Here is a 144,179-nt window from a genome sequence, read left to right as displayed (position 1 = left end):
TTCTATAAATAAATCAATTTGAAATTAAAAAGAAATAGTCATGTTATAACATTTATTTAATCAGAATGTAACAGAAATTATATTTTTTTATACTTGTTCTAAATGAGGAAGGTTTATGATCTGTTAAGTATCTCACATTGTATTTCAAGTTGATACAGTTTGTTAAAGAGATTGGACTGGAATCTGTTGTGTCTGTACTGATGATAGCAACTGACAGCCTGAAAGAGTAACAAATAGAACAATCAAATGAAGCCTGTAGAGACTATATCCATTGACAACTTGAGGTCACACGCTAACAAACACTTAAAATAGCTTTTTTTTCTCAGCTTGCAAACTTTTCATGGGTTAAGAGTGCGTGAGTGGGCACAGATCTCAAAAACGACTCTAATGATTTTCTTAGAAGTTTGACAGTTTACGTATTTCTTTGGGGAAAAAATGACTAGCCACACATGGAAAACTCTGGTTTAACAATTTTGATTTTTCACATTATAATCTTCTTTAAAATCAAATTTGGTCTGGAGGTCTAGATATTCTATATCTTGAACACATGTACATCAGGTATTCATTAAAGAGTTAAATAAATTAAGACATTGAGAAAACATTTTTGCACCCTTTTTTAAGTCTGGATCTATAGGCCTATCATTAGAATTGTATTTACTCTAATTATATTTATACATTCGCTTAACCCTTACCAGTCTTTTATATTTTTTGAGGAGTTGGCAGCCAGGTCTGAATTAAGTTCTAGCTGATTCATAGTATTTACAAGAAATTAGAAAATTCAAATAAAACAGACACCCTGTTAATCTTTATGTAATATTTTATTTATAACAATAAAAAATGTTCCAAACATGATGTTTAAACGTTTATTTTTTAACATTTAGTTGTGTATGGTACTTTTTGAAGCGTTCCCGAGGGTGCACTCCAAGGTGACGTAACAGACCAACTGAGAGTAAATAAAAAATTCTCTACCACTTACTGGAAAACTCCCACACAAACCAACTGGAAATTAAACACAAATACATACTTAATGTATCTTACCTTACCAGTTTTACATCATAATGAATTTTTTTAAAAAAGGTATTCACATTCACAATACTAGTAACTGTTTAAAAATAAAACTTACCTGGACACATCCTCTGGGTATCTATGTTCTACAGCATCGTGTAAAAACATATCAAGAATCTCAGCCTCACGCCACTCTTCTCTATGTTGCAGCTGATAAATAATTAGTTAAAATAATATATTACATTAGGCTATCCTTTTTTTTATTATCCATATACTGTAAAAAAAAAGAAAAAAGTAAAGTTTAAAAAAAGCCAACAGAATTTCTAACAAAAAAAGACTAAATACCTTATGAAACACAGAAGTATAGAAGTCATACATTACTTCCCCGGAAGACATCAAAAAGTACCTCTGGAAAAACATAATAGAACAAATTTGTTATAAAATTTATACCTAATCTGTCTGTCTGGGTGGAATCTTGTACACATTACTTCTCTCAGATTGAGCTGAAACTATGCACTATTCATAGTCAATGACAACACATGAATCAATAAAAAAAATTAATATATTAGTTAATCAATAAATTAGTAAAAATTAACTTTGTTTTATATAGAAAATGTATTCAGCTAAGAGAAGATATATTTAGTGTAGAGAATTAGAGTGTTTGCTAAGAAATTTGAAAGAAACAAGGTTTCTATTTTTATAAGTACTCGATAGTTCAGTGGTTAACATCTGCCTTCCGTTGCGGAGGCTCGAGATCTTAAGTTCGAATACAGACTCAAGCAACTTTTTAAAAACACAGCTTTTAAAAGGCAGCTTGGAAATTTTCTACCATATCCCCCCCCCCCCCAAACTTGTTAACAAAAGTGATTGGACCATATACCATAATCACAAAAGCTGCACTAAACATAAAAAAATTAATAAAAATATTTCCAATCACACAAATTTACTATTGTTAGTCTAAATTTGTCAAAAATTACTTACTTACATGATTAATTCAAAATAATTGATGCAATTTTACTCAATATAAGCTTTGTTTTTTTTTAAAGTATTTTTTTATATTTTATTTTTAATATGCATTTTTTTAAAACCAACTTTATTTCTGCTATTTTAATGAATGGAAAATGTGCAATGAGAAAATCTGCATGCCAATATACAGAAGTATGACAATTTGATTCAATTCTGGAAAAATAGAAATGTAATGCTGGCAATCAAACAACTGCATCATGGGATGGGGAGACAGGGAGAAGGGTCAGAAGGCTTAACCCATCAAGTATATATCCCATGATCAACAGCACTTACCTGTATAGCATGGATGCAGTCCATGAGATTATAGTCCACCTTGAAAATGTGCACCAGCTTGGAGCAGACAGTTTTATAACGAGCTTGTATGACAGGACATAGGCAGTTCTCTAGTAGTTTTGACACTGGGGTGAAGTCAAACAAGGAACTCTCAAAGTGTCTTTCAAAAAAAAAAAGAAAATGGCATGGATCAAGCTACAGCCTAATAAGGCTTTCCATTAATGGTCTTTGCTGGGGGGAAAAAAACATTACAGTGGTACCAAGTTTGAACCAAACCAGCTTCCGTTTCCAGCCGTCCTTCCGGAGGTATGGTCTAGGACAAAATAATTCTTAATTCTGAAGGCACATCTGAAACTTATAAAACATAAACTTACTTTTCCTTTGGTTTCCTCCCTTTGTTATCAGTCTTGCAGAACAAAGAATCAAAATACATGTCCAACAAAGGGTCATGTTGACCTGTCTTTTTAAGCAAGCTCTTTGTCCCGTCTCTCTAAACAAAACAAAGTGTGTTACAAGTTCATCCCCATGAACAGTTGAATCAGTCTAACAATCAATTACATTCATCCTCATGAACAGTTGAATCAGTCTAACAATCAATTACATTCATCCTTATGAACAGTTGAATCAGTCTAACAATCAATTACATTCATCCTCATGAACAGTTGAATCAGTCTAACAATCAATTACATTCATCCTCATGAACAGTTGAATCAGTCTAACAATCAATTACATTCATCCTCATGAACAGTTGAATCAAAAAGTCTAAAAATCAATTACATTCATCCTCATGAACAGTTGAATCAGTCTAACTATCAATTACATTCATCCTTATGAACAGTTGAATCAGTCTAACAATCAATTACATTCATCCTCATGAACAGTTGAATCAGTCTAACAATCAATTACATTCATCCTCATGAACAGTTGAATCAGTCTAACAATCAATTACATTCATCCTCATGAACAGTTGAATCAGTCTAACAATCAATTACATTCATCCTCATGAACAGTTGAATCAGTCTAACAATCAATTACATTCATCCTCATGAACAGTTGAATCAGTCTAACAATCAATTACATTCATCCTCATGAACAGTTGAATCAAAAAGTCTAAAAATCAATTACATTCATCCTCATGAACAGTTGAATCAGTCTAACTATCAATTACATTCATCCTTATGAACAGTTGAATCAGTCTAACAATCAATTACATTCATCCTTATGAACAGTTGAATCAGTCTAACAATCAATTACATTCATCCTCATGAACAGTTGAATCAAAAAGTCTAAAAATCAATCCTCACTAACAGTTTAATTAAGTCTAACAATCAATTAAATTAATCATCATTAACAGTTTAATTAAACAGTCTAACAGTCAATTAAGTTCATACTCCTTAACAATTGGATCAAACAGTTTAAAATCCTAATGTTGAACTTACTTAAGATGCATACACAAAGAACTTGAAAGAACAATGCATTACTTAAAAGGTTAGACACAAAGTTCTTTGCCCAGTGGTCCTCCCACAGTTCCTAACTGAATTTTGAATTTGTTTTGTTTTTTTTAAAGGACCATTACATTTTTTTTTGTTTTATTTTATCTTCTCCTTAAAATTAAAAAAAAAAAGGACTTTTCAACAAAAATAAAAGGCTATTTGGTAACAGAATGAAAAGAAATTACTCGACTCTGAACTTTGGACTTCGTTTCTTCTTGCTGGTGAAATTCTGTTGGTGAAATGTGAAGTTTTGATTTCAGGTCATTTAAAAATAGATCAAACAGAGATGGTGGAAGATGACCTGGAAATAAAATACAGATTGTTTGAATGAAAGCATTATAATTTCAATAATAGTACATAAATGCTCTTTCTCGAAAAACTAATAGAAATACATATAGATACAAATTGTTAGCAATCTTCATCTGACTTAAACCTGGTTGGAATGTTTTGTCCACATAGCAGTTTCTCTACCTCCACCCAGCTGATCTGTCCAAAGGAGTGACAACAGCTGATGTAATTTAAGTGGCACCTCAGGTTCTGGCCAGGGTGTAGCACTGTGTGCTGAAGGCTGTCTTAGGGTCACTGGGCTCCTGAATTTTCCTCAGTGTTGACTCCTGAAGCCTTTCTTATGTTTGATTATATTTTAGATTTAAGTTTTTCCTTTTCCTAGGTAGCCAGCCAGCCGGCCCCACCTGCCCAAAGTTTACTGGTTTAGGCACCAGTTGCTTGGTTTGCCACTTCTCCTGTCAAAGATAGCAATTCTACTGGACTCAATATCTGAGCCTTAAGTGATGGCCAGATGTTAAACTGATTTTTAGAGGCTATTTTAATGCACACACCATTGAAAGCATTTTATAGGTAGTGGAGTGCTTACATCTATTACCACTTCTGACTTAAAGACTATGAGCAAAATTCATATTTTAGATCAACAGTGATAAAATCTCACAGAATTATATTTGTTTTTATATAATGCAGAGCACAATGTAACATTTGCCCACAGGGTTATACTACTAAGGAAAGGAAAAGGAATAAAGAAATATTTTTGAGAATTTTAATAGCTTTGAATAGGAAAGAATATTAATTTATTAATTTATAATAGTATGAAATTACATGTTAAATTAGTTTTTGGTAGAAATGTGTGAGAAAAACTAACTAGAAATAAAAAAATAGAGACATTAATCCCACTTGCAAAGGAGGGGGGGGGAATGGCTGAGTGGTTATGAGTTTAGCTTTCAAACTTGGGTCCTAGGTTAAATGACAGCGAAGACTGGGATTTTTAATTCTGAGATTTTTAGGGCACCACCGAGTCTATCCAACTCTAATGGGGAAGAAGAGAAAACTGTGCCTCATATTCTTTTTGACTGCCCCCAGACTTTCTGATCTCCATCTTGACAGTTCTAGAAAACCAAAAATTCTCAACCTGTATGGCGACATGTATGCACTACGCAAATAAGCAGGGTTTCTGTCCAGGGCTTTTGCAAGAGAGGATTTGAGTATCTCAAGCCCTCACTCAAATGGAGTTTGATGATGATGAATGGGTACCTGACTTTAGTTGGGGAAGTAAAAGCAGTGCTGGCCACATGACACCCTGCTCATTAACCGTTGGCCAAAGAAACAGATGACCTTAGCATCATCTGCTCTGTAGATCGCAGTATCTAAAAGGGAAACTTTATTTTTTCACTTTACTAATCCCATTTGCTAAAAAACATTTTTAGATTATTCCTAGTAAATATTTACTAATTACAGAAAGATCTAAATTAAAGCTTATTTTAAAAATGTCCATTGAAACTTACTCAAATGATCACAGACTTCATGAACTTCATTCATCCTGCCCAAATTCTCAAGCATCTCCATGGATTTGCCTATCAAGATGGTGTCAGCCAGTATAGACTTCAGCAGGTCTGGTCCTCGGGAGACAATAGATTCAATAGAGTCATTAAGATGGGAACTAGTTATGTCTGATGAGCTGGGCAAGTTGACTGCTTTCTGACTTAATTCAGACTTGCTGGTCTCATTTGGAGGATGGATCTGGTTTGATATAAATGCCCTCTCCCAGAAGGTCTCATCTAACGATGTCACTTCTTTATTTCTGAAATTCATTAAAAAGATCAATGCACAAACTTACATCAAATTCATAAACAGTTTTGTGTGATGCTTCCTTTATATTAGCACTAAAATGTCAAGTCAAACTTATAATGACTCAAAGACAAACTTTTTAGCATGAGAGTAGTGATAAGACTTTTGTGGGAGGATCACATTGAAACTTTGACTAAGAAAATCGCAAAGCAGCTATTTTAAACTACGAAAGAAAATTTTGGCTAATTTTCCTGTGCAACAATGCAAAATCTGCTAACATATGCAATAACTTGATGACAAAATTATGTGCCATCTAAACTGTTGCACTTCTTGGACAGTTTTATAAAAAGAGCATAAAAAATTACACACCCACTGCTACTATATTTAAATGAACTTTTTAAAAAATAAGTTTGTCAGCAAAGATCTTACGACAACCACCACCTACTCCATTATATCTTTTAATTTTAATTGGGTGGCTGTCTGGTCATGCGGTATGCGCGCTGGACTGTTGTTCGGACTTGTGGATGGTCACTGGCCGCTGCCTTCCCACATCATCCTGTGAGAGGTTTGGACTAGGAAGTAAATTAAATTAAGCCAATTCTTATTTGGTCAGACTATATCAGCGCTACTCTTCACAAAAGACGTTGAAAAAGACATCTGTGTAGTCACAGAACTTCTCTGTATGTATCTCTATATGTGGAATGTTGTTGTTTTTGTTTGTTGTATTTGAGAAGAGTCTTTCTAATCCCAACACATTTCCCATAAGCATCCATAGAACAGTCTTAGTCTTTCACTCACACTTTAAACATTGAGTCATGATCTAAGCTGCAAGATAAAATGACACATCATAGAATGAGCTAACCTTCTAACCACAAACTCTTCGCCTGGATCACTCAGCAGACCATAGTTAATCCACTTACTGATGATATCAAAGAGAGGAAAACTTGTAGCTACCAACATCTCAAGGACAAAATTGGTCTGTCAAAGAAAGAACACAGCAATGAACATAGAATGTGAATGTTTTAAAACTGAATGCTTATAGCAGGGTTCAGAACAAGGAGATAAACAAAAAAGCAATGCAGTGCAAAAAAATGTTTAACATCAAAGACAACTCTCACGGTGTAATACTGATCATGTAAAGAGCTACACTATTAATGCAGATGTCATCCTCTATGTCTACCAAAATAAAGGTTATTTTCTACTTTTCTTACAAAAATTGGGCTTAGAGACAATGCTAGTGACTACTTACCTTCTTAGAGGTATCTACAGCAGAGATGAGGCTACTTTCTATCAAGAGCTGGTACAAGATATCAAGAAGATATGAGGCCTTGTAACAATTGTTCTCACTTCCTACCAGACTGCTCTGGCTGCAAATACCTTCAACATAAACTTCATGCACAACTTGGACTTTGTCCAACCAAGGCTTGAGATCATTTGACAACTTCAGTAAAGAAATCAAACTTTCTGATAAAGAGACACAAACAAATTTGTAGAGGCTATATTAGTACAAAAAAAAAAAGTGGGTTGGCACTTTTTAAGTTTATGAGGAAGAGTTTCCTGTTTCTTAAGTTCGTATCATATTTATAAACCAAGCAAATATAATTCAATTCTATTTCTTTTGACACCAGTACACATTTTCCTGTAGCATAAGTGATTATTGATTAACTCAGAAACTCAGTTTAAAATAAAATTTCAACTCATCAAATCCATACCATGATAAACATAAACAAGCAGATACATGTGCTGGGCTACAGTTGAAACCCCTCTAGTATTGAGTATGCACAAACACTTCATAGGCCCATCAGTTGTAGCCTTCTCATCTGCCTGCCCACTCCCTGAACACTCACAGTATACATACTACTTTTAAATGAGATGCACCTGCTCTACACATTATTTTTTTTTACACTCAAATAAATTATAGAAGTACTGATAAATAATTTATAGAAGCTTTACTCTTCCTGTGGAACATACATAATATGTTCATCCTATATATTATAACTCTCTGGTATTATCTTCATGAGCACTAAAACATAAAATATTTTAATTAAGACACTAACCTTGTCTGATAACGCTTTCCTCTATTTTGACCAACTCTTGGAAGAAGTCTGTCAGGAACTGAAACACCCAGCTGGCAAAAGCCTGGTAAGTCTGGGGCACAGAGCATGGCACACCACTCTTAAGCCCACTGCAGACCTGACTGTGAACCTCATCTACAAAGGACCGCAAGGTGTACACCTGCCCTGCAGTGGACATGAGAGGTCTGAGAGAATTCTCCAAGCACTCCTAGAAATGGAGATTGGACATAAGAATGTGAGATAAAAAATATTTTCATTTGCCAGATTGGAACCTCATTAGGTCAATCTTGTATTATTGTCATTACACTTCTCTATTTACAAAGGCGCAAATTTGAAATTAATGTTTTAACTACTTTTAAGTTAATCAACTCTGTGATAGCCCTTTAACTGCATCATATCTAAACAGACGCAGACGGCAAAAAGAAAATCTTAATCGACCACCGGCTGACAATGGTTATGCTTGCCCTGGGGGTGGCAAAATATGTAGGTCACATTTTGGGCTGCGTAGCCATAGAAAATACTGCATTTCTCATAAATCTTCAGACTTGAAGACAAGCCTTATTATTATTATTATTATCTACATATAATTAAGTTAAAAGTGAATTTCCTTCAGATCTAAGGAGCACAATGTGAGATGTGTATTACAAGGCCAGGTCATTGATTACAGTCATAGTTATTATTAGGAACTAAGGGTTATTATTGAAATCTATGTCGAAATTTCTTGCACTCAAAAGGCTAAGAAAAAAGGGTAAAAAAAAAAAAAACAGAGATAAACACTCACAGTTGTCAAGTGGGTCATATAAACATTTGAATTTAATGTGAACTTTCCACCGCTGAATGGTAATATGAACAACTGTACATCACCATTTAACATCCTGTAAATAAATTTTTAAAAAATTTTAATAAATTTTATTTAAAAAAATAAAAAGTTTGTTTAGTCGTATTCACAGATATTACAATAGCTTTAAAAAATCAAACCTAAATTAATGACCTTCGATGTAGCTAATTATCTTAATTTTGAATAACAACCTGCTTTTTATTTTGTTTTAAAAATAGTTTCTATGTTTGTGCATACTATATGCATACTTGCTAATGAAAATATTTTTAAAATGGTTAAACAGTAAAATTGGTATTTACAGTTCATTAAGTACAAGAACAAGCTAACATTTTGTTTTTAAAATGTTTTATATGTATTTGCATTTAATAGATGTTGGCCTCCTTTATTCCTAACGACTATGGGTAGAACACTTTTTCACGTGACTCTGAAGCCCTATTTTGGAGAGATGTTTCTGTCCACATATACTGCAGGTTAAGATAGCTTTCAACTTGGTGGATGAGGAGCTAGACATTTTTTATTTGGCAAGCTTTTCTTCCAGAGCTGAGGCTCATGTTTTTTCGCTGTTCATAACTTTCTTGTTCACCATCTCTTGTAAAGATTTTACAGTAAATGCGTCTTTTCACAGTGAGAGCTTAGGTGTCAATATAATTATAGATAAAAATTTAGCTTTGAAAATACTATTAACACCTTTCAATTTCATTTACAGCTGTCTGGTCATGTGATGTATGCTATGGACTGCCCGCCACCATCTTCCAGTACCATGATGTAGATTTGGGCTATGTTGTAATACCTTCAAATCTAAAGGAACATTCAAAACATGTGAAACAAAAGAATTGATAACAAGTGTATTCTCAGTAACTTACCAAAGTACTTCTCTTATCACCTGTTGCTCTGTGACAAGACAGTTTGGTGTGTGAAGACATTGACCGGCCCTGTAGTCATGCCTGAAAACAGCCCATAGTATCAATTAGTCACATAAACTTACATGGTTGATAGTAAAGTAAGGCTTTTCAAGCAGATAATTTCAGCCCCACTGGCCCTTATTCAATTGGAGTCTGACCATGAGATTAAACTAGACTAATAACAAATAAGCTAGTACAATTTTGATCATAAATATACTGTTAGAATCGTTTTTCATTTTTGGGTCAACATAATTCCACATGTTCCAGAAGTAAACAACTATTAAGTAGATAACTATTCAGAAATAATTATCAACATGCCAAAACATTTAGACACCTGGCTCATATGAAATAATAAATAGATAATAGATATAACATAAATGTTTTACTTTTGCTTTAAATATGTTGTTTATTTTCATTTAAAGTATTTTTTTTTTTGGAAAAGCAGAAATAAAAAAGGAAGTATTTTGTGATAAAACATAATTCAATTTGAAAATAACTAAATAAAAAATCAGAATATAATATTAAGATGTCAAGTTATTGTCACTATGACTATGCAGCAATACTAGTACTAAACTTGACAATATACCAGTAAACAAACAGATGTAACATTTTATCTTTTAAACAAATTTTTACATTTGAATTAGAAATATTTAAAAATTTAAGCCTTATTTATTTTTTACATAAATGAGAGCCAGTGAGGACTACATATTTTTAAAATCATTTACAGCAATCTTATCTCACACATTTTACATATACATTGTGCATACCACTGTTTGTAGAGTTGGCAGGACTTGTGGTCTCCAGATACTTCCTCCTCTAGGGCATGACCTCTCCAGTACTGCACCACCACAGCTTTCTCTATCTGTGAGTACAGCAGGCCAGCATCACCACTGTGGTCTATATCAAAGGAAATGTGTTGAGATCCTGGCTGCTGCTTCTGATCTCTCCTTGAGGAACACAATACTAAATCCTTAAATCTTTCATTAAAATAAACATTTCAAATACAATAAAAATAAATGAGATGTTCAAAGTTCCCTTTCAGACTTTGTGATCTATAGGGCAGATGATGTAAAGGTCATCTGTTTCTATGACCTAGGGTTAATGAGGGTGTCATGTGGCCAGCACAACCACAAAACGGCTTTACTTTTCCCCAACTAATGTACTCTTTAGAGTTTCAGAGGCAGCCAAAAATCCAGAATTTAAAAATCCCAGTCATAACCAGGATTCGAACCCGGTACCCTGGTTCGAAAGCCAAATGCTTTACCGCTCAGCTATGGCGCCTCTAAAATGTTCAAAGACAACCTAGAAATTTAGTAATAATTTATATTTCCTTTGAGACCCAACAGGTCATGGATTTGTAACTTAGCAGGATCTATTGCTTTTCTAACTCCAATGTCAACTGCTCAATTAAGGCTGAATGGGTCAGTGAATGAGAATCATAAATCATCCTAAATTTTAAAAATCCTAACATTCTCCTGGATTTGAACTCAAAACACTTGGTTCAGCAGCTAAGAAATCTCTCTTTGTCTCACAATGATTCATTCGACATAATTAATTTTGCAGAATTTGTTTTTCTTTTTTAAATTACCTAACATGTTCTGCAGAAGAACTCAGGTCCCCACCTTCTGAAGGAGCATGAACATTTGAAGTGGACTCATCATCTGATTCTTCAAAGTCTTCTTCATCATCACTACTGCCAGACTGAACAAGTATTTATTTTATATTATATAGCTTTATTGTTTAATAATAATAATAAATGTGTTTATATGATGCTTACTGTAAGGTCAAGAATATTTTTAAAACAAATGTACGAGGCTAATATTATTTACATGTTTAGGATCTCTTAAAGTTTGTATCTAAATAAAGATACATAAAAAAGGGGATAAAGGTGTTACTTCATGTAGAAATAATGTTTGCTTATTTATTTAAGTATGTACTGAAGAATGTTGATTGTCTAAGAAACTAGTTACAGAAAAATGTGTTTCCAAATTACTTTACTAGAAAAATACTGCATTGATATAAATATTTACCTGAACAAAATGATGAAAGTAAATGTAACAATTATGTCAAACATTAAGAAATGTAGGGACTCAGGAGTGAGTATTTATGAATAATTAGAGAATGTGAAAAAAGTATTCAGTTATTACATATTAAACCAAAAAATTTCATGTATAGTTTCCAACAAACATTTTCCACCATCGTCTGTTTAATCAACACATTTGAAGACATGTTTAAAAATTAAATAGATAAAAACTTACTGCATAAGACACGAAATTAAGATCTACATCACTGAGGAGATACCTTGTCCAGTCAAATTGATCTAAACTTTCTGAGGATTTAATGTTTAATAACAAAATAATGAAGTTTAAAACATTTGGCAATGTTTTGCTTTTTAATAAATTGGCCTTTGCCCTGGTGATAAAACACTGACATAGCACTTCATTATCTAAAACTCTTTTTACAAAAAGAGCAAGAAAAGCATGAGGGTGATATTAAACAACAATAGCGCTTTTTGTTGTTGTTTTTTTAGAGATGCACATATGTCACTAGTGACTTAGTATAGTAGAAACAGTTAATATAAAAAGAATAAATTTAATAAGTCATATGAAACTTTCATTTTTGGTTATTAGGAAGTATGAACTAGTACACAATCCTATTTTCCTCCATAAAAAGGTGTATTTAAATTGGGTTCCTTGCAATCACAACTGTTGCAAGACCAATGAAAATAATGCACAAATACATGCTTGTCAACTGCCAAAAAATGGCCTTAACATTTCAGGATTTTTTTTTACATATGTACTGTTCATTTTACATGCTTTGGATGTTTTTTAAGGATGGAAGGGGTTGCAGAGACCAGGTTTTGAACCAGGGTTCTATCGAGACAACAGTCCAGAGAAATTACCAATAAACCATCTATAAAGAGTGAGAGATTGACAAATCAAATTGAATATCACACTCAGTAGTAGCAGTTCTTTATGAACAACTATTAAAAAATGCAAATAGCCTAGTAAATATTTTTTTTAATGTCTATAAATATGTGCATATAATTTAAGACAAAAAACTGTTAATTTTTAGTAAACCATAAGAAGCTGTTGCACTTAAAAACACATATAAATTTTTGTTGCTGTTATTTTGACAAATAACTACATTTTATTTTCAAGTCATTTCAAGTATGTTTGTTTGAAAAAAAAAAGGATATTTAATTTTAACTGTTTTCAGAAGACCAAAAGTAAGAAGTAGCATGCATTTTTAGCATACTGCAGAATATGGTATAATCAATCTGATGAACAAACTAAAAATTAATAATGGCTTTCCCCATTGGGAGGCACTAAAAAAGAAACATACCTTTCTCAAGGGTTTTCTTTTTTCTAACATAATCTGTCTGAAGAGGGCAGTTGGATAATTTCAACAGCAGTGTTAACATAGCATAGTGGACATCACTCTACATTAAAAGAAAATAAATGAAACTATAACAAATATAAAATCAGTATTAATCATAAAAATCAGGATTAATCAAGAAACTTCATTGAGTAATTTATTTTTAATTTATCAATAAGAATCTATTTTTTCATTTCACATTTGATACACCAACCTTGCCAGTGTCTTTACCACCTAGACCTGGAGATTCTAAAAATGAGTTTGTCAATTCTTTAAAGTCATCTGCCTTCTGTTTTTCTGAATGGATTTCAAATTTTTCAACAAGTCTGTATAATATAAAATAGTAAAATTTAAAAAAATAGTATATGTAACTCTTTCAGACCTAACAATTTATGGAAGGAGATGAGGTAAAGCTCATCTGTATCTATGGTTGATGGTAAATGTGTCATGTGAAGCAACCCCATGTCTGTCAGGTACGCATCCTAAAAAATCCCAAGTTCAAAATTCCAGTATTCACCAGGATTTGAACTCATGACATCTTGGTTTGGAAGCCTAGGGCTTTACCATTCGGCAAACCATGCCCCTAAATATAAAGTAGTAGTAATTTTTAAAAGAATAAAACAGAATATATTTGTCAACTAACACACAAAAATAAGGAGTTTGGTTCCATGTTACAAAACCTCCCAAATAGTAGTACTCAGAGAAATGTAAACCCATAGTGGCTCAACTAATTATAATTATAAAGACCACACACAAGCAAACACAATTTTTAGTAGTAAATGTATTGTAGCTCATAAAATTCTTTTTTTTTTAATTGAAATTTGTTTATTGAGTTGTCAGTGCTACAAGCATAAAAGAGAATTATACAACAACAAAAAGGGCATAATGAAGATCAAGTAGGCAGACAACAGATATACAAATGTAAAATTGTGATGGAAAGAAGAGAAGTTGTTTTTTTCTGGCATCAAAAAGTGTCTTATGGCTGGCTCAATGCTTGTCCAAGATCACAAAAATGAGTTATAAATGTTGTGGCATGAAATAAAATAGTTTCCAAGTTTTTATATTATACTAAATATTTTCATAGAAAGTAACTGATTACCCATCAATCTCTCTATGTATCTTATGGCTATCTGGATCAAGGTATCTGTGGTATTTAAAATTAGAATCAGCAAATGACTTGCATAACTGAAAGTTGACATCTGTCTCCTATTGTTTAAGAAAAAAAAAGAGAAAATTGTAAAATTTAAATTTATATTTCATATCAATACATATGTAGCAAGTAATAAAGTTCTAAAGTTTCACTTGATTTTGTGATGCTCAACTAGGGGGCAAAGCTGTTAAACACTCATCCATCATGCAACACAAAATAGGCACCCTAGTAAAAGCTATTCCAAAAGACAAGATTGAATATGAAATAATTCTAAGAATGTTTCTTAATGATAAAAAGAATGTGGAACTTCAATGCATAATAAGTCTTTGGGTCAATGAAAATGTATCATATTGCTAAAAAAATAAATTTAAAGATATATATATATATATATATCAATCAATATGGCAAAAAACTAGAATGATTCAAGATCTCATTCATTATCATGTAAATCCTTGGTTTCCAAATCAATTAAGATACAAAGTCAACTGTTTACCTCAAAGCCTGTTATCTTTTTGATGAGAGCAACAGTGTCTTGTTCTATACTTTCTTTCAACTTGTTCATTTTCAGTTTTTTGACTTAATACAGCATTACTCAGATAGGATATATCAGCTAGAAAAAAAAAGATAAAAATAATTTTGTAATATTTAATAACAGAATACATCTCTAGTCTAGATTTAGTAGTCTAGGATCTAGATGTAGTAGAATAAGTGGATCATTCAGCTAGAAAAAAAAAGATAAAAATAATTTTGTAATATTTAATAACAGAATACATCTCTAGTCTAGATTTAGTAGTCTAGGATCTAGATGTAGTAGAATAAGTGGATCATCTTCATCATGATCAGCATGAACTACAAGATGTACAGATCTAGTAACACTAAAGACTAGTAGTTTAAGTATAGACATACAAGTCATAGATCTATTCATAGACAAAAGATATATAAATAAAAAAGTATTACAAATTTACATATAAATTATAATAAATAATTATAAACATATTTCTATAGTATTAGACATTAGTATATAATATATAAAATATTGTAATAACTTAAGTGAGGCAACTCAACGAGGCACATAGACATTTATTTACACGGAGACATGACAAACACAAAGGGGCATCTGACTTGAGTACAGCATCTCCATATTGGCTCTAGACTAGAGCGGAAATCGTTTGTCTCCTAATGTCAACATCCGACTTGTTTAGTCACAGATAGTGCGCACCTTCTTTCTGCACTATCTTGGATGGCGGTGCGCATGGCAAAGTCATAACAATATTATAGATCTACACATCTACACAGTCACTGACTACAGTGAAAAAGCTACATAAACCACAGTTTGAGAATAACTGATCTATATAGATCTATATACTCTCTAGTGAACGCTAGAGTCTAAGACTTAGAATGACTAGAGATTCTATTATTCAAGAACTATAATAATCTAGATCTATCTATAATCCAAATCCCTCCTAAGTCCTAAGCCTAAGCATGCCAAGGTTAAGTCAGCCTTAGGCAGGCTTAGGGTCTTAGTCATATTGATCAATAATGTCATAGTAAATGGTAACTTAAGTAACTTATAAATTAACTTAATAATCTAGATTGACTAGATCTAGTTCTAATAAATCTAGTTACTCTAGTCTAAAGTTGTACCTGTAAAGTTAGTAGATTATATTTCAAATTCTAGATAGTCTACCTACATCTATTAGATTAGTAAAAAAGTAAAATTCACCTTTCAGATCTAGTGGTCTATAGTCTATAGAAGGGCAGTTGATGTAAAGGTCATCTGTTTCTGTGGCCTGCAGTTAACAAGGGTGTCATGGCCAACACAACGACCAACGGCCTTTACTTTTCCCAAACTAATGTCAGGTACCCAATAGAGCTGAGTGGACTCACGCCCAAAGATCCCGAAATTAAAAATCACAGTTCAGTCTTCACCAGGATTCGAACCAGGGACTTCTTCTTAACCACTCAGCCACCGCGCCTCTGACTACATCTATTATGATCTAGATTATTCTACATCTATATGATCTAGGTCTAGAACTATCTATATATATTGAGATTATTCTTAGTTCTAGACTCAACCTTGAGTATTTTCTCAAGATTCTAGATCTTGAATTTCTAAATAGTAGATTCTAGAGACTAGAGTAGACGTCTAGAGTAGATGACAGGGTCTATATTTTAGATTGATTCTATTTTTGATCATGATAGTCTAGATTCTAAATTCTAGATCTACACTTGTAGTATTGCAGAATATTGTAGATTTATTCTAGGTCTACTCTGCTAGATTCTATAGGTAGAATCTAGCGAATCTAGACAATGCACAGTTCTGCACAGTGACTGTGACAGTGATGGTCACTGTGACTGACTAAGACGTCTAAGTCTTAACTACTTACTAACTTACTAGTCACTGTCAGTGACTGTCACTAGTCTCGCTAGTTAGTAGATCTAGATCTATTCTATTTACTGACTAGTGAATCACTGAGTAGTGACACTATTGACTCTAAGTGAGTCTTGTGTAGTCCACTGGCTAGACTGCCTAGACGACTAGTCAACTTATTATGATGTTAATAATGAATTAATTTATTAATGAATCATGAATGAAATATAAAAAATAATCATTGATGACTTAGAATTACTTAGATCTATCATTTTCTTATCGTATCGTGAATCGTGATCTAATGATGATGATCTATTGACTATTCTAGACTAAAAAATAAGTCATTTTCATTTTCTAAGTTTATTCTCTAGAAATAGAATTCAAGATCTAGAATCTAGAGTTCTAGAGTCTAGATTATCTAGCCAGTGATTTTAGTCTAATGTGTCGTTGATTTTTTTAAGTTTACAATCTAGACTACATCTAGATCTAGATTTGGTGAAATTACAGGGAGGCCCAATAGATCAAGGGTGCCTAACATAATGCACACAGTTAAGTACAAACATTATTTTATTGGTTATTGTTTTGAAAACAACAAATGGTTGTTAAATAATCTCTTGCACTAAAGAGCAGTATTCTGTTTTATCTTATTTCGTACCCAGAAAGTGGGTATTAAAAAAAAAAAAATTGTCTCCATGTTTTAAAAAAAAATAATTGTAAACCGTCTTTTCTTTGTGCTCAAAATATATAGATCTAGATCTATATACACAGACCAACAAATTCAACTTTGATACAACTCCGACTTAATGCGTGCTCCTTAGAACAATCGAACAAGCGCTTTATAGCCTACTACTTAGATATAAGCTTTATAAATAGGCCAACTTTTTGTACATGTAGGCCTATATTATATTGTACATCAGTAGGCATGATTTTCCAATCTTTTGACCCAATTGTGCCTACTCAATATTTTGTAAACAAACTTAGGCTTATATCTTTACTAAACTGAGGGATTATATAACACACAGTCATAGGCCATACTCACTGCATGTCAGCACCTTAATGGGTATACGCTGGCAGGACTACCTCACAAATAAGTTAACCATGTTCTGCAGGAAGCAGGTGTTGATAGTAGGCCTACACGAGTATATAGCGCTACTTGGATGGCTGCTTGCTCGTGCAGTATGCGTGCTGGACTGTCGTTCCGTCGTCTCGAGTTCATACCCTGTCAGCTGCTATCTCCCGTCGTCCTGCGGAAGGTTTTGGACCATAGGAAGTAGATTATCTTCAACTCTGTAGGAACATCCGAAACTTATTTTTTACAATTCAAGTCACTCCTTCACGGAGGGTGGGCGAACGCTGATCTCAAAAAAGGCTCTAACGATTTTCCTAGAAATTCAACAGTTGTTGTATATCACTGAGAAAATAATTACTAGCATGTTGGTCACACGGGAGCAGGGATCATTTATAAGCTTTATTTTTACATCAAGGACTAGTTTTGATATTTAAGTTGATACATTAATGTCTTGATCTATGATGCATTTTGGAAAAACTATTGTTCTCTAGGTAGTTTTCATTTAAAATACCAACACATTTAGATATTTTTCGTATTATATTCAAATCTTCATCGTCGTAATTTTGCTGTAAGTACTTTCAAAGTTCTTAAAACTTTCACAAAGTTATGAAAAATATCAGGTACTTTTGTTGTTTCCTTCATTGAACATAATCTTGTATAACAGAAATTATTCTTATAATTAATACCACTTACTCAGTAACATTCACTACAGGCACTTTCGTCAACAGTAATGAAGCAGAACTTACAATTACTAATCTTATAAGTAGGCCTATAACTTTGATGGGACGTTTTTATGCATTGATTCGACTCAAGATGATATAGTTTTTCGAAATAAACGTACACTCTCAAAATCCTTTTTCTCAAAGCTGAGTCATATATTATTTAACATAGACACCATCAGAAAAGTGCTTTATTACTTTTAGCAATCAACAACTAGCAGATCCAGAACTTTGGAATGGGGGAGGGGCGATTTTTTCACAAACCCTAACGCCCAGTAAATCCTAACCCTAACGCCCAGTAAGCCCTAACCCTAACACCCAGTAGATCCTAACCCTAACGCCCAGTAAACCCTAACCCTAAGCATAAACGCGCGTACTGCATATATATTAAGATTTTTTAAAAAGCAGTGTTTCTAGACCTTCGGCGGAAACCAAAAACAAACAAAACAGCCATGTTGAGACGTTTCTCTTGACAGGTATGGGATCTGGAGGACGCTGTAAGCTCCTCCAGTGGGGTCCGTGGCGAAGCCCCGACACCAAAAGCGTTTTCTTGCATTCTTCACTGCAGAAACGCATTCTCCTGACATATAAAGCTCATTATTCATCCTATTAAAAAGGACCTTTTGAATAATGTTTTACTTGAAAAATATTCTAATATGAATTTACAGGCCCTTAATACAATGTAAATACAACCGATTAATTCATTGAAAAGTTAAGATACCCCACATATTTAGATTAGGACTTTGAGGATCGCCGCCGAAAAACAACAACATTAATAACAAAATATTTTTTTAAAGAAGCAATTTGTAAGTGATACATTTTGTTCAATAGACATGTTTGTAACTTTGTTTTTTACTTAACTATAATTCAAAGCTCTAAACAAAATATTTCGGAAGGTGGGAGGAGAAATTAAGTGGACCAATTAGATTCTACTCTAATTTTTTTATTTTTTTTTGCATTTTTAGGATTCAAGTATATATTACCAGTTATTGTCCCAACTTTTTTTTATACTACAAAAAAAAAATAATAATAATAAAAATAACGGTATGAGTAAGGTTGGAAAAAGGTGACTAGGAAAATAATATTTGGGTTCAGAACTCATCTCAATTGTTACTTTTTAATAAAAAAAAAATTTGTATGAATTCTAAATTTTCCATAACAAAGTCTTTCTTAAATAACTAAGATACATTCATGTGCAATTACATAAACTCTGTCGCCATATTTGACTATTCTGTTTTAAAACGTCATGTTTTCGTCTGGAAAGAGGATGGGGCGGTAGAGGGAAAACGTTAATTAATCCTCGATCCTTTTTATAATTTCATCTAAAGATTGCATTTGGCATTAACGAATTCTTTGATTAAGAATTCAATTTATAGCATACATAAACTATATTAGTGACATTAAAAAAAAAATGTAATTTTTTAACTAAAATACAAAAAGAAAAAAATTATTGGTTTGTCCGATTGGTAGAAGGCGATTGCATGCAGGGGCGGACTGGCTATATGGGCAAACGGGCAAATGCCCGGTGGGCCGGTACCAAATGGGCCGGTCTGGTCGCGAACAAGGAAAAATCTTTTTTTTTCAATGCAGACAACTTTAAAAAAAAAATACAGCAGCGAGACACAGATGCCCGAACACGTTTCCTTTTTTTTTTTAATTTATTTATTACTCTTAATTTTGTTTGAAATTCAACAAAAATTTAAAAAAAAATGTACACTATACACTGTAGCCTACGTATTATCATTTGCAAAACGTTAGACCGTACTTTTTGCTATGCACGAGCGGCATTAACTTCAACACTTCTTTGAAGTCTTCGAGGCTGTGTTTGGCCTAATTATTTTGCTGGTCGGCATATACGTTTGATGACACTCCCTTTTGTTTTTGCACCTTCCCTCCCCCGTCTTTTGATCGTTCCATTGGCAGTTAACGAAAAAGAGGGATGAGAGAGGTTAAGTTAGAAAACATTGATATAACGCAGAAAAACAATTGGGGCGACAATTAGCTCTTTAATGGATAAAACAGATACCAACACATATAGAACTAGAAGGAAATGAGAAGGCTGACACACTCGCCAAGAGTGGGAGAACAAATTCACAATTAAATTACACTCGTCACAGAAGAAATGAAGAAACTAATAGTAAATAAAATAAATGAGAAATGGACACGCTCTCACGCGAATCACAAGAAAGATGATGCCTATTATAAACTCTAATCTTACGACTCAGAACCGGACACAACAGAATGAGACAACATGTCCTTCAAAACTGTTCTATTTACCATGAGGCCCGTACAATACACTGGCCCCAAAACACGCCAATAGAAAGAAAACTATATGGAGAGCTCCCTGATTTGGAAACCACTGCGCAGTTCATCTCGTATATTGGTCTGTCATCTGAACGTTCCCACATAAAAATGAGAACGAGGAAAAAGAAGAAGCTCTTTAACACTAGTTAATAGGAATCAACTTTAACACACACACAGAGCCACGAAATTGCAAACCACTCAACTTATTCACAGCTCAATATGAGATGTGTACAGAAAAAGTAAGTTTCCTTTTTGTTTATTTTAATAACATCAATCTAAAAATACTACACTTAAGGCTTACAAAAAAAATATTATTTAATTTTAAAAAGACAAATCTAGATCTAAATCATTTTTTTACTATTATAATTAATGGCAAACTTATGCTTAGTATGAAGTCATTGATAATGTATAGGCTTATAGCGCTGTCCCATCCGATACTCAATGAAAGGATCCACATATTCAGACATAGAAGTTAATTCGGTTCAGCTTCTCTACTCACTTAAAAAGTTTGACAACACTTTCTAATCTATCAATAGAGATTTATGCTTAATTTGAAAACTTACATACTGTATTGGTAGACTTTGTTATAACTGTAGGCTACTCATTAATGCACCACAGAAAGTGACAGATGTATCACCAAAGATCTATCTAGGATTAACATAATGACTTTCTGTACGACAACTCATCAAACATTCATATTCCTGTAGAGAGTACTGTAGACATCCACCAAGCGACTATGTAGGCTACACGTTAACATTCACCGGTGAAAGTCGACAGTCTCCGATTTCGTTGTACTACGGTTACAGCCTCACGGACAAAAAAGTATTTTGCTTTTACAATAAGAATTTTAAAAACAAACAATAACAATAAACTTTTTTGTTTCCTTGGTCAGTCTATGGTATATGTATATCTGCCCTGGCCTATAGTGCGCACTAAATGACTAACAATAGGGTTGGGCAGAAAAAAAATTGAATGTTAATTTGAAGCATTTTTATTTCATGAACGTTTTCTCGGAGGTTCTCGTGAATCTATTTGAGTCCAAACATGAATGTAAAGTGTAGAGGGGGAGGGGGCCATACTGACACTCACCACCCATAGACTACAACGACATGCATCAATTATACGTAGCGGTCATAAGACAAAACAGACAGGCCATGCACATGCACGCAAAACACGTCCACAACTTAGGGTTCCACGCATGCGTCAATACAACATCCTAGGCCCGTTATTTGAACAGACAGACAGGTTGAAGACAGACAGGTAGAAGACAGACAGGTAGAAGACAGACAGGAAGAAGACAGACAGGTAAAAGACAGACAGGTAAAAGACAGACAGGTAGAAGACAGACAGGAAGAAGACAGACAGGTAGAAGACAGACAGGTAGAAGACAGACAGGTAGAAGACAGACAGGTAGAAGACAGACAGGAAGAAGACAGACAGGTAGAAGACAGACAGGTAGAAGACAGACAGACAGTAAAAGACACAGACAGACAAACAGGTAGAAGAAAGACAGGTAGCAGACAGACAGGCAGATAACAGATAGTTTTAGACACAGACAGACAGGTAGAAGACAGACATGTAGAAGACAGACAGACAGGTAGAAGACAGACAGAAGACAGACAGACAGGTAGAAGACAAACAGACAGGCAGAAGACATATTGTTGAAGACAAAGCCAGACAGACAGGTAGAAGACAGACAGGCAGTAGAAGACTCAGACAGATTGGTAGAGGACAAACAGAACGACAGACAGACAGACAGGTAGAAGAAAGACAGGTAGAAGACAGACAGACAGAAAAACAGGTAGAAGACAGACAAACAGTTGGAAAACAGACAGACAGGTAGAAGACAGACGGACAGGTAGAAGACAGATAGAAGACAGACAGACGGAACACTAGGCTCATAGTCACTAGGTCCCCACTACTGAACAATTCTAGCACGCACTCCAGACACGAGAATACGCAACGGACGTGAATAACTTCTCTTTTGAAGGACCGTCTGTGATTCATAAGATTTAGAAGACAGAAGACAAATTATTTAATTTAAAAAAGACAAATCTAGATCTAAATCATATCTTTTTTTACTATTATAATTAATGCCAAACTTATGCTTAGTATGAAGTCATCAATGATGGAAATTCTTATAATAATTATAATAATTTATAGGCTTATAGCGCTGTCACATCTATATTTAATGAAAGGAGATTTATATTTTCAATATAAGGTCATGATATATTCATATACAATTCGCGTTTTTGAGAATGTACTTGTAAGTGCCTCTCTAACCGTTCTGCATTCTCTTCTTTTAATGGAATGGGTTGCCTGAGTCAGCCAGGAAAACCAATTACTTAGCATATTTTAAGTCACAGATCAACATGCATGACTAGATTGACACATGAAATGCGTAGGACGTAACTATCTTATTTTTTTGAAGAAACGCCTGCAATCTATAAGTAATACCAAAAAAGTTTCAAACTGATTAAGGCTGCTATTGTATTGTTTATAGTTTTCAGACTACATGCATGTAAAATAAAATAAAAAATAAAATATAAAATACATTATTTAGTCCTACGCAAGCATACATCCAGTTTTCGATGAGTTATCAAACTATATATATTTTGAAGAGAATTAGGCTTACATCTATGGGCGTAGCCGGGAGGAGGAGGGGGGTTCAAATCATCACTTGCCTCAGATCTCATAGTCTGAAAAGGAAACTTTACTTAATGCCCCAGTGCAGCCAACTTAAGTAAACTACAGTCACCGAATTTCATAAGCGTAGCCAAAAGGAGTTTTGTGGTTATCCCCCCCCCCCCTCCAATACAAAAACTAAAGCAAAACTATAGTTACCATTTTCTAGCAGTCGCTGGACTCCATTAATTAAGTGCAGTGAATAGCAGATTTGGTTTATGAATTTTTTGCGGAAGAGTAGCAAGCTAATTGCACTGTAGATAGGCTATCTCAGAATATGCATTTTTTTAAAGCTTAAAATAACGGAAATAATGCTTGGATCTGGGGCGAAGCCTCGGACCCAGCTGGGGGAGCGCTGACAGCCTAGCTGTTCTTGGTGGTGTGTACTGTCTTTCCACTAATTAAAAGAAGAACCTACTTTAGGCTAAACAAAAACGCCCGAAAGAATGAAAAGTCGGAATGTAATGAAGATTAATTACATACATATACATTGCAGAGGGGGGTAGAAAAAATCCCCTCCACCTAAAAACGCCCATGATATGATGCCATTCATTTGTGGGCCGGTTTATATGGTAATGCCCGGGCCGATTTTGATACCCAGTCCGCCCCTGATTGCATGTATTGCCTCTCCCACCCGGTACAACCCTATTTCATTTTATATTTACTAATGATAAAATTTGAGATCAGAGTGTGTGTGCGACATAATATACAAAATGGGTTAAAACATCAATATGTGACTTATATAAAATAGATATTCAACAAATTTTGTTCCTAAACTATGATTTTTTCATAAAAATAGGACCGCCCCCTCACTCAGAGGACTAGAGTGGGGAGGGCAGTAGACCTCACCGAATCGGATAAGATACCAGAAGTTTAGCGACATAATAAAAAAATTATAGCCTATAGTTATTCAACTAATTTTGTTCACAAACTATGATTTCTAAATAAAAGTAGGACCGCTCCCCTCCACTTAAAGGACTTAGGTGGGAAGAGCAGTAGATGTATTCGACCCCACTCCACCCCACTCAATCGGATAACAGGGGAACAACGTAATATTAGTTAAAATATCAATAACAAGTTTTAATTATATAGATATTTAACTGAATATGTTAACAAGCAGTGATTTTTGCAAATAAATTGGAACGCCCCCCCACTCTAAAGTTTAGGGGGGGGGGTTGATGCCATCGCCACCTCCACATTCCTCCAAATCAGCCAACATACTAGTGGGGGGGGGCTAAATAATCTAGAAATAGGTTGAAATATAAATAATTAGTATATATTATTAACATAACTAATAAATTCGTATACAAATTGTGTGATTTCTTTACTAAAATTCGTCAAAGGGGGGGGGGCGGACGAGTGTGTGGGGGCGATCGCCCCTACCGATCTCCCCCCCCCCCGATGCGCCCGTGTATATCCACTGTCTGAGCTTTAGACAATTTCTGGAAAAAGATTTTACTGGCCAATAATTCTTTCTTGGAGCTTAGAATTTTTGTTTGGAGAGAAAAACAATCGCTCAATAAGTTGCATAAAGGAGCCTTAATGAGGTATTGTCTTTTTTAAAAAGTAGGCCTATTTTAAATGTTTTACTTATCAAACATAACTTAAAATACCTAGGTCTAGTGTGAAATAACCAGTTAATTAAAACACTGACAAAATGAAAAACTAAAATTTATTTACATTTTTTATTTTCCGAAACGAAATTATTGCAAACAAGAACATAGGACAAATTGTCACAAATATCATTTTTTTAATAGATTTAGGCGTTAGCTCTATTGTTCTAGACTAGTATAGATCTATACGACATCTAGATCTATACTAGATAAGAAGATCTAGATTTATATGATATATCTGCTTAAACACTTCATCAAGATCTTCGTATTAATTTATATATTTTTATATCTAGACCTAAGACTAGACTCGGTCTCAGGAACCGTCACTCTAGAATAGATACTCTAAGATACTCTAGAAGTAGATAATCATAATAATCTAAATCTTCAATCAATGAATCATACTTCAACTTCAATGAATCAATCTAGATCAGACGTTAACAATAAAAATAACTTCTAAGACTTAGACTTAACATGTAATGTTTGTTGTTACTCTTAGTAAACTTAGTAGTCTTAGTCTTACTCTGGACTCTTACTTATACTTATATTTTTAATTTTATATAAATATTAATATAGATCTAGTTATTTTTTTTATAGATCTATATTTTGAACTAATTTTGTTTTACTAAGGCTAAGCCTAAGCTTAAACAAACTTTTTGCCAGATCTAGATACTAGTAATACATACTTTCATACTAAACAGTTGACTAAACAGAGGTCTAGACTTCTAGAGCCTAGATTTCTAGAAATTTCAAATATCTAGAATCTAGATCTAAACTAAAGTACTAAAGTAATAGAGTACTAGGTCTATATTAAACTAGAGACTAGAGACCTAGCTAAAAGATAATATAAATAATAATCTTGGACTAGAGTCTACAACAGTCATGGTCAACAGTGATAGAAAACTTAACTAATAATTTAAACTTGTTTAGGAGCTGGTAAAAAAAATAAAAATAAATATAAAAAAAAATTGATGGACCTTAGAATCTACTAAATCTAGATCTAGACTAGATCTAGATTCTAAATTCTAGATCTTGCACTAAAATGTTGTCAATCAAAAATATATTTATATTTAAAATTAGGGTAACTAAATTCAATGAATGATATATTTAAATAGAATCTATAGCCTATACATATATTCTAGCTAAATCAAAGATCAAGATTGACTAGAGTCTAGGTCACAATTTCTAGATCTCAGATATTTAGATTTTAAATCCATAACATTGCTTTAAAATTTAAAAAAAAATCCTTTGCCAATGCCAATTATATTTGTCAATCTTGTCCTTTTTGTTTTTGTTTGACTCGGTTATTTAACACACTGAAGCCAAGACTCTATACTCTGTTGACACCTGCTATTCTTTAAAAACTATTTCCACTGTCATTCTTGCTTGACAATATTATTTTGTGTATGTGTGTCATTTCTTCATATTATTATATATCCAGAGGTGCCACTTTTCGGGATAACCCGGAAATGAGTGTTTTGAGGGGTCCGATTTTTCCCCCTCCTGGTTTGCCTTCTACAATTTTGTTAAAATCCAGGGTTTTAGTTGATTTAGATTTTTTTGAAATTTCTGGTCATTTTCCCCCGTTAATTTTAGTTTGTTGGTTCCGATTCGCGAGCCGCCATTTTTAAACAAAATCGACCAGTCTCATATCTCGCGATTCGCGAGACTTTCACTTTGCATGCGCACTAAACTTTATTTACCAGTACAGTATTATTTTTTTAAGTGACAAAAAAGTGTAAACATTCTAGATCTATAGAGAATGTCTAAATCTATGGAACGCGCCTTGATTTAGAGTCTAGATCTATTTCTATGATCAATCTAGATATGATCTAGACTGTAAAGTCTTGTATTTAGTATAGATATAGTCTAGAATAGTCTAGATCTACTCGCGTACCTAGCGGCTAGTCCTAGAATAGATCTAGAAATAGAAAGAAAACAAAATTCACGAGTGAGAAATTATATATATTTTTTTTCTTTCCGTGTTTTATATTTTAATATTTGTATAGGTTCCATATAGGCATAGAGCCTTAGCCTATGTCTAGAGCTGTATTGGTCTAGAGTATTATAGAAATAGGATCTAGATTTAGGCATTTAGGATATTTACATTGTTTTTAGATCAGAACTAGAATCAATGATTGAAGAATTAAATTAATAAGTTTGCGTTCGCCTGAAGACTTAGAGGCTAGAAAAAATAGATCGATTGGTCAATAGATTTATAAAAATAAATTATAATTATGTATAAGCAGTCCAGCACATTCTAGCCATCTAGGTCTACATTTAAATATTAGAAACTAAATCTAAATGTTCATTTTGGAGTAGATCTGGACTAAATCTCAAAATCAATTTTATCTTGTTGCAATAGATTTACAGGTCAATGCATGTACGTTGATGGAATCAGTTTTATCAATGTTGATTAAAGTAGGCTGCTTCAAATGAATAATGAGGGAAAAAATGTTAAGAGAGAAACATCATTTAAAGTAACTGTGGGTTTGGGGGGGGGGGGGGGGTGTACAAACATTGTTAATATAAAATTGTACTACATCCTCTTAACTTGTACTACAAGCTTTATCAATAAATACACACAAACTCTATTTATTATAATGATAGGCTTACTAATTACATATTTAAAACATGGGGGGCATATTATGATATAGATCTAGGTAGTTTAATACTGTTCTGCTTTCGTAAAATTTTGGTGCTTAAATTGTATATGCGGTACGTTTCAGGGTTGGTAAAGTTTGGGGTTTATGATTTCAGGGTTTGTAAAATTTGGAAATTCGGGTTTCAGGGTTTACTTGGTCTCATGGGTGGCACCCCTGTATATATCTTTTGGGGTGCACATTTATTTTGGTTTTTACAATTTTATGAACTATTTTGCATTTTTAAGCTGCTTGTACTAACAATTAGGTAGGCCTGTACTAGCCTTAATAGGGCATATATCTGTTCTTTAAAAAATCATAATGACCCTAGAGATATAGATAGTTATTGAGCTTCTGCATCGACCATTCCCTCTCTTTTGATTTAATTTAAAAATTAGATATATATGAAATATTGGTTTTGGTTTGATTATAATATTAATTGTTCTCTATAATTTTTTAAAAATTAAAATAATATTTGATAATTTTTTAAAACTATTTAGACTTTTCTCTCTTTTGATTTAATTTAAAAAATTAGATAGGCCTATATATAAAATATTGGTTTAGGTTTGATTATAATAATATTAATTGTTCTCTATAATTTTTTAAAAATTATAATAATATTTGATAATTTTTTTTAAAACTATTTAGATTTTTCATAGTTTGAAAGGTAAAATATTAATAATTATTTTTTACACAAAAATTAAACAATATATAAACTAATGAAAAGCTAATGAAGTTGTGCTTATGCCCTAGTCATACATTTAACTGGAATAATGTTGACCAGTTTTCAAAATATGTAGAGGCCTACCTGCAGCATAAACATTTTTTGTGGCCACTTAATGTTAAAATATTCCACCACATAAGCCTGAACTACAACTCAGCCTGTACAAACTAGAAACAAACTCTTTGATATTTAAATAAACAACATTATAGTTTTGAAATTTAAACTGAATATATTTCATGTGACCAGACCCATTACACTTGTTGACTTTATAGAGTTACATGCTCTGATAGTAGAAGGACTTTTGTTCTTTGTACTATGGACTTGTGCAGTTCATGGGTGCAAGGATTTCTCTAGCTTTTGTGCTTTCATTTTCATTATTTTTTTCAACATCTTTGTTGAGAATCTCTGTACTGTGTTTATTATTTGAGTGATATATGATCTAATAATCTTTTTTAAGGAGCATCAACAAATTATAAGATAAGATAAAGTATATCAGATTCAAACTAGATAAATTTTAAATGTTTCATTAGAAATTTTAAATACATTTAATGCAGATGATTATAATTTTAAACACTTTCATTTCAAATTAGTGTCCCAATGCAGATTGTCAGGGTGGGATTTCAGATTAGCTAGGGTATGATATTATGGTCCCGTATCCCCAGCCTGAACAGAGTAATGCAAGAACATAAAGGTAATAGCATGTAAAATACACACATTGAATAAAAGTTATTCAACTGAAATTTAGTGAATAACAACAGATGTCAACAGGAACAATATTTAATAATACTTAATTGTAAGTTACCAACATATTTACATATACATCAGTATCATTGATGTTAGCATTTGATTAATAATTAGTCCAATATCACACCAATAAGTTTCAATAACACACCTTTCACGCTCACACTCCATCTCAAGGCAAAACAAGAGAACAATGACACCAATATAGTGCATCCTTAGGAACAGAAACTTACGAAACCTTATGGTGCTCAAAAGAAAATACCAAACAAGATGTGCACGCAAGATATTTATTCATAATGTATGCCTCATCAAATCATATATTCATTAAATTGTTAAACGTACAATCTTGTTGTTAACTAATGTACATTAACTTACGTTATCCTTAATATCGTTCACATTGAACAACTGTTGGTATTCACTACATGTTCATTTGAAAACCTGTATTCAGGTTAGCCAGTCAGTGCTTCGATGCCGATATTATTTGCTTGGGTTTAAACTGTTGAGGTGGGGAACCTGGGAACTCGAGGAACTTATGTCTACCCGGAGTCAACAAGCTGAAATCCCACCCTGAAACAGATGATTATAATTTTAAACACTTTCATTTCAAATTAGTATCCCAATGCAGATGATCATAATTTTAAACACTTTCATTTCAAATGATTGTCCTATAACATTTATAAATGTAGTTGGTATGAAAACATTTTAACTAATTAAATATTTAGTCTCTTGGCCTCTCAATGTCTATTCCCACTTCTTTTGTGCTTGTTATGTACTCATCTTGGCCTTACATAATCAATAAACAAACAAAAGTGTTGCAAATAGTTTTAGTTTTGATCTATTTTTGTCTTCTAACATCAAAATGGAAGAGCATTTTTAAAATGTCGACACTTTTATATAAGAACAAGCAATTAAAAAAAAACATGTTTGAGTTTCCATGCAATGGCATAAATTATAAGCAGTTTACGTTTTAATAATTAAGCTGTTTCATTTTAAATTTAAACAAAAATAGTCAACTGTGTAAAAAAAAAATTCTCATTTTAGTTTAATTTACAGAAAATTGGTCTATCCCATGTAGGTCAATCAAAGAGTAACTTCACTATTTATTTTTCTAGGTCTAAGAAACACCACAAGTGGGCTATCGTTGACCCCACTCCTTCTGACTTGGTAAATATAACGTAGCATGCCATTAACTCTAACACACATATACCCACATAGCGTTACTGAATTTGAAACTGTGTCCTATGGTAAAGGTATAGTACTAAACTCTTTCAGAACATGTAGGCTTAACTTGCATTATTTCATTTGTATCATAGATACATTTTTAATGATTAAATCTGACAAGCATTTTTTAATGCTTTCAATTCTATTCAGTTAATTCACTCTTCACTCTTTCTGTTTGTGGAGCGGTGAAGAATTTCTATTTGCCAGTCTCTAATAGCTTTCTTTATTGGGATTAGGCTTGATTCATAATATTAAATATCATTTTCCACAGTTTGTCACCATATAGTATCGGTAGACCTTGGCTGCTAGACAGAGAGTCTCAAGTTCAAAATTGGGTATACTTACTCGTGACTTATTCAGTTACTGGAAATCTTTTCTTGAGTTTTTTTTTTCTTTTAGTATGTGACTAGCTAGAGATATTCTTAAATCAACCTATAAAAATGAACTTACTAAATGTAATTATAATTACTCTATTTCTAAGAAACCTAAATACTTCTTTTATCTGTAGCAAAAATTGAATTGAGTTTAAGATTTTGATTTAAAACTTACCATTATGTAATTGTTATCTTTGCTTAATAAAAGGATGGGTGACACAAATGACTTGTATATATGGATGTTTTCTGTGGTCAGTTCAATGGCAAAGTGTTTCTTTTTGTTTCTTTTTGTTTCTTTTCATTTTCTCTGAGTTTTCTTGATATTTGATTGTATTGCTGCCATTCGTTGTCATTCAGTAACTTCTACATATAAGAAGCAATGACTTCCTTCAATATTTTTTTTCCATTTCATGTTTTTAAATTACTATGAATCATTTTTCTAAATATATAATATTCAAGTGTTATTTCCCTTCTTGTGTGATAAATCTGAATTGTAATAATCAATAAATATGAAATGGAATAAATAATAGGTTTCATGGATATTCAATAAACTTCTTTTTCTTGCTCATCCTGAAGATTATGTAGGAATTTGTCAATATCTTGATGTATAGTGCACTTTTATTTGTAATATTTTCATCTTTCATTGAGTTTTTTTGTAATATGTAAATTGGTTTAGGAAATTGTCAATGCTTCAGTATACATTTTATAGGAGGTTGTAAAACAAAATTTAAATTTTATTCCCATCAAATGGAATCCAAAAGATTTAGATTATTTATATTCATATTATATTTATTCCTTTTTAATGGCACAAGAGTTTTAGATTTAAATTCAATACTGTGCCAAGGAATAAATATTATTTTTTATTTAGTTAACTAAAATATATATGCAAAATTTTTCCTATTCATTTGTTGTTCGTTTTTGTATTTAAAGAATTGCATTTTGTTTCAATGAATATGTTCATAACTTAAACATTTGCATGCTGTACTAAAAATTGTACACAAGTCATGACAGTTTAAATAATGCTAAAAAAGTAAGAAACCATTATTTATATAATATTGCTTGATATTGCAGATTTATTACTTATTTTAAAAAAAAAACAACAACTATTTCATATTTTGATTTCCTATTGTAGAAAAATGTTGAATTTGAAAAAAAAATATGTCTAAACTGAAAAAGGAAACTGCTGCTAATGTGAAAGTCATGCAAATTCAAATGCATCTCTGAACTATGGCATCAGAAATCCAGTTATGATAAAGACAAGTGGATCTTGCTAATAGCATGTTGTTCTTTTTAACTGAGGCTTGCAAAGATAGATCTTAATGACAAATGAACCCAAAAAAGATTGTCACATTCTACTAAAGAAACTGTTCTGGGGGTATTTTCTTGGCCTTAAACTTAAAACTGGTGAATAGTCTTCATCAGCCTTATGAAAAACTTATCTAACAGAACAAAAATGATATGCTCAGTTCTTTGATAATTGCTTTCATGATAAATTATTCCTGATGAGATTCTATCTATAGTAAATCATTTCTATATTTCAGGCAGAGAAAATGTCTTCGAAGGAATCAGTTCTAGGATGTCCCAATAACTCGTCTGTAACACATGAAGAGTCTGTACTGGAACACTATTTCCAGCTGCTGAGTCAATCCAACTTTGACAAGGCCAAAGAACTAGTGGTTTGTTTGTTGTTTAGCTTGTGGCTTTGGGGTGTTGTTTGGTGATAATTGCAAGAGCATTGAGGTTTTTTTTTAACCACAAATCCTTATCTGGTAGATTAAAATGTGCAATACAAATATTTGTGATTTTTACACTCAGCTATAAGAAGTAGAGTGGTGGTTCCATGCCTTCTCGTCGCAAATATTTTCTATAGAAGTTTTTTTTTAAATATTTATTTATATTTACATTACCTTTGCAGTTCATTAATCAAAGAAAATTGGGCAAAACATAAATGTCTGCAATGACTAGTGTAAAGGTTTTGTTTTTCAAAAGTAATTTCCTACTATGTTGCTACAAATTAAAAATATAGTGGTTTTTTTTATTTGTTTATGTTTCAGTTTAATATAACATCACATCCTGTATAAAAGAAAATAACTCTCTGTTAATTTGTTGTTTTTTTTTCAAACATATTTCATGTCTTATTCTCAGTTTTTACCTTTTACTCATTGATTATTAAGTTGAAAATTTATTTGAAACTTACATTCTTGTTTTCTTTTTGTCCCTCAGTGAATCTGATTCATTTATACATAAATAGAAGTAGACACAAATGGGTTAATACATTCTCTTTAATCATCATAGAAAGAAAATCTGTTATGTATTCAAACTGAGTAATTGTTTGTGAACTTTGGCACAGGACAATGAGAAAGATGGTCATAAGTTTAGTACTGCTGCATCCTGGGGAGAAACTCTCCAATGTCTGTCCCAGCTGGCCACTGCTGAGAGGAGCTATTGCAATCTAGTATTTTTAGGGCAGAAGAGGTTCACTCAGATTGTGCGCTCCAAAGATGTAAGTAATATGATTTTCTATGTCTTCTTCTGAACAGAAATACAGAACTAAAGAATGGAAATTTGTATCACCTGAACCCTTTAAGGAAAGCTTAATTAAAAATATATGATAAGAATCAATTTTATTGATATTGTAATAATTTTAAGGGAGGCAACTCAATGAGGTAAACAGGAAAAGATTTTTAATAACAATGAAGAAAAATGTGAGACCTTACAATCACCAAAAACATTGACTGTTAACTCTTTCTCTCTTAATCGACAATATCATCGTTGATTTTATTCAATTATGCAACCTAATCAACGATAATGTTCTTTCCTTACAAAAATACACTTAATTGCTTATAAATAAATCTTGAGTAGTCTCCCTTTAAAAAAAAAAACGTATGGATTTATTTTTTTTTTCATTGTGTTTTTAAAGAGCAGGGGCCTATAGATTTCTGCTTTTTTTTCAGAGTGCCAAGTCTATCTACTCTATGCTTCTGCAAGAATTTCAGCGCATGGAAACGTTTCTGTTGCCCCATGGTGATAGGGAGAGAAGTAGCTCAGCAGAAACTGACAAGCTTTTGGCTCACATCAGTGGACAGTTGTCTTTCTTTGTTCGGGGCAGGCTAAAAATGATTGAGTTGTATCCTTCAGTTTGTTTGTATGTACTTGCTAAATGATAATGTAATGAAGTGTTTTATACATTAAAATAAAAAAAGTAAATTACATTTTTCAGATTTATTTAAGGTCATTTGTTTCTATGGTCGACGGTTAACAAGAGTGAAATGTGGTTAGTACAATGACCAAACGCTTTTACTTTTCTCAACTAATGTCAGGTACCTATTAGAGTAGGGTAGACTAATGGATGTCTAAAATTCAAAACCCCAGTCTTCAGCAATATTCAAACCCTAGACCATTTGGTTTAAAAGCCAAGCACTTTATAACTCAGCCACCATGCCCCATAGAAGGTAAAATAAAAAAAAAATCAAAATTGTTATGGTTGTCATTTTTTTTTAGTCCTTTATATTCATTCTTACTAAATGATAATCTAATAAAGAGTTTGATACATATAAAAAAAACAGCTAAGCAGATAAAATAAAAAACAAAATCAAATTATTATGGCTTTGTCACTTTTTATTGGTCCTTTATGTTTGTCTGCATTAGATTTATGGTCATGTGAAATACTGCACCCTTTATAATCAGAATTGAAAACTTTTATTTTATCAAATTCTATAGATTTATTATTAACCCATATTTTTCCTTTATACACTTATATACAGTGCTTTGTTTGTGATGGTACGCACAGGTACGGCATACCGGCACATTTTTCAATGTGGTAAAAAAAAGTATTACTTTTCTTGTATTTTAATGTTTATTATTAATTTATTAGTAGTTAAAAGTTAGGAAATCCATCACCAAGAACTGGCACCTATTTATTTTATAAAAAAAGCACTGCTTATATATATTTATTTTGCTTAACTGTTCTAAGTTTTGAACAGCTCTCCAGCCTTGGGAGTCTGAAACAGTGGATGAACTTTGAAGATCTAGTCATGATTTTAGAAGAAATTGTAAAAGATCATATGAAAGGATTTCATCATCCGTTGGTGGTCTCATTAAAAACTGTATTTTGGTATGTTTAGTTACCTATTAATTGTTCCATAATGTACAGGGTATCGCTTTAACAAAAGTATGCTTCATATAGATCTAGTCATCATGCTAAAAGGAAACTCATTCCATGCTTAAAGGTCAATTGTATTCAAAAATGTAGGGGGAACAAAACTACAATTCAATTTTTTTTTTAAGGTACTTGTGACACTTATGAATTTTGTTTTCAACTCTCCATAGTCTAGAGTGTGAGAGTCTCTGTCACATGCTTAATGCTCAGATTAAAATCTCCTCTTGGAACTTCCTTCAAGCTACTATGGAGCTCTACCAAGCCCATGCCAAACTGAATGAATGGGGATCAAAGATACCTATTAAAGAAGTAAGTCTGGGATGAAATAGGGCAGTGGCTTCTTAAGAAAATATTCATTGGATTATAGGTTTAATCTACTGAAACATAGCATAAGATATAGAATCTCACCACTTTGTAATTTAGATGCCTCTGCAGCAAATAAAAATCACATATGTACAAATGGCTGGTGATATATCCTTATGGAAAGGCTTAAATATTGGACCTAGTAAAACTCCCTCAAATTAACCAATCCTGATATCATGCAACTTCAGATATTAAAACTTGTTTTGCAAGAGAAAGACCAAGAGAATAATAGGTAAATAGTCTCAAGCTGTTTCTTGAAGTTTGTCCTGTCTTACAACCTACTTACAGTTGTATACCATACTTTCCCTTAACTTCCCCTGTGTAGAATTGTGTAAAGTGAGAAAATTAATGCAGTAGTCATCTCAGTTGTTGAAGTTCCCATATAAGTGCAAAAAGTTGTTACCATAAAAAATGTGTAAATCATTTTTAACTCTTTGATATTCATAGTCTGAAATGGAACACTATTTAGCTATCTTACAAAAAAAAAAAAAAAAACAAGAATAAAATTGTCTAGTTGGACTCAAAAGGTTAATAATTACAAACATCATATAGATGTTTACAAAACCTGTGAATTTTTATTTAGATATAGTTACATATTGTATTTTGTATGCCTTTATATGTTAATGTTCATGTTTGTTAACACTATAAATGCCACACATTGTTTGTTATCTTTAAACCTCATGGGATTAAAAGATAGTTGAAATCATAGTGTTAAAAATATAAGTTCAATCTTATAAATCTAAAAAATAGCTATATATTTGCTTGTATATTGCCTTTAACTTAAATTCAATAGTTACACTTATTCCAGACTCTTGCCCCATTAGACTGGTCAATAGACATTTATATTTATAAATACTTTGAAAGGCAGAAAAAAACAGATACTATTAAAAAGTACACAAATAGCATAATTTGTGCTTTAGATTACAAGAACAGTCTTCAGAAAATATTAAGTCTAAGGCAAATACAAGCATTTTCTTTCCTTGTTTAAGAGCCATGATATTTTCTAATAAATAAAAGGTAGCTCTTCATATTCCTCAGGTAAAATCTACATTTGGGAGATCATCAAGCAAAAGTAGTCCCTATCCACCTATTTATACCTGGATGTACAAACTGAAAGGTCACCTGCTTTCTAAGGTAACAAGGCATGCTTCTTACTTGATTAAACATTTGGGATTAAACTTGGATTTGTTTTCATTTTTGTCAAATCAAGATCATGACGAGGACAAAATTTCATTCTCTGAATCAATTGTGGGAGGCCTAATGTTATTTCCAAGTCCCTCCCATCTCTCTATCATTTCACCAATATAGGCTTGAAGGAAGCTAATTGGATGCCAACCTGAAATTTAAGTTACCCTGTGTTTCTCAAGGGAATCTCTACTGGATCTTGAGAAAGACTGCTGTGTAAGTTAAAGATCAGGAAATTTTAAGATCTGATTTATTTCAATCCAATTCTGACCATATGGTTTTCCATTCCTTGACAAAGAAATACTTTCTCATTTGCCTAGTGTGCTTTGAAGTATTTATTTATATATTGAAGTTTTTTTTTTATTTTGGCCTTGCAAATATTAAATCATTAAAATATGTTCGCAATATTTAGATTTTTTTTTTGCTGACTTTCTTTTTGTGATATTTGATACTTAAACTACATATCCCAGAACTTGATATTTTAAAGCTGTTATATGAATTGTATTTTACAATTATTTAATTTTAAATTTTACAGTTTGGTATATACTTTTATGGTGTCCTGGGCAAGCAGACAATTCCAATTGAATTGAAAGCAAACCTTTCTAAAGCACCTGAAGACATTTTTAACAGGTAAGATTTTATGCTTTTGACAAATGTTTACTGTTAATTTTTTAGTATATATACGTCATCCATGCTTGCTCAGTGTGCTCTGGTCTCATCTCTTTTGTGGACATGTAGGGGTAGATGTCAGGGTTATGTTAAGGCCTTAGCTCGTTTGCCCGGGCCCCTGACATTTAACCAGGCACCTTCGTGCTTACAATAAATAAATGACTCACTGGTAACAATGTAAATATTTAATGATATAAATATAAGTATGATGACAAACTAATGGAGTAATGACATTGAATTTGGAACATTTTAATACTGTGAATTTATTAATTAAATAATAATTCTACCCCTTGCTGTCCCACAACATACACATTAATGTTCGAAAACACAACACACTCTGACACTGCTGTCTTTAGTCACCAGCGTAGACTTCCAATCCCAAGCTAACTCCCTGTAAAGACAAAGTAAAGACAAACTAGAAAGGTCTAGTAGACTATCACTATGGCATCAAAACAACTGCGAAACGCAGTTATGCCTTAGATACTCACCCTAAACAGGGGAACACAGAAGAATCTCAACAAACGTTACACCAGCAGAACAAAAACACTCTATTAACTTACAAGCAAGGCAACAAAAAGAAAGTGCGTTCAAAAATAGTGCACTTAATACACATTGGTGCTAGAATGTCATAATCTACGCACCGACAGTAGGTACCTGGAAGGTTTCACCGCTGATGCTGCTAACATTATTCAGCTCAAATCAATCTTGAATTAAAAGCTCTTCAAATGTATTCCAGCTTAAGTACCCCCCTCTCAGGCAGCCAACTGATTTATCCAACACAACCACACTTCTGACGTTTACAAAAATTAAATATTGAGTTTTTTTTCTAAATTACTAAAATGTAATACTAAAAATGATTTTTTAAAAATTCTGTGAATTACTATTTTATTGTAAACTGTAAACACATAATAAGAATAGGAGAAAACTTTCTTAGCTATTATTATTTTTATATCTAAAATGTTTGTGATTTTTTTAATCTACAAGATTTATTTAACTTGTGTCAAAAATCCAATTTTTGTAAGAATGTAAAAAAAAATAATAATAATAAAAAAGAATTGTCAATATATAGTAGAAGCTTGTTCTCAGTGATAGCTAAAAGTCATGGCAGCAATGGTCAAATATATTTGTTTTATTTCTAACATATACGGTGAGTACAATCAAAATTTACTTTCCCCCGATAAGTGTCAGTTAATTATTAGAGTAGGTTGCAGTTCTAAATTCAGGAATTCAAAAATTGTCAATCCTTACCAGGATATGAAATTTAGTTTAGCAGCCCAACTGTTGAAATTGTTTTATAAAATCAATAGTTATAGTACACACCCAGTTTGTTAAAACTATTAGTTAAAAAAGAATTTACAATAGATTCAAACTGAATAGCAAGTAAAAAAAAATTGCTTAAAGATGTCTAAATTAGTTTTTTCATTGAACTTTTTTAAAAACATGTTTTCATATTGTAATGTAGCTGGTTTCATATTGTATTGCAGCTGGTTTCATATTGTATTGCAGCTGGTTTCATATTGTATTGTAGCTGGTTAGTGATGAGACTTCATATGTTATCTTCGGGTTTGCAAGAGATTAGGATGGGCTTCATTTGTAGATACAACTTTTTTACAAAGCAATTTAATTCCTGTTAAGAAATTTAAATATTTTATTGTTATTTTTTTTAATTAATTCACAAAGCATTTGTGATATTTTTCATATGTAAACTTGTACCTTTTTTTTGTACAGAATTCAAGCTTTCCACAAAAAATCAGATGCCTCCAATATATATCTTATACTTGATACTCAAAATCTTCAATGCCCAGTTGGAGATGGTGGATACCATCATCCTCAAAAATATGTTGAAGAACGAGTCGGATTGGCCAGTTACCAGCCCATATTTTCATTCCCTGGTGTAAGCATTTTTTAAAATTTGTCTTGACTTTTTTCATATGTATAAATATAGATGTGGCTGTTAAAGAAGACCTCTGTTGAGCGACTATTATTGGAATAAATGCTACAGGAAAATGAGGTGAAAATTACACTGATACATAACGAGCCTAATTTAACTAATGAACTTATGGACTTTTTCTTTTAAAAGAAAACTATTTGTTACAATGTCTTTATTTGAAAGACTAAAAGTTGGCAAGACATGTTGTACATTCCTTTTATAAATAAAGTGCTACAAGCGGAATTTATACTTAGATACAAGTAAACTCATGAGAATGAAGCCCTTGTATGGCAATGTAATGCAAGCTAAAGAAGTTTATCACTCTTTCATTGCAAAACTGGATTTTCTTTTTATTTTTATATATATAAATATATTGGGTGTCAAAGTAAAAGGGACTTCAAAGAAAACTTTTAAGGGCGTATTGGCTGAGTGGTAAAGCACTTGGCTTCCGAACTGGGCTTGAATCTCTGTGAAGAGTGGGATTTTAATTTCAGGCATTAACAGATGCCTATGAGTTCACCAAACTCTATTGGGTACCTGACTTAAGTTGGGTATGTAAAGGGGGTTAGTCATTGCACTGGCCACATGAAACTCAGCTCATTAACGCTTGGCCAAAGAAACATATGACCTTAACATCATCTGTCCCATAGATTGCAAGGTCTGAAAGGGGGTAGTTTACTTTTAACGTAAAAGAAAACTTACAGCTATCAATCAATCACATATTTTTTTTTAATTATGTGAACATATTTTGAATTGAAATAAAAGTAATGAAATGAAGAATCTGAGAATGTAAACATTTTAAAGTCACTTGTGCTCATGAAAATCAAGCAAAAAAAATTGTATTCTTTGTATTATAGGAGAGATCTATCTATCAACCACATTGGCCTAACATAATCATGTTGGTGGACCATTCCAGGGATCAAATAGACAAAATTTATTTCTTTATGGAAAAGGTGAGATTTAACCCAATAGCTCATAATTCCAATTAGGGAAAACCCCTCCCACACCCTAACTCTGAATTTTTAAAAAATCCTAAAAAATAAATATTTTGAAAAAATAATCATATTTACAATCTAATGCTAATAAATAAACTAAAAAATAGAACGATATGTCTAGTTAAAAAAAATATATACTTTTATTTTAAAAAATTATTTATTTTTATTATTATTATTTACTAAAAATAGAATCAGTAATTCTACAATGATTTGTAACCAAGCTTGCAATGCAACTAGAAGAAATCTTTTATTTAAAAAGTTTAAAGCAAGTATATTGAATAGGGGATTTTAGAAATGTTCTATAACGCTTTAGGGCAAAAACAAGAAAATATTCCCAACTGCAGAAGTCACTAATGGGTTAAAAACAAAATCTTCAATTTGTAAAACGTGCATCAAAGTTTATTTTCTCTCAAAAAATAAAAAAACACAGAAAACTTAGGGATACACCTGAAACCACTTTACTTGGTCATTGATTATAGAAATAAAATCAACATAGTAATCATATATGTATACTAAATATATTAAAATGTTCTTTACTACATCTGGTTATACAAGTTTTTTTGTCGTTTAATTTTATTCCACTTTTTTTTTTCTTGCAACTCAGAACTTAGTTCTTAGATAAATACACTCTGATTTCAGCCAGCTGCATAACAGTTTTATACTTAATTAGTTTTTTTTTCTGTTTTTTTTTCCTTATGTATTTGCAGTTGGTTTTCCTTCTATTCCCTACAGAGACCTCAAAGCTCCTATTTCATCTCTCAAATTGAGCCTAAAATATTTCTGGTTGTCATCTTTGAAGGCAAGAAGAATGAAAAGGACTCTGGCATCAACACATTCATGTTGGACTTGAGCTCACAGCTTAGGTGCCAGACCATCATGTCATCATTAAAGAACTTTGCTCGCTCATAAATACTCAAGATTGATATTGCAATGCAATGCCAACTTCGCTTAATTTGTAATTTTTTACACATTTTTTAGATCAACTCACTCAAAAAAAGTTTGTACACGTCATTTTTCCCACACTCAATTTTTGGATCAAGCTGAAATTTTGCACAATTATTTCTTTTACCTAAAAATATAATAATAATTTTAAAAGTTAACGAATTAGGTAACTATTGGTAATTATTTTGTTTCGTATTTCTAGCAAGGGACAGAAATGGATGTAGAGGTATAAGTTGAATTAGCCCCCTTTATAGGTTGCTGCTTCAAAGTTTGAAGCTTATAACAGATAACTATAAATCCTTCTTTGTTCATAAGCGATTCGCTGGTAGAGTGAATAAGGTTTTGGCTTGAGGAGGCCTTAGCCCACGAGCTCAAATTCCGGTCAATCATTTTTATATATTTTTTTTTATAAATGCATTTAATAATCACCCAGATAGCCCCTCTCTCTCTCTCACCCTCTCTCTTTCTCTCTTCCCCTCTCTTGTTTTGTTTTTCATTTCTTTTTATTTTCTTGATTTCAACCATTACTACATGTTTTTGTTTATATGTCAAATACTATGGCAAATAATGTCATTGTGATATTATTTCATATTAATGTGCATTTAGAATTATTTAATGGACATACTATAAATATATAATTTGTTTATAAAAAAAGATTTTATACTAATTAAAAAAGTATTATTATTTTCATATTTTGGATGTTATGTTTTTGGATTTGTTGAAGAAATATGGAAAATGAAAATAATTTGAGTAGAATAATACCTGAAAAAAAAAACCTATACAAATCACTGGGTTCAGTCCAAGAAAAGGAGATGGAGTAGGCAACATTTTTTTTTACCACCAGTTTAGAAAAGCCTGTTGCTCTGGCAACAATAAAATTGATATAAATGGAAAAAAGTCGTTTAAGTGTTGTGGACAAGTCCCAAAATACCTGCGGGGTCTGGGAGCATATGAGGCGCCCTGGTCTGAACAAGCAAACTACTAATGCACAGTGCAGAATGGGCCACTATCCCATTGGTTCATATTTCACTTGGTTCTCAAGCCAAACTTTGAATCATGGTGACCCATCTGTGGGGGAGAAAGTGGAAACTGTCTCATATTTGCTGCATTCTATCTTGACAGGGTTAGGGGGAAGTTCTTGACCTGTATGGTGACATTAACCACAACAGTAAATCAATTGGACTTTGATGATGATAATATCACTGCCAAATTTAATTTTTTGGTTTATTAGCTTCATGGGACTTAAAACAGGGACCCTTCCACATTTATGTAATTTTTGCGATCCATCCAGTGCAGTATACAAAAAAAAATAAAAAATTCCAATGCCAGTATAACACTGTATAGCAGCATAGAAAAAGAAATTGGACTGGATCTCTACGCCCCTCCCTTAAGCAGTATGGAGCTTCACCTCTGTCCAACAGTACTGCTTCTCTTGCTCCCCATAAATAGTTGCATGCTTGCTGCTTCCTTAGTGTGCCTTGTGGAGTGTGACCGAAAAGTATATAGAAATCTGATTCATGAATCGCTGGTTATGAATGTTGTTCATATTTGCATCTACATTGCTACAGTAGTTACTCTGAGGTGGTCAATGTTAGTCAAACTGAATTTCCGTTTGTTTGGACCAATATATTAACGAATCTCTTATCTTATTGAGCAAGTTTAAGCATAATATTCCCGAAAATGCCCTATTGGTGATGGGGATGAATTCGCAAATAGGAATCTTCTTCCAATTCTAAAGTTAGTATTAGAGGCTACTGGCTCAGTTATATTTTTATCAGGTCATGTGGTGAACAAGTCAATTCTGTTGATGAATAGAACAGCGCCATTCGTTAAATAAATGATTAAATACTTTAAATTGTATTGACGAGAACTGTATTAACTGCAGGAATATTAGAGTGTACGGAATGTGTTAATGTAATAATGACCACAATAAAGAAACCTGTAACAATTATAGGCCTAAACCAGCAGGGCCCGTGACCAGCATAAGGTTTCCATAAAAGGTTTCCAAAGTGGGTAGGGATTGAGGGGGGTTGGTGTCCAAATAACAACAGAGACTATTTCAATCTGGTTTTGTTTCGAAACAGTAAACCTCAATTTTGTTTCCTTGTGAAACTTCAGTTCCTTTTACTTTGACCAGAGGCTGCCTTAAGGTGCTGAAGTGGTGTAACCGCAGGCCCCGCGCCCGAGGGAGCCCATGCCGCCCTGCGATGGGGGATTTTCTTGTCACCGTTATTGTAAACCAAACCAGTTCTCATAAAAAAGGACTCAATACTCAATATTTTGTAAGCTTTTCTGAGGCAACTTTATGATAACAATTATAATGAAAGCTATTAGGCTTAATGTCATTTTTTGGTAACGGAGTACGTAATAGCCAGTAACTACGCAAGGCCCTATGATTTATAACAAGAATAAGGTCTTATACAGCATTAGAGGCGGACGAGTCCATTAGCGTGATGTGCTAGGGTATATACAGTCTGATCTTACGGCTCCCGAGCCCGCTTTTATGACACTCTTCCGTCGCCACGCGTACTGCCAAGGCCGCCTCTGCTTAGTCACATTTGTTTCTCATCTCACCTCCTTCCCTTTTTACAAGAAACTCGCTGATTGATCTACATTTCCTGGTGGAGAAGTGAGACACTGATAGGAATTTAACGAAATTTATCCTCTCGGTAAAATACTTGCGTCACATTTTACAGCCTAGGAGTGTATCTCTTAGCAGGCTTAGTTTTCGTCTTGTCTAACAAGAGTCTAGCGATAGTCTCCAGCGGTGTCTAAAGTGACACCTAGCGGTGGAGAAAATGACTTATAAAAACCACCAGCACGTCACCAATTTAATCCTTTTTTTATTTGGTCTTTAATTCAAAACCCAGGGAGCAGACGACAGTCTAGTTGAGATTAGCATTTTTAAATTACCCTTAAAAATTTGCTAGACAAACGCACACACACACACACACACACACATAGGCCTACATTGAAAATTCACACATTGTAATAAACGTAGGCCTAAGTTTTGTCTGGAATTTCTCGACGAGGCGATGTAGTAGAGAAATGATTTCTGGTAGCAGTCGTCATACTCTTGTTTAAAAGATAATCAGATTTTGTGACGTTAGAGGAATCGGTTAAATAGAATTGGAAACGAGAAAAGCCAAAAACTAAGTATAACAATAAGCAAGAAAACATAAAAAATACTTTTAGAAAAAAGAGAAAGTTTATATTAAGAGTATTGGTAGCACTATCAAATAGTTTGGATTAGTCATGTAGGCCTAATTAAATTTATAATAGATCTAGACTATCAATAGTAGGCTTTTAAATCTGTGTGATAAGAAATATTTGTACCAAATGTTTTTGTTTAGAGCAATTTCATGCTTTTAGTTTTCTGGTAAAAAGTTTGTACACGTTATTTCTCCCACACCATATCTCGGATCAAGCTGAAAATTTCCACAATTATTTCTTTTACCTAACAGCACAATAATCAATAAAAAAAATAATTAATTAACTATTGGTAATAAATTGTTTCTCAAACAAGGGAAAGAAATTGTAATTGACTGAAGTGGTGGTATAAGCTGAATTAGCAAATATTATATGTCATCGTCTGAGTCTTAGTGAACACAAACCTGAAAAATACTATAGAAACAATTGCTAACTATAACATCTTCCATGTTCATAAGCTCTTAATTAGCAGAGTGGTTACCGTGTTGGCTTGAGACGCCTTAGAAGACTTGAGCCATGAGCTCGAATTCAGGTCGTTGCCACTTTTTTTATTTTTATAAATGCTTTTTTTATTGTTAATCTAGATCTATTACAAATTTAACTACCTAGCTGATCCAAACTAATTGATACAAGTACGCTTAATATAAACTTTTTTTAAAAAGTTTTTTCTTTTTATTTTAATGTTAAATTTACGGACTGTCAATGGTAAGGTGCTCGAAACTGATAAATTGGGCCGATAGGATGTGGACTTTTTTCAAGCAGACCGATAAATGGAAAATCTCGGGTTTAAAAGATTTATACATACTAGGGAGGAGTTTGATTCCCCTCAGACTCTGATGTCCCATGTGGCCCGCACCACATGCACATTGCTAGCTACACCTCATTAAATCGAATTATGGTGCGTGTAAAAGCTATTGTGTATGTGATGCATTCTGTTTAAACTGTATCTCATATTATCGTCAAATCGAATCTGCCTTGCATTCAAACGAGGAACACATACTTATCACATTCACTCTTAATGTTATATTAAGTTCCATTATGTGGTTTATTCTGCTCATTACTAACACGGCATGAAAGTGTAAACATTATTTAGCACGGCAAACTTGGGTGGATATGTCCCAGCATAGAGAAATAAAATATTAATTTTTTTTTGTTTGCTGTAAAATAACATTGCAATAATTTGTTGTGTGTTATGTACATAAAACACTGAACCAAAATCTTCAAATACAAAACCAAAACTTAATAAAATACTCAGAAAGACACAAAGATAAAGGGACATTCCTCGTTCCATTTGTACAAATGCTCCCTCATCCCTAGTGCTATTAGAGCATGGAATGGGTTGCCTGAGCCAGCCAGGAAAACCGATCTTATCAGAATTTAAGTCATTGGTTAACGTGCATGATTAGATTGATCTAGGAAGAAGCGTAGGACGTAATCATCTTCTTTTTTTTTTAAGTAATTCTGTATTTTATAAGATAAGATTACCTTTTATTTTTTTGGGCTAAATATAATTTAAGTTAATTTCTTGTTTTAAAGACAAAAAATGCACGAATCTACGCAAATCTTGTACTTTACACATTTTAATAATAACTCAAAGAATTTCAATAATTTTTAAAGCTTAGAAGCAATATGGGCTAACATCACAGATCCGACTAGTGCTATTGTAGGATTGGCCTTCTGGACATCGATAAGTCTTCATTCTAAACTTTCCATTGACTGGTGAACATAGCTTGAACCAACGACAGTTCCTTGAATCGCTGTGTAAGCCCATGCCCAAGACAGCACACTCAGAAGACGGAAATACAACATCCGGGAGCTTTTGAAATTCTAAAAAAAAAATGATCCATAGAAACCATAAATAAATACCCGATATAATGTTAAAAAAAAAAAGTAGAGCTTTCCCATTATATCCAATTAGCTAGTATTTTTTTTCCTAAAGATTTACATTAACTGTCTAATTTCTAGGAAAATCCCTTTATCAAGAACCGCGTCTAGTGTCCACCCCATAAAGAATTTACAAGCTGAAAAGAGGAGTAGTAAAAATATTGAACTTTGATGACCTGATGGTGAGAGACCCGCCCTGTTTCCACGACGGATGACATCATTCAAGGCCAGAAGCAATGGATATTTTCCAGATCCACAGAAGCCGTTGAAGTCGTCGAGCTCGACTGACCAAATAAACGCCCCGGCCAGGTCATACCCGTTGACCATTTGCTCCGCCTGTACTGCCGATGAAATAGAGAGAGGAAAAAACAGTGTAAATAGTTATTTCCTAGATTATAGTTTACTCTAGTAAGCATTGTGTTGTTAACTATAGCTTATAAGGTCATTCCATATCGTGCATTAGCTTGGACTGTTTGAAGCCTTAGTGCTGAACAAATGATGAATAAATATTACATCAACATAGAATAGACAAAGCTTTGACTACATAAGATGTGGCAAAATATATAGTTTGCAACTGGGTTTGCGTGGTCACGTGAAATACTGGAATGATCCTTAATGGCGGCACTTGGGTACTGAGTCTCTTGAGAGAATAAGGTAAAAGAAAATATGGACCTCTGAACCGGCTCATATAGCTCGTCCATCGTGGTTCGATGATGACCACCTTTGTCATCGGGGGGGGGGGGGGGGGATGAGGGCTTTGCACTGGAGTTTTGTGTCTCGTCATGTGCCTGGTGAGACCTAAGTGAGCCCGGAATGTTCGACTGCACTCAAGACAGGTTATTCCAGCTGGAGCTAAATCGCCTAGCAGCAACCAAGTTTTGTTTTTACATGTTTCGGATGTTCCTTCAGAGTTGAAGATAGTTTACTTCCTAGTCCAAACCTCCCGCAGGACGACGGGGGATGGGAGCGGGCAGGGTTTGAACCCTCGACCGTCGATAAATCCGAACGACAGTCCAGCGCGCAAACCGCACGACCAGGCAACCATCCCAGGTTAGATGAAGCTATTCAGGGCATTTTGGGACAAAGACCAGACGTTTGTTAACAACTAGGCTACACAGAGTGTACATCAGTCATATCGGTGTTAAGACAATTATTTTTGTAAGTTTTGTTCAACAGAAGTGATGCAATTGTTAGGCCATAAATATTGCAGGATCTAAGATAGAAGAAAGAAAAGCATTTACATGAAGAAAAAGAAGAAAAGCTAGAACCTATGCCAGAAAGCTAGAACCTTTGCCAGAAAGCTAGAACCTATGCCAGAAAGCTAGAACCTATGCCAGAAAGCTAGAACCTATGCCAGAAAGCTAGGACCTTTGCCAGATAGCTAGAACCTTTGCCAGAAAGCTAGAACCTATGCCAGAAAGCTAGAACCTTTGGCAGAAAGCTAGAACCTTTGCCAGAAAGCTAGAACCATTGCCAGAAAGCTAGAACCTTTGCCAGAAAGCTAGAACCATTGCCAGAAAGCTAGAACCTTTGGCAGAAAGCTAGAACCTTTGCCAGAAAGCTAAACATTACTTTGACATGAAAAATGTCAAATTCTTCTCCCTCGTTCTCATTGTTATGTTAGATGGTTCAGACGAGTAGTCTCAAGACTGTAACTGCTTCATTGATCGTTATTGGGGGTTTGTTGTGATTACAAGCACTCTATGATGAATAGCGCAGTGGTTTACAGATAAGAAGGCTCTCCACATAGTTTTGAGGACAGTGTCGTGTTAGGGCCTCTACATAAAGCATGCAGCATTAAAGAGCATAGTCGGCATTCTCCACAAGAGCGAATTTCACTTGTTCAAATTTTTAGCTTTCGTAACATATGTTATTCCATTTTGTTGCGCCCCGTTCCTCTCTCTCTTATTTTCTTCATTTCTTTCAGGTAAATAAGAATTTCCTTTCATTTATTCTCCCACTTTTCGCCATATAATTGCCCTTTTTTCATTTCCTTTTAATTTAATGTGTGGTACCAAATAAATGTGAATCATTTTCCCCACGATGAATAATTTTTTATATATTAAAAAAAACAACTTCTCAACATTTTCATTGGCTACCTTGAACTTAATGCTGGCCATGTCATCGTATGCAACCCACTGGTCAGCACTGGTGGCGTAAGGCGCCTGCTGGTCATTGATCCAGTAGCTCTTCCAACCTCTGCGCTGAACGTTCTCGCAAATCTGACAAGATAGGAAAAGAAATATGCGAATTTATAATAAACTTCCAAGTTCTTCAAATTTGTTCAATGTACTAGTCGCTCTTCGGCCGTGCATCCTAAAACGAAGAATATATTACTTTTGAATACATTTAAAATTCATTGGATATTATAAATTAGTTCACATGATTAAAAGAAGCCCTTTTTTAAAACTGTCTTTTCTACTGGACCATTTGGTTTTTAAAAAAGCCACTGATATGATGGTTCCAGGTCATGTCATCCCTGGTCATTTCATCCCTGGTCACTTCATCCCTGGTCATTTCATCCCTGGTCATTTCATCACTTTTCTTTTCTCCATGATCTGATCATTTTATCTAACAATAGTAATTGTAAAAAATCATGAATTAAGCAATATTTAATATATTCATTTTTTTACATGACAAAAGGTGTAACACATTAGATAATAATAAAATTAAATGTCATTATTAAATTATAAAATTTAACATGTATAAATATAGAGGTCATTTAAAAAAGGGTGTTTTTGTTTTTATCTACATAAGATAGATAGGCTATTGATAGTAAGTACAGAGGACGATCCATCGATTCAAATGCTATTTCATTTGTGCGCCACCATGTTCACTTTGTCTAGGGCCTCTAATTACCTAAGGCCGATTGGTTAGGGCATCGCACAAGAATAAAAACATTGCTATCAAATCTCTAATATAGCAGAGCACTAGGGCTCTAAGTCTACTAGCATAGTTCTAAGTCTCTACTTAGATTCAAGGTTTATTGACAAATGTTTAAGTCTGCTTGCTAGACTACTTATGTTAGAGGAACATGTTATTTTTTTATGAATTAGGTAATTTTTTTAAATGTTTATTTTCGATTTGTTATTTCATTTGGCGGCCACCATATTCACTTTACTTAGGGCCTCTAATTCCCTAAGGCCCAGTTCGACCTAGTCGACCCCTCCGTTTACGGACGTCGTCGTCAGTTCTAAAAATAGCTAAATTCAAATTTTTATAAAAGGTTATCCACGTCTAGGAATGACGTCACAGTGAAATCTCGTGACAGAAAGTAGAGTAGTCTATGATCAGGAAGGTTGGTGTGTGTGGGGGGGGGGTATCTCCACCACTATCAGCACAGCCACCGATGTCTTTGTTACTTTTTATAGGTAGCATAATTCCGGCAATATTTTTTTATTGTGACAAAAAACGGGCAGGAAAAGAAATTAAAAAAAAAAATGGGGATGGAATTAATGACTAAAACAACGTTTACCGTAATTTAGTTTACATGGGTCAGTGTTGTTAACAAGGGGAAAAAAAGTATACACCTTTGTAAAAGCTTCATGATAAACACCAGAAGCCCTCGTTAGAACTTGTTGCCCGAGGCTTCAACCTGTCAAAGTAAGCCTACAACAAAGATAGATGCTGCTTTCGTTACAGAAGTTTAGCACATTTAACAGTTTTGACAGCGTGCATAATATAATATACATGTACACTTATTCTATACAAATCCGATAACCTTTTAGGTGTGTAAAGGACTATAATACAAATTGGTACACGAGTTTTAAAACATGTAGACATGTCTCCTGACAATTACCATATATTCAATATTTGCGCCTTCCAATAGAAGAAAAACAAGATTACAAAGACAGTTTGTGTGGAAACACAAACTCAAAATCGGCCCCCGAAGTTGTCCACCCAGGCAGGTAAAAAGGCAGGTATCAATATTTTCAGAAAGAACATCAGAATTAAATTTTATCAAAGACAAATGACAGAGAAGAATGGAGAAAGAAGGTTGACAGATCTTGTGTGTGCCCCAACGGTCCAGCAGAAAGTGAATGTGAAGTTAAATGCGAACCTGGCCTAACTGATGTCTTATAATGAATATCTAATTGATCTAATTGTTTTGTAAAGGGTCAATCTCTTAAGAAAACATTTCCGTAAAAATAATGCCTTTGTCCTGTAACGTACGTCTGCAGTTCACGCGATAATATGAAAACCTACTTATTATTTGTTGTTTTAAATTATGTTCAACTTATATGCATACTAAATAGATTTTTTTCTCTTTAAAAAATGTAAACATTTATTTCGGGTAAATGTAGTAATTAGTAGACAGAACTTACATAATGTAGCAATACAAATGTCAAATAAAAATATTTCTTTAACAAAAAGTCTAAAACCATTTGCATAAAGGAGTTAAAAATATGGTAAGTAGTCATCTCCCCTACTAAAGAGCCTCCCGAGTTTGTTACTATTAATAGTAAATAGTTGTTAAAGTGGTGTATTTTTATGAAAAAAACTGCTTGCGTAAGTAATTTAAAAATGAGATTTTTCGCTTTTAGAAAAGAAAAAAGTAGCCGTTGCATCAGAACTTTGAATGGACTAAAATATTATGCTGTCGAGATCTAAATGGGACGGACGGATGGACAGACGGACATTTCACACAAAACTAATAGCGTCTTTTCCCCTTTAGGGGGCTGCTAAAAATAGAAAAAAAAAATGTAAATGCCTACTGGTTTAGTTGAATTGTAATTCAATATAGATGACGTTAATATTTCCTGTACGTGGTTCTCCTGAATTGAATAGATTTCTTCCATTTCCGATGCTGTTAAACAACAATAGTTTATTACATTACTTTTCTTGTAATGATGAGTACAAAACATGTCAGAAGATTAAAACCTTCAATTTAAATGTTCTTTTTTCTGTATTAAATTGACAATAAATTAAATATTTAAAAAATGTTATTTCAAAGCATTGCTTATTTTAATAAAATTGCATGAATACCAAATCTCAAATGTTCAAATGGGGAAAGTCGTATATACATTTCACACTTAGTGTTTGCTTTTATATGTTATATAAATATCTACTCCTGCTGGTGACGTAAACCGTTTATTATAATTTAGTACATTTCCATATCAAACCAAATGTATTAATAACGACTAATTGAATAACTAATTGGTTAATTTTTGGTTGACAACGAATGGGAAGTAGGAGAAATAACGTGTGCAAGATTTGAACCAGACAGCCGTGTGAGCTGATATAAGCGATGTAAAGAAAAAAGGTCTGCTCGAGTCGGAATTCGAACTCGTGCTTTTATGATGGAAGTCTTGCCACTAAGCTATTCAAGTACTTATAAATTAATAATTATAATTAATGTTTTAGTATTATTATTATTATAGCTTTTATATAGCGCTACTTTCATGCTTATAGCATGCTCAGAGCGCAAATGGTCCAATCTCATTTGTGGACCAGTGGGGGGGGGGGGAGGGAGGGGGTATCTAGGAGTTGGTTTTCCGTGCTGTCTTTAGGCGCTCAGTAAACACAACTCTGCCGAGTCGGGTGTCGAACTAGGTAGCCAAGCCAAGCCAAGTTCAAGCGCACCACTGTTTCCCACTGTAGTCCAATGTTATTTAGAAATTTTTATCGAACGACCAAATTGTGTAGGCCTACGTTAACATACTGTTGTTTTTTTTTTTAAATTAATTACCACTAATGAACTAATCCGAGATTGAGAAATGGGAGAAATAATTGGTATAAGATTTTGAGCAGGCAGACAAACGGAATGATTGGATATAAGCGATGTTATTGAAGGTTCACTTTTCATTGGCTTTTAGTCTCAATCCAGCTAGATACCAAAAACAGAGAACGCTATATCTTTGCAAAAAGAGAGGCGCAGCCATAGACAAATAGCTTCCTACTTCCAGTCGATATTTATTTATGTCTTTGGGCGCAGCGGTATCTCAGATTTATGAAAATAGAAAAATAACTAGATAGACGCAACCTAGGCTATTTAACATTGGTTCAGTCAGAATAAATAAAATGACTAGATAGACACAAACTGGGTTATTTAACATTGGTTCAGTCAGAATAAATAAAATAACTAGATAGACACAAACTAGGATTTTTAACATTGGTTCAGTCAGAATAAATAAAATAACTAGATAGACACAAACTAGGCTATTTAACATTGGTTCAGTCAGAATAAATAAAATAACTAGATAGACACAAACTAGGATTTTTAACATTGGTTCAGTCAGAATAAATACAATAACTAGATAGACACAAACTAGGATTTTTAACATTGGTTCAGTCAGAATAAATAAAATAACTAGATAGACCATCTGATAGACACAAACTAGGCTTTTTAACATTGGTTCAGTCAGAATAAATAAAATAACTAGATAGACACAAACTAGGATTTTTAACATTGGTTCAGTCAGAATAAATACAATAACTAGATAGACACAAACTAGGCTTTTTAACATTGGTTCATTCAGAATAAATACAATAACTAGATAGACTATCTGATAGACACAAACTAGGCTTTTTAACATTGGTTCAGTCAGAATAAATAAAATAACTAGATAGACACAAACTAGGATTTTTAACATTGGTTCAGTCAGAATAAATAAAATAACTAGATAGACACAAACTAGGATTTTTAACATTGGTTCAGTCAGAATAAATACAATAACTAGATAGACTATCTGATAGACACAAACTAGGCTTTTTAACATTGGTTCAGTCAGAATAAATAAAATAACTAGATAGACACAAACTAGGATTTTTAACATTGGTTCAGTCAGAATAAATAAAATAACTAGATAGACTATCTGATAGACACAAACTAGGCTTTTTAACATTGGTTCAGTCAGAATAAATAAAATAACTAGATAGACACAAACTAGGCTTTTTAACATTGGTTCAGTCAGAATAAATACAATGACTAGATAGACACATACTAGGCTATTTAACATTGGTTCAGTCAGAATAAATACAATGATTAAGTAATTTTGATGACAATGAAGGCCAAAGGTTTTAAAACGAAGTGCCCCCCCCCCTTGCCTTTGTGTTGGCCACATGACACCCTTGTTAACCGTGGGCCACAGTAATGGATGACCTTTACATCATCTGCCCTATAGATCTTTTGCCCTCTTGATGACAGGATTATTTTGGTCTCAGCTCAACGCAATGTTGTGTAGATCATTTAGATGTAGATCTAAATGTATTTTTTTTTTGTAAAGTTGCCAAATACTAGACACTAAATGACGTATTGGTCATAAAAGGAAACAGACAAGCTTGTCAAAAAAGAACATTTTGTTTTTAGTAGGCAATGAAAAAAAAAAATTCTGAGTCTGCACCATGTGACAAGGACAAGGGCTCTCATGAATCCTGCTGCTTGCCACCGGAAGGTACCGCCCTTGTTTGCCACTTTGTAACAGATGACAGGCAACGAAACAACAGCAAATGACACACGGCACTTCATGGCACAGTTTTCTGTAAGCTATAAATATACTTTTTGTGATGAAACTATGTGAAACTATTCTGAACTGATGTTTAAGCTCGTTTCAGATTGAAGGTTGCAATGTCGTACTGTCATTTGACATCCTGATGTCATGTTTTACAGAAGGCGAAATAAGTGTAAAGTGTAAGCAACCATTTACATTCCTATATTACAATTTTTTTAAAAAATTCGCTTTAGAGAAGTAGTTCATTTTTTTTAAAGGGTTGTCTTAGAGTCACGTGACCAAATGTCTTCTGGTGTCATCTGACACATTTAATGAGCATTAATTTTCCTCAACAAAATGTAAATAACTATTTGTGTTGGGTAGGTTATTTTAAGCTTAAAAACATAATATATCTTGTCCACACTATATCTCCAGGCGACTCAAGGTCCCAGAAACTAATAATTATTCCACAATGTTTTAATTATAGTTTTCTTATTTTCATATTTTAAAATCATAATTTTATAGGCCTATAATTATTTTATATTTAATGATAAAAAAATATTTCAATGTAACATTTAGTTTTAACTTGTCAACACCTGAATTTTACGTTACATCATGTTCATCCAGAAACCATAACAATCTTGATAGTTTGACCCAATCCAGGCATTCCTTTCCTATAACATACATGTCATTGAATTTTAGTTAGTCAAAGGAAATATCCAAAATTGGCGTTACATCATGTTCATCCAGAAGCCATAACAATCTTGATAATTTGCCCCGATTCTTGCATATATCGTACCAAATACCTAGTTTCAAAACTAATAGAAATTAAATATTCAAACTTTTGAACCACTAGATTAATAAACATCTGAAAAAATGCTGTACTACCTGAGTACGTACTTGGAATGATCAACGCCAAAAATCTTGCGAAAGATCCCAAGCACGTTTTTTTTTTTGATGTAATAATAAATATTTAGAACTGTCTCTAGAAGAAGAGATTAAAAAAACCCGCATAAGTAAGGCTGCATCGAACTTCGCTAGACTCAGACCATGAGTTTAGACAAACCAGAAACTCACTACGGTGACCAAAATGGAAGTCTACAAGGCATGCATTCTGAGTACGCTACTCTACGGTAGTGAGTCGTGGACTACCTATGCAAAGCAAGAGAGAAAACTAAATTCCTCCCACTTGTGTTGACTTTGAAGGATCATGAAAACCACATGGCAAGAGAGAGTATGCAATACTGAGATCTTTGAGCAAACGGGCTTACCCGTCATCTTCGAAATCCTCACTGACGCCTGCGATGGTTTGGTGATGTTTGCCGGATGGAGAAAAATCGCACCCCAGCTCCGATACGTGAATCACGAGACCTCAAAGCAGTAAATATTGAGAGTGACCATTGGTACGACAAAGCACTAGACCGTACAATGTGTTGACCAGGAAAGCTATGAACAGTTTAAAAAACATGGACCTCAGCTGTGGAAGAAAAGCGTGACAAACGAAAAATGACTGACTTCTCTATCATCAAAGCGAAAGCCACCTTAACCTGCGATATATGTGGACGGGAGTGTCTCTCTAAAATAGGGCTCCACAGTCACATGAAAATTGCTCTGCGAGATGAACCATAGTCGTTACGACTGAAGGAGACCAACAAGCCAATAACTAGATCTAGGTACTAATATCTTTATTTTTAATGGCGTTTATGATTTGCAATAAATATTTGCTTTTTCAAAATAAAAATGTATTTAGAAAACTAAAATGCACTGTAAACTTATAATTTTAAAGAAATGTCTTATAAAACTGCACACAAATAGAAGAAAACATTCCTAGTTTAGAAAATAAAAAGCGTAATAAATTAATTTTTTAAATAAAAAGAGCTAAGACATATGCTACGCAAGGGAAAAACTAAAATTTTAACAAATTTCTATTTGCTAATGTTAGTTTAAGAATTATGTTTACATTTCTCTATGTCTTCTGACAAGGACTACAAGCATACAATGTTGGTGGCAACTCAAACTGATGTTTCCGTTTCGCTTACATGCAAGCAGGGAGGTCATTTCAGTTTGATAAACTGGTGAAAGAAAGCCTTAAAGATGTGTGTCAGGGGTGTGGTTAAGATCTATAAGGCTCTAAGTTGCAGTTAATTTAAATCTCAACCATTTATATTCAACTGGTGGCTACATAGTCACCAACATGACGACCTGAAAAGATACAACATTTATTTGACTCAAAACATCAAGTAACCATTGAGGTTGCGAGGGAATGCATCATGCTTCCGAAAAACTTGATATCAAAATTCCAACCTTCATCAGGATTCAAGCGTGAACCTTCTAGTCTAGAATTAAACGCTTTTCTACTCAGTCACATTTACTTTATCTAATTACTGATGGTGGATAGGGAAATTTGCGACAGAATTGTGGTTCAAAATTTTAACAAAGCTAAATAATGCAAAGCAACTTTGACAAAATTTGAAACTTCTGTGGAAAAAAAAATTGCAAGTAAAACGTGTGGGGTTTTTTTCCCCAATGAAAGTCGTGAACATGTTCTTCCAAATATTTGTCCATATAATAATATATAATAAATACAATGTATAGTCCCTAGTTTCTGTTTTCTTTCTTTCTAAGTTGATCAGAGTATTGGAAGAGACGTTGTAGATGCTGCTGTACATACCATGACTTCATGAACAATGTGTCACGAAGAGACATCAAGGGTGATAATAAAAAGAAATTTGTGTACAGCGCATCTTTCATGCTTTCAACATGCTCAGCGAACCAAAGGGTAGAAGGGGGGGGGATGTTTCCACGCTGCCTGTAGGCGCTACACTTTGATAGTACCAAGCAGGGGCGTAGCTAGGAATTTTCCATCGTTTGGGGGCCCCCTCATTTTTAATGCATATAACACTCATTAGGGGGTCTCCTCAAGTTGGGGCTCGGGAGGATTTTCAAATTCTCCCCCCTTCTCCCTAGCTTCACTCCTGTGGTACCAAAGCGGTAATATGCTTCTCAAATACATCCATCTTCTCGCTTACTTTTATCGCCATGTTCAAACTATTTCAGTGGTCTTCTTCTTTTTTTTTAATATGTGTACTGCCTCGCTCCTTCTGTTTACTTAATGGATAGGACGTCATTACTGGATGTTCCAACAGAATCCATTCTAGAACGATCGTCGTAGAAGGCATAATCACTGAGCGGCAAAGTTGCAACCTGTGGGCAGTGGAGACCAATCGCTCGTCGTCACGTCCACTCGGTCAAGAAAATATATTGAATACTCTCTCTATCTGGCCATCTGTAAGCACTGCTCAACATAAGAACCAACTCAGAACTCAAGAACTTTCAAAACTAGTACATCACAGTCAATACTATACAGTGGACCTCATTCACCAATCGTAAACAAACAACGTTTAGCCACGTGATAATATTGATAAAACAGTGGACAAAAAAAAGTATCAAGTGACAGCCTTTATGGATTGCGTAATTTGTATAGAAGAGAGAGAATTACGTGGCTAATTGTTGTTTGTTTACGATTGGTGAATGGGGTCCATGGGAAATACTTCATACAAGCTACAAATGCTTTACTGTACATCACCGTACTTCAGTAATAAACTCAACTGTCTACTATTGAACTCATACAGCCATGCTCCTACATATTGGAGTCAAGTACTGGTCTGACGTATAACTATCTGAACTCAACTGTCTCTCTTACACAATCTGCCTCTGGTCCCCGAGGGCTCTCGAGAACATGATCATATCACGGGTCATAATAATACCAGTACTGTCACTTGTCCATTGACAAATTTGACTGCTAAGCAGAAATACGACCTGTTTTACTGGCCTTTGTCACATATATAAACATAGGATTGCTCTCACACGAGTGTTGGATGATAGAGCCATATATCCATATAATTTAATTACTTAAGGCATTTTTCTTTAAATATTTATTTTCAGTTTTATTCTTGGTTAAAATAACGTTGCAAGTGTCTCTTGTCATCCTTGAGATAATTTATGTCACAGATAAAAGCAATTTAAGAGTGTTTGTTGTGGAACAAAAACAACAACGCCTGCGCTATATTTGGTAAACACATTTTATAGTTCCGCCATATTACTACCACTTTTTACAAGCCGTCTGCTAAATGCTGATGATAATTTAAAGTTATTTTCTTGTCAACATTTTAATGACCCGTGGTTTATTTCAACATTTAAAGACAGTTCCCTCGAATACTTTATGATGACTGTTCCCTCGAATACTTTATGATGACTGTTTTACTCGAAGGCGCCAGAAGATGGACACTTTTGAAAACACGAGGACGTTCGTCATGAAAAAGTGAATGCAAAAAAAAAAAAAGGGGAGAGGAATAGTAGCGAAGTATTCAGCTAGCTACATTCAGCTAAGTGAGGATAAGCTAACTCTTGTCTTTCTAACACCTGTTATCCTATTATTAGTAAGTCAAATACGACGCGTTTACATCTTAATAATGACACATTGTAACTATTAGGAGCCAAAGTAGATCTAAACAGATGTTTCTTGCGCTTTAGCTGATAGAAAGGTTTGTTAATCTATAATATGTTTGCCGCACATCATTCATTCATCTAAGAAAATATCTGCAACAGTTAAACGTATTGACATGAAATTTGTAAACAGGCTCCTCCTCCTTATCTCTGAGGAACGGTTTTGATAAATTCACTATCTGAGCGCGGGGCTACTATGTCTCCACGAGCTATAAATTATGAAAAGTTTATGTGTATAATGTGCGACTCTAGATAAAAGCCCGATTTTTAAAAAAATCTAGATCTAGCCTATATATAACTGACAAAATACATTTTAAAAAAAGACTAAATTGTGAATAGTGTTGTGCCCCTTTCGAGCTGTTCAACGAGAGAAAGGCTTAGATAAAAATTCAAGATCAAAAGTCTATGTGGAAGAGAGTTACGATGCGCAGGGTGCAAAAAATGGGGGGGGGGGGTTGATGGGGAAGAGCGAAAAGCAAAATAAAGTATATAAAATATTTCGATATTGAATTGAAAAGCCAAAGAATAGCCAGAGATTGCTTATAGGTACTAACTTTTTTTTAGCGGCCCCCGTAAGGGGAAAAAGCCGCTATTAGGTTTGTGCAAAATGTCCGTCTGTCCGTCTGTCCGTCTGTCACACTCAGATCTCGAAAACTAGAAGAGATATGAAAAATATTATTTCATCATTAAATGCGGCTTGAAAAGTTTAGGTGCAACGGCTACTTTTGGTTTTCTAAAAGCAAACCGTTTAATTTATAAAATTAATTATGCAAGCGATTTTTTCATAAAAATACACCAATTCTAAAACAATTACGTAAATGTAAGGGAGGCAATGTTACAATATGCTAACAAAGATGGACAATATATGTGAATTTTCAGTATCACTAAGTCAAATATATTTTTAAAATGTACAGGAAATGTTTACAACAAATATAAATAATAGTTAACGATGTTTTTTCTGGTCAACTAGCTGCTAAAATTAAAAGAAAACATTTCTGTTTGTTTATAAAGGCTAATAATGCATTTTTTATGTAAATATAAACCAACAATATAATCTTCTCATTTACGAAATAATGTTTTTACGAATTTTTATGAAAAATATTATAACTCACTACTCTCTTACAGTACATTTAACTTTCTACCTAAAACATTAAAAAATCTAATTATCGTTAATATTATGTTCCGATTTTTAAGGAAAACAGAATCCAAACACCAAAGTAAGGTATGAAAATCTCTCCACATGGCTGTAGTACATCTAATTTTTATACGAGACCATCCAAAAAATTTAATTAACGGTATTTCATTTATCTGAAATTCTCTTTTTCTTTTACTATTTATACAAACATCCGGAACAATCTATTATATAAACTTTTCAATTGTGTTCATACCTAAAAATTATTGCGATGTTTTGAAACGTAGAATAAAGGTAAATCAATGTTTAATAACTTTTAGTTGTTGTTTTTTTTTATATCAAGATGACGGACAGACCGACTGACAGACAAAACGCAAAAACAATGCGGCTTTGATCCTTTTTAAATAAATTCTATTAGAACTCAGTGCACCAATGTCTATGAACCCTCGTTAAATATCTCGAGTAAATAAAGACATTTTTTTTATGGTACCGGTAGGCTACTAGCCTATTGTGAGGTAATGGAATTTTTTTTCTTTGACGTCATATGAATGGACTCTTTAAATGTAATGTTAAAAGAACGCACTCGGTGCACCAATGTCTATGAACACTCGATAAATGGCTCGTAATGATGAAGGCGATTTTTATTCTAGCTAGGCCGTGTGACGTAGTGTTTTTTTTTTCCTTTGACGTCATATGGAATGAATTCTTTAAATGAAATGCTTAAAGAACGCACTCGGTGCACCAAAGTCAATGAACACTCGGATAAATGGCTCGTATCGATGAAGGCGATTTTTAGTCTAGCTAGGCCGTGTGACGTAGTGTTTTTTTTTCCTTTGACGTCATATGGAATAAATTCTTTAAAGGAAATGTTAAAAGAACGCACTCGGTGCACCAATGTCTATGAACACTCGATAAATGGCTCGTAATGATGAAGGCGATTTTTATTTTAGCTAGGCCGTGTGACGTAGTGTTTTTTTTTCCTTTGACGTCATATGGAATGAATTCTTTAAATGAAATGCTTAAAGAACGCACTCGGTGCACCAAAGTCAATGAACACTCGGATAAATGGCTCGTAATGATGAAGGCAATTTTTAGTCTAGCTAGGCCGTGTGACGTAGTGTTTTTTTTTTCCTCTGACGTTATATGGAATTAATTCTTCAAATGAAATGAAAAAAGAACTCGGTATAGTAATGTTTATTAAGCCTCGTTATGTGACTCGCGTTTAAAAAAGGAATGATATCTTGATTTAGATTGAATCTAGATTTTTTAAACTAGATCTAGATTTTTATTACAGTATATCTAGATCTGGATTTATATTCTAATTAAAATTATTTTAGAGTCTATATCTAGAATTTGTTTAGACTAAAATAGACTAGATTAAGATGTAGAATTTCAATTTCTAAACTTAAAGTGTAAAAAAAAGTGTAGATTTTCATTTCCAAACGTTTTGATCAATATTGTAATGTTTTAATATACTCAAAACTAATCTACTATTTTTTTATTTAATTTAAATTTAAATTTACGGCAAATGAATCTTTGAAACATTATTACTTTTGACCATCGGATGGCTGCCTGGTCGTGCGGTTTTCGCGCTAGACTGTCGTTCAGATTTATGGATGGTCCAGGGTTCAAACCCTGCTCGCTCCCATCCCCCGTCGTCCTGCGGGAGGTTTGGACTAGGAAGTAATTATCTTCAACTCTGAAGGAACATCCGAAACATGTAAAACATTTTACATCAAAATTAAATCACTTCTTGAATATTATTTGCGAATATGCAGATCCGACAGGGATCCGACTTCGACGGGGGCCGCCTCTGAGTTTGTGTAACACAAACTCTCTTTGTAATCTTGTTTGTTATGAGATGGCGGGCAGAGGGGGAAGGGGAAGAAAAGTGATACTAGAATTTATTGACAAAAGTATATGTGTGAATATAAAACGGCTCTTTTCAATTTAAATAAAAGTCTATGTAGGAGAGCATCAGGAGGGCATCAGGATGCGCAGGTTGCAAAAGAAAAGGGGGTGGGAGGTTCCAGAAGAAGAGAATGAATGGAGAGGGTGGCAAAAGAGAAAGAGATATTATGATTCACTTCTAAAATCTATATAAGGGGAATTGTTAAAATGTGGGCCTTTTTATTGGAACCTTACCATGTCCTTAAAAATTGAAGTTAAATCAGATCTACTTTTTGAACGCTAAAATCATTAGCAATAAATTAAAACAGAGCAGCTTCCATTATTTGTATATGCTAATGTGAACTTTGGGTTATCGAACGCCATTAAAAATGCAATGTATATAGGGTGTAGACCTACCTCGAAGTAAGCTAGGACGCCTTCTTGACAGTATAGACCTACCTCAAAGTAAGCTAGGACGCCTTCTTAACAATGTAGACCTACCTCAAAGTAACCTAGGACGCCTTCTTAACAATGTAGACCTACCTCAAAGTAACCTAGGACGCCTTCTTAACAATGTAGACCTACCTCAAAGTAAGCTAGGACGCCTTCTTAACAATGTAGACCTACCTCAAAGTAAGCTAGGATGCCTTCTCAACAATGTAGACCTACCTCAAAGTAAGCTAGGATGCCTTCTTGACGCGTGTACTGCCCTCCACGACCGAAATCTAACACTGGAGCCTTTAGACGGTTCTGTCTGTCATCTTCTAGTGTGAAGCTCATTCCATAGGTGGCTAGTCCTGTAAACCATGTACACAGATTTGATAAACCCAAAATAACGAATCAATTTATTTGTAGGCCTATACTAGGACACATTATTTCAAAGATGTCAAGTTAAAACTGAAAAAATGACAGGTATTTCACAGAAATTATGGGTCTTCAATTGCAAGAAAAGACAATGTCAGTACGTCAATTAGGGAAATTTAATGTAGGCCTACTCTAGTACCATTTTAAATCTAGGGTAACCAGACTTCTGCTCGCCCATACAAGGACAACACTTACACAGGAGGAAAATTAAACACACGCTCAAACTTCATGGGTTTATAAGCCTTAGTGGTTATTATATATATTTAATTTTTCTACATTAAAAAATTCTTGATAATGAAAAAAAAAGTTTATAAGAAACATTGAAATATTGATATAATCAAACTGACCTAAAAGTATTTTTGATTTCGGAACACCTTGAGACAACCAAAAGTTGACAGCCCAATTCTGTAACACACAAACGGAAGAAGAAAGAAAACAAAAAGAATATTTAGTGAAAATTTATGCACAGGTATGTGTGGTGATGAGTGATACGGGTTTATAGATATAAGATTATTTTACTGGTCCAAATAAATGGAAATTCAGTTTCACTATAGACTAGAATTGAGGCTTAGGCAAAGAAACAAATACAGGGGGAGGCGTGTTGGCTTAAATGTGAAGCACGTGGCTTCCGAACCGAGGGGTCCCGGGTTTGAATCCCGATGAAGACTGTTATTTTTAATTCCGAGAATTTTAGGACGCCTCTGAGTCCACCCAACTTTAATGGGCAACTGACTTTAATTAGGCAAAGTAATTGCGGTTAATCGTTGTGCTGGCCACATGGCACTCTCGTTAACCGTCGGCTATAGAAACAGATGACTTGAAATCATTTGCCCTATAGATGGCAAGGTCTGAAAGGGTTACTTTTTTTAGAACTTGACTGGAGTTAGCTTTGCTTGCAATTTGAGCTGGAGCATTGTAAAAATACCAACCAAGCCGAAGAGAAGAAGCTATTTTGTTTTAACATTGGCACGGGATCAAGCATAAATTGAACGTAGTCTTAATAATAAGGTCATCTAATATATTCTCAGCGAAGATTTAAACATGAAAATGACCAATTCAATGAAGCAATCAATTATTTGTACCTGACAAAGCCATGTTTCTTCGCCCACATCATATTGGCTTGGCAGTACCGTGCTGTGGTGTGATGTGACATTATCCCAGCCCCCATGAAAGTTGTAGGTCATGAGGAGCATGAAATCTACGTACCTGTTGTGAGTAGTACGTTTTTCTCTTTAGAAATAAATACATTAAAAGGTTAACAATACTTTAACTCTTTCTCTCCTAACTCACCATACCAACGTTGATTCCACTAGAACAGCGGTTCTCAACCTTTTAAGCTCGGCGACCCCTTTTTACAATCCCCTACTCTGCCGCGACCCCCCCCCCCCGCCCAAACACACACATACAGAAATAGAAGAGTAGACAATAACAATCCATATTTTCGATGGTCTTAGGCGACCCCTGGCAAATGGTCAATCGACCCCCAAAGAGGTCGCGATCCACAGGTTGAGAACCCCTGCACTAGAATGTGGCAAATAATTACGGAGAGAAAGAGTTAAAGCTTGATAAATGGAAGTCACTCGATGGAGACAGATAGACTTACAATCCCCAAAGCAGTAGACAAATCTACTTAATTGAGGAAAATACGATTTAATTTATATTTGTTTTATAGAAAATATCAGGTGACCGAGCCTCGCTCGGATGAATAATTTGTTAAGGAAGGATATATACCCGAAGTCATTTTGAGAATATTTTTGTACCAGGTGGCCGAACCTCGCTCTGTTAAATAATTTCGGAAGGTTATATACCCGAAGTCATTTTGGGAATATTCTTGTAATTACGAAAATGAACGATCGGATAAAGACTACTAATCTGAAGAGTTGTTTTAGTGTTCTGTTAGTTCTAATTGTAGGCCTAATTGTACATGTCGATTAAATTTAAAGTCTTTTAAGTCCTCCTACAGTCTAGACAAACTACAGCTCACGTCCGTCTTATAGTTTTACAATCTATCTTTTGCGTAAAACTATTGTAGGCTTACTATTATTGGCTTGGAAGAAAGTCTTTGCAATGTAACTTCTCTACGTTATAGGGTAAAACATGCACTTAGTGACAAAGTAAAATGGCGCATTTTTTCTTATTAGACTTAAATCATGGCATTAGTTTTCTAAAGAAACGTTTCCGTGGGGCCCCTCTGTTACGCCAAACAATATGCTTGTTACCCATACGGGATACGTGCCCTGCCCAGCCTGACAGTCGGACTATAGGAAGTTCATACCGGCTTTTGCCATCCATCCATCCTTGTGGTACTATGGCCTGCTTTTACACATCCATCCATTCAGATCTCTCCTGGCCCTAACTCCAAGCTTTTTACCGAGGTTTATAGTTAAATCAAAAGAGGCTGCAGTGTACTCAAACTCGTTGACCGCTAGATGGATATCATGTTTAGTGTGAGCAAGTAAGGCGTAGAGAAGCTGTGTTATGACCAGTTCCTTTGTTTTGGTACAGGAGAGGTAGACACTGAAGCATGAACACATGGTAATAATTCACCAGCAAAATAATAATAATAATAAGGCTTGTCTTAGAGTCCGAAAATTAATGAGGATTGCAGCTGTGACCTACATATCTTGCCACATCCAGGGCAAGCATAACCATTGTCCGCGATGCTCGATTAAGATTTTCTTTTAGCGTCTGCGTCTGTCCTCGGCAGCAAATTTTCTTTTGGTCTCAAATGTGTATCCGCGGCCTTTGTATAGAGGGAATTCTTTAAGTCCGACAGTTACGCTGGACAGAGCAGTATCCTATATGGGAGACGAATCTTAGACGAACGCATGCCAAAGGCAGTGTTTTTTTTGGTGAGCTAAAAAGTGGTTGACGTAACACCGAAACCCTTAAAAGACCAGCTTATGGCGCAAACTTGACTTAGCTGACATAGAAGAGAGCACATGGTTGCATGCAACCTCAGAACGAGACAGCTGGAGGTCACCAGCAAAATAAACAACAAAGTAAAAGGTATCTACACCGCTCTACACAATTAAAGTGTAAACAACTTATTAAGCACTTAAAACACAATAACTAATCATATATCGGCACATTTAATTTCATTACTTTTCTTTCATAGTTCTATAATAAATCAATCTACATTAAGATGGTGCGCAAATGTTTCATTAGGTCTATTGATTCTTTAGAACTCGTTATTGTTTGCAAAGAAATATTTTAGTGTACTGCGGTAAGCCTAGTGACGTAAGCAGCGTTTTTCCCGTTTACGTCATGGAAAATTTTCATTCATAAAACATTCTAGCCAAAACTAATTTTTCGATAATGAGGAATTTTCAAACCGATATAACGGTCGACCTCGAGTTTTCCCGATGTGGCCAATGAGTTGAGAATTTTTTTCTCACTATTATGCACATACCATGAACTTTTAAAGAAAATCGTTAGAGCCGTTTTCGAAATAAAATTTATATATATATATAAATATAAATATATATACATACATACATACATACATACAAGAATTGCTCGCTTAAGAGTATAGGTCTATTGATTCTTTAGAACTCGTTATTGTTTGCAAAGAAATATTTTAGTGTACTGCGGTAAGCCTAGTGACGTAAGCAGCGTTTTTCCCGTTTACGTCATGGAAAATTTTCATTCATAAAACATTCTAGCCAAAACTAATTTTTCGATAATGAGGCATTTTCAAACCGATATAAAGGTCGACCTCGAGTTTTCCCGATGTGGCCAATGAGTTGAGAATTTTTTTCTCACTATTATGCACATACCATGAACTTTTAAAGAAAATCGTTAGAGCCGTTTTCGAAATAAAATTTATATATATATATAAATATAAATATATATACATACATACATACATACATACAAGAATTGCTCGCTTAAGAGTATAGGATAACAGGCTTACGTTTTATAGCAAAATAAAATTAAAAATGTTATTTTGTTTTATGTTTTTTCTTAATGAAAGCGCATTAAATATTTTTGAGGTAACGACGGAGGAGGGGAAAAGAGAGAGTTAAAGTTGTTGTGTTGTTGTCAACACTGTTTTGTTTTACCGTTGAATGAAAGGAAAAAAAGGATATGTCATGTAGAACATTTCTTGATTGAAACAAGTAACAAAAAATGTTTTTTTTTTAAAGACAATTATTCCTTTATGAGACTAATGACTTATTGTAAAAGCAATTACTTTGTTCTTAATGACTAATGAATGATAGATTCTTGTAAAAAAAAAAAAAGAACATTTTTAACAAGCCCCTATCCCCCCACCGCCCACATACATGGTTAAGCCCTTGTATAAATCTACTTAGAGTATTAAAATTCTAGTTTGGTGATGTATAAATCAAGACTTACAAACATAACAAGGAAAATATTTAAGAAATCCTTTTTTAAAAAAAAAAAAGCTTGTCTAAATGCAGTGATGTAGCTATGGTGAAGAGGAGGGGAGGTCAAATTTCGAAAGTCCCCCACTTTGATTTTCTTAATTTTACATTAATTGTTACGCTAATGCCATGTAAGCTTACTATTCGTGTTGTTATATACGTTAGTGACCCTTTTACATGTATTCCACACAGATTAACTCTTTCCGTGCGGGGTTGGTTACGCTCAGGGAGTAACCTGAGTTAATATATCATTAAGAAATATATTATTAACCATTAAGACCCGTGTGTTAGTTTAGCCTCTAAACATTAGAAATGTAATCCCATTTTGTATGTATTCACTGTAAAACAGCTCAGCTATTGACATTATCTCATGTCATGATGTTGAATGTCAAAAGGCAGGGGCCCCTAAAAAGGTCAAGCCCACCAATTCCCTAGCTATGCCCCTGTCTAAATGGAAGAACTTCGCACTAACAACTATATCTCTCAATAATATAGAAGTTATTTCCCTTTTTTATATAAAAAAAAAGTATCAATTGACTTAATTGACTAGTTTGCAAATTTTAAAATTGATTATGTTTTGTTAGGTTCAATAAAAAGCTGTTTAAAGTTTCAACTTGATCCGAGAATGGGTGTGGGTGAAATAACGTGTACAATTATTTAAGGGGACAAAACCAAACATATTTAAACATATCTGTAACTACTGAATGAGCTAGTTATTTTTTTCCCAGATATAAACATAAACTCTCAAATTTCCAGGAAGTACGTTAGGGCTGTTTTTGAAATCCGTTTTTGATCAACTGCCGCGCATTAAAAAATTGTTAACATTAAAAGCTCCATTACATTTTAATTAGTCGATAAAAGGAAGTTCAAATTAGCGACCTTGACATTGTTTAGACTGTGATAAATTGTACAAAACTTAATTAGTATGTTTCTTCCATATGGCATATCAATATTCATTATCATGACAGTGTTACGTGGCATGCTTTTGTTGAATGATCTTATTAAACAAGACGACTATCTTTTTGGTTGAAGTGTATGTTTTGACTTTCGACTTGAAAAATACAAATAAAAAATAAAATACACATCAGGATTCAAAAGATGTAAGAGGCTCAGAGCAGTCCCCGTCTTTTATGATCACTATCATTAAAATTTAAAACCTGGAAATCATTGCCCTAAAAGGGCTTCAACTCACTTGTGTATTTCTGTGGTTTCGTAGGCTGGTTCTATGAACTCAATCCCAACAGCCACTGCCGCCGTCAGCAGCAGACGATCTCTCTTGGTCCGTACAGCTTCGTCACGAAACTTCCGGAAAAGTGTCTAAAATGTAATTGACAATAACGAATGCAGCTTTAGGCCACGATGGGAAGAACAAAGAGTGTCACAACACAATTGGGTTAATTTCTTTTCTGTAATCAATATTCATATGTCGTTTGTGTCCTAGATGCGTCATTCCTTAAAGAAGCGAGATAGGGAGAAAAAAAAACACAAACTTCAAAGACAATTTAAACCTACTAGCTTTGTCCACTAGCTACGCCCGATAGACTATATTGTTCCAGATATGGCCCTAATGTTGAAGAAGAGAATCAAGGACACACAAAACTATCGGATTCGGTAGTTTAAAAAATGTAATAAAAATGATATTCATACGTTTATTGTTCACTTTTGTTTCCGCCTCTGTTTTTTTTTTTTGTGAAATCTGAGCATGTCTAGAGTTTGAGCTATTTTTATTTCATGAAACTGAAAAGGTTTATTACTGGCAGAGCAAATTTATGTTTTTATTTGTAATTTCTATGTTGATATTTGTAATTTCTATGTTTTTATTTGTAATTTCTAAGTTTTTATTTGTAATTTCTAAGTTTTTATTTGTAATTTCTATGTTGACATTTTCAAGAGAGAGTGCACCCTGCACATGCACATCTATATCAGTGGTTTCGTGTAAACTGAAATAATGCAATGATGCTGACACCAATATAACTGCACTAAATGACAGTTTCGTGACCTTACCTTTAGTAATAAAGTAAATTTATATTTATCTTCACCGGGACTTCCACGAGAGCCGGGAAATTCCCAGTCCACATCTAAGCCATCCATGCCAGCATCCCTGAGGTACGTGATAGCGTTGTCCGCAAACCGTGAGATCGTTTGTTCAGACTCGACCACATCATAAAATTGTTCGTAGCCAGCCACCCAACCACCAATAGCCAATAGAATTTTGAGCTCAGGGTTCTTTGTTCTCAGACTAGTCACTTGAGCATATAACCCTATTTAAAGAAAAAGGGTGAAACCTCATAACTCATTGAAATTAGAAAGGGATATATAATCTTCTACAAAGGTTCATATTAAATGAAATATCAATAGAGAATTTCACAAATAGGCCTAATCATATTGATACCGATATTTTTTTCGTGCTAAAATAAACGTCTTTATTAATAGTTTTTACTTTACTCAGTTCTTAATTTAAAAGTAATGTTTTTTGTTATGTGGCACTAGATAGGCTGATATTTGTGGCGAAAGTGATGCCCTCTGTGTATTTCAGGGATGTCGATGGTCATAATAATAATTATAATGTCGATCTTGGAAATGCCAAAGAAAGACTGTTACTTTCTTGACAATAATGTTACGAATAGATTATCACATCATTAGAACAATTGTTCTTTAGACACTAGGGACTATAAAATAACTGTTTCCTTTGACAAATCTTGATCCATTGTTATTGTCGTGAGAATTGACTCTTGGGACTAAAGGCGCATGGACGTTTCCCTATGAACAATTGTTATGGGTGGGATCCAAGCAGATGTAATTTTATTACATCTGTTACCAATGGCGTATATCCCAAGATAGGGCCGAGGCTGAACTTCTTTGCATCAGCCGTGTGGGTGTGCGACATAAAATGGCCCTTTGAGGAACGTGTCTTTATTGTGACTTGGTTGTTGTCACTCTCTTCCATTCCCGCCAGTGCAATGGACTCGGTCCTTAGACTCCTCAACGAAGGTTCTGTTTTACTTCCATATTGACCTAATCGTCTTTCCTAACGACCTTATCCACCCGGGCGTGGAGGCTAAGAAGATTTGTTCCTGGTAATGTTATAGAAAAGACAAATCTCATCACCTCTTAAACAAGAATATAATCATATAGAGCTTTATTATCACCAGGGATTTTTATTATAACCATAAAATGGGAATTTACATAGAAAATAAACACATTTTAACTTTCAAAAAGTGATGAGATACACCGCAAACTGAACCTCAGAAGTGAATTTTGGTGAATCCCCGAACTGTTGAGAATTGTTTCAGTTTCGAAGACTTCGATTGCATGGACGTCACGACTAAGTATCGATATGATAGAAAATGAAAATGTTTTAAATGTTTTATAAAAGTAATTCTCCCCACCCCTTTTCCAAAATTCCTTTAATGTACAAATATGAAATGCCCACCCAAACCCTTCACGCGCTTTGACTAATCTCTTGTATTTCGCTTATACTGAGCCCAAGACTTAATCTACCGATCATAGGTCATCACATTTACCTGTAGGACCTTGGTCATTCCAGTTCAAAGGCGCCAATTTAGCATTTTTCACCTCAGCAAAAGCAAAGATGATGTGTGTGCACAGTGTGACGTCGATGTCACTGGGCTGGAATTTAGCAGGGTAAGTGCGGTACTGAGCCTCGCTGCTGTAATAACAGAAGAGCTTCTTCTCGCAGCTTGCACAACGAAGACATGCGAGTACAAATAGTGATGACGTCATCAGCAGCCTTTTGATCCAGTATTCCTGTATTGTAAACAAGAGCTAAAGTCGTCCAATTATTTTTCATCCATTAGTCTGAATCTATTTTAATATTTTATCTGATTTTTTTTATTACAGCAGTTTATCACCTACTCCATTACCTGTCTGTGCGTTTAACATGATAAGAAACCTTATCCTTAAATTATGATAAAGGAATTTAAAAAGAAGCAAAATAAAAAAAAATACTTAGATAAGAAAACAATGCTTATCTTAAAGGAAGAGTTTTATATTTACAGCCATATTTTTCATTAATTTAAGATTTATTTACCTTTTTTTAATATCAAACAACATAAAAAAATTAATTACCACTATTTAATATATTAAATTGGTAATTTTTTAAAAAATTCATTCATGTTTTATTAGAAACAACAAATAATTTAGAAACGACGAATAATTGTTCAAAGTTTCAACTTGATCCGAGAATGGGAAGTGGTAGAAATAAGGTGCTCAAAATGTGTCCCAGACAGACAGACAGACAGAACTTGATAAAATAATAACTATTATAAGGCTTGTCTTCGAGTCCGAAGATTACTGAGGAATGCAATATTTCTCATGGCTACGCAATCCCAGCTGTGACCTACTTATTTTGCCACATCCAAGGTAAGCATACGTTGATAAAAGCTTTGTAAAAATAGCATATAGGTGACTAAAAAATGGGTAAAATTAGAAAATAACTTTTACCAGCTATGACTGTAATTTATAAAATTGCATCGAAAAATTGAAACAACAATTTTGGGGTGATCTGTTAGAATTTATATAAGCAGGATATAATATACCAATATTATAATACGTACTCACTAATTGGTCCTTTAATTAAGTAGTGATAAGGTGTGAAAGTCGCCGGGCACGTATGAATCTAGGTCATAGCGGTTCAATATTTTTTTTTTACAAATCTTATATTAATTAAACTGAATATATGTCTGTCTGTCTGACTTATACTAATATTGTACACGTTTTTTCTCCCTATTTCCATTCTCGGATCAAGTTGAGATTTTGAACAATCATAGTGCATGACATTTCATGAAAATAAAAAATTAACCAATTAATTAAACAATTAGTGGTTATTAATTTTGTTTTTATTGAAAAGGGGAGCTAAACCAGGCAGTATTGAGATATTCGACGTGGATTTTGCGTTTCTTCTCCCTTTGTATGTTTTTTTTTTTTTTTTGGTTTTATTTAAGTACTATTTATAATCTATAATTTGTTTATGTGGAAGTAAGAAAGGTCTTGGCCAAGAACCCAAGTATCATAGCTTGTTCAAATCATCACTTGAAAGGTCAGTGTGCACCACATTCGACGTAGGTGTCAATTTAATTCAATGCAGCTGTGAATCTCATTCAATGTAAGCGTAATTCTCATGCAACGAAGGTTATAACCTTTTATAATGTAGATGTAAACACAGTGCAATTCAGGTTTGCGTCTCATGCACTACACTCTTTATTCAAACAATTTAGTTTAGGTTGAGTTCCGGCATTAATAAAACTACGAATCCTTTTAAAAATATTTTTTCTACTCCTTATACATTTTATTTCTAATTAAACAACTTCTGATTCGTCTATTTATGAAAACAGCAACTAGAATGTACATCACAGCCCCAGTACAACATACATGTTTTATTGCTCCTTGTCTTCAGGCCCATTAACAAATGGCTAGCTCAGCTTAAAACTTGAAGCCCTGTCTCGAGATATCTAACATGCCAAGAAATGCAAGCAAAAGTTACGTATTAAGAGCGTCGAGATGATCTACCTATACCAGCGATGCGTGAAGGGGGGCAGTTAAGATCTTGACAAACAAAGCGGGGGGGGGGTATTTATTTATTTAATTATTTATTTATATTTAGAGATCACTGGTACAAGGGAGAGAAGAAAAAAAAAAGAAAGAGGGCGTCTTGTCCCTCTCTCACTACTTACGTGTGTGCACTAGAACAGTGTTTCCCAAAGTGAGGTACGCGTACCCCCAGGGGTACGGAAAGACTTTGAAAGGGGTACGTACGCGTCGCACCTTATTAACTTTGCTGATTAAAAAAAAACCAACAATTTGTTTTGTTCTGTTAATGAATTAAAATGAGGATGGGGGGGCGAGGGGGGGGACTCAGCATTACAAAAATTATACAAGGGGAACACATAGGTCAAAAGTTTGGGAAACACTGCACTAGAAGAATGAAAAAGTTATACAAAGTTCTGCTCAACATAAGAGATATTTCAATGGGAAAAAATATAATTTTAATGTCATTCCCGGCTTCCATGCAACTTTCTCACTAACAGAAAACTGATAGAAATTTTCGATATAAAACGTCAAATTCTTTGGTTGGGAATGTAGGAAATGATCACCTCGAACAAAAAAAATAAGAATGGTTTCACATGAATTTCTATAACTCAACTTAGTTGGTTTTTTTAAATGTTATTTATAACCTACATTTTTGTTATGTTAAGTTGTGTTGTTGGTTGTTTACGTAAACGTAACAATTCGTTTCTTTAGAACTGAACCAGCGTGAGTTGTAAACTCCCCCCCCCCTCAAATTTTTTTTGGGGTTATATCAGGATTTGATTTCTGCACTTTCATGTCAACAGTCACTTTTTCTATTCCTCGACCAAAACGCTCCGAATAAGTATAAAAATAAATAAAACAGTAACTCTACGCCATGAGCCACTGGGTCTTATGAGTGGCCTAACTATGTGCATAGGCCTACATTTAGAATGGACCAGCTCACCTGGCTAGACTCATAAAATGGATATAAACTTCCCAGGTGTTGGTCATGGTCCCCTAAGTTACAGACCCATATTTTAAAAATACAGTTACACGCAAAGACATGGACATAAACACAGTCACAAAGAAAAACATCTAGGCCTGTGATGTTCCAAGTAGGTCCTAGACCTACCAAGTACTATATTGTACTTTTATGACCATAAATTATTCGCGTAGTTAAAACTGCTTGATAGTTTACCATCTTCCTGCGGCCTGACGAAAACATATGACTATAGATGGCATTCTTAGAGTGTGACTTTTTTTTGATTGAATGAGCTGAACTATTCACGACATTGCCTATATAAATGTGAAGGGTTTATACTCCTTTCGACTTTTCTCGTGGTTTTAATGTAAATCACAATCTGCAGAAATGAAAATGACATACTTAACACGTCAGGTACAAAGCTACGTCACTATAAAAACATGCATTGTTAATGAAAAGGCAGTGACGTCAAAATTTGATTATTTACAAAGCTTATATCAACTCACTATATCAGTTTGTCTGGCTCAAAGTTTGTACACGTTATTTCTCCCACACCCAATCTCGGATCAAGTTGAAATTTTACACAATTATTTCTAGTACGGTACCTGACAAAAAAAAAGAATCAATATTTAAAACACCTAACCAATTATTGAATTAGTCTCCTTTAGGAGGCTTGAGCCCTGTGTTATTTAAAGCGATCATTGTAACATTCACCCTTCCTTTACCCAACTGGTCCAGACAAGTGATCGGATCATAGCGCATTGAGAAAGCTAAAAGCATGCTACAAAAACAATTGGTAAAAATAATACTTAATAGCAAAGATTTATTATTGTTAGTTTAGATCTGTTACAAATTGACATGACCGATCCAAACTAATTGAAACAGTTTCACTTCATATAAGTTTAAAGTATTTCTTTAATGTTTTTCTTGTTTTAGCACGATCTACCGCAATACAACAAGAAAAGCTCGATGGGTCTCAGTAGCAACGTAAAATTATCAATTTTATTCATCCCCGCACTCGGAGACTTTCGCTTTTTACTAGTCACTATTAGCGTGTCCCCGATGAAAAGCTTCGAGAACCCCTGTATGTTTGACGTCATAATGACGATTAGCCTCTATGACAATCAATATTTGCATTCAATTATATGACTCAGTTTTATTTTAAATTTCTAATACAGAGGTACAAAAAAAAGGACATTTGAAGGTGAATTAAGAAGAGAATTAGGCAGGATGGCTACCAAGTTTTGTGGTATGCGCTATGGACTGTTGTCTCGATGGTCCTGGGCTCAACCCCTTTCAGCTCCTGAGTGAGGATTGGACTATAATGTAATAGTCTTTAAATCGGAAGGAATATCCGAAACATGTAAAACAAAACAAAAACCCCCAGAAATTATTAAAATTGCATATCGACAAATTGAAAATGGAGTTTAGGATAAATTAAAACGACATTAATAAACTTATAAACATAAAAAACTTAAAAATTATACACATTTTTATAAACTAATTAACATAAAAGAAGTATAAACATAAAAAAAAACGTAAAAACGTATAAATATTTTCATAGCCTTATAGTAATAAAAAAATATAAACATAAAAAACGTATAAACATTTAAAAAAAAACGAAATCACAAACTAAACAAAATGTTAATCAAAATTAAATTCTGACAAGTAGCAACATTTGGACTTACTGAGACATCCATTAGCTAGACAGTATGATTTTCTAATCCAAGTATCCAGAAAGCACTATTAGTTACCAACTAAATGCTTTTAAAATTTAAAGTGCTATTATGATTAAAATCAATTGCAAACTATTTTTAAAAAGCCAATACTAAATGGACATTGTAGATCTACATCCAATATTGAATGTAATAATTGATAGAATAATTTGAAACGATTGACGCAGAAAACGTGTAATATTGTTGAAGGGAATTCATCCTATAAAATAATGCAATTGATTCGCAGTGTTTTGTGCGGAGTTTATGACTTTAATCTACGACTTCGTTCAATTTGGCCTTACGAGACAAGAGAGTTAATTACTCTGAATCAATAGATCACTCTTTGACAGGTAAATTTCACTTGGGTGATAGAATGTAATAGATTGAGCAGTGCTGACGAACAAAAAACAGGGTTAGAGGGAGAGGTGAATCAATACCTTAGTGAGCATGGTCCAAATGGTATACTTACACTAGGCCTACTTTAAACTTACAAAACAAAGGGTTCACTAATCCGAGTCCAATCTCTACATGGTTTCCATAAAGCTATCATGTCTCAGTAGTCTATCGTCATTCAAAGGTTTCCATAAAGCTACCATGTCTCAGTAGTCTATCGTCATTCAAAGGTTTACATAAAGCTACCATGTCTCAGTAGTCTATCGTCATTCAAAGGTTTCCATAAAGCTACCATGTCTCAGTAGTCTATCGTCATTCAAAGGTTTCCATAAAGCTACCATGTCTCAGTAGTATATCGTCATTCAAAGGTTTCCATAAAGCTACCATGTCTCAGTAGTCTATCGTCATTCAAAGGTTTCCATAAAGCTACCATGTCTCAGTAGTCTATCGTCATTCAAAGGTTTCCATAAAGCTATCATGTCTCAGTAGTCTATCGTCATTCAAAGGTTTCCATAAAGCTACCATGTCTCAGTAGTATATCGTCATTCAAAGGTTTCCATAAAGCTACCATGTCTCAGTAGTCTATCGTCATTCAAAGGTTTCCATAAAGCTACCATGTCTCAGTAGTATATCGTCATTCAAAGGTTTCCATAAAGCTATCATGTCTCAGTAGTCTATCGTCATTCAAAGGTTTCCATAAAGCTATCATGTCTCAGTTGTCTATCGTCATTCAAAGGTTTCCATAAAGCTATCATGTTTCAGTTGTCTATCGTCATTCAAAGGTTTCCATAAAGCCACCTTGTCTACCATGACACGGTGTAAGTAGTGAACACATGAATGTAATTTTAAATAAGTAATATAAAACAAAAAAATGTGCTCAAATAATATGGTAAACTAAATATTCATATTTTGTTACTATTGAAAAATACAGTGAAAAAAAGGACATGTGGATCTAACCCACGCCATTCGCGTCAATAGCGCGATGTTCTATCAACCTCGTTACTCCTCCATCCTACCAAGTGTGAAATTTCATCTTCAAATGAATGTTTTAGTTTTTACAAATCTTATATGAACTCACTCTGTCTGTCTGGTAAAAAGTTTGTACACGTTATTTCAACGACACCCAATCTCGAATCAAGCTGAAATTTTACACAATTATTTCTTTTACCTGACAACACAATAATCAATTTAAAAAAATAACAACAATTTAATGAACTATTTATAATTAATTATTTTGTTTGGTAACTCGAACTGAAGTGTGGTACAAGCTGAATTAGTCACATTTAAAGGTCGTCGCTTTAAAGTAAGTTTGAACCAAACAATAGATAACTAAACAATCTTTTATTTTCATACACACTTCACTAGCAGAGTGGTTAGAATGTCGGCTTGAGTCATGAACTCGAATTAAGGTCTTTCCTTTTTTTTTTATAAATGCTTTTAAAAAACGATTACTGTAAACTTCCCCCAGATATCCCCTTCCTTTTCTTCCCCCCCCCCCCTTTTTTCCATTTTCCCAACTGGTCCAGACAAGTGATAGGTTCATAGCGTATTAAGAAAGCTAAAAGCAGAAAATAGCGATAAACAATCGCACAGATTTATTGTTGTTGATCTAGATCTATTACAAAATTAATTAAAGGCTGATCCAAACTAATTGATGCAACTACAATTCGTATGTTTTGTTTTTGTTTTTTTAAAGTATTTTTCATGTTTTTCTTTTACTTCCAACTTCTTTAGATTATGAAAGAAAAAAAACGTGTGAGCTAATAATAGAAATTTAAACAGACCTTGTGATCTATGGGGCAGATGATGTAAAGGCCATCAGTGTTTGTGGCCCACGGTTAACGATGGTGCCATGTTGCCGGCACAACGACCAACCGCCTTACTTTTCCCCAACTAATGTCAAGTACCCATTAGACACAGAGCTGCCCTAAAGATCCTGAAAGTAAAAATCTTAGTCTTAATCAGGATTTTAACCCTGGACCTCCTGTTCGGAAGCAAAGCGTTTTAACACTCAGCCACTGCGCCTATTTTTCATTCTGAGGCTTCGAAAATGTAAACAAGCTGAAATATTTGAAATAGAAAGATAAATGGGAATAAATACTGTAGGTCTCTACTAATCACTGCATCACAGTGTTTATTCAGAACTTTGCTAACTTTAAAGGTACGATGTTTTTGCTTTTGTTGTTTATTACAACTACCAAAATGGAAAAAATACATGAGTTTATCTTTATGGGTACAACTAAGTAAAATAATAGTTGGAAACAAAGTCTAAGAATAGATCTCTGTTTTAAAAATAATGCACGCTTTTCTCGACAAAAGTCATGCGTTTGTCAACAAATACTCGGCTGTCATTCTTAATGTATTATTTAAACCATTAACTATCGTGTCTTTGAGCCCACCCATAACTCTTGCTCCGTCAGGCGCACACTACTCCATCCTCCTCTTACAGCAGAGTTGTCTCCTCCCCATTCCCTTAATAAACAAAAAATCGTGCAGACTTGGGACGCTTCTAGTTTCTGTGCATAGTTCTGAAGGTCTGTACTTTCGTTACCTACATTCTTAGTGGTCATCTCCCTTGACTAGCACAATATGGTAGCGTGAGACATGCACACTGGCGCCCCGGCCAACATTGTACAATTTTTCATCTTAAAAAATGGAAGACCTTGAAAACAAAAATTCACATTGTGGGTCTGCCTACGGCTATTTCACCATATGTTTATTATAGTTGTATGGTCAGCTAAACGCTGACCGCGGAGATGGAGATGAGGATCCTAGCGGTGGAATGGAAATGCAGCTGGAAGATGTCGCATGCAGATACCGCATAAAGAGATTGTAAACGGAACAGGTGTGGCGGTTGGGCCCCACGATTGCCTGCTGGCTGCTGTCGAAATATGCAAATTTAAAACTCTATGGCCATGTTGCAAAATCTTCGGGGCTCGTAGAGACCTTCCTTCAGGGAAAAGTTCCAGGAAAAAGAGACAGATAGATCAATGGAAAGATAAGATAAAATAATGGACGGGCATGTCATTGACGGAGATTCTATCCAAGGCAAAATAAAGAAAGACGGTCAACAGATCTTGTGAGGTGCCATAATCCTTAATCTAAAATTTGCATTATGATGTCCCAACACTGATAGCCCGACTATTTCAGCATGCCAAACCCCTGATAGCAAGACTATTTTAGATTGTCCCGCCACTGATAGCTCGACTATTTCAGAAATCCCGCCACTGATATCTCGACTATTTCAGAAATCACGCCATTGATATCTCGACTATTTCAGAAATCACGCCACTGATATCTCGACTATTTCAGAAATCCCGCCACTGATAGCTCGACTATTTCAGAAATCACGCCACTGATAGCTCGACTATTTCAGAAATCACGCCACTGATAGCTCGACTATTTCAGAAATCACGCCACTGATATCTCGACTATTTCAGAAATCACGCCACTGATAGCTCGACTATTTCAGAAATCACGCCACTGATATCTCGACTATTTCAGAAATCCCGCCACTGATATCTCGACTATTTCAGAAATCCCGCCACTGATATCTCGACTGTTTCAGAAATCCCGCCACTGATATCTCGACTATTTCAGAAATCCCGCCACTGATAGCTCGACTATTACAGAAATCACGCCACTGATAGCTCGACTATTACAGAAATCACGCCACTGATATCTCGACTATTTCAGAAATCCCGCCACTGATAGCTCGACTATTTCAGAAATCCCGCCACTGATATCTCGACTATTTCAGAAATCACGCCACTGATAGCTCGACTATTTCAGAAATCACGCCACTGATATCTCGACTATTTCAGAAATCACGCCACTGATAGCTCGACTATTTCAGAAATCCCGCCACTGATATCTCGACTATTTCAGAAATCACGCCACTGATAGCTCGACTATTTCAGAAATCACGCCACTGATATCTCGACTATTACAGAAATCACGCCACTGATAACCCGACTATTTCAGAAATCCCGCCACTGATAGCCCGACTATTTCAGAATGCCAAACCCCTGATAGCCCGACTATTTCAGAAATCCCGCCACTGATAGCTCGACTATTTCAGAAATCACGCCACTGATATCTCGACTATTTCAGAAATCACGCCATTGATATCTCGACTATTTCAGAAATCACGCCACTGATATCTCGACTATTTCAGAAATCCCGCCACTGATATCTCGACTATTTCAGAAATCACGCCACTGATATCTCGACTATTTCAGAAATCCCGCCACTGATATCTCGACTATTTCAGAAATCCCGCCACTGATATCTCGACTATTTCAGAAATCACGCTACTGATATCTCGACTATTTCAGAAATCCCGCCACTGATATATCGACTATTTCAGAAATCCCGCCACTGATAGCTCGACTATTACAGAAATCACCCCACTGATAGCTCGACTATTACAGCATATCAAACCCCTGATAGCTCGACTATTACAGCATGTCAAACCCCTGATAGCTCGACTATTACAGCATGTCAAACCCCTGATAGCTCGACTATTACAGCATGTCCTACCCCTGATAGCTCGACTATTACAGCATGTCCTACCCCTGATAGCTCGACTATTACAGCATGTCAAACCCCTGATAGCTCGACTATTACAGCATGTCAAACCCCTGATAGCTCGACTATTACAGCATGTCCTACCCCTGATAGCTCGACTATTACAGCATGTCCTACCCCTGATAGCTCAACTATTACAGCATGCCAAACCCCTGATAGCTCGACTATTACAGCATGTCAAACCCCTGATAGCTCGACTATTACAGCATGTCAAACCCCTGATAGCTCGACTATTACAGCATGTCAAACCCCTGATAGCTCGACTATTACAGCATGTCCTACCCCTGATAGCTCGACTATTACAGCATGTCAAACCCCTGATAGCCCGACTATTACCGCATGTCCTACCCCTGATAGCTCAACTATTACAGCATGCCAAACCCCTGATAGCTCGACTATTACAGCATGTCAAACCCCTGATAGCTCGACTATTACAGCATGTCAAACCCCTGATAGCTCGACTATTACAGCATGTCAAACCCCTGATAGCTCGACTATTACAGCATGTCCTACCCCTGATAGCTCGACTATTACAGCATGTCAAACCCCTGATAGCCCGACTATTACCGCATGTCAAACCCCTGATAGCTCGACTATTACAGCATGTCAAACCCCTGATAGCTCGACTATTACAGCATGTCAAACCCCTGATAGCCCGACTATTACCGCATGCCAAACCCCTGTTAGCCCGACTATTACAGCATGTCAAACCCCTGATAGCTCGACTATTACAGCATGTCAAACCCCTGATAGCCCAACTATTACCGCATGCCAAACCCCTGTTAGCCCGACTATTACAGCATGTCAAAACCCTGATAGCTCGACTATTACAGCATGTCAAACCCCTGATAGCTCGACTATTACCGCATGCCAAACCCCTGTTAGCTCGACTATTACAGCATGTCAAACCCCTGATAGCTCGACTATTACAGCATGTCAAACCCCTGATAGCTCGACTATTACAGCATGTCCTACCCCTGATAGCACGACTATTACAGCATGTCCTACCCCTGATAGCTCGACTATTACAGCATGTCCTACCCCTGATAGCTCGACTATTACAGCATGTCAAACCCCTGATAGCTCGACTATTACAGCATGTCAAACCCCTGATAGCTCGACTATTACAGCATGTCCTACCCCTGATAGCTCGACTATTACAGCATGTCCTACCCCTGATAGCTCGACTATTACAGCATGTCAAACCCCTGATAGCTCGACTATTACAGCATGTCCTACCCCTGATAGCTCGACTATTACAGCATGTCCTACCCCTGATAGCTCAACTATTACAGCATGCCAAACCCCTGATAGCTCGACTATTACAGCATGTCAAACCCCTGATAGCCCGACTATTACCGCATGCCAAACCCCTGTTAGCTCGACTGTTACAGCATGCCAAACCCCTGTTAGCTCGACTATTACAGCATGTCAAACCCCTGATAGCCCGACTATTACCGCATGCCAAACCCCTGTTAGCTCGACTATTACAGCATGCCAAACCCCTGTTAGCTCGACTATTACAGCATGTCAAACCCCTGTTAGCTCGACTATTACAGCATGTCAAACCCCTGATAGCCCGACTATTACAGCATGTCAAACCCCTGTTAGCTCGACTATTACAGCATGCCAAACCCCTGTTAGCTCGACTATTACAGCATGTCAAACCCCTGTTAGCTCGACTATTACAGCATGCCAAACCCCTGTTAGCTCGACTATTACAGCATGTCAAACCCCTGTTAGCTCGACTATTACAGCATGCCAAACCCCTGATAGCTCGACTATTACAGCATGTCAAACCCCTGATAGCTCGACTATTACAGCATGTCAAACCCCTGATAGCTCGACTATTACAGCATGTCAAACCCCTGATAGCTCGACTATTACAGCATGTCAAACCCCTGATAGCTCGACTATTACAGCATGTCAAACCCCTGATAGCTCGACTATTACAGCATGTCAAACCCCTGATAGCTCGACTATTACAGCATGTCAAACCACTGATAGCTCGACTATTACAGCATGCCAAACCCCTGTTAGCTCGACTATTACAGCATGTCAAACCCCTGATAGCTCGACTATTACAGCATGTCCTACCCCTGATAGCCCGACTATTACAGCATGCCAAACCCCTGTTAGCTCGACTATTACAGCATGTCAAACCCCTGATAGCTCGACTATTACAGCATGTCAAACCCCTGATAGCTCGACTATTTCAGAATGCCAAACCCATGATAGCTCGACTATTACAGCATGTCAAACCCCTGATAGCTCGACTATTACAGCATGTCAAACCCCTGATAGCCCGACTATTACAGCATGTCAAACCCCTGATAGCCCGACTATTACCGCATGCCAAACCCCTGTTAGCTCGACTATTACAGCATGTCAAACCCCCTGATAGCTCGACTATTACAGCATGTCAAACCCCTGATAGCTCGACTATTACAGCATGTCAAAACCCTGATAGCTCGACTATTACAGCATGTCAAACCCCTGATAGCCCGACTATTACCGCATGCCAAACAACTGATAGCTCGACTATTACCGCATGCCAAACCCCTGTTAGCTCGACTATTACAGCATGTCCTACCCCTGATAGCTCGACTATTACAGCATGTCAAACCCCTGATAGCTCGACTATTACAGCATGTCAAACCCCTGATAGCTCGACTATTACAGCATGTCACACCCCTGATAGCTCGACTATTACAGCATGTCCTACCCCTGATAGCTCGACTATTACAGCATGTCCTACCCCTGATAGCTCGACTATTACAGCATGTCCTAACCCTGATAGCTCGACTATTACAGCATGTCCTACCCCTGTTAGCTCGACTATTACAGCATGCCAAACCCCTGTTAGCCCGACTATTACAGCATGTCAAACCCCCTGATAGCTCGACTATTACAGCATGTCAAACCCCTGATAGCTCGACTATTTCAGAATGCCAAACCCATGATAGCTCGACTATTACAGCATGTCAAACCCCTGATAGCTCGACTATTACAGCATGTCAAACCCCTGATAGCTCGACTATTACAGCATGTCAAACCCCCTGATAGCTCGACTATTACAGCATGTCAAACCCCCTGATAGCTCGACTATTACAGCATGTCAAACCCCTGATAGCTCGACTATTACAGCATGTCCTACCCCTGATAGCTCGACTATTACAGCATGTCAAACCCCTGATAGCTCGACTATTACAGCATGTCAAACCCCTGATAGCTCGACTATTACAGCATGTCCTACCCCTGATAGCCCGACTATTACAGCATGTCAAACCCCCTGATAGCTCGACTATTACAGCATGTCAAACCCCTGATAGCTCGACTATTACAGCATGTCCTACCCCTGATAGCTCGACTATTACAGCATGTCAAACCCCTGATAGCTCGACTATTACAGCATGTCAAACCCCTGATAGCTCGACTATTACAGCATGTCCTACCCCTGTTAGCTCGACTATTACAGCATGCCAAACCCCTGTTAGCCCGACTATTACAGCATGTCAAACCCCTGATAGCTCGACTATTACAGCATGTCAAACCCCTGATAGCTCGACTATTTCAGTATGCCAAACCCCTGATAGCTCGACTATTACAGCATGTCAAACCCCTGATAGCTCGACTATTACAGCATGTCAAACCCCTGATAGCTCGACTATTACAGCATGTCAAACCCCCTGATAGCTCGACTATTACAGCATGTCAAACCCCCTGATAGCTCGACTATTACAGCATGTCAAACCCCTGATAGCTCGACTATTACAGCATGTCCTACCCCTGATAGCTCGACTATTACAGCATGTCAAACCCCTGATAGCTCGACTATTACAGCATGTCAAACCCCTGATAGCTCGACTATTACAGCATGTCCTACCCCTGATAGCCCGACTATTACAGCATGTCAAACCCCCTGATAGCTCGACTATTACAGCATGTCAAACCCCTGATAGCTCGACTATTACAGCATGCCAAACCCCTGATAGCTCGACTATTACAGCATGTCAAACCCCTGATAGCTCGACTATTACAGCATGTCAAACCCCTGATAGCTCGACTATTACAGCATGTCAAACCCCTGATAGCTCGACTATTACAGCATGTCAAACCCCTGATAGCCCGACTATTACAGCATGTCAAACCCCCTGATAGCTCGACTATTACAGCATGTCAAACCCCTGATAGCTCGACTATTACAGCATGTCAAACCCCTGATAGCCCGACTATTACAGCATGTCAAACCCCTGATAGCTCGACTATTACAGCATGTCAAACCCCTGATAGCTCGACTATTACAGCATGTCAAACCCCTGATAGCCCGACTATTACAGCATGTCAAACCCCTGATAGCTCGACTATTACAGCATGTCAAACCCCTGATAGCCCGACTATTACAGCATGTCAAACCCCTGATAGCTCGACTATTACAGCATGTCAAACCCCTGATAGCTCGACAATCACAGTAGGGTTGTCTACAACCAATTTAAAGAACCACTTAGCCAAAGTTTCATAACATTACAAAAAGTCATTTGAAGGCAGATTGCGGGAGTACAGGTGTCAGTGTGGGTGTGTGTTGTGTGTGTGTGTGTGGGTGTGTGTGAAGGGAGGATGAGAGTGAAAGACGCTGTGACACCTGAACGTAAAAGAAGCGGAAATGTTGAGGAACAAAAAGGACAGGTGAGATAAATTTGAAATCTGGGTTGTTGGAATTTCGCCCCGACTTCCCCCAAAAAAGCTTGTGGGTTTTAAACGTAAATAACTTTAACTTAAAAATATAGTCATTATTTCAGTTTTAGATTGTAAAGTAAAAAAAAAATATTTAGACAGACAACTATCTAGCTATCTAGGTAGATAGATAGATAGATATATATATAGATAGATAGATAGATAGATAGATAGATTTTATTATGAACGTTGTCATAAGCTATGTTTTCTCGTTCAGGAGGTGACTATGTTTCAAAGCTGAAATAATCAACAGACTTATATTCATTTATTAAAATGTGTAATTTTGTTAGCGTATAAGAATTATAACAATATGAAAGACAAAAAAAAAGTTTTTTAAACCCGAAAAAACCCACCCTCTTATTCCTCCGAAAAAAAGGAAGAAAAAAAACAAACACGGAGATCGTGTCGAAAAAAAAAACCCACAAACTTGAAAAAAAATTAAAACCCAGTTTTAGAGTCTCTTGAAGATTTTTTTTTTTTTTAGAAAAATATATGTAGTGGATTCACTTATTATTGTTGTTAGTTATCTTAAGGCGTCTGCTGCTCGAAACATCTTGGCAAAAGACTACCTGGATATTCTACATTGGCCGCTTAACTGCTTCTAAATTGAACACATTTTGAATTAGCAATAAGTGTGATATGAGATTGCCAGGTTATCGATAACAAATAGTGAAGATGTTTCGAGTTGCCACTTTGAGAGTTACATTTCTCATTACGGTTTTCAACAGTTTGGCATTGGACTTAATTTTAGGGCAGACGAGCACATCGACTCTGCCGGGCGGAGTAGCAGACGAGCAGACAGATTGCGCTCTGTTGAGGTAATTGTGGCTAGTAGTCAGGGCGAAGTCTATCATATTCAAATTCTTAAGTTTCAAATGTACCACATTTCTCATGATTTACAATGTACGTATTTTATTTTTTTTTTAAATTCCTATTGGTACTTTTTTTTTTACACTGAGGCAAATCCATAAATATTTTTTTTTGTTAAATATTCGGTGTACAGTGTTGTGGGCTAATATTATCTGACTTGGATTCTATCTCAATTATTACTTCACTTTAGCCACAGAACATTACAAGTTAACAATATACTTAATAAACGACTTTCACGTCTATAAAATGAGACCAGTCTTCCTAAACGTCGCTATTTCTAACTACTATCCAAGATAAACTACTTCTATACTAACGCCATTATGCTCTCCTGTTCGCCTAGTCTACTACGTCATTAGTCTGTCTTACTACGTCACTACTTTTACCGTCGCTAAAACAAGACACAATATATTTGTCTAACAAAACTATCCTACTCTCTAATCTAGAATACATAATAACAGAATACGGAAGCATTGACAAGGGAACTATTCTAATAAACCATATAATTAGTTTGATGCACTTTTCAGCACTGTAGAATTAAATTTCTAGGCTCTTTGGTTTAAAATAGCACAAAGTATTTCTTTTATTATTTAGTTGGCGTCAGAGATCTTCTACATTGTTTATTGTGACGCCACCACATTTCTTCATATCCCTCTCTGCTCACTTTCTCTCTGACTGAATTTTATTTGCTTAATGAACGTCTACGGGGTAAACAAACAGCAGGCATTAACTTTCAGCGTGAAACATTCCTAATGTTCGTTAACAAACAATCGTGATAAAAGTTCATGCGCCTGTCTAATGTTAGTATGGTTTACACTGTCTAGGTTTCTTTACTCTCTTTGCGTTTTTTTTTCTGTTAGTGTTTCTATATTTGTTTTATGTTTCTATACTTTTCTAGATTTCTTTACGTTCTAGGTTTCTTTATGATCTAGGTTTCTTTACGTTCTATGTTTCTTTACGTTCTAGGTTTCTTTAAGTTCTAGGTTTCTATACTTTCTAGGTTTCTTTAGGTTCTAGGTTTCTTTACTTTTTAGGTTTCTATACTTTCTAGGTTTCTATACTTTCTAGGTTTCTTTACGTTCTAGGTTTCTTTAAGTTCTAGGTTTCTTTAGGTTCTAGGTTTCTTTACTTTCTAGGTTTCTTTACTTTCTAGGTTTCTATACTTTCTAGGTTTCTTTACTTTCTAGGTTTCTTTACTTTCTGGGTTTCTTTACTTTCTGGGTTTCTTTACTGTCTAGGTTTTCTTTACTTTCTGGGTTCCTTTACTTTCTAGGTTTCTTTACTTTCTAGGTTTCTATACTTTCTAGGTTTCTATACTTTCTAGGTTTCTTTACTTTCTAGGTTTCTTTACTTTCTAGATTTCTATACTTTCTAGGTTTCTTTACTTTCTAAATTTCTATACTTTCTAGGTTTCTTTACTTTCTAGATTTCTATACTTTCTAGGTTTCTTTACTTTCTAGATTTCTATACTTTCTAGGTTTCTTTACTTTCTAGGTTTCTTTACTTTCTAGGTTTCTTTACTTTCTAGATTTCTATACATTCTAGGTTTCTTTACTTTCTAAATTTCTATACTTTCTAGGTTTCTATACTTTCTAGGTTTCTATACTTTCTAGGTTTCTTTACGTTCTAGGTTTCTTTAAGTTCTAGGTTTCTTTAGGTTCTAGGTTTCTTTACTTTCTAGGTTTCTTTACTTTCTAGGTTTCTATACTTTCTAGGTTTCTTTACTTTCTAGGTTTCTTTACTTTCTGGGTTTCTTTACTTTCTGGGTTTCTTTACTGTCTAGGTTTCTTTACTTTCTGGGTTCCTTTACTTTCTAGGTTTCTTTACTTTCTAGGTTTCTATACTTTCTAGGTTTCTATACTTTCTAGGTTTCTTTACTTTCTAGGTTTCTTTACTTTCTAGATTTCTATACTTTCTAGGTTTCTTTACTTTCTAAATTTCTATACTTTCTAGGTTTCTTTACTTTCTAGATTTCTATACTTTCTAGGTTTCTTTACTTTCTAGATTTCTATAATTTCTAGGTTTCTTTACTTTCTATGTTTCTTTACTTTCTAGGTTTCTTTACTTTCTAGATTTCTATACTTTCTAGGTTTCTTTACTTTCTAAATTTCTATACTTTCTAGGTTTCTATACTTTTTAGATTTCTATACTTTCTAGGTTTCTTTACTTTCTAGATTTCTATACTTTCTAGGTTTCTTTACTTTCTAAATTTCTATACTTTCTAGGTTTCTTTATTCTCTATACTTCTTTGTTTGTTTTACTTTTTTTTTTCTAATAAGAATTTGCGAAATCTGAACTCCAACTTTCTCCGTTACCTGTGTTCCTTCAAAACCATTAAACAAGAAAAAAAAAAAAAAAAAACAGCAACCAAAAAAAAAACAACAAAAAAGCCTGAAACCTTTAATTTGTTTATTCTACGCACTATACACATCTCGGTGTCAAAAATCCATTTTATCCATGATTATATTTATATTTAAGCAAGAGCTAATAGTTGCATTATTTGGCCCTGACATGCATAATAATAATAACAATTATAATAATAATTTAAATGGATTAATTTTCATTCTCTGGCACTGCCAGATGTATGATGATGTATGTAATTATTATTATTATTATTATTTATTATTATATTTTTTAGAAATGAACTAATTTTCATTCTCTTGCACTATATCTTATTATTGTTATAATAATAATTATTATAATAATAGTAATAAAGAAAATATGGAAACATAGGCTTGGAGATTAAGAGTTTATGGAAGTTATCTAAAACAACAATGTACCTCATTGTTAAATCAACCTAGGGGATAATAACAACTGACCTCACAGATACCTTCAAGGCCCTTAACATTCCTAGGAACGTTCTCGTTGCCTGTCAAAGGGCGGTACTGCTGAAGACCTGCCACATCACCAGAAAATTCCTCGGTGGAAACTGATAAAAGTGACTACGATGAATTTTATTTCCCTTTAACGAAACTCATCCCTCGCTGCGCCAGAGAAGGAATACTCGTTCTTTTCTAACATAATAATAATAAAAATAAATATTATCATTATTATTATTATTATAAGAACTATTGTTGTAGAAATTAACTAATTTTCATTCTCTGGCACTCCATTTTTATTACTAATTTTTTTTTGGATCCAAGTAGATGCTCATTTAAAGAAGATTTCTTAGAACCAGTAGGCCCATTTAACTCTTTAACGCTTTTTCCAGTCGCCTACATTTAAAAGAGCTCCATCCGTCCAACTTAGTCAACACGTTAAAGTTACAAGAAACGTCCGGTTTCTCTTCAAGCAAAGAACATTCTAAACGATAAGGCCAAAATTAGACTTCTAGCTTCGTGGTTTCTCTCCCATTAATTCATTGTGTTAATCTAAATCCCCCGCATGACATTGAAGGTAATGTCACATATTATCCAACATACACATGTCAGCCATATGTCACCAGACATCACGTTCTACCTTAATGATTAAGGTTTTTTTTAAATCAGATTTTTGCCCAAACCAAAAATAAACCACTTCGGTTTTTTTTTAATTTAAAATCAAAACTTGTTATAAATAGAAAAAAATCATAATCAAATCTATTTGCTGGTTCATCGACCATGCTTTAGTTTTTTATGTTTCGGGCGTTCCTTCAAAAGGGAAGATTACTACATCCTAGTCCAGACCTCAGGAACAATCTAAAGGGAAGATTACTACATCCTAGTCCAGACCTCAGGAACAATGTAAAGGGAAGATTACTACATCCTAGTCCAGACCTCAGGAACAATGTAAAGGGAAGATTACTACATCCTAGTCCAGACCTCAGGAACAATGTAAAGGGAAGATTACTACATCCTAGTCCAGACCTCAGGAACAATGTAAAGGGAAGATTACTACATCCTAGTCCAGACCTCAGGAACAATGTAAAGGGAAGATTACTACATCCTAGTCCAGACCTCAGGAACAATGTAAAGGGAAGATTACTACATCCTAGTCCAGACCTCAGGAACAATGTAAAGGGAAGATTACTACATCCAACGGGCCACCATCCCTTTAAATTGTTCCGGCGGTCTGGACTAGGATGTAGTAATCTTCCCTTTACAATCCTAACGTCTTGATAACGATCCAAGGCGCATACCACTTGATTAGAAGTAGAGCGTACCACTCGGTTAAAAGTAGCGCGTACCAGTCGATTAGAAGTAGCGCGTACCACTCGATTAGAAGTAGCGCGTACCACTCAATTTGAAGTAGCACGTACCACTTTATTAAAAGTAGCGCAAACCACTTGATTAAAAGTAGCGCGTACCACTCGATTAGAAGTAGCGCGTACCACTCGATTAGAGGTAGCACGTACCACTTGATTAGAAGTAGCGCGTACCACTCGGTTAAAAGTAGTTCGTACCACTCGATTAAAAGTAGCGCGTACAACTCGATTAGAAGTAGCGCGTACCACTCGGTTAAAAGTAGCGCGTACCACTTTATTAAAAGTGTTGCATACTACTCGCTTAGAAGGAGCGCATACAACTCGATACACCTTAATGAAAGGAGCACATACCACTCAATTAATAGCAGCGCATAGAGCTCAATTAAAAGTAGCGCATACACCTTGATGAAAGGAACGCATACCACTCCATTAAAAGTTGTACATACCGCAATAGAACGTAGCGCATACCACTCGTTTAAAAGTAGCGCGTACCACTTGATTTAAGGAGCGCATACAATTCGATTAAAAGTAGCCCATCCCACTTGATTAAAAGTAATTAAAGTTCCCCTTTCAGACTTTGCAAAGTATAGGGCAGAAGGTGTAAAAGGCATCTATTTCTTTGGCCGATTGTAAATGTCAAGCGCAACGACCAACCGCCTTTACTTTCCTCAACTAATGTCAAGTACCCGTTCGAGTATGTGGACCCAGAGGAGTCCTAAAAATCCCGAAATTCAAAATCCCAGTTTTCACCAAGATTCGAACCCGGGATCCCTTGCCACTAGGCCACCACGCCTTATCCTATTAGGCATCCTTTTTTCGATGTAACATATAGAGGTGTGATTCATGTTTTAATGTTTCCACTATAAATATAGGCCAATAGCTCTCCCCAATCCATATGAAAAAAAAATATATTGTTCCTCCGCTTTCACATTTTCTGGACCTTCGCATGTTTTATAATGTTTACAAAGCTGTATCTTAATTCTGTCTGTCTGTCTGGTAAAAAATGTGGACGCGTTCTTTTCCCTTCTCCCAATCTCGAATCAAGTTGAAATTTTGCCCAAATATTTCTTTTACCTGACAACACACGAATCAATTAAAACAACCGAATCAGTTAATCAACTATTGATAATTAATTTTTGTTTAGTGTTGAACAATAGGAAGAAATTATACTTGACATATGAGGTAGTAGAAGTTGAATAATCCCTTTATACTTTATGTAGAGAATAAGGTCGTGGCTTAAAGTTTTGAAACTAACAACAGATAACTATAAAACATTCTATTTCATAACCACTTCGTTAGTTCATTGTTCGTTTGTCGCATCTGAAGAGGCTTGGGCCCTGGCTTTCGAATTGAAGTCTAAAATACATTGAAAAAGCGATAACGGTAGCATTCACACAGATACCCCCTTCTTTCTCCCCCTCTCCCCTTTACCAACTGGCCCATACAAGTGATAGGATCATATCGTAATGAGAAAGCTAAAAGCATGCAATTGCGCTAAACAAAAACAATTAGTAAAAGTTAAATTTAATCGCACAGATTTATTATTGTAAGAGTAGATCTATCACACATTTAATGACATGACTGATCCAAACTAATTGATACAATTAAATATAAGCTTTTTTTTTAAGCCTTTTTTTTTTACTTTGCTTGTTTTCTGATTTCATCGAGTTTTATTTTCATTTTCCTTCATTTCTTCTTTTTAAAATTAGGCTTCAGATGAGCCAAGTGTTTCGTCAGACCTTTGAAAGCAAAGTTCCTCTTAATTATCTGAATGATCTGCTCCCAAGCTGGGTTGAATCAGGTCTACCAAGCTGGGTTGAATCAGGTCTACCAAGCTGGGTTGAATCAGGTCTACCAAGCTGGGTTGAATCAGGTCTACCAAGCTGGGTTGAATCAGGTCTACCAAGCTGGGTTGAATCAGGTCTACCAAGCTGGGTTGAATCAGGTCTACCAAGCTGGGTTGAATCAGGTCTACCAAGCTGGGTTGAATCAGGTCTACCAAGCAGGTGTGCAGCCAGCAAAAACGTCTACGGCGAGTTCGACCCTTCATCCAAGAACGACAAAGGTGGCCCGCTTGGAACACTGGGCCCCACCGATAATATTTTTACCACGAGCGTGAAAACGGCATGGTCTGTGGAGAAAGAGTTCCAGGTGAAGATGGGTGAAAATGGTCAGACGACATCCATTAAGACCCAGACGAACGAAAGTTGGACTGAACCAGGGGTGGCACGCCCAAGAAGAAACTCTGATGCTGATGTAATGCAAGTGATGAACTTGGTAGACATTCCCAATCTCCGACTAAGAAGGTTCGTTGGTGGAATGGGTGGCGGGGGCATGGGAGGTATGGGGTTAGGTGCAGGAGGCGGTCCAGCACCCGCCAGAGAGATCACAGAAGCAGAGCAAATGATGAATACGCTTCTAATGTTTACCAATTTTCAAAAGCTGATGCACGCACGGGAGATGAGTACTTTGAGGAAAAGCGTTTCCAACGACAGGCCAGCCATCGGAAACGGGATGTACGGCGATTCCTACCACGGGAAGCGTCGCAAGAGAGAATCCACTCCGCATTCAAGGCACAAGCGCTTTCTTTTCGGCGGGGCTGAGCCCGGCGACCCGGCCCCTATTAACCCCCTGTTTGATGTATACGGCATGCTGACCGGAACGGCCACTGATCCCAACACGGGAAAGCCGGTGGAATTCGGGGGTGACGTCATGAGAAACATGGCGACCCGCACGTTCATGTCTTTTCTACCTTTAAGCGCTCAGCCCCCTCCAGGTAAAGAGCCTCCTGAGATGTTTAAACACATGGCATCGATGTGGTACATGAACACCTTACAAAACGTGTTAAATCCGCAGCCCGTTAGGCCCAGATCATACGCAGTACAGCCGAGGCGAGTTAATGGTTACTACGGAGACACGCTTCCAGGGAAAAAGAAAAAACGAGAATCGGGCACCGCCAATGAGGTCAGCTCCAGATCAAAGAGGCAAGTGATGGAGGTGAAGGTCGATGGCCCGCTAGTGTCAGGCCCACCGAAACCTATGACCTTCTACAATAATAAAGTTTTTTACGGCGATCCTTTAATTTCATTTGGTCCTGCGACCGCCCCCAACTACAACCATGCTATGTCTAGCGCCCCCAACTACAACCATGCTATGTCTAGCGCCCCCAACTACAACCATGCCATGACCATGTTTAGACAAGTACTACAACGAAATCAGAAACTCAGGCAGCAACAAGAGAAGCAGCTGCTGGAGAAGCAACGGCGGGAGAAACAAGTTCAGACTGTTTACACCCAATACACTAGCCAACAAAACGTACTTGCGCGAAGAAGTTGGCCAAACTCTGGAAGCTCATACACTCAGCAGGAAGTAGTGCCGTCACTTTACATTCCTATGCGCGGAGATTCCAATATTCAACAAAATGTACCTGCGCAAAGAAGCTGGCCAAACTCTGGGAGCTCTTACACTCAACAGGAAGTAGTGCCTCCACTCAACAGTCCGATGCGCGGAGATTCTTACCCACGCACTTCGTCCACCCAGGTTGGACGCTATCAACCTCGACCCACTTACCGGCCGGTGGATCCTTTCATCCTAAATCCCACTGATAACCCTGACTTGTTAAATCAAGGCATTGACCCGTTCATTCCTAACCCCACTACAACTACAACTACAACACCCGAGCCAACTACGACTCCACCTGGAAAAAGAAAAAGGCGATCTGAAGACGTTGTTTCAAAGGAAGAGAACCTTTATGCAAGAGTCAAACGAGCAGATAAAAACAAAGGCAATGATATTCCCTTTTGGGACATCATCTTGCCGCCTTCATTTCTGAATGGAATATCATCTTCCGGTATTTATTTCGACCAATTCGACCCAACTTCCGGTATTTATTATTCTGGAAAAGAAAAAAATTCATCTCCTAAAAATGTCAATGGACCATTACAAGTTTCCAATGGGGCAGTCTTAAATAGCCATGGGTCTAGTGGCCTTGGTCAGTCAAACGGTCTAGTGTCGAGCTCTTTTGGTTACGTTGCCAACTCAGACGGTCGGTTTTATCCTTTGAAACCAGACAAGTCCAGTTACATTTCGAACAAGGGAGAACTCATCTATGGCGACCGTCCACAATGGTCAGCAAACAGCAACGTTTAGAACTCCAGGTCGAGGTCATAATAGATGTGCACTTGCCTATAAAATATACTAAGCGTCGTCATTCTTGTTATTTCAATTAGACACATCTGACACACATAAGAGGGGGCAAGTTGGTGATTAATAGTAGCAAGTAATATCACGCATTTAGTTGTTAAAGGGAAAAAAAAACATATCGGAGATTGTCATTCAATGGAGGCAGTGTTCAAGGTGTTTCGGTGTATCTGGTGTACAAGATAAGGAAGTGTTACGAACTCTGGGTCTACATTTGTAAAAACCATATAATAATTGTTGTTCCTTTATTTTTTTAATAAAAAAATATGAAACGATAAGAAATCAGATTTGTAAACAAAGAGTATACTTTCTGTATAGAACCTATAGTATGAAAATCTTCAATAATAAACATTAATGGCAAAGAATTAAATATATACAAGACATTGTCTTTGATTCCGAAGATTAAGGATGACTCCTAGATGACTATTCTATTTTTTTTTCTTTAGATCTTTTCTCATTTCTTGTATTCGCCGACTTAGCAATTCTAAATTTATACTTACCCTCCCCCCCCCTCCTTACTGGAAGAGTGGGCCAAAATTAAATTTGTCATCATTTTGATGTAAAAAAAAAAGTTTAACTCCGAAAGTGAGTCAGCATTAATTGTATGCGATCTAAATAGCAATGAAAACAACGCTTAAAATAACAAACAGGTAAAAAAAGACACCCACAGCTGACCTTTAAACTTTAGTACTTTTGCATGCACTCTTAGAACATTCTAGCTCTGGGATAAATAAAAAGTTGCCTTTGAATTAACTCTGTAACAAATAGAGACACACTTAGTAGTGACAAAAAAAAAAGGGAAAAAGGGGGGGGGGGTCAAAGGGAGACTACCTAGTTGACAAAAAAAAAAAACAAGAGTTGTTTACCATGCCAAAGAATTTCACAGTAGTACATCCTACCTAAACATTTTTCTTCACAAAGACTGAGGAAATCTAGATTTAGAATTTACTTACAAGCTTAAAAAAAAAAGAGATTGGTTTAACACAAACCATTTTTCTATGGTCCAGTTATTTTAGCGCCAGTTCAAAGACCTTCACAAATGTAGTATTCTAAATTTAGGCCTAACCTCCCTACCCCCAACCTTTTTACAAACTCACCCTGTCTGGCTGGTACATGAAACTTTGCTCAATTATTCAATGTAGACAAGGCATGAGACAGTGAAAAAAACAAACCAATTACTTACTGGTAATTAATTATTTTGTTTGATACCAACGAGGGAAATTAATCCTACAGTATTTACAGATATAGCTAAATATGTAGGGTTTGGTCCCCTTAGATAATTGCACTCGTTATTTCTATACACACATTCTCGGATCAAGTGGAAACTTTCATCATTTATTGTACCTTCATGAATCAATTTTAAAAAACATTTAACCTTATTCTTAACCTTATGATTGATATCGAATAAGGAAAATAACTTCTACATTATTGAGATATATAGTTGTATCCTTTTTTTATTTCCATACATTCTCGCAATCTTACTTCCTCATTTCTTAAACAGCTAGAGTAGTTCGTAAATTCCCCTTACAGTTCATAGGCACATGCCCTTGTCAATGTTTTGTTTTTCTGGCCACTTTTTAAAATTGTATCGATGTGTTTGTAATAACGATTAGAAACTTCCAGCCAATGTGTTTTCTTTCTTTCCAGACATTCGTATGTTACTGTGTGTCCCCAATGCTAGTAGTGGTGCATACTCATCACTTGTTCCAACTATGCTAGTTCTTAAGATTGAACTGGATCAGTCCTTGTATGTCTTTGTCCTACCAGATGGAAAATGAAATGTTTATTTATTGACGTGGGCTCACGGTAGGTGGGAATATGACATGACAAAACTGTTGTTCTGCGGGAAACTGTAGAGTGTATTCACACGGTGGCCGAAGGGAAGACTGAAGGACTGGTCAAGGGAAATCTGCTGCTAAAGCGACAAAGACTTCTGAATTTATACACACTGCTGAATGGCGAAAAATAGGTGAAATATTGCATTTATACACACAAGTGAATTTATATAGACCGTTGAGCAATAGTTTACATGGCCCAATTATCTGAACTAATTGTTTTGCATTGATTGTTGCTAGTCATGAATTTACAATTGTTTAGTTAAATCAACTGTAATGTCCACGTCCTGCTATGTTTCCCAGTAAATATGCGAATAAAATATGCTTTGCTCTTGTAAATAACATCTATTTGACTTGTGATTTTTTTGGTATTTTGCAATGGGTACTCAAACTTTGCTTTCAAGCATTATATGACTAAAGAACATTTGAGAATATCAAGATTTTCAATTACAAAAGAAAGCGTATTTGAATGTAATTTAGCTGATTACATAGTTAACATACACAGGGAAAGGAAAGCATACACACACAAATGATCTTACTGTTGAGTAAGAATTGCTTAAGATTTAAGTTTGAATTAAAATGCCCCCCCCCCCAAATATATATGCTATATTTCGGTTTAGGTTTGACTGTGAAATCTAAAAGTATAGGTGTGTGTGTAGTTGTTAGAATAAGAAAAATAGTCTGCCACATCTAGAGCAGACATAAACATTTTCCGCAGGTGGTCGATTGAGTTTATCTTTTCGTCGTCGTCTACGTCTGAGTCTGTCTTCGGCAGTGGATTTTCTTTTGGTCTCAAATGTGTATCGCGTAGCTTTTGTAAGTAATCTCCAGTTGTTTCATTCTGAAGTCGCCTGCTGCCAGGTGCTCTCTTCTATGTCAGTTAAAGCAAGTTTGCACCTAAGCTAGTCTATAAAGTGTTTCCATGGGGCACCTTTGTTAGTTGACCACCTTTCAGCTCACCAAAAAAACAAACAAAGACTGCCTTTGGCATACATTCGTCACCCATATGCAATATGTTCCCTAATCAGCGTAACTGTCGGACCATACGAAGTCCCTCTATACTGCCCATACCGGCATTCGCTTGAATATCGCTGTTAGTATTGTTGTAATGCCATCGTATGTCCATGATGGAGCGAAAACATCTTTGGTGAAAGCGTCCCAGAAGTCTTAGTTACTTTCTGTCTAGTACCCATGCCTCAGAGTCCCAGAAGTCTTAGTTACTTTCTGTCTAGTACCCATGCTTCAGAGTCCCAGAAGTCTTAGTTACTTTCTGTCTAGTACCCATGCCTTAGATTCATCGAGAAAGGTGGAGAGCACCACTGCTTGGTAGACACTGATTTTTGTAGACAGAAAGAGTGATTTATTCCACCACAAAATCCTAATTCACTGATAATTAACAAATATTATAAGAAATAAAGATTTTATTTGTATGCATATCAACTACACCTCATTAATAATATCTTATCTTATCTTATATAATAATGACGTTACTTCAAAAAAGAAGATGATTACGTCCTACGCGTCATGCATTTAGTCATGCATATTAACCAATGACTTAAATTCTGCCAAGTCACTGATTTTCCTGGCTAGCTCAGGCAACCCATTCCATGCTCTAAAAGCACTAAGGAAGAAAGAGTATTTGTACAAATTTGTCCTAGCATATGGGACGAGGAATGTGCCTTTAATACACTTTGATTTCCAACTCACATTTCAACAAACTTTCAAAAAACCAAAATAAATTCCTACATAACATTCCAAACCCACAACTCTATGTCCCACACTCAAAACAATTTCAATAAATATATAAAATTTGTTTACACATGTCAAAACATTTACCGGCATTAGACTTTAGTTGGCAACAAATAAACAAATCTTTCTAGTTCTTATTTACAATTAATTCACAGTTAAACTGAGTTTGTGTTTAGGTATTGCATATTACAAGAGCAGTGGTTTCCAAATCAGGCAGCTCTCTATCCGGAAGAAATTAAGAAAGTAATGGAATAAATGAGAAACAGAAAATCACAAGAAAGATGACACCTATTAATAAGCTATCCCGACATGACTGTCTAATCTTTCGACTCAGAACCAGACACAACAGAATGAGACAACATATGTTCCGGAAGCTAGAAATTAGGACTGGCAAAATCTGCCCTTGTGGAGTGTTGACCATGTCCTTCACAACAGCATTCTTTATCAAGAGGCCTGAACAAGAAACTGCTTCAAACTGGTCCCAAAACACTCCTATAGTGTGACCACCATTTCCTTTTTTACAAAAAAATGATTTTCTGTTTCCAAAAAGATTTTTTTATTTAGTTGTAGAATGAATTTTCAATGATAATCTTGTGTGACATAATTTTTACTTCAAATATCCAATTTAAGTTAAAAGGATAGATTTTTTTTTCAAATTGGTAAAATAGTTTGTTTACAATCATGAATGTAAATGGCTAATATCTGAATTTTTACTTAAAGGGCCTAAGTATAGATCTATATAGTCTCTAGTGAACGCTAAGTATGAAGTCCAAGTAAGACTCTTCTATGATGCAGCAAGATAACCATTTCATACACAACAACAACAAAAAAGTATATATATATATATATATATATATATATTTCATGGCACTAAATTTCACACAGCTTCTTAAAATCTTGTTCAGCTTTCTGTAAATTGAGCTTCTCCCCAAGCAGAGGAAGGAAGGACACATAGCCTGTCTTCATGATGAGGTCGGGATCAAGTTGATCATGGTGATACACCTGCCGATAGAAACAGTACTAAGGTGTCAGCAAATGTCCTAGTCATATGATGGGCATTCATAACTTTGAAGAAAAATAGTGTACTAAATGATTTATAATAAAGGAAAAATAACATAAACAAAGATCTACTAATTAAAAATATATCTTAGAAAATATTACAATTACTTTCTATTTATTCAAATTATTTTAAGCTTTTTGTTACATAAGGATAACAATATTGCAATGCATGTATGTATATAAAGTTTGTCTTTGAAGTTAATTAAAATGCCTTGACCTTTTAGACAGTTAATATCACTGTATGAATCAAATTATAATTATTAGTTTTTTTGTCATCTTCTTGAATTAATTAAATTTTAATAAATTTTTGTATTCATTTCAACTAGTAAGTTTTGTTGTTTATAAGTGATCAGATTTCAGAAAATTAAAATCTTTTTCTGAGTGTAATTTTCTAAATTGTGACATTTTAACCAGGTAACTTACACTGTCAAGAATGGTTAAAAGGCTTTAGGTTTTTTATTTGTGATTACATGTATATGTATTTGTTAATTACCTGTTTCCTGACATATTCCACCATTATCTCTAACTGATCAACATGGATATTAGGTTCCATGCAGAATAGTTGCACCCAGAGTGAGTTAGCCAGGTCTTTGTCAGAGCCTATCAAACCCTTAAAAGAAATAATAATATACAAAGTAATTATATAAACTGATTTTAAATGATACAAATATTTAAAACTTTAATCAGTTTCATGCAATCCTTTTTATTACTAAGATTATTTAGGGACACAGGCTTTACCACAATAGTAGGTAAAAATTATCTATGGGATAACTAATCAATATTATTGGCATTTCAGTAGTTGTTTTTTAACTGCTTTTATAAAGCACAACTTTCATGCTTATTGCATGCTCAGTATGCTATTGTTCAATCTCTTTGTGGAGCAGTGGTACTCAGCAAACAGAACTTTGTTTAAGTTGGGATTAGAACTCAAGCCCCCTAGGAGGTGGCCAAACCATGGCCAAGTGGTTTTGGTCTCTCAGCTGTATATCCCAGTTCACTTGACTCCCTTGAGCTTTAAAGACCCCATTTGTCACTGATATTCAATTCAAAAGCCTAATGATCTCAAAATGATAGAATTGCTGATATTTGCAACATTTTCTTGAGAAAAATCCTAAAACATAAAAAGTTGTTTTTTTTTAAATATCTATTTACCCAATCTAGGATACATGTTCTAGCCTGTGGAATATATATATATATTTAAAACAGAATAATGAGAAAAATATTTTTTTTTAATTTGAGAATTATATCATTAAGTTTAAACAGTTTTTAAAAAAAAAAGCACCACTGCATTTCCTGAATTTCTTTCTAAAAAAAAGAAGTTAAAAAAAAGTACTTACTTCATCATAATAAAGAATAGATGAAATCATATCACTATAATAATTTTCTAGGCTTTTCCTTTTTTCTCTTCCAGTCATATCCTAGTGTTGAGAAAATTTGAGACATTTACAAAATTGGAAAATAAACACATAAAAATACAAAGAAATCAAATATTTTAAAACCTAGATTTAGCATTAGTTTTTAAATTTACGAATTTTAGAAAGTCTCAGAGTTCTACAAAGCACATGATCGGTTTCAAAGATTTATTTACTTATGTATTTAATGGTAAAATGAAGAAAGAAGTCTGAACAATTCAAATGAAAAAGAAGTACATCAAATCTGTTCTCTAGGCCTTGAACAAAATTGATTTGTAAATGTTTTGATTGTCCCTATTAGATTTCTTTTGAATCTATATATTTACTTGTATGAAAAATTCTGCCTGGAAAATAACTATATTTTTAAGAAAGACAAAATACTAGAAAAGCAAACAAAACACATGTAACTATGATTAAGCAGAAATGGACATCTAATGAAACTACTAGACTGAGCTCACAGTTGTCTACTGGTCTGGTTCTAATATTGGAGATAAATTGTGATGGTATAACTTGAGTTCCAGTTTTAATAAACTTAAAAAAAATTGAAGCTTTTGTAAGCAATAATTAAGTTTATACAAGTAAAATTATAGCTATTGAAATTTGATTTAAAAGTATTTTTCTAATAAAATACTTTAAAATTATTGCAATCTAGGTCTAGTCATTTGTGTGAGCTATTTATCAGTTGTTTTTATTACCACCCTTTCCATTCTCATACCCAATTTTCTTTCTTAAAGCAAAGAAATTGTTCTTTAATGAGTTTTCACTATGCATGATGGTAATTAAGCTAATATGTTCTTTCAGAATCTGTTTGATGGTGGCTGTTTGGGAGTGTATTAATAAAACAGTTACAGCTTTTCTTGCCTTAATAAATGTAAAATATAAAACACAAATATATGCTAATGTTTATTTCTTTTATTAATTTTGAAAATATATATTGTAGAAATTCAATATCTAGACAGTTTTTTTGCTTTAGATAAAATCCCTATCATTAGGGTTTCAAAGAAGAGAATGACAAGACTAACCTTGAAAGTGTTTAATCTTCTTTCCACATCATTCCACATTGCTTTATACATGTTAGTCTTCATTAATTCACCTTCTTTACCCATCTGGCTGACCTTGACATTGACCATCCTACACACGCACACACACAAACAAATATTAAGAATTTAGACTAAACATATGTTTATTTTCTAAAAGTCATAATTTTAAGATATTGGAAAATAAAATTAAAGGAGAAATACACAATACTAATAATATATGGAGGCAGTCCACTCACCAGAGGTGTAAATTTACCAATAAAAACCAAGCTGTGAATGTGTCTGGAAGTTTGACCACTGCAAATAGAAGAGAGATAATAGTGTATATGTAGCCTCCATTAGCAAATGAAGAATTATAAGTAAAATAATTGTGCCTATATATATATTCTGAGTTTTGAACTTTAGCCATGTGACCAGATCAACACTCTGTTAACACCCACAGTCGATATTTCACATTTAATACTACACAATTAACAACATGTTTACCTCGAACAAATTCACTAAAGTCAATAAAATCTGAACAGCAGATGTAAAGCTTCACTCCTGAAGAGATCAATTTCTAAAATAAAAAATTACCAAAGATTTGTTTCAAAAGTTAAACAATTTTAACAAAAAACTAAAGGGGCTTTTAATAAATCTTTCTTTAATTAATTTCTTTCAAAATCTCGGACCACTTTTTTTTTTTTGTAAAGACAACAGCATATTACCACTTAAATTAACAGAATTCTATAATTGAACATAAGCTACTTTTTGAAGCTTAGAATGGACAAGTTTTACTCTAAACATGAATTCCTAGATGCTTTGTTTTCACTATTTGCATAGGCTAAACTTGTGGAAGAAAATCAAATATGAAAAACTACTATACTAAAATAGTCATTAGTTGAAAATATCATTTTGAGAATATTGAGCAATAAATACTAATATACTATCATTCATTCAATTGCATTCATGAGAAAAAGGCCAGAATTAGGTCAAATACCATCTCATCTAGATGAGCCATCAACTTGTTTAGGCTATGTTTGATATTTGATATTTTGGGCACATCAGCACAATTTAGGCCATGTCGTGCCCACTGGTTTAGGACCTTTTGTACTTGCAGGTTGGAGTTAACATTGCGGTCTAAATATTTTGGCATTTATTTATTTATGGTGTGTATTTAAAATATATGGCCCTATTTTAAAACAAAAACAAAGATTGCTACTTGAATGATACAAATGGTAAATATGTGACTATGATTTAACATAATAAACAACCTGCTTTGAAACGCTTAGCCTCCCCGTCAAGCCCAAGTTCCATTTAAACTTATCCCATGTTGACATGGCACTCATAAAATTGTTGCTTGCTGTGTGCTGACTTGCCTAGAAATACAGTACAACAGGAAACAATTAAAAGGGTTTAAAAGATTTAAAGTGTACTCATAGAAATAACAAACTTTGAATCTATACATCTTATCTTATAGATAAAAGACCTTACTTCAAATGATAAGATAATAATATCCTACCCATTTCATGTGTTAATTCAGTCATGTAATGTTAATCAGTTACTTAAACTCTACTAAGTTGTTTTTCCTGGCTGATTCAGGCAACCCATTCCATTCTCTAAAAGATACTGGTCTGTAATTTCCCTTTTTTAAATATGGGAGTGACAGTAGCTTCTTTCTAGCCCTTTGGTACCATACCATGATTAAGTGATCTCTAAAAAAGTCTTTTGAACACTGGTGCTAGCTTGTGTCATACTTCTTTGAGCAATTTAGCTGGAATACCATCAGGTCAAGACGTTTTAGTTGGTTTTATGCTAGCTAATAGTTTTTGGATCCCTTTTTTCTTGTACATCTATATCTTTTATGTTTTTTACTTCATTTAAATTAAGCACTATGTCTTTGTCTGCTGGGGCGGAGAATGCTGATAAACTAGGTGAAGTTTATACTCTTTAGGATTTACTCTAATGTTTATAAATGAAGACAAGTTTTATTATTAGCTGTAAAGTAATAATCAAAGTCTGTATGTTTTATGAAGACATTTTTTTTTTTTTCTGTAGAGAGATTTTTAAGCTATTTTGAAGAGTTGTAAGCAATAAGAAATGACAAAAGACCTACCTTGAGATGTCTGATCTTAGTGCATATTGCAGGAGCCAGTAGCCTTCTTGCGCAACCAGTGCAAAGAGGCTGTGAAATACCAAAAAGTTAATTTATAATCTACTAAGAAATTAATTGTTTTATCACTTGAAGAGCTTTTATGTTCTTTTCATGACTGACTATAGAAGTCTACCTCTGAAATACAGAATACTAAATTAAAAAATAAAATAAAACTAAATCATTAAGATTTTATCTATTGTTGAGTATAGCGTTTTTGTAGAAAATGTCTGCACTTGCAGGGTAAAAAAAACACACACATAAATATATATATTTAAAAATTCATATCTTTTGTAATTCAGGCAATATCTTTAAGATTTCTGTCATAAAAATGCCCCCAACCCTTTTTCCTTTCCAAAAAAAAATATTTTTTTTTCAATTTACTACTTTTATGAATATCAAAACATGAATATAAAACATAAATTGAATAAAAAAAAAAGCAGAGCAAAATTTTTTATTGTTTAGTAAATTAAAAGCATGAATATAAAATAAAAGTAAAATAAAGTACCACTTTTTAACTTTGTAATCAATAGGCCAGATAATGTAATGGACATCGGTTTCTATGGCTGATGGTTAAAGAGGGTGTCATGTGACCAGCACAATGACCAACTAATGTTAGGTACTCATTTCATCAGAGTTGGGTGAACTCAAAGGCGCCCTTGAAATCTCAGTTTTTCAGTGAGATTCAAACCTAGGAACCCTTGGTTAGTAAGCCAATAACTTTACCAATTGGCCATGACCCCAAAATATAAAATAAAGAAATGATTGTTGTTATGATTCTCAACAATGTCCAACTATACAGTCAAGCTGAAGTGTGTGTATTAATTATTAATATTAATCTAGTTGTAAAAATTGACTGATAAAACTAGATTAGTCTTGTTCTATTCATGGTTCCATGTGTGTGGCTTAATGATTATTGACTTAATGTAATATATAACTAGCCGAGACTAGAGCTGATTCATCTCAGAGTACTTTTTAATCAGTTTGACTTTAAGACTTTTTAATTGTCAAGCCAATACAGCTTACCCTTTTCAAGAATTTACTATCATATATCTACAGATCTAGATAAGATCTATCATTTAAAAAAGTATTAATATTTGACAATACTTTAATACTATACTATCAATGAATATATATATATATATATATATATATATATATATATTATGATTAATGATTATGATCATCTAATATTGATACTAATATATCTAGATTGAGTAGATTTATCTACAATCTAATAGGTCTAGATCTAGAGACCTAGATTAGATCTAGTTATCCTGAGGGAGCTACCACCTTCTACCAAGCGCATCCCCAGGTGGCGGATAGGGAAAGGACCCTTAGATATAAGGGTTAGCTGTGAATACCAAATAAACAGCTGCGGACCAACTGGTTTGCAGTCATGGAGGATGAGATGGAGTATTCCAGTGAATAGAATATTTACTAAAATCATCTCAGAAATCCAGGGAAATGATTGCAAAAAGCAAGTATAGGCAGCTCTAACTCTAAACCCAGGTAGATAAAGCCTATTAGCTAGGGATAGCAGTTCATCTAAGAGAGAAAACTTAGAAAATAAACACTTGCTGTCTTGCAGATGATCTTGGATGATCAAAGGCTTATGGCAGCACACCCAAAAAGAAAAGCAGGCTGAAGTTGGAGTCAATGTGCCTACTGGCAACTCATCTATGTTGGAGTTCAGTAATGATTCTAATAGGTGTGGCATCCTGCCTAGATGGAATCCTGTCGCTCTCTGCGTAGAAGGAGCCTACACTAGCGAGCTGGTGGTTCTTCTATCTCTGCCTGTGGAGCCAGGAGCAGGGACAAGAAAGTAAAAACTACTGGCCAACACTCCAAGACCAAAAGTCTAAAAATCCTACAATGGAATGCAGAGGGAATCCAAAAGAAAACAGAAGCTCTAAAAATATTTCTGCATGAGAAAGAAATAGATCTAGCAGAATCTAGCTTGCATCCAAGAAACTCACTGGAACAAAAACCTGTATCTTCTTTAGAGCTATTAGACAATGACAAGGCTATCCAGAACCCAGAACTCACCAAAAGAAATGAAATGTCTCAGTCTCTATCAATCATCATAAGAAATGAAATGTCTATGGCGGAAAACAGATTTCCTATTGAAAATGCATTTTTGTAGTTCAATATTCATTTTCTACATAAAATAGACCATCCATGTAAAATTTGATTTACTGGTGGATAGATCTATGTTTATGGAAGCTTCATTAGCAAAATGTTTTTGAAATACGTTTTTATAATGAATTTGTGGGTTTGTGAATACCGGCAAGTATGCAAAAAACAATGGACAAGATTTACTTTTGGATTTATGTGCTCCCGTTTCAAAAGGTAAGAAACATATTTTTTCTATATTATCTATGTATAAAATACACACTTACTATTTAAAAATGGTTGCTACACGCGTAAAAGAAAAAAAAAAGTGAAAGAAATGGTTTGTTTGTCCTAAATTTTGAAAAAACTAGTCCTGACATCATGTCCTATTTTTATCCATCGCCAAATACCCTGTACATTATTTTTAAAATAACATTTAAAAATGATCGATTTTAGTTTTAAAATACATCTTTTTTTATTTCAGTAATAATAATGTATTATTATTTTTATTTTTGGTTATTTAAAAAAATATATTTTTGTTGAAATCTCTTTTTTTTTTTAACCAATCGGAATGTCTAACGCCAAAATCGAAGGTCAACCCAATTTTTTCAACGTGTGTTTTAAAAAAGTCATTCACTCAGAGAAACTCCGAGAGGCAACATATAGCAAAGGCAATAGCCGAGTTTTGATAGTACAGACAGTTTAGTTTAGAATATTAACTTCTTAGGTAATTTTTATGCTTTAGTAATCAGTCCATCGGCTTTGGTCATTTGAAAGGTCATTATTTTACGCCATAGACTGTAACAAAGTGTGTTTGATCTCATTTTTTTTATGTTAAATACTTGTCTGATGATAATGAATTTACTTTTTTTAGATTCCTCTGTTCTTGGGCATTAAAAATGATACATAATATGTCAAAACTGATAATGGTTTTGTTATTCATGATGATGATTAAGTATAATTTACAACCAAATTTTTAACGTAGGTGGTGGGGTCTGATGAGGCTCAATTAATAGGCATAAATGTTTTAAGAAACTAGTTTTTATTGTTTTTTTCAAATGTTCTATAAATATACTTTACTTTGTGACACATTTTTCTGTTAATATTACAATGAATTTGTGAAATTTATGGATTATTGGACATACCTTCTGTGAATGATGGATTTGTCATTATAAGGGGTAAATGTGTTTGACCTTATATTTTCATGGTAAATAATTGTCTGCTGCTTCTGATTTTATTTTTTTTTAATTCCTCTATTCTTGGGCATCAAAAATGATATATATAATAATATGTCAATAAAAGACAATTTGAAATTGGTCAAAAAATTGGTCCCAAAAGTAGAATGTTGAGAGCTCAATCTGTTTTCTGCCCTATCACTCTTACTAGATCTAGATCTAGTCTAACTCTATCATTAGTATCATGGTAATCATATTCTTAGCGAGATCTAGTCCTAGAGTCAGAGTAGAGTACTAGAAATTATCAGAATCTAGTAAATTCTAGTAAAGTACTAGTACTCAATCTGTATCTAGTAGTGAGTAGTAGTTTAACTTAATAAGTTAAGTAGTTAAAGTTTAAGTCAGTTTAAGTAGTCTAGATACTGTTACAATCAGTTACATGACATCTATTTTTATAGACGTCATACTCATAGACATTATTTTCAGGGTATAATTCAGACCATGAATCATGATCATTGCCATTCCGCCCATTGCCATCATGATCATGATTATACATATGATTATGACAATTGTCACAATTAGATCTAGTATGATCTAGATTCTAGCTAGCTGCTAGACTAGATCTACATCTAGATCTAGAATCTAAATAATAATCTAATAATAAATAATAGTAATAATAATTAATATGATATATCGTAAGTATTTCAAAGTATTTGTAAGTAAGTTATCATTATCATCATGTATCAATGTATGATAATCGTCATAATGATCTAGAATCGATCTACATCTAGATCATAGTAGATCTACTATCATTAATAATCTAGATCTACCTGGTAAACTAACTTCAATGAAGTAACTAGATTTGTCCTTGCCGCAATGTTCATTTTCTACTTTTACTTTTGTTATGAAACTAGAATATACTATAAATCCAACCATCTAACAACAGATATATATATAGGTCTTGTGCATCTAAAAGTATAGATTACAGACCTATATATTATATTATATTATCCTCCGTGATATAGGTCTGTGATTTAGACTAGATAACATCTATTCACAAATCAATTGTTGATATTACATGGGTAACGCCCATTTTATGGTATAACTCTAGAATCTAGAGTAGAGACTAGACTGTCTACTAAGTACTTAGAGTTGCTTTTTAAATTATCTTTAGACTAATCTAGATCTAGTCATAGATCTATATCTATATAGTAGTATATAGTCAATATATATAGTAGAACAATAATAGTGAATCAATACTAGATCTAGATCCTTTTAAGTAAGGACTGTTAGCAGTTAGGTGAATGAATCTAACATTCTAACTTAAACTAGGACCTAGTTGACCTAGTTACTAGGTAAAGACAGTAAAGTAGGTAACTAGACTAGTTGTCTAGATTCTAGATCTATTATAGATCTAGTATTATATCTATTATAATTTTTTATATAATCTATAAAAAGTATAAATAATGATAATGAAAAATTAATTAATAAGATTAAAGATAATATAATTATAAATATAATAAATGATAATTAAATATTATAATATATAATAATTCTCCAGTTTAACTAGATCTTAAACTTATATTTATTATTAATAATAATATTAATCATAATTAATCTATTCTTACTATTAAAATATAGATTATAGATCCATCCCAGTGGCGCTACAGCCCATGGTCATGGAGTATGATGGAGGGCCCTGGCCTGCTTTAGGACATCTCTCCATTCTTATCTATCCTGTGCTTTATATCTCCATGCCTGGAATTTGAGCTGTCATAGATTTGCATCTACATCAAGAATTATGATATATATAATAATATATATATAATAATTATTAGATCTGTATAATATATACAGTGCATTTTTTTTGTAAAAAAAAAAGGTGCTGGTACTCATCGCAGTGATTAGATGCCGGTACTCAGTGATTGATTGCCTAACTTTTAACTACTAATAAATTAATAACATACCTTAAAATACAAGAAAAGTAATAATAATCATCTACATTTCTGAATCTGGCTGTCAACAACTAGCTCTATTTCAATTAAGTAAATTATGTTTGATTAATACTCTGTTTAAAAGATTCTAGAGCCTAGTCATTTTTATTTATTACAACTATGACCCTTCAAACATTATATGACAAATACTGTTTCATCCTTAATTAATCTGCATTATTTGTCAATATTTTTTAATGAAAATTTCTAAAAAGATGTTGAATCATTTTTTTTTTTAAACTTGATCTAGCACTATTATAACCAACCATGAGTGGAAGTATAGATGATGATGAAGATCCAGAACATTCTCAAGGTCCTGCCCCTGCTCCACTAGACCTTGGTCGCTTGGAGGTGGAAGCAAGACAAGCTGCTGCCAAACATGTCGCAAGTTTATTGCAGGTTCGACCTTATTTCTTTGATCCTATTGACTTCACAGTCCAAAAAAACTACATTCGGATGCAAATAGTATATATAATAGTAAAGAATCAAATCCTTAACTATGTCTTTATTATGCACTAGGTACTCTTCACATTTTAATGTATCTCATAATCTTTTATCATGAATCTGGTTCACATTTTGCTTTGTGTGTGTTAGATAATAGATAACTATTACTTATTGAAATTTTGAAAAAAGATATGTTTAATGTAAAATCTTCTCTGTATTCTTTCCTTGGTCATAATCACAAATGTTAATTATTATATGCTGTCCTAGAAAAAAATTAATACATTAGTTGTAATACTTTTTTTTTTTTTCTATTCATCTCTAAAGAGACCAGATCAATTAGATAAAGTTGACAGTTACAAAAGAAGAGTTGCTAGAAAAAAGGTTGGTTTTTCTTGTGAAACTGTCATCATGTTCAAAGAAGTTTTGTTATGCATTAAGACATGAGATTAATATAGGCTTTTTCATGTAACTCTCATTATATAAAGGAGATGCGTTGGCTTAGTGATAAAGCGCTGGTCAAGACTGGGATTTTTTATTTTGGGATCTTCGGGCACTTCTGAGTCCATCCAGCTTTAAAGGGTACCTGACATAATTTGGGGAAAAGTAAAGGCGGTTGGTCATTGTTCTGGTCATTAACCGTGGACCTCAGAAACAGATGACCTTTATATCATCTGCCTTATAGATCGCAAGGTCTGAAAGGGGAACTTTACTTCTACTTATGATATAAAACCTTATTCTAGGCCAGTTTGCTTTGTTTAATTTATCAAGTTTATAAAGAAAGAATATCTGAACAAGAGACACATATACAGAACTAAAGGTATATTTTAAAATTTTTGATAAAAAAAAAACAATTAGCAACCTTAAATCTTTTTTTTACAGCTAACTGCTTCTAACCTTCTTCATCGTTTGTAGCCCAAATAAAGTGTTTTTATATTTTAATTTTATTATTCTATTATTCAAATATTCTTATGTACATTATAAGGCCTCTGTTGAAGCCATGTTGAAAACCGCTGTGCAGTCTCAATTAGATGGAGTTCGTACTGGACTCAATCAGTTGCAGAGTGCCCTCCAAGATGTCTATCAGATCAAACAAAGGTATTAACAGTATTTTTTTGTCACAGACCTTTCCAAAATTATCATACACTGAGTAAAGTAGCAAATATTACATCTTCTACCCTTTTAAAAATTTATCACTAAGAAAGATTTAATAATTGTGCTAAACATTAACTTTTTTTTATATAAATATTGTTTTATTATTAGCCTGGATGATATAGAGGAGAACTACAGAATCATTGAGCCTCTGCACCAGAAATTAAAAGATCTGAAAGAAGAAAATAATATTTTCTGCCAAGTGAGTATAGAGCAAGATGATAACAATAATGTTTGTATATAAATTGATATTACTTGTTTCAAATTGAAACATTTACAATTAAAAAAAAAAAAAGAAAAGTAACTTACAGATATTTTTTAACCTTAACTTATAGTCTTGCATGTACATTTTATGATAATTCTAACTTAAGTTTTTTTTTTTTTTTTTGTATGGCTCTTGAGTAAAGATGTTTAAATTAGATTTCCAAATATTTCTTGTATTTTCTTAAATTTGTTGTGTTTGTTTTTGTGGTACATTAACTTTACCACTTTCTCAATGCACTCCATTAATTAGTCACTATGTTATACTTAATAACAATTCTATTCTAAGAAGGGTATAATAGTAACAAAGAAACTGCACTGTGGACTATTTTTTTATGCAGTAATCTTTTCATTTACATTCAAAAACAGCTGTCAGCAGCTCAAGAGAATTTGAAGCACATTTTCACTGTACCTGAAAGTGTGGTCAAAACCAAAGAGCTGATCATGGAAGGCAAACTGCTGCAGGCCCACAAACAGTGAGTATTCCTTAGTGCTTATTATAGAAGTTCTGATTGTCACATCTGTAAAACTCTTCATTTTTTCAGCAAAAAGTTTTAGAGGCTTAAACAAAGACGAATTTATTATGTATGGCAAAATAGTTGTGTAAGTTATCTAGATTTACTAAATTAACCTATTTCATTGAGGTTCTTCTGTCAGTCCTTAGTAATAAACAATTTTTTCTTTTATTTGATATTTTAACTTTGTGAAGAAGAGCTCACCAAGATTACAAAGTGATCAGCGTAATAGAGCTGTCCTGACGTTCAAACAATAGCTTAGAGCTGGATAGATTTAAGAGACATCTGCATATCAGCAGTTTTAATTTACCAGTATTTAAACTTGATATGCATTGAAGCAAACAGCAAAACACACTAAAACTCAAGCCTTTAAGAATTACATTTCACATAGGGAAGAGTGGCATTAACTACTTAAAGAGAGCTCAATATGGAATCTCTATATAGACTAGGAATTTTGATTTGAGATTTGACTTAAGCTGACTGCCTAAAGTACCCACATGTCCACAAATAAGATATAATTAGAGTACACTGAACATGCTATAGGAGTATGAAAGATGTGCAGTGTGAAATTAATCATAATAATCATATTTTATAATCAAGACATTTTTAAAATGAATTTATTCTCTTCTAACTTTAATAATTAACAGCCTGACTGACCTTGAGATGTCCAGAGATGACCTTCTGTTGGCCCTACACAAGCAGCCAAATCAGAGTCCCACAGATAAAAATGTAAAACTAATTTAGAATTACGTTTTCAAACCTCTAGAAATATAATTATATTATATTTATTTTTTTGTTTTTATTATATTTCTTCCTTTTTGTGTCTTTTTTTTTTTCATAATTCTATACTAGATTAATTTTTATTGTGAAAATTTGCTCTGTGCAAAATTAGTATATGCCAAATGAATTTATTTATAAAAGTGTATTTTACTATTCATTGTTGTTGTTTTTTTTTTTGGTTCTAAATTTGGTACTTTTTATTATTTTTTTCATGTGATAGTAATATCACTTTGCTTTATTTCAGACACTCACTCATTATTTCTCTGAAGTGCAGACTTTGTCAACAGACCTCGGAAAACAGCTGTGGGTGATTATTCAGAGGACTTTGATGTCTGTAAGAAGAGAGCCTACTCTCATCTGTACAGCACTGCGTATTGTTGAGAGAGAAGAGAGGTCATTATTTAAGATCTTGTTACAGATATTTGTTGGGTTTATATGTTCAAATAATTTCATTTAAATGAATCTGGTTGAGTTTTAGTGAAGATTTTATCATTTTAAAATAAATATTTGGAGGTGTGGTGGCAGAATGGTTAAGCGTTTGGTTTCTGAACCAAGGGTTCCTGGTTCCTGGTGCAGACTGGGATTTTGAATTTTAGGATATTTCAATCACATTTTGCTTTACAGAATGGACAATGCTTGGGCTAAAAAGTGCGACTACATTGGATTCATGCCACCTGGTAGACCAAAGCGATGGCGGTCAAAATGCCTTGAAGTACTTCAAACTTCCATTGCAGCTCGGTAAGGAGTATTTTTCTTTGGATTGCAAAATAAACCTTTGTCGAAGTAGCTATTCAATTCATTATTACATTAAAGAAAGATAGAAGAAATTCATCTTCAATTCCTTTAGATTCATTGGGCAAGTGAATTTAAGTAAGAAGTTATTTCTGTCACTAACATTTCAAATACTTTTATGGGGCGAACTTAGTAGTAACTGTGCTATAGAAACTAGGACTAGGTAATAGTATTATGGAACCAACTAGGTAACTTTTTTTTTGGACCGACTGCATTACAGCCTTACAGTATCAACTACCTAATTAACCTAATTGATATCAGATAATCTATAACACTATCTCATAGTCTCCTTGCTCAAACAGCTGTGAAAATGTTTACATTTTGAAGCAATGTTCCTTTTCTCCAGACCACCAGGAAAGGACAGTCAGAGAACATGTTTTAATAGTGCATTAGCAGAGGAATATTTTAATTCATAAAAATTTTAATGCATTAAATTTCTCTTTTGTACCCCAAGCCAGCAGAAGAGGACATTTCACTGATATTTGTAAATTAAGAAGAGTTTTTTTTTTAAAATCAAAACCTAATATTTTGAATGGATCAATATAGTTTTACAAACATGTGTTGATTGATGCAATTTAACAAACTACTGCTACTGCCTCCTAGATTTTCAAACAATGTGCATAATAGACAATCTATTTCATGCTATAAAATCCTTTATAGGTATCCAACCCCATCACTATAATGTTGTTCAATATATATTATACATTTGTTTGTAATCTAGTTTAAAAATTTTTCCATGGTACATTTTATCTTCTGCCTAATCAAAAACTACCAAAAATTTCTTATATATAATTTTTTTTTAAACATAATCCTACAGTATAGAAGGGAGCCAATTGGAGACTAGAGACCAGGATAAAATGTGGTTGGTCAGACACTTGGAGAACACTCGACAAATCATGATTGATGACTTAAAAGTAGTCAAGGTAAAAACATCATTTTTATTATTCTTTCTAAGCTGAAAAGAAAGGAGGAAAAAAAATAAAAGGATAAGAATTCTCAATGTTCTCCCTTTATTTTTAAATAGATTCATGTACTTTCAACTGCGTAACTTTTAATATTTTTGTTTGCAAAATATCTTTTTGTCTGATTTTGTATTTAGAATTGAGCTAACATTTATTTTTAGTTTTTGTTTTCATTGTAGACACTGCTGCCACCTGTGTTCCCGCCAGAATATGACATAGTCAAGAGATACATCAAAATGTACCACAAGGCTCTGTCTCTTCATGTAAGACTTATTTCATAAATGAATTATGTTTGGAATATAAGACTTTTGCTCTGTTTTGTTTTTTCTTGGCTGTGTTAATTCTATAGTGAACAATAAATTAGAATGTGTTTTAAATAATTTCAGCTTTTATTTAATTGCTACGCTAACATTTTTTGTTTGAATGATTTATTCTTAGATTTTCTTTTGGTCTAGTTTTTATGTTTATTTTTAAAAAATGTTCATGTTATGTCTTGAAATAATAAATCCTGATCACACAGTTAGAAGATCTTATTCAACAAGAACTTGAGGGCAATGAAGTTGTCTCCCTGCTGCAGTGGGTCAAGGCTTATGAGTAAGTGTTTGCCAGATTGATTTGTTTTGTTTTTTTGTCAAAATTTTTTTTGGTAGCTAATGATTTATAATTGAAATAATTTTTTTTAATAAGTAAATATTTGTTAAGGTTAGATTTGATTTATTAAAGAATTATTTAAATATCAAATATTTTTTTAAGAACCAACTGACTTTATTTTATAAAAGTGTAATTAATTTATGGAATGCTTAGCTTCTGAACCTGGGGTCCTGAAAATGGGAATGAAACCAAGTTTTAAAGTGAACCATATATTAATAATTTTTTTGTTTTCTTTTCATTTAGTTCCCCTGATCTTATGCGGCATCCAGAATTAAATATCGATGTCAAAGAACTAGGACCTCTACTAGAAAATAAGTGGATTTCAAGATTACAGAATCAGTGAGTGTCATTGTTATAGTTTTTATGTACAATCCTCCCACCTGATTTGTGACATGTAATCTAAACCTCTTTAGAATTCAAACCTCCACTGCCTTGCTGCTAAACCAAAACATTGGAAAAGCTTTAAGAGTCAACCCTGAGAAATTAAATTAGGAGCTGAAGACCCTTAAACTGGCAGCTTGTTGCCCAGGCTGCCATCTTATTCTCCACAAGCCATAATTGTATTACGACTGACGGAGACCAATAGAAAAGAGTGCATCTAACAAATCTGTGTAACCAATGTAAATTTAAGTTGTGAATATATTTTTTTATCTCTTGATTGAGATCATTTTGATTTTTTTTTTCAGGTATTTGAAAAATATGAAACAAAACATTAATGAATGGAGCAGAAACACTTTACGCTCTGACATGAAGGTTAATTATTCTTTTTAAGTTAACACTAGAATAAGGTCAAGTGTAGTGTGTTTAAAGTATCTAGGGCTGCTATATGCAACACTATTATTTAAAGCCAAAGACTCTCCCTCTTTAAACCAAATTACAGACTTAATGAAGTTCACCCTCTTTAATTTATATTATTGAACATTATTACATTATAGCTGAGCCTCGCTGTTTTTAAAAATATAATTTCATTGACATTTATATTTCAATAGTTTAAAGATTAGTTTAATAATTATTTTAATTTTTCAAACCAGGATTGGATTAGGGATACCATTCCCGACCAAGATGGTAATGGTTATTACAATACCCAACTTCCAGTCATAATATTTCAGATGATGGAACAAAATGTAAGAATTCTTTGTTTCACTATTTTATAAAGTATCAGGGCTAAGATATTTTATTAGTTAACAAATATTTCTTAAAATGAGGACTTGAAATTAAATGACCCTTTCAGACCTTGCCATGTATAGGGCAGATGATTTAAAGGTTATCTGTTTCTATGTCTGACAGCTAACAAGGATGTCATATGGCCAGCACATTGACCAACCACCTTTACTGTCCCCAGCTAATGTCAGGTACTCATAGTTGGGTTGACTCAGGAGAATACTAACAATCCCGAAATTCAAAATCCCAGTTGTCACTGAGATTTAAGCCCAAGATGCTTAGGTTCAGAAACCAATCACTTTAACACTCAGCCACCATATCTCCACCAACAGTAGTGAAATTAGCTAAAATCTAATTCAGCTTCTTCAAAATTTTCAATAAAATTAAAACTGATCTTCTATTTGTCAGAAAATATGAATTTTGATATAATATTTAAAAGTAAAGTTGATAAAAGTTAGCGATACTATAGAATTAATTAATCATCAGTCCATATTAGGATTAAGCAACTTATTTATCTTGCTATTTTTTTTCCCAGTTTAAGAACAATTTTAAATTTGCTTTATAAATAACAACAATTAATTTTCTTATTCACTCATTATTTTGAAGATACTAGCTTTTATCATTTGGCATTTCCCCACTTTTTCAATGGGTCATGTGAGATTTGAACATGGAACTTAAACTTTGTAGCAGAATTTACTGGCTGCTCTGTCCAGGATTGATGATAGCATCTACTTCTTTTAAACATGTGAAATTCAAAAAGCACTTTGATAACCTTCCCTGGACATTGAAGCTCTATGTTAATTGTGCTTCTTTATCTTCATTATTCACTTATTCACACCATCTGGACTTTAGGAAATCTCTATTTTTTGCTTCTTTTTTTTTTCAAGCTATACTGGAAAATGTATGCTCATTATTTAACATTTGTCAAAAAGTTCTATACTAAGCAGTAAACTTGAAATATTAACTTAAAGTCACCAGACTATTAAGGGGGCTGAAGAGCTGAGTACTTGGGAAAGTAAAGGTCATTGTGCTGGCCACATGACACCCTGCTTGTTAACCGTTGGCCATAAGAAACCAATGACCTTAACATCATCTGCCCTGTAGATCGCAAGGTCTGGAAGGGGAACTTTTCTTTATTACCAGGATATTAAGATACAGTAAGAAAAAGTAATATTAAGGTACCAGTAAAATAACTTGCAATTTTTATTCTCCTCATTGTCCCTTTCATTGACACTTTGCTTTGAGATACACAGCCTCCTAATATTTGTTGTTTTTGGCTTCTTTTTTTTTTTTAAATATAAGTCACATTCATCTTGAATATTTTGTTTTGTAAAGGTTGTATATCTTTGTTATACATATTTTTAATGAGGTATAACATTAACTTATGAATGACCTTGAACCTTATTTAGCAGAAACAAAGTTCAAGCTTTTCCATTATTTGTTTGTTTGTTGTTTTTTTCTTCCCAGCTTCAAGTGGCCAATATAATTGGACAAGACCTAGTCAAGAAAGTATTGGAACTTTTTGCAGAAGAGCTCAACCGATTTGCTCATGAATACAGAAGTAATTTTTTTTAAAATCCCATTCTCCTATTTGTTGACTTGTAACTACATTTGGAAAAGCAGAGATTGATCTGATTAATTAAGATGTGCAATAATCTGTATTGTGCCAATGTTACTTTTTTTTTTTTTTCTTGACACAGATTTTTTTCTTTTTGTGTTAGAAAATTATTATTATTATTTTGATTCTCACTAGATGAACTTCAGAATTTTGAAGAGAGACATCTCGCAGACAGAAAAGAGCCCAAATGTTTTGTCCACTATGTGGTAGGTCAATTTTTGTTGTAACAACTGACATGTATTACTAGAAAAAAAAAAGCTTAACTTTTATCTTTAAGCCCTTAAACAAGTGAAATATAAATTTATTTTCTTTTTGTAATTCAAGTCTTCAAATAATAGGGTAAACTAAACATTCACATTTTTGTTATTGGAAAAAAAAAAGAGAAGAATATGAGATCAAACCAGTGGCATTAATGTTAATTATAAATAGCTGTCTATAACTTTCTATGTTTTCCAAACATCTCCATAATATCTATAAATACAAAACATCTCCATAATATCAATCAATACAAAACTTCTCCATAATATCAATAAATAAATAAATCTCCACTATCAATAGAGATGAGAAATATGAGATTAAACCAGTGGCATTCATGTTAATTATAAATAGCTGTCTATAACTTTCTATGTTTTCCAAACATCTCCATAATATCAATAAGTACAAAACATCTCCATAATATCAATAAATGCAAAACATCTCCATAATATCAATTAATTTATAACATCTCCATAATATCATCAATTAATTCAAAACATCTCCATAATATCAGTTAATTCAAAACATCTCCATAATATGTTGACTTCCTCTCCTTTTCCTCTTTTTTTTTTTATTTCAACATGCTTTCACGCCAATTCACATTTTAATCACGCTGCACACTTTGACCAACTTCCAACTTTTGTCCTTTTCCAGTGAAGAGAGTGTAAGCTAATAGAGGAAATTCTAATAAAAAAAAAGGACTTAGTGAATTCAAGTGTTAAAACAAAATATTGAAGAAAGCTAATGAGATATTTGAACATTTTTTGTGTGTACAGATAGCCAATGCTAACAATTGTTTGGCATTTGGTGAGTACATGAAAGAGCTGAGGAAGAGATACATCAAGAATGAGTTTGATGATGAGCATGATGATGACACAGAACAGATCAGGAAGGACATGTTTCAGCAGCTGACTGACCGCTTCTTGTCACTCTCTAAATTTTGGTAAATACTTAAAATGGCACTTTTTTGGATTTTGTTCTTGTATTTGAAAATATTTACAATGTTTTCAACCTTCCTTTATCAAAATCAGATTCTTATCACTATTTTCAAATAAAAATCCACTTATCATTTTTGGGCAATTTTAAATAATATAAAGTCTCTTATGACATATCAACTTAAGAATGAAATACTAATATAAGACAAGTAAGATTTGAAATGTTGTCTTTTCAATATTATTTTTCCATTATATTTATATAATAACTTTTCTCTTAATTCTCATTCTTCTTTTATTGTTTATTGACCAACTTGTTTATACTTTGTTTACCAGCTGCGATATTGTATTAGAGGAACTTTTCATTGACCTGAGAGACAGCAATTGTCTTAATGAGCTCATGACTAGAAATTGGTAATAAATAGTAGCTAAAATATTTTATTAATATCATCTTATAAGCTAGAGACATTCCTTCAACTTGATGCCTACCTGGTCGTGGGGTATCAGCACTAAAATGACATTCGTTGGTCACATTGGTCACAGGTTTATGCCCTGCCCGCTGCCATCCCCTGTTGTCCTTCAGGAGACTTGGATTAGGATGTAGATTGTCTTCAGCTCTGAAGGAACATCCAAAACATGTAAAACATTTTACAAACAAACAAATGTAGCCAAATGATTTGTAGCTAAAACAAAGAACAAAAATTGGGTGGGCTTGATTGGATCCTTTGATATAAGTCTTAAATCCTAATTGTTATTTTCTCCTGCCTCTCTGCAGAACATTTTAGCTATGACCTTCCAAATTGTATTAGTATCATCTTATAAGTTACAGGCATTACATCCTACACTTATACCTATACATTAATCTAGTAGTGCATGTTAATTAAAGATATAAACTCAACCACATCATTGGTTTTCCTGGTTGATTCAGGCAACTTGTTCCATGCTCTAATGGCACTAGGAAAGTAAGAGCACTTATTCAAATTAGTCCTAGCATATGGAATAAGATAAGAAACAGAGCTTATACAAATGTATCTACAGTCAAATCCAGACCATCAGGTTTTTAGAATCAGAACAATCACTACTTATTGTGGCCTGATTAATCAGATCTGACTGTATAATGTAAAGTTAATCACGTCAAACAGTATTTAAAAGAAGCTTGCTAATAACAAAAATATTGTTTACAGTTCTTTTTTTTTTTTTAAACTTAAATTTTATAGTTAATTTTTCATTCATCAGTAAAAAATTCATGTGTTGTCTTGTTTGTCTTTAAACCTGTCAGGATGGCCAACTCTAGCTCTGTAGAGACGATCATTGCCACTTGGGCTGACTATCACCAAGACTTTCTTCATTTAAAGCCAGAAATGTATGAGATCCTGCTAGCTAAAGGCATGCAGAGAATCATTAAGGAGTATGTTAAGGCCCTACTCTCCAGGTAAGCTGATGATCACAATGTCATTAAATTAACCTCATACCTCATTAACATCGTAAAATATCATAACCTTGTACAATATTATTAACTGTTTCTTTCCTAATTAACGATACCATTGTTGATTTGACCCCATTAAATTAACTTTTGGTTTTATAAACATGTATTTGCGTTATATAAAAAGAGCATGCATTCTCTAATTATTCTATATCAAAAGTAACGTTTTCTGATTACAAACAAAAATATTATTGAAGTTTAATCATAATAGGGTAGAATGTACAAATGTAAAAAAGGAACAATTCTGTCAGAACATGGAAAATAATTACGGAGATAAAGAGTTAGCATTGTACAATTTCATCTAACCTTTGTAAATTCTTATAAGGGAAAAAATCAAACTATTAGGTTTTATTTTACTTTAGCTTTGTTTCGTTTTATAAGTTCTTCAGAAATATTCATCTGAAAAACTTTATTTTTTTTATTGCTTTTAATATGATGGTAAAGTGGTAAAGCAATAGGCTTCTCAATCTAGGGATCATGAGTTAGAATCCCATTGAAGACTGTGATTTTGAACTTAGGATTTTTAGGATGTCCCTGAGGGCATCCAACTCTAATGTTGGTACCTGACATACGTTGGAAAGTAAAGGCAGTTGGTCATTGTGATGGCAAAATGACGCCTTTGTTAACTGAAGGTCAGAAACAAATGGGGTTAACCTCATTTCCCCCCATAGATATCAAGGTTCTAAAGGGGTACCCTTACTATTATACATAAAGATTATGTGAGATTAATATTTACAGTTTTAAAAGTATTTTGACATTTTAAGGAGCTGGTGAAAGAAAATAATGTGTTTGTTTACAGAAAGTTGTCATTTAAAAACTATGAGGAGAGAAAAATGTCAGCAGAGAAAATTGTTTCAGAATCTGAACAAATCAAAGCTCAGTTCACAGACATGTCTTCTAAATTGGTAAGGTTCTTCTAATTAGAAACAAAAAAATTATAATTACATATTATTTCATTTAACGGATTAAGAAAAAATAGTTTTGCTGTGGCCAATCCTAAGTCTCCTATCTTACTCTGAGATTTGTACAGATGGCTCAAGACTTAATACAATAGTTCTATTTAATGAAGACTTAATACAATAGTTCTATTTAATGAAGACTTAATACAATAGTTCTATTTAATGAAGACTAAAATGTTACCTACTTAATATCAGCCATTCGTTTCTAAAAGCCTTCACTTTAGTATTTTTATAACATTATACCATACTAGGATGTTTCCTTGTTTGATGTTCTGCCTGCCATGGCTGAGGGTTTGAAACTCAAAGACAGCTCAATGCTTGCCCTAGAAATTATGGTAAGTGTTCTTCTTCTTCTTCGTTCTCATTTTTTATGTTGGAGTGTTCAGAAGACTAGACCAATACATGAGATGAACTGCGCAGTGGTTTCCAAATCAGGGAGCTCTCCATATAGTTTTCTTTCCATTGGGTTGTTTTGGGGCCAGTGTCTTGTACAGGCTTCTTGGTAAAGAGAGCAGTTTTGGAGGACATGGTCGGCATTCTCTGGTGCCACTCCACATGAGCAGACCTCACTGGTTCCAATTTTGAGCTTGTGGTACATGTGTTGTTGCATTCTGTTGTGTCCTGTCCTAAGTCAAAAGATTAGATGTTGATCTTGTCAGGATAGCTTATAGTAAGCATCATCTTTTTTGTGATTTGGATGAGAGCTCGTCCATTTCTCATTTATTTTATTTATGATTAATTTCTTGTGTATAGAGTGCAGAGTTTAATTGAGAGTTTGTTCTCCCACTCTTGGCGAGTGTGTCAGCCTTCTCATTTCCTTCTAGTTGTATATGAGCTGGATATCCATTGAATTACAGTTTGTTTTGCTGTTGATGTTGAGCTTTGTAAGTGCTGTTCTGAGATTTTTTATATAAGAGGAATCCGAGTTTTGCAAGCTTTGAGAGTTGTTTTCGCATCGGTGTGAAAGACAATCTGACTGTGTGGGGTACTTGGATGATTTGCTAGCATGGTAGCAGCTAGTGCTAGTGCTTCCCTTTCTGCTCTGTAATTCTGCTTATCTATTTCTTTTACAGAACAGAAAAAAAAATTATTTATAAGAAAAATATGAGAAACATACACTAATTTGATTGTCATTATGAATTTTTAAAAATCTGAATAGGAGTTATCTTTACTGATATTTAAAAGCTTTTTACAAACAACTTTAAGTGTATTAAAAAAAAAAACATTATTGGTGATTCCACTTATCCTTCAGGAATAGTATGGATTGTGTCTGATTTTGTTCTTACACTACGTACCTTTAGCATAATTAATAGAAGTTAGAAGTTAGTTTTGTCTTAGATAAACATTTTAATCCCTTGTAGAATTATTTGTTTTAATCTAAAAATATTCTGCATGTGCATAAGTTTATTATTTTTTTTACCCATGATATTAATAGAGATAACAGCAGTATTAGGACAAATTCATGTTAATTAAAGTGTACAATATTTTTTTTTTCCTGTAATGTCTTTCTTTACTTTTGTCATATGTAAACTACACAAAATCCATTGGTCACATGTAAGGACACTGTTTTAAGCAGTTATAATGATAAGCAGTTAAAATGTATTTGTTGATTACAAAAATGATGCTATTTAAAAAAGTTTACCATAGTAACTGATAATGGTTTGCTTTTCTAGGGTTTTGCCAAGAAATATCCTGACATACGTCTGGAACAGCTAGTTAATTTAATCTTATGCCGAGGTGATATAAGTCGATCTGATGCTAGACAGGTAATTTCTTTTATTGACTTAAGCTTTTAACACAAATGTAATTTTTTTTTTTTAACTTTAAAGCCTCATCCACATCTCAATAGTTTTCAATTAAAGTCTACAGGTCAAATAAAATTTACATATTGATTGAGATTCACAATTAGGGATTTCAAAGAACAAAGATTTCTTTGTAGAGTATATGAAATATTAAAAATATTTTAAAGTGTTAAAAATCAAATATTCTTCCAAACCTAAAATGTTTAGAAACATTTGTATTGCATGTCTATTGGAACAAGCCATATTAAATGAAGCTCTCCTTCCAGATGTTTATGTTTATGTAAAGGTGTATGTTCAAAAGAACAGACATTTTTGTATCCATTTCATTATGCATAACCTTCACAACACTTTACAGAAACTTTTGTATTCTTGTCATAACCAGTAGAATAAGTCCTGTGTTCAAATCTTGGTGAAGACTGGGATTTTTAATTTTAGGATCTTTAGGGCACCCCTGTGTCCACTCAACTCTAGTTGTGTACCTGATATCTGACATTAGTTGGGGAAAAATAAGGACTGTTAGTCATTGTATTGGCCAAATGACACCCTTGTTAACCATGGGCCATAGAAACAGATGACCTTTACATCATCTGCCCCATAGATCGCAAGGTCAGAAAGGGGAAATTTACTAGTTGTATAAGAGTTTAAACTTTTGGAACACTTTTCTTAGCAACATTTGAACTTCTACAGTACAACTTTTCTTAGGGCATAATGTAGAGTCTGGGACTGAGTGGCTTGGCTGTGAAACTAAGGGGCTAGAACTCAAGTCCTTATAGGGACAAGTTGTTTATTTGTTGTTTTTTTATTCCAAATTTAACTTAAACTGAGCTGTTTTTGCTTAACAATCAAAATGCATTATGAATCTTCTAATTCCCTTACCCCACATAAAAGACTATATTTTGAAATTATATAATACCATGGTGACACTCTATTCATAAATGATAACAAAATCAATGTTCCATCATCAGCCAGTGGAAGAATGTCTCCCAGTACCATTTGGATCCCCGCCTTAACTTTAAGAAATCCTTCACCCTAACCCTTCCTAACATCAAGATTGCCTTATTAGTATTAGTCTATGTACAAAGTTTTGAAGTAGTGCATGTCTGTAAAAAAAGATAGGAACATAAATGTATGTTTTTAGCATAGAAACATTACATCACATTATAGACAAGAAAATGTACAATAGTAAAAGCTGATTTTATTTCCTTGTTTCCAGCTGGCTGTGGACACCGTGGGCGAGGATGATGCATCACAGGCTAAACCAAAAGGCATTTTCTCAGAAATAGCAACCTCAGGCTGACATGTTTTCATTGAGATCACATTCGTTTTGGTTCAACTCCAAATACTTTTAAATAGTATTGATTCTTGTTTCAAATAAAATGAAAACCTCATAGCATAAAATTTCTCAGGACAACTTGAATGATCAGTTTGTTCAATCCAAAATTTAATAGAGCATCAAGTGGAATAAACCCAGGCACTAAAAACTGGACTCTGCTCTAGATAAAAGAAAATATAGATAGATAAAATGCTCTGGATAAAAGAAAATATAGATAGATAAAATGCTCTGGATAAAAGAAAATATAGATAGATAAAATGCTCTGGATAAAAGAAAATATAGATAGATAAAATGCTCTGGATAAAAGAAAATATAGATAGATAAAATGCTCTGGATAAAAGAAAATATAGATAGATAAAATGCTCTGGATAAAAGAAAATATAGATAGATAAAATGCTCTGGATAAAAGAAAATATAGATAGATAAAATGCTCTGGATAAAAGAAAATATAGATAGATAAAATGCTCTGGATAAAAGAAAATATAGATAGATAAAATGCTCTGGATAAAAGAAAATATAGATAGATAAAATGCTCTGGATAAAAGAAAATATAGATAGATAAAATGCTCTGGATAAAAGAAAATATAGATAGATAAAATGCTCTGGATAAAAGAAAATATAGATAGATAAAATGCTCTGGATAAAAGAAAATATAGATAGATAAAATGCTCTGGATAAAAGAAAATATAGATAGATAAAATGCTCTGGATAAAAGAAAATATAGATAGATAAAATGCTCTGGATAAAAGAAAATATAGATAGATAAAATGCTCTGGATAAAAGAAAATATAGATAGATAAAATGCTCTGGATAAAAGAAAATATAGATAGATAAAATGCTCTGGATAAAAGAAAATATAGATAGATAAAATGCTCTGGATAAAAGAAAATATAGATAGATAAAATGCTCTGGATAAAAGAAAATATAGATAGATAAAATGCTCTGGATAAAAGAAAATATAGATAGATAAAATGCTCTGGATAAAAGAAAATATAGATAGATAAAATGCTCTGGATAAAAGAAAATATAGATAGATAAAATGCTCTGGATAAAAGAAAATATAGATAGATAAAATTGAATTTTATGTAACTAATATTTTACTTATACATGCATTAATTCATGGTTGTAAAACAACGACCCTCACTGAAAAAGTAAAGTATGATTTTGCAGCATGTGGTGACCAACATGCAGTCAAGCAATCGAGGCACTAGTAGAAAGAACAAAAGGCTTTAGTCTACTTATATTCAGCGTCCACATCTATTGGACATTTTCATGCATGGTGGTCAATCTAGAAACATTTTTGGTGGATCTGGTAGTGGGGATAAGTTTTTTAAAAAGATGGATGAGAATGTTTTGTGCAATTGTTTAGTACTGTAGAATTAAATTTTCTGAGCTTTTTCCTTTGAAGCACAAAATAATTTCAATATGGAGGAAGCATTATGACTAGTGTTAATATAGGTGATTTGATACGAATATAAACTGCCACACATTGAGATTTTATTAAAATCTTAACTCAATTGTTTTTTTTAGTTGGCGACAGTAAAGCTCAATTTAGCATCCTTGACATTGTTTAGTTCAACAAGGAGACTTTTTTTTTTCCTCTCTGCCAAATTCGAAGTGAATTTCACTGTAATCAGAACCTGTTCATGAACATTTCTTATATTTTGGAATGATAATATCTTTAAATTTAACAGTAGTATATGTTTCAGTCTGCTATTCATCATTTGTGTTTATTTTATTTGTTAGGTGCATTCTTATTAAAAGTAGACACATACATGTATCTATTCTAGGGGAGTTGCTGAGTAGTAAAGCACTTGGCTTCTGAACTGAAGTATCTTGGGTTCCAATCCTGGTAAAGATTATGATTTTGAATATCATAATTTTTATATGCTTCCCTGAATGCACACAACTCTTATGTTTACTTGAAATTAATTGTAGAAAAGTAAAGGCGTTTGGTTGTTGTGCTGGCCACATGACACCATTGTTAACCTTGGGCCACAGAAACAGATGACCTTTACATCATCTGTCCCATAGAAGGGGTACTTCACTTTTTTAAAATCTAAAACTCCTTCTTTTGGGACTGAAGATGAGCGCTTTTTCTTTTATCAATAACTTAGAAGCTTATTACATTTTGGACTGAGCATTATCAAGTTGGTTTATGTTTGAGGTGTTGTTTTGCTATCTATTTGCTTCATAGCCAGGCCCTCACAGCTTCATAGCCAGGCCCTCACAGCTTCATAGCCAGGCCCTCACAGCTTCATAGCCAGGCCCTCACAGCTTTCTGCAAAGAGGCCCTTTCTAGAGCACATTTTGTTCTAGATAGATGTGTTGATGTCACATTCTAGGAGGGGAATACCCAATCGTTCATGCGACTGTGAACTTCTGTTGCATGGCTCCACGTAGATAATTTTATAAGATAATCATCAGTCATAGGAACAATCTTACCTTGGCATAAATGCTGCCAACTGTGACCTTTGGGGAATAACATGATCTGGTGTGTGTGATTTTGTTTCTTCATCTATGTATTTTTTGTAAACAGTTTTGAGGAAAACAGTGCATCTGTTGTTTTATATCAGTAACACTTTATTGTAGTACTATCTAGCCTTCTTTTTAAGTTGGGTTTTAATTAGTCATATAGTAGAAGTTGCCAAACTTGAAAGCTTCTTCAATCTTACTTACAACCTGTCACTCCTATCGGAATATGGGGCAGCCAACAATGGATCTCTTTAGTCCCATGTCCTGGGCCATCTTGTTCCAGGCGTAGCCAAACTTTAAGGTGCCAGCCTCTAATTTATACAACCAAATTTATTTTTTAAAATATGAATTTAGGTCTTACATTTATTCAATGATTTGTTTATTGTGAATTATTAGTTACATGTTATTTGATTGTCCCTTACTTGGTTGGAAATTATAAAGAGACTAGACTAACAAAGACTCAATTGACATTCCCATAACTCAATAAATGAAAGAGTTCTCTTGTAGGATAATTTGTTTTTGTTGTTTTGTTGCTTTAAAAATGTTTTTATTTTATTATTAATTCTTGTTTTAAATTATACAGTCTTCACAATTGCTCAGATTTAAACGGTAATTAAAATGTATTACACATATGTGCCTTTTCATAGACAAATGCTATAGCAGCAATATTCTTAAGCAGTCTAGTGAACTAAAAAACTGATATTTCAAAAACAGCGATGATCCAACATAAATACAATTCTAGACAGATTTATTTTGTAGTGACCATTAATGTGCACAGAATTTGATTGACTGATTTCTCAAAAATAGTTTCCTTAGTCATTTGACGTAGCAAGTTTGTATTCTTTGATTTCAACAATGTTTTGAAAGAATCAAAAGTTTAGAATGATAGAGTCATTTGATGATATTTAAATGTAGCCAACAGAAGTACAAGTTCACTATGTTGTTATTGGATTACTAGACTTTCCTAAGGCTATTGGGTACGAATTATGTAAATTGTTCTTGTGTTAAAAATGGTTTCATGAGTTTATCTAGATGACATCCATTAATAATAATATCAGAATTCAAATTGAAAGCACACATTGCATGTCGCCACAGTACTGCTCCATTTTGAAAAAAAAATCATTATAAACTACAACTTTTCCTTAAACACAATGTGTTAATGAACTATCAACATTGTGAAAAGGAATGACTGATGAATATAAGAGCTAGGAGAGACCCATTACTTTCTCTGAAGCTAAATCACAACTCGCTATGGGCACAAGAAAAACTTATCCCCAAAACAGTGGACATTGATTTTAGTTGCTGGGAAGACAAAGTCCTAGACCGCACTATGTCGAGGCCATTCGTTATAGAGGGCCTCATCACTGACCTGCAACGTCACAACCTGTGGGCTGTCTAGACCAACAGCTTGTTGCCATGCCGTACAGACCTGTGACAGCGGTCAGGACTGCTATAACGATTGGTCTCGACCATGTGGAGAGAGATGGTGACTAAGAAAGCTAAGGACAGTGAAAAAGCAGGGCCCTTATCGCTCGTAGAAAAAAAGGGATGGTTTCTCTACCACCTAAATAAATGCCACCTTCATCTGCTTTGTATGTGGACGGGATTGTCTCTCCAGAAAAAAATGCTCTGAACCATGATGAACCATAGTCATTCTACGAGATGAACCATAGTCGTTCTACGAGATGAACCATAGTCGTTCTACGAGATGAACCATAGTCGTTCTACGAGATGAACAATAGTCGTTCTACGAGATGAACCATAGTCGTTCTACGACTGATGGAGGCCAACAATCCAACACTACACAAAATAAATAAGCAAGCACATTCATAGAAAATAAATGAGTTTAATCTTTTTTCTAACATTCAACCAGACTTTAAATAAAATAGTCTTAATATGAAAGAAAGTGTTGTTGTTTTTTTTTCAAATGTTCGTAATCTCCATGACGTCATACAAATCTCCGTCCTCCTCCCGAGGATCATAAATCTCTAGTCCTCCGACTTTCCCCTTCAACTGTCCCCATTTCTCCTCTTCGAATTTCTTTGGTGGCGCCGGTAGGGGCCTGTTCTTGTGCGCCCCTGTCGCCGGGGATCCTTTCGGCGTCGGGGGTGAGGCACGAGCCACGGGTGGCGTCAAGACCGGAAGTGCTTCATTACGCTTTGCCTTGTTTTTCGGTGAAATATCTGCCGCTTTCTTGGCAACGGAAGTAGATGATGTGGGCGGTGACCTGTTTCCGTTTTGAGCAGGCTTCATTGGTAATTTTGGTCGCTCGCCTGTTTTGTTTTCTTGAGTCTTCGATGCGCCTTTGTTTTTTACAAGATAGTTAGGTTTTTGAGGCAAAGCTGGTGTCAGCGCTGTAGGGCGTGACGGAAGAGGAGGCGGTGAACTGGGCGCGGTGTCGAGCGCGTCCAAACTTGGTTCCGACTTTGCAGCTTTCAATTTCAAAAGCTTCATCTCTTTGGCCGTGCTCTGAAAAGTTTGACGGACATGTTTCGGGGGCTCGAAGGGGATCAAATTTGGAGAGGACTTGTACTTGGCGTCTGTTTTCTTGGACTGTGGCGGTGGAGGAGGAAGTGGCCGTGCCGGCGGCGGAGGGGGCTCGTTGGAAAGTTTGCTGCAGGAGCTCGTACTAGAAGACTTCAAGAGCATTCCTGTTTTCTTTGATGAAGAGGTTGGTGATGACGTGGGCGTCTGCTCGCCACTGGGGGAGAGCGGAGGAGGTGGGGGGAAATCGTCGTCATCAAAGTCATCATCGTAGTCATACTGGGAGCTAGGGCGCGGATAGAGAGTGAAAGATATGACAGGATGTGGCGGTGAAGAAGAGTCTGACGACGTTGGTGGAGGCGGCGGTGGTGGAGGCTGTGATGGTGGTCGCTGCAGAACTGAAAAATAAGACAAAAAAAACTAATAGTTAGCCAAATTATTTTCCTTGTCTTTGACCAAATTTACTTCAAAATACTGTTGCGAAATATAATTGTTTAATAAATGGGAAATCAGTTGTTACTAATTGTTACATTATTATGTTTTGAAGCAGCTGAATTAGGCTGCATCTCTCCGAATGTCACTATCTTCGGCCTCAATACTTTTTGAAGATTTTTCTTAGATCTGATACACTGTGTATAGAAGATTTTCATAAGTGTCGGAAAAACGGTTCGCTTTTTGGTGTATTCGGTATACAAAATAAATGAAGTGTTTGAAAGCTATGTTGTTTTTAAAATGGTGTCTGATAATTTTGTACAATTTTTTAGCTCTGCAGAATAAAATTGTCCAAGCTCTTATGTTTCAGCACAAATTAATTTCAATATGGAGAAAGCATTAGACTTTCACTCTTAAAGTTAGCTAGCCCCGCGTTGAGACTTGATACATAGATCAACTGCAACGCTTTGGTGTATTAATATTATAGTTCAATTCTTTAGTGTGTAGTTGGCAACAATGACGTTAAATTCATTATAGTTGACCCATGGAATGATTGACCTTGTTTAGTTTATCATGAAAGTCTCCCATACTCCCATTTAACACTTTGTTTCTTGTATGGATAGTTTGTTTTCTTTGACCAGTGTCAAATAACACTCATGGAACAAGTTGTTTTCCAAGCATTCACTGATGATGTTTTGATTCATCACGCGACCACAACGTCGCATAAGTGTTATCTGCCATGGTGGACTGGTCGTGCGGCATGCGCGATGGACTGTCGTTCGGTCGTTGAGATGGTCCAGGGTTCAAACCCTGCCCGCTGCCATCTCCTGTCGTCTTGCGGGGGGTTTGGACTAGGAAGAAAATTATCTTCAACTCCGAAGGAACATCCGAAAGATGTCAAACATTTTTACAAAACATAGCTGAAGTTGCGCGTACTGAATTGAGATTGAATGGAATTGAGCTCATCAGATGGAAATCAGGCTGGAGCTAACAAGAAGAGCTCGTTCTGACTACGGTGATACCTTTAGCTCCATTAATCGCCAAGTTTCAAAGTAAATGTTTACAACTGTGAACACTGATAAGCCCAACTGCGTTCTTTGTGTTTATGTTAAGATATTCGTGGCATATAAGTGTCATTCAAACGCCTAGAAAAGTATAATTTATCATGTGCAGAGAAACGTCTGTACAAGTATACATATTGTCAACAAATACAGTTAAGATCTTCTATAAAGGTGTACAGAACAAATAGAGTTAAAAGATCGTGTGTAAAAGTGTACATATAGTCAGCAATTACAGTGGAAAGGTCTTCTGTAAAAATGTACATATAGTCAACAAATACAGCTGTTTATATTTTTGTACCATTTCTTCTAGGTGTCTGACTAGGGTAAATTTTCCTGATTCCGCTGAGAGGTTCTGGCAGAGGTACTGTAGCTATAGGTCTAAATGTAAACCGTCTTTGGAAACCTGAAAAATTGCATATAATTTCAAATTAGTTAAACTATTTGTTATTATCAAATTGAGGATTAATTGTAAGCCTTAATGTAAACACAATGCCGCACAGTTTTAATGTCTTCAGCATTTCCATGTACCTTCATCTTATCTTATAAAATACAGACGTTACTTCAAAAAAAGAAGATGGTTACGTGATACGCGTGTCCCTAGGTCAATCTAGTCATGCATGATAATCAATGACGTAAACTCTGCTAAGTCGTTGGTTTTCCTGGCTGATTCAGGCAACCCATTCCATTCTCTAATGGCACTAGGGAAGAAGGAGCACTTGTACGAATTTGTCCTAGCATATGGAACAAAAAAGTGCCTTTATCTTTGTGGCTTTTTGAGTTTTATGTAAATTTATGTAAATGTGCTACTTTACTTGTTAGTCATCTATACTGAAAATTTAATAATATTACTCTGTATTATGCATCTTTCAACCTCACTAATTTTGTGCTGTCTTAGTAAGTTAATAGCAACAAAACGTTCAAAATATCAAAGTCTCTAAATAGAGGCCATTAAAAACTAAACGGTGCTGAATACAACAGCGGTGGATACCCGGCTGTTCTAACAATATAGGCCAACATTTGTCAGTACCTTCATCGATCAAATTGTCAAGGGAACTTTTCCTTTCCGGTATAGGTGGCGGTAGATCATCCTCACTGTCCACTCTGAAATGTCTAACTGGCAATGCTGGAGGCACGTCATCAGACAAACTAAGTCGTTTGATAAGGTTAAGTTCTGAAAAAAAAAAGAAGATATAGGCGCTAACTATTTGGTGTAACCGGTGTATAGAAAAAAAAAAGAAAGCGTTGATAAGCTATGTATTTTAATAGATAAACGAAACAAAATATTTTTTCACTTGTTTAGCACTGCAAAATCAAGCTTGGAATTGCTTAGTTGGAAATAGTGATCTATGAAATAGTTTAGAATGGCACAAAGACATCGTCTAAATAGACTCATTAAAATATCAAATTATATCACTCCTGAAGAAATATTTAATGAAATTTCCACGACATATAAAATTCTTAAAGACAATTCGCACCCATTAAACCACAGTTATGTCTGATCTGGACGAAATGGTCGGCTCCTCTCCATTATGGCTAGAACAGAAGATTTAAAAATTCCCTTTTTTTTTGGCCTGTAAATACTAGCATCCATTATTCCCCCCCCCCCCCCCCAACAATTCTTCGATTCCTCAATTCTATATCTTGAGGTAGAGATAGTGCTGCGTTGTTCCAAGTATATGGTAAGTTATAACTGATTACCAATTTGTATATTTTGTATCGCAACAAGTTGGACGAATAAATGATGAGTTAGGTGTCAAGGATGAGTGTGTGTGTGTTATCCTCAAACTTTACTTGTATGGGCCAGTTCAAATGTATGACCAGAAGTGTGTACGTTTGTTTGATGTGATAACAAAGTAATAGAGTTTGTGTTTGTCTTTATGAACGGGTTATTAAGTCTTTTTTTTTTCATATGTACAGCTGAAGCCGAGGAACACCTAGACGAGTGGTGAGAAACTGGTTTAGTTTCTAGTCTATGAATACATTGGAGAGCTGTAACACTAGGTCTTTGGCTTACACTTGGCGAAAGAATTAAGAAAAGGTATAATATGAGTGTTGTGCTGAGTGCTGAGTCTTGTAATATTTTGAATCAACTACTTTTACTGTGACATGCTTTCTTGCAAGCTCTAGGACGTAACTAAATAAGGGAAGCAGTTGATGGTTGTTCAGGCCACACAATACTCTCGTTAACAATTGAACTAGAAACATCCTCAGCTGCTACTCATAAGAATCTTTACTTTAAAATAAAATCCCCAGTAAGAGAGACGAAGAAAGAGAGAGAGAGAGAGAAGAGAAAAATTTAATAAATAAATAAAAAAGAACAACCGAAAGAGATTAGGGCATTGTACAAAATGTAACACTGACAATACAAGAACTATAAATCAATTCTATGGTTTTGGAAAGAGATTTTGTTTGCTTATAAATTAAATGAAATTAAAGAAAAACATCAAATAAGAACTAGACAGACCTGACGTTAAAATCTGTTGTTGAATCATCAGCTTGTAAACAATATAGAGCAATAGCAAACAAGCGCAACCCAATTCCCCAATATATTTTTTAAAGTTCAGTAGTCAAATTGTAGATGATAAGCACGCATATTAAGTGTTGTTTTTTTTTATTTAAACGAAAATATTCCTATCGAAATAAAGGTCCATCCTTGGCAAAACTTTCTCTAGGAAATAGGCTAGTATACACACCTGGTTCACATTGCAAACTCCCTGGGGGTACATGGCTAAAAACACGAAGGCCCCTTACACAGAAGCAGTGCATTCATTTTTTTGTTTGTTTAGTCATTAAGTTAGTTGATTGGCTTTCGTTTTTCAATCCTCAGCTCAGCCAGTTGAAGATCTGGGCCAACAGGGGAAATAGGAAAGTGTTTCACGGGCCGAAATTAGCCCGCAGGACCGTTTCATGTAATGTGTGACCCAAAATGTAACCAGATAGTTGCGAGCAGCTTAGGGATCATTCACTAATGACGTCCTCACGGAACGTTTATTTTGTTTGCTACAGGGCTATTTATTCATCTCTGTTGCACACAGGAAACATTATCTCAAAAGAAACGGATGACTTCCCTTATAATGCTAAGTAATGATTGAAATGTAATATTCGATTTGTACTTTTTAAAAAAAAAGCAAAGTTCCCCTCTCAGACGTTGTGATCTATAGGGTCGATGATGTAAAGTTCTGCTTCTGGGGCCTACGGTTAACGAGGGTGTCAGGGACCAACCGCCTTTACTTTTACCCAACTAATGTCAGAGGCGCCCAAAGATCCCGAAATAAAAAATCCCAGCCATCGCCAGGATTCGAACCCCCGGTCCAGAAGCCATGCGCTTCAACGCTCAGCCACCGCGCCTCTGATATGTTGCTTCAAAATAAATTATCTCGGTGTGTTGCGTAATAAAATACAGATTGCACTTAAAAATCGAAGAGCCACAGAAAAATAATGGCTACCAGCCTTCCTGCTGTCTGCTCACACTCTGACGTCATTACTTTCATGAATGCATTCGCACCGAACTGCACCATTTAACCAAAGGAAATGTTCTTGCAAATTGTACAACTTTTTAATATACCGTATTCAAAATGATCAATAGATTTAAATGACAATTCCAACCATTTCTATTTGTTATCTAGTGCCAAAGGGCCTCACTATGAGGTTTGTCCATGTAGCATAACTAGGTTAGAAAAGAAAAGGTAATAAAAGTTCCTCAATTCTACTTCTTCCTCGTTCTCATTTTCATGTTGTAGCGTTCAGATGACTAGACCAATTTATGAGATGAACTGCGAAGTGGTTTCCAAATCAGGGAGCTCTCCATATAGTTTTCTTTCTATTGCGGTGTTTTGGGGTTAGTATCTTGTACGGGCCTCTTGGTATAAAGAACCAACAGCTCGCTTGTGTGGGCTCCTTCGAGGCGAAGAGCCCGGCCCCCTACCTGTGCGGCGGGATTCCACAGGCAGGATGCCACAACCAACAGAATCGTTACTGAACTCCAACATAGATGAGGTCAGTGTGTTATGCGCCATGAGGCCCATTGACTCCGACTTCTTTTTGGGTGTGCTCCCATAGCCTTTGATCAGCCAAGATCATCTTCAAGGCAGCAGGTGTTTATTTTCGGAGTTGTCTCTCGTAGATGAACTGCTATCCCTAGCTAATGAGTTTCATCTACCCGGGTTTAGAGTTAGATCGCCCTATACTCGCTTTTTGCGATTATTTCCCTGGATTTCTGGGATGTTTTAGTAAATATTCTCCAAATATATTCCACTACAACCTCCATGACTGCAAACCAGTTGGTCCGCGGCTGTTTATTTGGTATTCACAGCTAACCCTTATAGCCATAGTCGGTCTTATTTCAGGACTCTCTGAAGTATAGTTCTATTTTTAGTTAAAGTAACAGCGTCTGTGTGGTAATTTTGGTGGGTGGATGTGTGTATGTAGAGGTGGGGGAGGTTGTAATGGTGAGTTAAGAAATAGAAGTAATTTTAAAAAATGTATAATCCATTTCTACCATTGCGAGATAGATTGAAAATAAACAACTGAGAAGGATTTCTCTCATCAGACAGACGTAGTTCTGTTTGAGATTCCTCTGTGGCATTGACTATCTTGGTTAAATCATGCCATGTTCTGGGAGAATATGCCTTCAATTATTCAGTAGGAACCCATCTGCGGAGGCCGAAGGCCGAAATCCTCTTGGAATTTATTAATATTATTATTATGTGGCCGTCACGTTCTGTGGAAGGACTGCCAGTGTAGGTAATTGCTTTCCCTGACAGCTCCCTTGTAAATAGAGTGGCGTTTGTTTAGACTTTGTTTAATTCCCATCCCTACACTCGCAAGAACGTTGCATTAAATGCGTTGGCTCCCGGAGTGAAACGATGGGACCAGTTTTCGATACAGTTGTTAGCCTCCACACAACAGACGTTTCCACACAACAGATGTCTCCACACAACAGACGTTTCCACCTGGGCGCGCGTTAAAGCCGAGGAGGGTTAAAATCCTCGAGCAGTCTAGTTACAGACCATCGCATTCTTCTAGCCCGCCTTTAATAATTGACTATCTCTGGACATCACAGGATGAACAGATGACATCACAGGATGAACAGATATGATATAGAAGGTTAACTTGTTTTACCTTAATGTATGAAAAACAATCAATCCTAGATGTTTCTTAACTTATCAACAATAATATTCACAGATTTCCTTGCTTCTTTCAACGGTTTAACAAAAGGTCATACAGATCTTTAACATATGTTTTTAATTGATTTTATTTTAATTGTTTTAATCAAATTGGTACTTTTATGTAGAAAATCTGTATATTTTTTTAGAAAACTAAATTACGCCCAGATAGAAACAAGGATTCAACTTCAGTAGATTGATGAAGGCGAGAAACTAAAATAGTCTACTATGTAGTGGGCTGGCCGTGGCTTACCCTTGCCTTTGAAACATTTTATTGATACACAATGAGGTGACACTTTTTTAGATTTACAATTTAGCGTTTATTTAGGAATATGTTAATGTTTTAAAATTAATCCTCCTTGTCAAATTTTGCCTTTTAAAAATCTTTGTTTTATAAAATTTAGAATTTTGAATAAATTTTTTTTTAATGAAATTAAACAAATGAGATGAAAGTTTTAAACAATTAGTGTTGCCTTATATTTCTATTATAACGTGTAATATTTGATGTCACTCACACCCACGTCGTGCTAGAGAATATATGAGCTGCCCCTTTCCTCTACACTGTTCACAGTGAACAGGGGCCTGCTACGAGTTTGTGAGAGAAAACACATTTCCTTAACTTGTTTTATTTACTATCTAACTTTGTTTTTGAAAACGAGTCATAGGTTGGGGCGATACTCAAGTTAGATCGCAAGAACAGAACAAAACTACAAGTTTCTTATGGTAACTTTTTATCTTATCTTATCTTATATAATACAGACGTTACTTCAAAAAAGAAGATGATTACGTCCTACGCGTCATGCATTTAGTCATGCATATTAACCAATGACTTAAATTCTGCCAAGTCACTGGTTTTCCTGGCTAGCTCAGGCAACCCATTCCATGCTCTAATAGCTCTAGGGAAGAAGGAGTATTTGTACAAATTTGTCCTAGCATATGGGACGAGGAATGTGCCTTTATCTTTGTGTCTTTCAGAGTATTTTATTAAATTTTGTTTTTGTATTTGAAGATTATGGTTCAGTGTTTTATGTATGATTGCTACTTTACTTTTGAGTCTTCTGTCCTGAAGGCTTTCTAAATTTAGTGATTTTACTAAAGGTGTTACTCTAGTCAAATGTGAATATTCATTTGTTATGAATCGCACTGCTCTATTTTGTGTCTGTTCTAGTTTCTTAATGTTTTCTTGAGTTGAGGGGTCCCAAACAAAGGATGCATATTCTATTATTGGCCTAACCAAGGTTAAATAACATTTTAGTTTTATGTTCTTATTTGATTTATAGAAATTTCTTTTAATAAATCCTAATGCTTTGTTTGATTTTTTTGTAGTTTCATCAATATGTGGATTCCATGACAGTTTATCATTTATTATAACACCTAGGTATTTTGCGTTTTTAGTCTGTGATACTGGTTTGCCATGAATAAGATAAGTGGAATTAATTTGTTTTAGTTTTTTTGTTACTCTTAACAACTGACATTTTTCTGGGTGGAAAGACATGCTCCAATTTGATTCCCATTTCTGTAATTCATCTAATTCTCTTTGTAAAATATCTGTAGGTGTATTTTGAGTGCAGTGGACAACACTTTATCCTACCGTCTAACAAGATGGCTAGCTTTTAGAGACGCCCAGTTATACAATCTTGCTCCAAACATAGTAATAATCCAGAGTTCCAACAGGATTTACCCTGTTATACAATCTTGCTCCAAACATAGTAATAATCCAGAGTTCCAACAGGATTTACCCTGTTATACAATCTTGCTCCAAACATAGTAATAATCCAGAGTTCCAACAGGATTTACCCTGTTATACAATCTTGCTCCAAACATAGTAATAATCCAGAGTTCCAACAGGATTTACCCTGTTATACAATCTTGCTCCAAACATAGTAATAATCCAGAGTTCCAACAGGATTTACCCTGTTATACAATCTTGCTCCAAACATAGTAATAATCCAGAGTTCCAACAGGATTTACCCTGTTATACAATCTTGCTCCAAACATAGTAATAATCCAGAGTTCCAACAGGATTTACCCTGTTATACAATCTTGCTCCAAACATAGTAATAATCCAGAGTTCCAACAGGATTTACCCTGTTATACAATCTTGCTCCAAACATAGTAATAATCCAGAGTTCCAACAGGATTTACCCTGTTATACAATCTTGCTCCAAACATAGTAATAATCCAGAGTTCCAACAGGATTTACCTTACCAGTGGTTCGCAAACTTTTTGTTTGTCTCGTAGACCCCTTGCCATGTTTTATGGTTTCGGTAGACCCCCTTGCTTAACTTGCAAATATTTGCCAATTCATCAACACTTTTTACAAACTTTTTTCTAACTGTGGTGAGTTAAAAAGTGAAAAAGTAATTTAAAGCTACATAATAGGCTATAGAGATCTATTTTTTTATTGATAAAATTCAAATTTGAACCAATTAAAATAAGAATTAACATGTATTGCTGGAATCACTTAACACACTGGAAATTTTTTTTTTGAAGGTTTATCATCCGTTGGTACGGATATTATGTTTCATGTAAGAATGTGTTGTTCTATTTAGTAGTCCATCAAACGTTAAATATTAATTAATTAATTAATTTGCCTTAAGTATCATCGTAAAAGTTTTTGAAAAGAACAGTTTCTCGTGCATTTTTTTATCCTTCACGAGTAGCTCAAATATTGGGTCCGCGGAACTGTTTTCACTAAAAGGAGAAGGGGCGAAGAACAGTAACTGTCGCCTTAACTGTGAGCTTCGAGCAGGAAGTGCTGATTAGCTTTAGCTTGACACCCACCTAGCAGAAGGAAAACTGAATTGAAAAATCTGCTGCCTTGCAACTATACCCAAACATGTGAAATGTTTCATGGGTCAACCCTGAGAAAAATAAGGAGCTACACCCAGCGACCCCCTGTCCCAAACTGTTTGCAAAGAATGACATAATTTTATAACTCATGTCACTGATGTGCCCTTGAACTTTATTGTTACTTAATAAAATTCTTTTAATAATATCAGATAATAGCTTGTGTAAAACAGTTATTAAAGCTACAACGGATGGTAAAACCAATGTTTTACCTATAGTGGTTTCCGTATTTTGCTATATGTAATGAGATATTATAAGACGCTCACAAACCATCATCTTCTCTATATTATGTCAAATCTGTATATCTATTTTGTGATGGTGGCATTGTCTCACAAAATCCTCCAGGGTAATTGTTTTCATATCATCATAAAACATACACCTGGCAACCATTGGTTGGACAAGGAAGGAAGGAATCTCCAATTTTAAATAATCAATGTTGTACAGTCTACTTTTCTTTTTGCTAAACATTAGGTACATATAGGCAAAATTTAGCTATTTAAATAAGTATTGAAATTAAATGCAACAATTTTTTTCGTTTGAATAGCAGGATAAATATTTAAAGGATTATATTAACTAGGTACATGTCATATAATAGTGTATGAAAGAATTACATTAATGACATTAAAAATTAAAGTCACAACCTGCTTAAATGAAATTTATTATCGTAAATCCCCATGGATATCTCATACACTCCTAATGGATTTTTTCACTATCGTACCCCCCCCCCCTTGTGGGTCTATATAGACCACTTTGAGAATCACTGCTTTAAACAATAGGCTAATTTGGAAAAAAAATTACACACAAGTATTACTTACTAAAATCAAGCTTTCCTATCCGAACCAAATTGATTCCATTGGCTTTCACAGCGACATTTTTCTTTTTATTGACAAGATCTTCAATGGATAAAGCAGACTCAGACTTTCTCCGGAACTTCTCCGCAATCAATTCTCCAATAGTCATGTTATCCTGGTTTTTAGCAGACGACAGATCCACATCTTTACGTCTGTTTTTGCCGCCAAAGAAACCGCTAATTTGAGCGATTATGTCGCTTTGCATGGCGAATAATGTATTAGAATATCTCAATAATAAATGTCTTCATAAATAGAGCAGCAAATAATATTGTCCATTTTTTTAAAATCTATATCATTATTGTATATAACCGATCAGTATTTTCCTTTATCTTAATATAATGTTCACAGCATCTTCTCAGCTACGTATGTAAGGCATGCCATTTTTGTCTGAATGATATATAAGTTTGTTTCTTTTCCTTGGGGATATTAGGGATCAATGGGCACATATAGATTCAAACTTTTTAAAACAATCAGTACTGCTAGCATTAAAAGGAATTTAATTGTATCCCTCCTTCCTACTTTTTAAAAAAAGTAGTACGTAAGCAAATTGGCTTACATGTTTGAATGAAATAATTATATCAATTAAATGTTGTTTTTTTAAAGTGTATGCCTATATGGAAGACAGGTTTCTATTTTTCCAGATAATAACTCATTTTGTGGACAAGTTTTGATCGTTGTAAAGATATGTAAATATTGATTGAGTATTTAGACTGGGAAATAGAACGCAGGCCTACATAAGAACGACAGTTTCATTCTTTCTAGTGCCTGCCTGTGTTTTACAATTATACAATTGACCATCCGGAATTCGTTACCATTTCTATGAAAATATGTTTACCTTCTTCGTAGCTAATTTATAAAATAATGAATTATTGAGCATTCTCAATTTTTCACATAATATTCCTAATGTCTATAATATTTTTATATATATTTTTATAAATATATGTTACCGACAAAGTGCGAACTTTGGCATTCTATACAATGCTTAGGCCTCAGTGGGTCTTACGTCGTTTTTTCTCAACATAAGATAATTATAAAAAGAAAAGACCAAGTGGGAAATAGCCATTAAAAACGCATACAAATAGAATATGTAGACTTTGCTTTATCGGCACAGTCTTTTTATACCCCTTTCATTATACAAGTTAAGACAACTGATTATTATTATTTTGTGTTTGAGAAGAAACTAACAAATATTTCAAAATAAGAGCAGCATTTAAAAGTTGTTGAATTACCTTGATTCTCTTTTGCTGTTGCGCGTGGACAGTTTTATCCCTCAATGTTTCGGTATCTTATAAATGTTTTTTTTCTACTTGGAAGTAGAAATATTTATGTATATTACTATTTTAAAATACGTGTCTTTGATTTAAATGTTTGTTTTGTAAATTGCTTTCTATGTTTTAAATGTTCCTTCAGAGCTGAAGATAATCTAGTCCGAACCTCCCGATGGCAGCGGGCAGGCTATGAACCCGGGACCAGCAAGACGACCGAACGACAGTCCAGCGCGCAAACCGCACGACCAGGGATCCTTCGTAAAGAATTGCTTGATTATTTAGACATTGAAATTGCAATTAGCACAGGATATTTAAGACATGGAGGTAATTTTGGTCATATGAAATCCTGTTGTTTATTTGTGTGTTTTTTCCCCACTGATTTATATTTAAATTATAAATGCCTTTCTAAATATAACATTTATTACATAGCCTGACACAGAACTAGTCATTTTATAGAAAGTGATTCTATAGAATTGCTTGGCAAAATAGGAAACAGAGAATCATGTCTTACTTTCCCTTAAAACAAAACGCCCGGCATTCTATAGAATGTATTTCGCACTTTGCCGGTAATGTGTACGTAGAAACGCATATATATCTATATATCATTGTTAATTTATAGTCATGCAAAAAAATTATTACCACATTATGGAAACACTTGTTTAACTTATTTTATTTTTCACATCCTTAGGAAAATGAATTTAAAAGTAGACACTCTAAGGGAACCCCTAGTTCCGCAGCGGCTATTAATCTGTAATCAAATTTCATGGCAAATATTTTCCTTATCTCCGAGAATCAGGGGACACTATCCAACAAAATAAAACACATACTGAACTTATTGTTGTTTATTTCGTTTGTTTGTTTTTGTACTCCTTGTTTTGTTTTGTTTCACTGGTAGGAAGCATGCTTCGCAAAATAATACGATGAACCGTTTCAAATGAAAACAATTCAATGAAGAAAAAATGCTGGCTAAAATGTGTATTATTCGATTTGACAAACTGGCACATTGATCTTTTGCTCGAAGCCCTTTTTTGCCTTTTTCGTTTTACACCTTGCCTCCCCCCCCCCCCCCCTTTCCAAAATTCCCTCACCACCTGACACTAAAGTCAACAATAATCTGGACGATTCGCTCCCCTTGTATAAAAATAAAAAGGGGGACAACAGAGACGACAAAAAAGGGAGATGATGTTTACTATTTTTCTTCATTGAAAGAAAAGTTGAAATTCTTTTCATGCGTTTTTTGTTGCCTTGGACAAATGAATCACGTTTGATTTGAAACAAGACAATGCATACTTTTTGTTGATGTTTTTTTGTTGTTGCTGATGTGTTTTTATATAGATTTTTTTTTCTTCATCTGTCGATGGTAATTCTTGTCACGATAGTCACAGCTCTAATTGTAATCTGTATGGTAAAAGAAGGAGAGAGGGTTATTATAATAATATACAAATAATGCGGGTGGTATGCATTAAATCTGTATAAAAGTAGAAGACATTTTGTATTAAAAATATTATGGATGGCTACATCGTCATGCTGTTTGCATTAGGAATGGCGTCACGGTAGTCCCTAGTTCAACTCTGCCCGCTACCATTCCCTGCCATCATGCAGGAGGCTGGGACTATGGTGTGGTAGTCTTCAGTTCTAATGGAACGCCCCAAACTTGTGAAACAAAATAAAGTTTACAGTTGCTCCACAGAATCTTAATATTAATTCAAGTTTTTTGGAATTAAGTTAGATTGGTTAGTCATCTATAGCTACCGATGAGAGGACATGGGAGGAAATAGCCTAAGATTGGACAGCATGGAGACAGACTGAACTAAATCGTACCACCCATGCAGAGAGCAAAAGGGCTGAGGCCTGCATGCAGGAACTGTGGCAAAGTGTGCCGCTGCAGAATTGGCCTGTTTAGGGACTGTAAATATAAAAAATGAAAAGTCCGCCAGAAAAATAATCTTATTCTCTTTGTGTACTCTAAATAAAAGAGAATATCCTTTCAACTTATTGCTGAGTGGTAAAGAGATTTGCTTCCGAATCGAAGTCCAGGGTTCGAATCCTGGTTAAGACTGGGATTAGTTTAATCTGGATCTTTAGGGCACCTCGGAGTAGCTGGCATTAGTTGGGGAAATATAAAGGCAGCTGCGCTGGCCAAATGACACAATCGTTAACCGTGGTCCACAGAAACAGTTGAATCCCAGAATCACATGTCACGGAAGCACACGTCACAGAATCACATTTCACCGCATCACAGGTCACGAAATTACAATTGTATGCGTGTTTGGTGGAGGTCGTGTAATGGAAGATACAGAAGTTTGCTGAAACCTGACTAAAGACTAGAGCTAACTCAGACCGAGAGATGGTCGAGCACCACCATCTGTACCACAAGTAGTTCTGTTATATAGGTTATTGTTTTTTGTTTTGTATTTAAACAAACTATATTGAATGCTATCAACAGGTGTCTGAAGATTCTTCGTATTTCTTTATGCTGCTATCATTTATTAAGGACCACACTGTCTATAGCCTGAAGGGCTGTAATTACCATCAATCATGCTAGGCTCGCCGACTGATTACAGTGACAAGCGCTAACATGGCAAAGGTCAAGCTAGAATATATATTTTAACTACATGTAGGCCTATAGTCAATGTGTTTGGTCTAAACGTGCCAGTTCCCTTTTCTTCACCGGTAAACACATTTTGCGTTAGGCTTGTCAGGTAAATATTTTGTCGTTTAAAACTAACTTAATGAATGACGGTTAGGTGATACCCTTAAAGACAGAATGGAGCCATTGCTTGAAATAATTTCCCGGAAAACGATTGCCCACCATCGCCAATAAAAAAAAAAACAAAAAAAACTCCCAGCATCCTCTCATTAGACAATTTCCGCCAAAGTTAAATGGGGAAAAAAAGAAGAACGAAGGGAGACAACAATGGTGGACTTCTAGTCGCAGTCAGATGTCGACATTGTCAATTTGCACACGGACCCTTTTGACAACACGCCTTGACATGTGTATGTGTGTGCTATAAGGCAAGGCGTCAGTAGCCATCGAATATTGGATGACACAAATATTGGCGATTCCCGATTCCCCTCCCTGAATCTTCATCGGGTTTATTCTACTGGCCACGTTTCTCATTTTTAATTTGCCAAATGTAAAGTGAAGAAACCGGCGCTCTGTGAAGAGTTTAAAAGAAAATTATACTCTGCGTGTGGTAAATTTTGTCACGATAGTCACAGCTCTAATTTTAATCTGTATGGTAAAAGAAGGAGAGAGGGTCATTATAATAAAATAATAATACATGCATTTAATTCAAAATCTGTATAAAAGTAGAAGACATTTATATTTTATTGAAGATATTATGGATGACTGCATCGTCGTGTTGTTTGCATCAGGAATGGCGTCACTGTAGTCCCTAATTCAACTCTGCCCGCTACCATTCCCTGCCACATTAATAGCTCTGTTACATTTTAATATTGGTAAAAATAAACACATTTTGTATCGTATATACCGGAAGTTACCCAGATCTCTAGCCCAGAGATAATTAAATACACGAACACTCAGTTGTTGTTATGTTTCCAAAGTCACGATCATAGTGTAATGTGAGTCTGGACGAGTGCATTTATGTGTTCAATGTAGAGCTGACCTACACATTAATTGTAAGAAGTGGGCAAACTACTTCCGGTGGTGGAAGTGTGATTTTCAATCTGGCTTCCTGTGATTTGTGATTATCCGCCATTTACTATTTCAAATGTTTATAATAAAATTTCCTTGTGAGAAAGAGTTAGGTAACTTTGCATAACATGAGCTGTAATATTGCAATAAGTCTTAAAAGCTATTTGAAATTGTAATTTTCATATTTTATTCAAATTAACATCGAATATTTTATATCTTTTTAATTGTTTTTCATCAATTCAATTTCAAGTATTTTTCTTTAAATAATTTTTAAAAAAAATGGGCACCAAAGAATATTGGAGATTTTCCTACAGGGCGAAAACACCATTAAAAACTTTTTGTGTGTATCCTGCTTTTTTTTTTAAAGGAATAGGATAATTAGTGTGTACTCATTAGTCCTGCTTAATCAAAGTTTAGACGTTTTTTTTTTTCCGTTTGTAGCTCAAACTAATGTGTATATGGAGTAGACTTTTAACTTGAGTTTGATGACAAGCGGTAATGAAGGAGATTTGATAGGAAGAGGAACCAAAACTTAACGTGACATTATTTTACTTATTGCTTGATCCCTTTTTTTTTAGTTGGCAATAGAGAAGTTGCATTCAATATTCTTGACTTTGTTAAGTTAATCGTGAACATCTCCAATAATCGAGACATTTTACACTTGAGAATCTATCGTATCTTATATAATACAGACGTTACTTCAAAAAATAATATGATTACGTCCTAGGCGTCATGCATCTAGTCATGCATATTAACCAATGAACTAAATTCTGCTAAGTCACTGGTTTTCCTGGCTAGCTCAGGCAACCCATTCCATGCTCTAATAGCTCTAGGGAAGAAGGAGTATTTGTACAAATTTGTCCTAGCATATGGAACGAGGAATGTGCCTTTATCTTTGTGTCTTTCAGAGTATTTTAT

The 144,179-nt window shown here is 34.4% G+C and overlaps 7 protein-coding genes and 1 long non-coding RNA gene across 26 annotated transcripts in view; 3 read left to right on the top strand and 5 right to left on the bottom strand.

The window, feature by feature from the left end:
- The window catches only part of LOC106050569 (gamma-tubulin complex component 5-like), a 22,053-nt gene extending 4,279 nt beyond the window's left edge, over positions 1 to 17,774 (bottom strand). Inside the window, exons 1-21 of one of the 5 annotated variants that reach the window (XM_056015633.1) lie at positions 17,093 to 17,173; positions 15,940 to 16,203; positions 14,710 to 14,826; positions 14,166 to 14,272; positions 13,281 to 13,392; positions 13,034 to 13,130; positions 11,947 to 12,017; positions 11,277 to 11,389; positions 10,456 to 10,635; positions 9,650 to 9,730; positions 8,730 to 8,823; positions 7,931 to 8,156; positions 7,123 to 7,337; positions 6,736 to 6,851; positions 5,591 to 5,886; positions 3,983 to 4,098; positions 2,679 to 2,794; positions 2,305 to 2,464; positions 1,351 to 1,413; positions 1,124 to 1,215; positions 137 to 218 (exon numbers count right to left, since the gene is read on the bottom strand). In XM_056015633.1, the coding sequence (XP_055871608.1) occupies positions 137 to 218; positions 1,124 to 1,215; positions 1,351 to 1,413; positions 2,305 to 2,464; positions 2,679 to 2,794; positions 3,983 to 4,098; positions 5,591 to 5,886; positions 6,736 to 6,851; positions 7,123 to 7,337; positions 7,931 to 8,156; positions 8,730 to 8,823; positions 9,650 to 9,730; positions 10,456 to 10,635; positions 11,277 to 11,389; positions 11,947 to 12,017; positions 13,034 to 13,130; positions 13,281 to 13,392; positions 14,166 to 14,272; positions 14,710 to 14,778 (2,406 nt within the window). In that variant the 5' untranslated portion in view covers positions 14,779 to 14,826; positions 15,940 to 16,203; positions 17,093 to 17,173. Of the gene's footprint in view, positions 1 to 136; positions 219 to 1,123; positions 1,216 to 1,350; positions 1,414 to 2,304; positions 2,465 to 2,678; positions 2,795 to 3,982; positions 4,099 to 5,590; positions 5,887 to 6,735; positions 6,852 to 7,122; positions 7,338 to 7,930; positions 8,157 to 8,729; positions 8,824 to 9,649; positions 9,731 to 10,455; positions 10,636 to 11,276; positions 11,390 to 11,946; positions 12,018 to 13,033; positions 13,131 to 13,280; positions 13,393 to 14,165; positions 14,273 to 14,709; positions 14,827 to 15,939; positions 16,821 to 17,092; positions 17,174 to 17,626 lie in introns of those variants that run through there. The other 4 variants (XM_056015634.1, XM_056015635.1, XM_056015636.1 and 1 more) reach the window with 4 other exon arrangements.
- A 7,294-nt stretch (positions 17,775 to 25,068) lies between these two features.
- On the top strand, positions 25,069 to 41,609 carry LOC106051323 (KICSTOR subunit 2-like). Of its 7 annotated transcripts, XM_056015642.1 has the most exons (14): positions 25,069 to 25,450; positions 26,297 to 26,378; positions 30,194 to 30,245; positions 30,574 to 30,637; positions 32,218 to 32,352; positions 33,027 to 33,179; positions 33,631 to 33,803; positions 34,650 to 34,790; positions 35,006 to 35,144; positions 36,216 to 36,332; positions 36,919 to 37,013; positions 38,781 to 38,946; positions 39,840 to 39,935; positions 40,710 to 41,609. In XM_056015642.1, exons 5-14 carry the CDS (start codon positions 32,227 to 32,229, stop codon positions 40,884 to 40,886), a joined length of 1,383 nt encoding a protein of 460 aa, XP_055871617.1. In that variant the 5' UTR covers positions 25,069 to 25,450; positions 26,297 to 26,378; positions 30,194 to 30,245; positions 30,574 to 30,637; positions 32,218 to 32,226; the 3' UTR covers positions 40,887 to 41,609. The 7 variants fall into 7 exon arrangements, with proteins under 7 accessions (XP_055871617.1, XP_055871616.1, XP_055871615.1 ...); XM_056015641.1 differs by lacking the exon at positions 26,297 to 26,378; XM_056015640.1 differs by lacking the exon at positions 30,574 to 30,637.
- LOC129923646 (uncharacterized) lies at positions 37,223 to 37,693 on the bottom strand. The gene is made up of 2 exons (XR_008775624.1): positions 37,541 to 37,693; positions 37,223 to 37,443 (listed from the first exon to the last, which is right to left on the bottom strand). It is a non-coding gene; the product is annotated as an uncharacterized LOC129923646 (long non-coding RNA).
- Positions 41,610 to 45,691: 4,082 nt separating the features above from the next.
- On the bottom strand, positions 45,692 to 74,959 carry LOC106070191 (chitinase-3-like protein 1). Its single transcript, XM_056016161.1, has 10 exons — positions 74,423 to 74,959; positions 69,748 to 69,991; positions 68,228 to 68,484; positions 67,416 to 67,540; positions 62,918 to 63,041; positions 62,183 to 62,240; positions 61,641 to 61,768; positions 48,113 to 48,235; positions 46,190 to 46,349; positions 45,692 to 45,956 (listed from the first exon to the last, which is right to left on the bottom strand). Exons 1-10 carry the CDS (start codon positions 74,432 to 74,434, stop codon positions 45,748 to 45,750), a joined length of 1,440 nt encoding a protein of 479 aa, XP_055872136.1. The 5' UTR covers positions 74,435 to 74,959; the 3' UTR covers positions 45,692 to 45,747.
- LOC106058763 (exocyst complex component 3-like) lies at positions 60,674 to 125,998 on the top strand. Of its 5 annotated transcripts, XM_056016157.1 has the most exons (25): positions 60,674 to 60,683; positions 107,073 to 107,298; positions 108,171 to 108,319; positions 108,689 to 108,745; positions 109,347 to 109,459; positions 109,625 to 109,715; positions 110,144 to 110,250; positions 110,937 to 111,018; positions 111,314 to 111,462; positions 111,694 to 111,807; positions 112,679 to 112,784; positions 113,003 to 113,086; positions 113,344 to 113,417; positions 113,718 to 113,813; positions 114,161 to 114,227; positions 114,506 to 114,598; positions 116,103 to 116,196; positions 116,389 to 116,459; positions 117,285 to 117,451; positions 117,777 to 117,854; positions 118,720 to 118,872; positions 119,723 to 119,828; positions 120,134 to 120,217; positions 121,556 to 121,648; positions 122,898 to 125,998. In XM_056016157.1, the coding sequence occupies exons 3-25, from the start codon at positions 108,188 to 108,190 to the stop codon at positions 122,979 to 122,981; spliced, it is 2,295 nt and encodes a 764-aa protein (XP_055872132.1). In that variant the 5' UTR covers positions 60,674 to 60,683; positions 107,073 to 107,298; positions 108,171 to 108,187; the 3' UTR covers positions 122,982 to 125,998. The 5 variants fall into 5 exon arrangements, with proteins under 5 accessions (XP_055872132.1, XP_055872128.1, XP_055872127.1 ...); XM_056016153.1 differs by lacking the exons at positions 60,674 to 60,683; positions 107,073 to 107,298 and adding an exon at positions 106,954 to 107,028; XM_056016152.1 differs by lacking the exons at positions 60,674 to 60,683; positions 107,073 to 107,298 and adding an exon at positions 106,990 to 107,071.
- On the top strand, positions 84,669 to 95,595 carry LOC129923712 (uncharacterized). The gene is made up of 3 exons (XM_056016151.1): positions 84,669 to 84,984; positions 90,926 to 91,017; positions 91,210 to 95,595. The coding sequence occupies exons 1-3, from the start codon at positions 84,842 to 84,844 to the stop codon at positions 93,363 to 93,365; spliced, it is 2,391 nt and encodes a 796-aa protein (XP_055872126.1). The 5' UTR covers positions 84,669 to 84,841; the 3' UTR covers positions 93,366 to 95,595.
- Positions 92,813 to 106,893, bottom strand: LOC106058764 (ubiquinol-cytochrome-c reductase complex assembly factor 1-like). 2 transcript variants are annotated; one of them, XM_056016162.1, is made up of 9 exons: positions 106,760 to 106,893; positions 102,604 to 102,672; positions 101,762 to 101,866; positions 100,995 to 101,067; positions 100,748 to 100,805; positions 100,494 to 100,602; positions 99,397 to 99,477; positions 98,553 to 98,669; positions 92,813 to 98,002 (listed from the first exon to the last, which is right to left on the bottom strand). In XM_056016162.1, exons 1-9 carry the CDS (start codon positions 106,811 to 106,813, stop codon positions 97,871 to 97,873), a joined length of 798 nt encoding a protein of 265 aa, XP_055872137.1. In that variant the 5' UTR covers positions 106,814 to 106,893; the 3' UTR covers positions 92,813 to 97,870. The 2 variants fall into 2 exon arrangements, with proteins under 2 accessions (XP_055872137.1, XP_013071714.2); XM_013216260.2 differs by having other exon boundaries at positions 106,773 to 106,876.
- Positions 125,999 to 127,318: 1,320 nt separating the features above from the next.
- On the bottom strand, positions 127,319 to 140,373 carry LOC106058762 (uncharacterized). Of its 4 annotated transcripts, none has more exons than XM_056016158.1 (5): positions 140,243 to 140,373; positions 138,300 to 138,751; positions 130,497 to 130,640; positions 129,768 to 129,872; positions 127,319 to 128,374 (listed from the first exon to the last, which is right to left on the bottom strand). In XM_056016158.1, exons 2-5 carry the CDS (start codon positions 138,538 to 138,540, stop codon positions 127,416 to 127,418), a joined length of 1,449 nt encoding a protein of 482 aa, XP_055872133.1. In that variant the 5' UTR covers positions 138,541 to 138,751; positions 140,243 to 140,373; the 3' UTR covers positions 127,319 to 127,415. The 4 variants fall into 4 exon arrangements, with proteins under 4 accessions (XP_055872133.1, XP_055872134.1, XP_055872135.1 ...); XM_056016159.1 differs by having other exon boundaries at positions 138,300 to 138,722; positions 140,243 to 140,365; XM_056016160.1 differs by having other exon boundaries at positions 138,300 to 138,532; positions 140,243 to 140,356.
- Positions 140,374 to 144,179: the final 3,806 nt, after the last annotated feature.

This window comes from Biomphalaria glabrata, chromosome 17 (assembly GCF_947242115.1).
Source record: "Biomphalaria glabrata chromosome 17, xgBioGlab47.1, whole genome shotgun sequence".
NCBI lineage: Eukaryota > Metazoa > Mollusca > Gastropoda > Planorbidae > Biomphalaria > Biomphalaria glabrata.
Note: the sequence above shows the minus strand (reverse complement) of the source record. Positions and strands in the feature narration are given on the sequence as shown.

Excerpts from the sequence above, each read along its gene's own strand:
- LOC106051323 (XM_056015638.1), top strand. Across the intron at positions 37,014-38,780 it reads CCTGAAGACATTTTTAACAG|AATTCAAGCTTTCCACAAAA; the intron begins GTAAGATTTTAT and ends TTTTTTGTACAG. Across the intron at positions 38,947-39,839 it reads CCATATTTTCATTCCCTGGT|GAGAGATCTATCTATCAACC; the intron begins GTAAGCATTTTT and ends TTTGTATTATAG.
- LOC106070191 (XM_056016161.1), bottom strand. Across the intron at positions 68,485-69,747 it reads GAATGACCAAGGTCCTACAG|GGTTATATGCTCAAGTGACT; the intron begins GTAAATGTGATG and ends TTCTTTAAATAG. Across the intron at positions 67,541-68,227 it reads AATTTACTTTATTACTAAAG|ACACTTTTCCGGAAGTTTCG; the intron begins GTAAGGTCACGA and ends ATTACATTTTAG.
- LOC129923712 (XM_056016151.1), top strand. The coding sequence starts at position 84,842 with ATGTTTCGAGTTGCCACTTTGAGAGTTACATTTCTCATTACGGTTTTC. Across the intron at positions 84,985-90,925 it reads ACAGATTGCGCTCTGTTGAG|GCTTCAGATGAGCCAAGTGT; the intron begins GTAATTGTGGCT and ends TTTTAAAATTAG. Across the intron at positions 91,018-91,209 it reads CCCAAGCTGGGTTGAATCAG|GTCTACCAAGCAGGTGTGCA; the intron begins GTCTACCAAGCT and ends GGGTTGAATCAG.
- LOC106058764 (XM_013216260.2), bottom strand. The coding sequence starts at position 106,865 with ATGGTTGGATTTATAGTATATTCTAGTTTCATAACAAAAGTAAAAGTA. Across the intron at positions 100,806-100,994 it reads CTTTAGTGAATTTGTTCGAG|TGGTCAAACTTCCAGACACA; the intron begins GTAAACATGTTG and ends TTCTATTTGCAG. Across the intron at positions 99,478-100,493 it reads GAAGATTAAACACTTTCAAG|GATATGACTGGAAGAGAAAA; the intron begins GTTAGTCTTGTC and ends TCTCAACACTAG.
- LOC106058763 (XM_056016157.1), top strand. The coding sequence starts at position 108,188 with ATGAGTGGAAGTATAGATGATGATGAAGATCCAGAACATTCTCAAGGT. Across the intron at positions 111,019-111,313 it reads AGAGTCCCACAGATAAAAAT|ACACTCACTCATTATTTCTC; the intron begins GTAAAACTAATT and ends GCTTTATTTCAG. Across the intron at positions 112,785-113,002 it reads ATGACTTAAAAGTAGTCAAG|ACACTGCTGCCACCTGTGTT; the intron begins GTAAAAACATCA and ends TTTTCATTGTAG.
- LOC106058762 (XM_056016158.1), bottom strand. The coding sequence starts at position 138,540 with ATGCAAAGCGACATAATCGCTCAAATTAGCGGTTTCTTTGGCGGCAAA. Across the intron at positions 130,641-138,299 it reads GATAGGAAAGCTTGATTTTA|AACTTAACCTTATCAAACGA; the intron begins GTAAGTAATACT and ends TTTTTTTTTCAG. Across the intron at positions 128,375-129,767 it reads TCAGACACCTAGAAGAAATG|TTCTGCAGCGACCACCATCA; the intron begins GTACAAAAATAT and ends CTTATTTTTCAG.